General features: G+C 39.4%; 1 protein-coding gene and 1 long non-coding RNA gene across 4 annotated transcripts; one reads left to right on the top strand and one right to left on the bottom strand.

The window, feature by feature from the left end:
- Positions 1–31,063: 31,063 nt before the first annotated feature.
- On the bottom strand, positions 31,064–87,894 carry LOC142053366 (uncharacterized). 2 transcript variants are annotated; one of them, XR_012659198.1, is made up of 3 exons: positions 39,671–40,052; positions 33,486–33,629; positions 31,064–32,112 (listed from the first exon to the last, which is right to left on the bottom strand). It is a non-coding gene; the product is annotated as an uncharacterized LOC142053366 (long non-coding RNA). The 2 variants fall into 2 exon arrangements; XR_012659197.1 differs by lacking the exon at positions 39,671–40,052 and adding an exon at positions 87,675–87,894 and having other exon boundaries at positions 31,075–32,112.
- DSC1 (desmocollin 1) lies at positions 87,250–114,132 on the top strand. 2 transcript variants are annotated; one of them, XM_075084916.1, is made up of 17 exons: positions 87,261–87,613; positions 90,136–90,220; positions 92,825–93,027; positions 93,502–93,627; positions 94,946–95,101; positions 96,041–96,185; positions 97,426–97,592; positions 99,303–99,437; positions 100,731–100,916; positions 102,358–102,617; positions 102,827–102,969; positions 104,729–104,944; positions 106,564–106,794; positions 108,796–108,917; positions 110,196–110,432; positions 111,069–111,114; positions 111,199–111,926. In XM_075084916.1, exons 1-16 carry the CDS (start codon positions 87,575–87,577, stop codon positions 111,102–111,104), a joined length of 2,487 nt encoding a protein of 828 aa, XP_074941017.1. In that variant the 5' UTR covers positions 87,261–87,574; the 3' UTR covers positions 111,105–111,114; positions 111,199–111,926. The 2 variants fall into 2 exon arrangements, with proteins under 2 accessions (XP_074941016.1, XP_074941017.1); XM_075084915.1 differs by lacking the exon at positions 111,069–111,114 and having other exon boundaries at positions 87,250–87,613; positions 111,199–114,132.
- The last annotated feature ends 30,047 nt before the right edge of the window (positions 114,133–144,179 follow it).

Below are 144,179 nucleotides of genomic sequence, written 5' to 3'. Positions count from 1 at the left end.
CCTGAGCCATACAAATATGACACATAATACAAAAAAGTGACTGTTTTTCATTAGTGCCTGCTACACACCCGCAGTGGCAGTATGTACTTTCAGGGACTGGTGCTGAGCCCTGTGGCACCTCTGGGGGTGTCTCAGAGGTGCCCCTCAAGAGGGCAGACCTTGTCACCATGGTAGATCCTTCCCTGGCACATGCAGTGGGGGATCTGCACCCTCCAGACCTTTAGAGCCCCCACCAGCTTCCTCTTCTGGTGCACTCTCTGAGGAGAGCTCCCTCACCACTATGGAAGATACACAAGTTATTCCAGGCACTGATCGTTCTGATTATTTGGTATATCTAATGCATGCATGAAATTTGACAACATACTTGAACATACATTCACAAATTAAGGAATGTAATGGGAATGTATAAACACCTTGCATGTGCCAGAAGTTGGTGAGATACCTGTGTAACTTCAGACAGTATTAAATTGTCTGCTATTTGGCTGAACCCAAATTCCTTACCTCCCCCTGCATACATTCCTCAGCTAGGGATGTACCAACCTTTGACCTTGAGAGAAAGCTGCTTCTTGTAGCAAATTTAAAAAAACCCACAGGCCACTGACCCACAGATTGCCATCTTTGAGCTTCTAAGATACTTTTAAACCGTTTGGGTTTCTTCATGCACAAAGACAAAGGGTGAGAAAATGAAGCCAACAAGAGAAAAGCAGGTAGTAAGAACAAAGACAAGTCTTCAAATACTGGATTTCACACTAGTGTTTTGTTCTGAAAAAAGTAAAACATTACCAGCAGTTTATGCCTTTATGACTATGATCAACAAAGGATGTTGTCAGAAGAAGCAAAGATTAAACACTAAAAATGTCTTAGTCATTGTTAGGTATAAAATTGATGCCTCAACATAAAAAAAAATAAATTGTCTTGATATTAGCAAGTTACCCACTTGGTTTCTCAAGAGTATGACAGTGCACATGTAATTAGACAGGGAAGGAGAGTGGTGAAAATGGAGAGGTGTGGCTTTATAGTGCACTGAGTACAGGCACACACCTAAGAAAACAGCCAGTCACTCAGGAAACTGATAAGCAGTTTCTGTACCCCACATCCAACGTGATAAGCCAAACTCTGGCGAGGCAGAACGCTTTGTCCATTGTTTCAGCTGTGACTCTGAAAAGTGCAGGTCTGGCAAGCTACCTTTAGAAAGGTGCGCGGACCCGAAGCATACTTCAGCAAAGCACTGATTTCAGGTCGACTGGGAGAGCACGGCTTCTTGAAGCGATGCACAGGATGCTGCATGTTGTGCAAGGACATGCCACTCTGCTAACTATACATATATATATATAGGTATATGTTATTTTTGCCCTCCCACCTTTGGACCGTGATCTGACTGTAACTGAGTCTATCTCTTTTATTAATTAATGTCAAGCCTCGTTGGGAAAGAGAATTTGTTTTTAGTCATGTTTCTAAAAATTACAGTGTGGCATAAAGGTTTTATATTAGTAGTAATGGTATTAATAATGGTGACAACAATGGGGAAACAAGAAAACTTGTGAGGTGTGCAATGGAATCTTTCTTGAAAAAAAATACTTGTTTTTTCCCCTTAAGCGATTGCTGAGATATTTTAGACTTGAAAGGAACAGCAGACAAAACCAGAAATGTAAAGAATCTATAAGAAATAAAAAAACCAAAGAATCTGTTAAAATAAAGGAATACTGAATATTTTGGATAATGGGACTAGGTGCCTGTAATAAACTTAAAATGAGAATTTTGTATATTATGAAAGCTACTGGTTCTTTCTGTGTAAACTACATGATCTTCTAAAATAACAGTCTTTTTCTTAACAGTTGTCAAAAAAGCTAGAATAAGGGTAATAAATCAACCTCACTCTACTGGTACAACTGGATTTAGGAAACTGCTGAGAAAAGCAGTGACACAGCCAGTAGTTTGGTACGGAAATTGCTGAGAAAGCAAAAAGCAGGCTGTCATTCTCTTCAGTGAATGTAGTTCTTTCAGCTTTCAGCAAATCCACAGATTAGGGGCGGAAACAGTTTTTCTAAGAATCCTGCTAAAATTCAATCATGATTTATCATGAATAAAAAGTCAATCCTTAAAAAAAAAACCTACCAAAACCAGCTGCCACTATGGACACTATTTCTTCTGTTCTTTGCTGTTGATCACTAGAAATGGGTGGAAAATATTATCTGATATAATTATGCCTGTTGGCACAATCTTGGAGTTTCTCGTTTTCTGGAAAAAACCCTAACATTTTGAAATCTGATTTTACCATAAAGTTGAAATGATTTGAGGAAAGGACATCAAAACCTTCACACTTTCCAAATCACTTCAGATTTGATTCTTTACCTTAAAAGGGTATACAGTGCAGGTTCAACTAGTTTTTGAGTAGGAGGAGGCCATCTGGAAAAGTTTGAGGAAACTGCAGATAAATAATTTGTGGTGGCTGCGGTGAGCTGAGTTTGCACTTGATATTTTTTCCTGGAAAAGAAAGGTACCACATTCAGAAAAGGTGCAAACATAGCAACCAAAACAAAAGGGTTGGACCACCAGCACCAATAGAAGAACATTCCTAAATCCTGGTTTTTACCCTCAGTTGTGATTTCCCAGATGCTTCTCCTGGTCCTTCTGCCCCTGCTGGTGCAAATGGTACTTGTACAGAGAGCAGTATAGATGAATCCTGTCTCTGTGTTGGTCACTGTTGCCTTTCATTAACCTACTGCACCAATTTCCTCTGAAGCACCTTACCTTTTGGGTGTGGTTTTAAGAACAGCAGCAGGAGCTGGTGTAGTAAACTCCTTCTCCCCTTGGCCTGCTGCATTAGGTTGCTACACCAGAGGAAGCAGTTCATACATTTTAAGGCTAGAGGGGACCATTACAATAATTTTACTTGCCATGCATTAGAAACAGAATACATAGTTCAGAAGTATATCTGGTCTTGACTTAAAGCCTTCACATGCTGGAGATTCCATTGCTTCCCCTGGTTATTTGTTTAATATTTATTATACTTCCACCTGAAAAACTGGCACTGCATTTACAGCCTGTGTTTCTCTAGCATACAGCTTCCAGATTCTGAGTTTTGCTATGCCATAGTTTACTGAAATCAGAGAGTCCTCTAATGTCAAAATCTTCCACTCATGTACGTAATTATGGCACATGAAAATACCTATGGACCTCTCTACTCCCTGTCACAAGTAGTGACACCAGCAACAGTCACAACTAGCTTTTCCTCCCAGAAGACATCGTGAGCTGCAAGACCTTTTCCTCAGTCTCCTCAAAACCAGTCTCCATCTTTTAATCAAGAGCTCCCTGTTCTCCTTCTTTTTTGCATCTGAACTATGCAATCAGATTTAAATACGTAAATGGCCAATTGCACACTACCAACAGCAGACTTGAGAGGAGAGAAGTGAGAGAGGTGGGCAACAGCCATTAAAAATCTCCTAGTAACTGTTCGTCATTGTAAGTGTGATTGATGAGGGGATGTTAGACTCTGTATCCAAATGCTCCTGTGCCATTTCCTTTCTACCTGCCATAATTCCCACACACACCAGGCCACAGTCTGCTTTGCTCTCCTTTCTCCTTTCCTCCTCATGCAATCTTTCACTGGAAAAGTGATCCCCCAGATGGCTTACTTGTCCCACAAGGAAGTATCTAGAAAGGCAACAGGCGTATCTGAGAAGGAGAAGTACAGTTTCCCTGTGCAGTCAGTGGAGAAGGAAGTCACCTGTGGAAGATGAATCAGAGTATCCAAGATCTCAATTTTTGTGGACACGTTTGTGGACACTTAGCACAAAATTAAAGCTGACTCCCAAGAAAAGAGGGATGATTCTGTGGTGAGGGTGTACATGTTGCTTATTCTCTCTCCTGTCGCCTTTCCTCTGCGACGCAGGGTCAGGCGTCTACTCACATTTTGGCTTCGGTGCTCAAACTATCCATTAAATGGAAAATACTGTCCTTTTCTAGAGTGGTTGTTATAAATTGTGCTGGAGTCAAGCACCATCAAGGTGCAATCCATCCAGGTACAAGATCAATTGTTCATCCCTGAAAGTATTTTCAATGAAGAACCAAAGTTTTGCTTGGTGAACTCAAGCTTCCAAGCAACTTGTATAACTGCAGAGGCTTTTACTCCTTTGCAGCTTCTTTCATCTTTTGCTTTGTCACTTTGTAGCTCTAATTCATCAAGGAGGACATGTAAACTTCCAGAGATAAATGAATACCACAAATTCCATCAGACTCATGCTCCACAGTCCTTTCAGTGCCTTAAACATATGCTAGTTTCAAGGCTTTGACAGCTGGCTGGAAAAGAAGCCTCAAGGCTTATGCTCTGTTTAGATATGTTACCAGCTCACTTCTGCATAGTTTGCAAAATAAACATCGATGTCTATGCTGGAGCTGAATTTACGAGAAATTCCACAGGGGTATGAGAAGTCAAAAGGAAGTCTATCCTATCATTTGCAGATTACAAATTCAACCAACAAGGAGGCATTCATGCCTCTTAAACTTGGAAATTAATCCTACAGTCCACAGCAATGACCGCTGAACCTTTTTGGGCCTAGAAACCATACGTAAGTTGAAATATGTTGATTTTGAGCATGCTTGGAGACATGGGCATGAGAAGGATGAATCACCTCTGAGAGCTAGCATAATTCAAACCACCCTAGCCACTGTCAGCAGTAGTCACTGAGCCTGAGGGACAGCTGGGCTCCTCAGTGAGGGGATAGGAGTCTGCACAGCAATTTCACAGCAGTATGCAAGGCAAAGGAAGTTTGAGAGATTTGTTCCTGCAAGTTCTGCGTGTCTGGTTGCCACAGCTACATCCTAAAGATATATGGGTGGTTGAGGGCCCTGCATTGCACTGGAGTCCTCTGCTTGGAAGGTTATCTTTGCTAGGTACTGTAGACAGCTGCATAACAGACTTCCTCTGGGTTGTGTTGTGGTTTAACACAGTAAGAGTTAAATCAATGTTTCCCTCTGCAAAACACAATCCTGCTTTCCCTCCTCATATGAGGAGTCCCACTGAGCCAGAGGAACAGGCTGGGCTTGTAGGTTATGTGCACATCAGTCTTTGAACTAAACTCTACCTTCAGTTACAGCTCTGTGAATTGGGGTAAGTCTGCACTTCACTGAAATTAGCTGGGATGTTTCATTGCTGTTAAGGAGGTAAGGTGACAGCTCTAGACTTTTTCACTCATTTTGAAGTTCCAAGAGCAATTTTTCAGTACAACAGCAAAGGGCCAAGTGAAACATACGATTGTTACTGTAATCATTCGGTCATCCTTGCTTTCTGAAGACAAGCCAAATCTGTTCAGAAAAGTAAATATTTCTGACCAGGCTTCTATAATAAGGCATTCATTGATCAAAATTGAGATACAGCTTAAAGTAATCCTGAAACTCAAAAGTCTAAGGAAACTTACAAAGCATTTATCTGATTTACTGTCCTTGTGCAAGCATGTTTTATTTTAAATTAAAAGCTAAAAGGTAGCAGAACTTTTCTGCAACAGAGAGGTACAGTTTTTCTTCCAACTGGGAGAAGTATAAGATAACAAGGATAAGAGGACAGGCCCTTGAGGCAAAGGAGTCTGCTGTGAACATTGTGATTTTTCATGTTTTCCCTAAAGCAAAGGATTTTATTGTCATTTCTGAAATAAATATTTGTGAAAAAATATTTCATACAGAAAGAGACATTAGCAATAATTTTGGCTGAGAAGAGCAGAGGAAACCTGTGAAGCAAGAAACAACAGTTCGTGTAGAAACTTAGTTTTATTAGGATCAAGTTTTGCCCTGCCATGTTTTGAAACTATCTGGAAGAGCCTGTTGCCTTCCACAAAGAACAAGCACGGCTAAAATTACTAACGCAATGACTACCTAACAAACAACTTAATACCTGCAGACTTTCTAACTGGGTGTGGAGGTATAATTTGCTCTTTTGGATCTTTCTGCTTGGACAGGAGCCAATGTAAACTCCCAAGCCAAGTCACCTTGATTTAAAAACCACTTTCTGAAGCTCTCAGTTCCCATGAAAGCCTGATATCTGGAGATTCAGATACAATTGAAACACCTCATTTGGAGGCTTTCTCTAAGTAAAGCCTGTAAAAGCAGAAGCACAAATGAGCTGTAGCGCACACAAATACTTATGCCGTACATCTTGGTCCTTCTAGGTTAATAGAAGGAAGTACTTACAAATTGAAAGTATCTGTTTATAGGTGTTAGATCATCAAGCACAGGCATGTGCATTAAAAGGAATTTTTTATATGAAGGCTGTATTGCACTTCTCATATCTTTGCACATCAGGCATTGTTGTTTATAATTTTAACTGGAGAAAATCTCTGGGATTAATTCCAGCCATTTTCACATTGTCAGAAAAAAATTGTGAATATTTTTTGGAGGTGCAACTACCAGATGTAATGGTAAAACTCTACCTGTGACTAAGAGATCAGGTATGTGTCTGTTTACCATTTTATAAAACACCCTTGGACATCTTTAACCTGCAAATGCTGGAAAGGCTCCAAGGCTCTTATTGTGCAATTGCATTGACATTTTTTTCCCTAAATACAGATTCATTTCCACTCCAAAATATGTGATATACTGTCAACCGGCACGTAAAACAAGAAAAACTTTAAATTAATTTAAAAATGCAAGGATTTAAATCAATCATTGACAAAAGCTTTTAAGCAGCAGCTAATTAGATGACCTTTCTTATCATTCAGCTAGATCTGAATGGCCTGTAAAGTATTTATGGCTTATCTAGTCATAGCCTGGGTGACAGCTCTGGGTAGAAGTGGGGAAAACAGATTTCTGAAAGGATTGCTCTTCAGAGAAAAGGGAGTGGAAAGAGGAATAGAGAGCTGGGATTCTGCCTTCTTTGTGTGACAGTCACCAGAGATGAGTGGATACAGAGGTAGGAGACAGACAGACTGCCATTGCAAGAAGGGTATACAAGAAGGACTGCGTTCTAGAGATGGCCCCTGCCTTGTCTGGGCACAGTCCAGTTTATATGCCTTGTTACACTCAGGGCTCTTCTAAAAGTCTACATTTATTTCAAAAACAGAAGGAAGTCACAGGCCTAATTTCCACTTCATTTAGCTTTTGCCCTTCATTGTATATATTTTTTAAAATCTCCCTGTAATTATTTTTTTTTCTGATTATTCAGAACATGAGGTAAGTAACACTTGCCATTATCTTAGGTAATACCACTCAGCCAGTCAAGTTTCTTTGTGATATACTCCAACATGTTGTCTTCATGTTTCAGTCTACAAGGATGTCTGGAGGGTGAAGCGGCCCAGGTGAAAACAAAACCACAGCTATAATACTGACTAGAGTGCAGCCACACCAGGGATGAGCTAATTCTGCCTTGGCAGACCTGGGGCCAGAGGCAATGCAGTGGATCTCTAACAGCTGCATTTTTGCCAGAGAGAGCCAATAAAGAAATTTTTGGAGCAAAATTCTAAAGAAGCTGCATCAGGAACTCCCCAACACAAATAACAGGCTGTCAGCACCGGTGTCATTTCATCTGTACTAATATTGCAGATGTTATAGAAGCACAGACTATTCAATAGCAACTATCCTCATTTTACTGAGGTTATATACACATTTTTACAGAGCTGTTCGTTAAAGTCTTCCTGGCTTATCTGTTAACGCAAGGAATGCTTGCAGTAGGAACTGAAAATAATGAGGGTAAGTTGCAATACTAAAATTAAGCAGAAAAAAAAGCCTTTTGAAGTATTGCCCTGTGGGACTAGCTTAGACTAGTTTGGTCAGGTTTGGGAAGTGTTAGAAGACACAGGATCTGAAAATGCAGAGAATCCTCGTTCTGACATGAGAGAAAAGGCATTTTACCCATCTCATCACTGACAGATGTAAGACAGAGCAAGACAGAGGCAAACCCTCTAAAAGATTTTGATGTGGAAAAAAACCATGTGACAAGCAGGTAAGCTAAGTATTGTTCATGCTATTTCAACACTTTTAAGGCATGTTTTCTCCTAAATGCTTTTTCTAATTAAATAGTATGTGCTTTATGGAGCTGGCTGTTTGCTGGATGCCTCTGAGAGAACAGCATGCTAGGAGAGGTGCAGGGACCCCAGGTCACTCTCACCAGCTGAATGAGACCAAAAGGCAAAACACTAGTCTGGAGGTTTCTGCTCTGGGAACCTGACAACCAGAGGCCTCTGCTACAGAAAGGAGAGAGTCCTGATGGACTGGAAAATGTGCTCTGCATACCAGAAAATGGCTAGGAAGAACTGAGGGCTAGTCTGCAATGTTTAGGTATAGCCATTATTAAGGAATGATGCAAATTCTTTCTTCCAGAAGGAAGCATCAGGGAACGTGCCCACATATTGCTTTACCCTCCTGTAGCTATGCCACCCTGCATGGGGTGGTTCACCCTGCTTACCCAGGTGTGAAAGGCTGGACTCGCCCTCTCTGAAAAGCCTGTTTTTTTCTGAGATGGGGATGGAGTAAACTTACATTCCTCTGGGGGGCAGAGTGAAATTCCCTCTGGCTGTCCCAGCGACTTTGCAAGTACGACCGGTACCTCTTCTCTGCTTTTTCTGATTCGAGTCTAGTTAAATAAAAGTTTATCCCATAATCTTTAAGCGTAATGGAACTTTCACTCCTCTGATTTCAGTATGAGATCGAGTGTTTGCTACCAAAGGCAGTTTTAAAAAAGATTGCTTGTTTATGAAATAAGCAAATGGGTGATTCATGCCTCTGTATACATAGGGACAATGGTGTGTGAACACTTATGCCCTCCTTTTTCTGTAACCAGCCAGCCTACAAAGGCATAGCTAGTAACTATGAAGAATAAAGTAAAAAAAACCAAATACTTGTAGGCAAATGGGGACTCCCTACAGTGTTCACATTATGAAAAGGGCTTTAAAGTGGACAGAGAAGACAAACCATCTATGATGTGAGTCCTTTTACAGTGCCTGTGTTATGTAAAATGACTTTTGTGAAATAAAGAAGCCAAAAATGTTCAAAATTCACCATTTCTGGTACGTAATGGTTGTAATAATTCATGAAGACCAGTAGCATGAAATGATAAAAGGCATCTAAGGGAAAGGATGTCCTTTTTAAGTTTTACAGCTCAAGAGAAAAACATGGAAATACTCAGTGCAAACCTTGAACTAACTGCTAGCACAGAACTTACTCTCAATTATACATGCTAAAAGGTCATATCTGGCATTAGTGTTAACTCTTATAGTTACATGGTCACGTTCTGGGTTTTTGCATGCATTGAAAGCTGTATATTGATTTGCTCATGATGCTGCCACCTTCAGGAATTAAGTTTTATGTAAATTTAAAGTAACTACAGTTGTGAGATGAAAGAACTCTAGTGGTAATCTAAGTTTATCTAATTTGCCAGGTATGTAAACCACCTTAGATCCACACTGGATTTCCTGTTCATCTGATAGATCATCCCTGAATTTAACCTTCATAGTCTAAGGCTAAGAATTTCTAAGGCAATCTAAGCCTGGTTCAATTAGTGTGCAGGGGACCAGGTAAGAGTATGCCATGTTAAGCAGATAGCAGAAAGCTATATGAATGTGTAAATTAAAGTAAATCAACTCCCCTTTTAAATTACTCCCGCTCTGTGTATATATTTCACCAGATGGATCAAAAGGGTTAGATGTTCAAATGTGCCTTGGAGGCACAGACTGTAGCAAAAAAAAGGTGTGGAACTGGAATAAGCAAAAGATATCTTTTTAATCCCTTTGAACTATTAGAGATTTTCAAATGAATCCTGTACTGCACTGGAGTGAAAAGGGGATCTTCCAAAGTTTTAAATGCCGTTCACATCAGAATAGTAACTACGGTAGCCCTGTAGTTAGTAGACTTTGATAGGATGTAAAATATATTGATTTTAGTCCTTGCTTTGAAAAATTAAGAACAAAGATTTGTCCCAAGATCTTTCCTATTCCAAGAAAGTAACCAAATCAGTTGGCTATTTGAAACTATGCCTTGCTCATGCAAGATCTATTAGATCTGTTTAACATATGAGTGAATCTTACAAAAACCATGTTCACAGTATCACAAGGGCCAATATTAATTTATCTAAGTTTTTAGTGTCTACAGTGTAGATGTCTACATCTGAGCTAGTCACACAGGTAACATAGGATCACCTAGTCACCATCTGTAGTCAGTGGAAGTAGAGTAAGTATGATCAATGCCACGTTGGTCAAAATTAATCTGACCAGATGGAAGCATCTAGTTTAGGATGAGACAAATCCATCAACTATTGGCCAGATCTCTGCTGACTATAAAAAAGCCTAAGCTCAGATGTTTGTGTTGGTGTAGTAAACATCCATTTAGTCAGATGAGTCTCACACAATTCCCCACATTAACTAAATTTCAGGGCTTTGTTATGATATTTACCTTGGGTGTTTGGGAACAAAGGTTAAATGTTTCCTTTACTAATTTTCTCGCATACTCCTAACCTATCAGTCCTGGTCCACATTGTAAAGACAATTAAATACTTTTTGGTCAGCAAGCCTGATTCTGTGATTGATCTGATTTTTGTAGGATAGAGCTTCAACTTGAGTTTGTAAGCAAGCATTGTACCAATCCTTTCTCTGTCCTTTAAACCACGTTTCAGCTGAAATAAAAAATTGCATGTATACATTTTATTACTTAATATTCCTACAAGTTTCCTCAGAAATTGAAACTTTCCTGCCTAAAACTGAGTGTAAGCCATAAGAAAAGGCTTTCAACTTATAAAAGGTATTTTTTCTTGTATCAGAAGTAGAATTTGTCCTTCCTTACTTTCACTTTTTAAAAATTTCATCTAATGCAGTATTACGGCATCCATGTATCATAGCTTTAAAGTCCTCATAAGGGAAAAAATGTAGATGTCATTAAAATTATTATTATTCTTTGTTAGCCAGTCCCCATCTTATGCTGTCCGTTTTCCAGATAATGTAGTAAACAGAAAGTTAATTATCTTATAGGAAGGAAAAGACACCCCAACAGCTCTGTAATATCCTTGTGTACCCTACAGATTTTATCTGCCTCTAACATCTGATGATCTCAGTTTGGTAATTATATATAGGTACCTAAAATAAGAATTTGCTTTGAACTGCTTGAAATGCAACATAAAAGAACTGCACACTCCAAATGCAGTATTAACTTGGCTTGGTATAATATTGGAAGGTAGCATGCAGATAAATTAATTATGGGACAGAGGGTTTGTGTCTTGCCCAACACTATACCACAAACCCAAGGAAGCCCAATTTAACTTCTTGCTCAGGCCAGAGGGATTCTTTCTGGTGACTTCAATAGCAATTGGCCTGGATCCAGAAGAGAAAGAGAGAATGCTATCAGGCACCAGCTGCTTTGCCTTGATAGGAACCTGAGACACACATGTTTTTGGAGAGTTACTTTCAACAGCAAGGGAAAAGCCTTGATGGTGTAAATACATGGATGCAGCCTCACCCTCAAATACTTCCCCTTCTGAATGTGAAACAAACAGCTTGCAGTATAAGTTTTCAAATATTGCCCTTTCCTTTATCACTTGATCACAACTTCTGTTGTGGCAGTATTACACCTCAGGTGTAACAGCATTTTTCTTTCTTTTTGATGTGTGAATTTAAGAAAAAAAGTACCAATGAAGGTCCAAATGGCAGAGGAGTCCAGTCAGCTGTAAACCCTGTGGAATAATAACGATTTTCATTCTAGTATCTTCTAACATTTTGTAGGTACAGGGTAATGTTTTGTCTTCTTCAAAACCAAGACAGAATTTTGATTGATTGCAGTTTTCTAAGTCACTGTATTTTATACAAGAATTAACAGAAGGAGGAATAAATACAAATAAAGACAAAGGACGAGGCAACCCAGAAAAACTTAAAATCCAAAAGTTACGTGCGTATTTTAAAAATACATTTCTTTATCTGTTAAGCATCTGAAAGTTGTGACAAAAAGCTTGGGTGTGAGTTATCTCATGGAATATGTCCCTCTGGTTTCACAATTACAGGGAATAATAACAATTTTACTATGGGAAGGGCTAATTTCTACGTCCAGTAGAAAATAAAACATCCCTGCAAGGTACTTTCTAGTACTTTCCATCTCAACAACATGATTTCATTGTCCCAATATCATCACCATATGCAATAACTAATGTATCAAAGTTTGGTGAAATGCCGTCTCCAGTCCATCACCTTCAGGATATATAAATATTTCTTCTTTTTTAGTTCTTTACTTCTCCCTTTGCAAGAAAAGGAGTAAACACTTTATAAATAAAAACATTAGAATGGAGAATAAAGAATTTTGTCAGAGGAGGTTTCATTTTGTACAGCAATTCAAGTTTAAAGTACAGATAGTTGCAGTCATAATTGAAATGTGTGCTTTATTCAACATGTGGAGTAATATTATTTCTTCCATCCATTAAACACACAAACAAAACCAAACAGGCAGAAACTCCAGCCGTGTTTCTTACATTTTCATTTTCTGGCCACAATGCATCTCTCAGGAAGCTAATAAAATGCATTCAGACTTCACATAAATCAGCAAGTATACCTGGTTAGTTAAAGTGAATCATTTACAAAATGACATCACAGGTAAGTGAAATAGTACTTTAAGTTTATTGACCTCAGAAAGCATGTGGATGAGCTCCAGTTTAACAAGCATCTGATAACGGAGGAATATGGGGCCTGGTTTTGAGCTTTAAAAAAAAATGTAGTGAGTTTACAAAATAATGAATGAACCTGTTCTTCAGTAGGGAAAATAGCTTATTATGAACCAGATAATCTAAATATAGACATAAATGGACAAACAGTTAACAATGAAATGAGACAGTCCAAATATAGGGGTACTTTAGGTAAGTCTTTTTTATATGCATTTCAGATCAGTTTTCAGATATATAAAGGTATGGACCTAAGGCAAGTCTACCAAATAATTAAATGTTTCTTTTTTCTAGACAGATAAATTTACTGTTATGAGTTTAGAGGCTGAAGTCCAAGGCCCAGGAGTTCCCATCTTTTATTGTCTCCCCTGACATTGATTACTTCTGCAATGGAAAAAGTGTGGCAAGACGTGCTGCTTCCCAGGGTCGGTTTTTCCCTCTGAAAACCAAACAGATCATATGACAGTATTTAAAAAGTTGTTGTGAGTGCTCAAGTAGTTAATGTTTCTGCAATGTTTTAGGCTTCCCAAAAAACAGACTTGCAAGTTTTTGCATCCTATAAGTAAGACAGAACTTCACTATTTGGCAGTCATGAAGTCCTTGAGGGCCTTCACACAGAGCATGTTCAAGGTTCTTTGGAAATATAAAGTTAATCTGGGAGATGGGTGGACTACCAAGGCAGAAAGGAAGGGAAAGAGACTAGCAGTAGGAAGGGCTGTGGTGGATTTTGCTGTTCCTGTGTCAAGGGGGACCAGTGGTGCTCTCAGAGAGCTCTATCTCTCTGGGAATTAGGGAGGGATGGGAAAGATGGTCCAGGAGGGTAAAGGCAAGGAAAGAAAGCTAGGTGGGCACACTGCCCATATTCAGGGCTGAGAGATGATCACAAATGGCATGGAAAAGGGTCTTAGTCTGTTTTGTCTTAGACCACCTCACCTCTGTATAGACATCCTCCCACAGATCCTCCCACAGTTTCACTTATGTCAAAACTACCTTCCTCCTCTTCTACTTTCCTCCTTCTACTGCCTCCTCTGGGTCTTTTCTTCTTTAGACTAAGAAATAAAAGTTCTTTCAAACTGTTATCATAGGCCAAGTTTCTCAGGCCTCGATCAACCTTGTAGCTCTCTTGTAGGCATCCTACAAAGGACCCACATGAAATGAAGACTAATCAGAGATTAGGACATCAGAAAGTTGGGTTCTATGTCTTACAAATAGTGCCTGTTTATATATGAGGGTTATCAGGATAATAACAATTTTGTTGTTCTATTGATTGTTTTTCTGCAGTAGTTGAGGATCCAATTCCGCTTGTGATCCTCAGAACCTTAGAACCTATTTTGCCTATTGGTTACTTAGTCATTCTCCATCTCATATTTGTGAAACTAAGTATTTTTATCCAGAAGCAGTATGTTTCTGACGTAACTCACACAGATGGAATTGCTTCCTCCTTTAAAATTTAAAAACTACATATATTTCTGAATAATGAATGATGTTAATTAAACCCAAACTTACTGCAGTTACACTGAACAGAATTTGTTCCCATATCTACAAGTTTTCTAACAGTGAATGTGTATTTTGTCTATGAATGTGTTGATGTGCGTTGAATGGTGTACTTGTATGTGGAAATCGTGTTGATAAATCACTACTAGCATCTGTACATCAACATGCAGGTTGCAGCTTGGTTATCATAGCATTCCACTCTGATAACTTGGTTATCAGAGCATTCCTTGCTCTTTTCAGTGCCTATTAGCCTTGTTTGGGAGTACAACACATCTGCAAATCTCGGAAAAAAAAGAAGGAAAAGAAAGCCTAAACTGGTAAGAAAGCTTTTAGTCTTTCTAGTTTTCTGAAGTCGGAATACATTTGCTGTTTAACATTCATTTACAGAATTTACAGATTGTTTTCATCTGGCTTTTTGCAGAGATAAGTAAGGGTGAGCAAAACTGGCTGGAGGTAGATTTGGTTTGCTAAGTCATTCCTCCTGAATTTCATTTAACCACACAAAGGACAACAGAGTTTTTCAGATCTGAGTTGGATTTTATACGGTCTTTGAGGGAATGGTGATCATGAAAATGATAAACACACAAGGAAAACATAAACAGTGAAAGGGACAAGATATCTTACTCAGGTTTGATAAGGTGTAAATATGTAAATTGTGAAGAAATGCATCAGTGGGCTTTGGAGAACTTCAGATTGTGCAGAACCTTATGGCACACACACTTTAGGGAACAAGATGCTGCCTGTCTCTTAGCTTTGACTGAATAACACAGTCCAAGCAAACACCAGAAAAATAGTCTTAACAAGTTAGTCTCTACTTAATTGGTATGCAATCCAATGTGTTTCATCATGTATATTAATATTTTTGAAGAATAGTGAGTAGGCTTGTTTCTCAGTTCACTTTACTACTATCAATACTATTAAGAGCTGTTTCAAAAAAATCAGCAGTATTATGCAGATGTAAAAAGGTGCAACTGATTAGGAAACAAGGCCCACTGTGCTTAGAGTTGTTCACATAAGGTACCATTAAGTAGTTATTCTCTACTCCATTACTCTCTACTAAATCTTTCCTTGTACAGTCATTTATAAAGTGAGAAGTAGCAATTATGTATTTCATATTACAAGCGTTTATAACTGTAATTATTTTCTGCACACTTTCCACATGGAAAAATGACTACCTAAGCTAGAGCTCTTGATTCTGAAGGTCATTTTGACTGAGTAAGTGCTGTAGCATTTGGGTGTCAATCAAAATATTTTGGAGGACTGCAGAAGGAGTTAAATTGTTCTGGAGACATCTTCCTTTTGACTCTTCAAAGCATTTCCTGTCTGAGAGACTACTATAGCCAATGACATACAACATTATCATGCTTATAAAGTAGGTGTGAACGACAGTGCTCCTGGTTGGTTCAAAATTGTTCATTATGCATTACACTGACTAACAATACTAAAAGTAAGGACAAAAATAGATAGTATTTCTCATATAAAATGAGTTCCTGAAACCTTGGATGTAATTAACTCTTTTCTAAGAGTAATTTCTTGGATGGAAATAAGCTATCTTTGTTGACCATAATTAAAGGAAATATTAAATTGATGATACAACACTTTAACATTTTATTATCTCCTAAGGTAAGTCATACCTTAAGAGGCTTCTTCTTTAATCATGTTTGTGCCATCAGCCATTTTTGGCTTCAGTTTGTAGAGAATGTGCTGCCACACTTGGAGAAAAATAATTTGTTTATTAATATGACTGGCACTAAAAAAAGAGAGAGCACCTTGAGCCTCAGAACAGTCCCAGAAAACTGAGCTGAGAAACAAACTGCAGTTAGAGACTGACAAAGAGTAACAAAACAACAGAGGAGGACTCAAACACTGTTGGGTGGTAACCAGACAAACACAAAAATAAATTTTTTATAAACCTGTTCATCTTTTCCATACCTGGAAGGAAGCAATGATTAAGCATAAAAGAAACTGACAGATTTCCTGTAGTAAGTGCAAGCTCGGTTAATTATTTTCAAGTTTTTTAATAAAAACTTGACCACTAATCTCTCATAGAACAAAAATTTGTTTTGAAATGGCACTAGAGTTCAAAGAAGAAATGTCAACCCTAAATGATCAAATATTAGTATTAACTATACCATAAAACAGTGTATGAAGCAGTGAAAATGCTACACAAAGGATGGCAATTGTGAGCTTGTTTTTATATTCATTACCTATTTAGCAAAAAAATGAAAATTTTTTTTTGTCAGGTGGTTTGATTACCGACAGTAAATTTAAGCCACATTCTATTTGCTTTGGAGGAAGAAAAGCACAGCGAATTTGATGGGCTTCCACATTAGATCTATCAAGAAAAAAAACACACTTGCGAATTACATGCACAATCCAAAATGTCGTTAAAAAGTAGCAGTATTACAATTTTTCCATTTGTAGAAATACTGAATTTTCATTTGCTGGCTGAAGAGATATGATAATTCTGTTATCTATATCACTTATTCTTTCAAAAATAACTACATGCTTTGCTTATTATTTCTGTGAATTTCAATTTTTATCGAAGCTGGTATGATACTGACAAGAGAAGCATGCTGCCACCTTGGTGTGTTTTGCTGAGTGCTCTGGTTTTTCCTAGCTCTCATTCCAGAGTATCTAGCCTTCTGCACCTTTGATGCAGAGCTGTAGTCCTCCTAGGACTAAGCAATACCTTAGGTGACAGAGCAGCTTAACACGCCCTGAGCCCTGCTCTGGCATCTCAGCGGCAGTGGCAGCAGCTGGCCGTGGATCCATGTGCTTCCCTAGGAAAAACGTGAGATTGACTGCATCCTGAGGAATGGGGTAGGAGGGGTGTTAGAGTATGTTCTACTTATGAGTCCTAAATAGCCCAATAAAATGGTATTAACAACAAAGACCGTTTGTTTGCCTGACTACACAAAAATACTTTTAGAAGAAATTATTCCTGTTAACGAAAAAAAAAATGCTTAGAAATACTTCTGGAATAAATAATTCTTGCTCACTAATCAAAGCAGACTTTATTTTTTTTTAAATGGGCATGCGACTACCAATGCTGGAAACCTTTTACTTATAATAATATTTGTGATTTTCCTATTTATTCACATATGTATTAGATATACGTTGCATATATGTTTTACATACGCATATGTAAAAGACACATTTTCAAACAAATAAAAAAATATTTATCTTAACTAACCTGTACTTATGACACCGGACAGTGTTTGCTATCTGAAGGTGAGAACCACATAAGGAAGTAAAACATCGCATGATCCTGAAGTATTTCACCTGGCAAGACTGAATTGTTTTTAACACCACAGAGATGAAACATGTGAGTGCTAAGAAGCCTGCGTCTGGAACCATCATCACAGCCTGGAAGTCAGCTCTGCCTGCTTCTTTTAAGGAAGTGATCACAGCTTTAAACGAAAGAGAATATGTAAAGAAGAGTCACGGAGTGTGGCCTAGCTAACCACAGCAAGTTAGGTACAATCTCGCCTTTCTAAAGTGAATCTTACTTCAGGCTCTTACAGGCAAACCAGCTGGGACAAAGGAACAGCTTAACTCATTGAACTAGTTCCATTTTATTTAGAGTAAAAAGTAAAGTCTAAAATCGAATTCTGAAAGCTTAATCTTCTTTTCCTGTATTTTTTCAGTTCTAGTATGCTTTCTAGTTTTTTGCCAGTTCTAGAATTACAAGCACCTCATACTAAAATAAATGCCGAGACATTTTCAAAGGATAGCACCGGGGATGTCTGCCCCACCTTTCTGCTCATGATCACCTCCCCTCAGCTGGGTCACAGAAATGGCTGTGAACCGGTTCCTCAAGCACGGCAGTTCACAGTCCGAAGTGTTACCATCAACCAAAGTGGATGTTGGTTAATGCACCAGACCGTGAATTACAGCAGCCAAAAGCTGGCCCAATCTTGCTGACTCTGTGAGAAATCTGAGGCGGGGGAAAATTCTTACACCTTCTGTTATCTTATTTCTTACAGAATATAGAGGTTTCTCATCTTTTCCCACTAGGATTTTTTTGCTGATGGGCACCATCATTCTCAAACCTGTAACTACTCGGGAATTGCATTTTGTCCAGGTTTTGTGCTGGAGCGTGTGCCATAATAGCGCAGAATTTTATAGTCTGAGGTTTAGCTGAGCAGAGCAAATGAGGGAGAAATAACAAAAAATAAATAGTGATTATTCTGAGCATGCAAGTGAAAAGTTCATGCTGGAGTCACAGCTTTTAAAAACCATACCTCAGAAATAGGGAAGCACAGTGCACCCACAGCAGGAACAGAAGACTATAAAAAGAGCTGTGCAGTGTGACTGGAAATAAGGCTAATGAGGAGACCGGGTAGCACGCTGCCTTTGAGCTACGTGCTGGACAAATCACCCGGTCCTCCAGTTCTGTTGCCACCAACAGTCTTAGCAAAAGTTTTGGAGTGCTTGAATATATGAATCCTGAACTAAAATGCTAACTGAAGTGGATTTCAGCCCTGTAACAGCTTGCCAAAAGCATTTTGCGTGGGTCTTAAAAAGAAACTGTGCTCTGAACACGTTACTTGGTATCTCAGCATGAGAGACAGCGTGTAAAGAACCACCGTCTTGAATTTCTCTTTGGGTGTTCAAGTTAGCCTGACTTCTTCAACGCTGTGAAAGATATGAAAGAATTACAATTCACAGATACTTGCCTGATAATTTATCCACTAGTCAGATGGTTATTTCTTAGTGGTATCAACAGCATAAGTTCAGTACATCTGAATATTCATATGAGGAGTGTGACTCAAGCAAGTTCAACAGCCCAGACACACAGATACTTGTTGATGTTATTGAAGAACTACAGACAGCAAAAAGTTAGCACTCATAACAATGTGTTTGGCGTATTTTATTAAGTGAATAGACAATGGTCTGGTGAGCTTCTCAGTTCAGTGGGTAAGGAGACCAAGTTTCTAATAATTTTGTATGAGAATAATTTTTCTAATAGACCTAGAGCTTTAATACATAGTTGGCATGCAATTTCTTTTTTAAATCAGAAGCAATTATTGCTACACAGGGTGAAAGAAGCAAAGTCTTTTATTCTTCACAATTTTCATAACAACATGTGCGTTACCCAATTGTATTTACAGAACTTAATGATACAAGAGATCTATAACATTAAGTATGAGGCTAGAAACTGATTTTTTCTGTTACACAGTCACATATTTATTCACTTGGGATATTAAATTGATATAAACAAGAGAAGAATGTAGCTAACAGTCTTCAAAATGGCAAACAAATAGCCAATTAATTCTATATTATTATAATTCTTATTGCAGGTATAAGGTAGACAGAGAAGTTCAGGGATTTGCCCAAGGCCACAGGTAGAGCTGGAAATGCATCAAGGATTAAAATGGAGGGCAAACTGATAACCATTCAGTTCACACTTCTTGTACACTGTCCAGTAAAGACCATATGCAGCTAGATCAGATACATGAGACTATTTGACCCTTTCTCTTATTTAATAAAAACTGTCTAAAAAAATCCGATATTATCTGTAAAAAATAAACATAGACATTGTAAACAATTAATTTATTTAATTTTACGGTCTTTGACAAGTGTACCTGCTTGATCAGGTAAAGATTCTGCTCTGTCAGCATACTGATTGTTTTACATATTGTTCTGATGCCATCAAGAAAGAATGTGTCATTGAGTTTCATCTTTTATGAGAAAGAAAGAAAAAATAACAAATCCTAAAAATGATTAAACTACACCAGAATGAACAATGGAGAAACATAATCGAATGGTGATCTTTAACATCCATTTTTACCATATATATATATATATGAATGAGAGAGATACATACATGTATACATACACACCCATACATATTGTTGCAGTATGCATGCAAGAGTAAAGATTTTATCGCCCGCAACATCAGGATAATGCATAAACCCTATAACTCAGTTCTAGGTCTGTAAAGTCAGATCAAAGATTCAACCCAGGTGCGGCTCTGGAGTTTCATTGCTCAAGGCTAATTATTCACAAAAAGTCCCCACCCTAGAGAGTTGTCTAGCAGGTTTATCTTTTGGCTGGTAGACATTTTAGAGAAGACACTACCTAAGCTCAGCTATTTTGTATGACAAACTACCGCTTCCAAAACAATTTAACAGACTTTATGAGATATTTGACCAACTGCAGATTACACGTGAATGCAGTTTTCTCTCCCAGAAGCAGAAAGGAGTTTCTAAAACCTTGAGCTCATGTTGAGCTCTAATTAAAACCAATTTCAGTGAAAAGGCAAAAGAAAAATACTGTAAAGACAGCTGAAACTTTTAACTTCATCAAGAGCAAACCTACTAAAAACATTATTGTGAACATGACCAAAATATGTGAAACATTACACTACATACAACAAAAAAACTAATTTAAAAATGCACAAACTATCATAACAGTTTAAAGAAAGACTTTTAGAGACCTTTTTTAAAGACAGCCTCTACCTTTATTTGCTTATGAGTCATCAGCTCTGATCAAGACTGCTCCAGTCTGTCTCAGAAAAACCCCCCAAAAATTTATCACAATCATCTGTCCTTGTCATAGGAACAAGGAGGATTAGCAAAGAAAAACAACAGCACTTTTATGGAGACAATAACTCTGTCCTTGGCATCAAGTTAAAGCTAAAAGAGCAGAGACAATCCTGTTTCTTGTTGCAGTGCTCTGAATCTGTTCAATGTTTTCTTCTGGATTGCTTTTTAATTGTACGGCTGGACCATTCAAGAACCCCATTCAATTATTTGAGCAAGAACTCTATAGAAAACATTAACCTTATTCCTCAGTAGTAGCAACCCATTTATTAAAATGGCTACCAATATTTATTTTAAAGAATCTATTTTTTCCTAGCAGTCAAGATTGTGGGGACACTGGTTCTGCCTGCCTCTGCTCTCATTTGAAATACTTTATTTTTTCTCCTTTCTGCCCTGGTATTTTTATATTTACCTGTTAAAAATGTCTTGATAGTAATGAAAAGTACCAGTATCTGTCACATATAGAGTTTTCAAGAGGTAAGTAAGCTAAGGTGTAAATTTGCATGAATATTTGAATTTAACAATAAAAGCTGAGGTTCTTAATCAGTAAAAATTGTCCTGGAAGACAATACAGTCTCCATTTGACTCAGGAATGAGTAATGATTTCATACAAAAGGACATCTGAAGAACTAGTCACCTTCCAATAATATTATAAACATCAACAAACCAATAAAATACATTCATAAGGAAGGTGTCATTATGCATGTTTTGGGATGCAGATACTTTATTAGAGGAAAGAGAAATATACATGAGTGATTATGTACGTTCTTATTGGGATCAGGAAGGCTGGGTTTTAATGCTGTGTTTAGCCCACTATACTACACCTGCCATAAAATATTGCATCCACTTATTAAGGGCCATCCATGCATAGAGAGAGGCTGACTGGGTCACTGGACAGGATGCTCTGGTATGGCCACAGGCCACCAAAGACTGGCTTCCTTTTTAAGGTAGGTAGGCAAGTATCCTCTTTCCCTCTGTAAAAACACTATTTTAGTCAATTAACTTTATTAGGTGGTTATAACTCCTATGAATGGGTAAACAGAAACCGTTTCTGTGTTTTGTGGCTTCACAGGATTCAGCCTTTCAGGTGGAATCTGTGTCAAAATGCCATTGTATTTAATACTTTTGATACCAATGAGAAAGCTTTGTATGACTTTTTTAGCAGAGTAAAAATAAAGTTGTAATAAATTAAATAACACCTTTTCAGGTAATTCTGATTCTCTCCTTTGTTCTGTTTGTGCATGACTTCGCTTTTTGTATCAGATTAGAAGATCACAAAGACCCCTTACTTCCTTTACACTGATGAATTATTTCTCCCTCAGTTCCCATCTCTAAGTTGTGTAATTGGAAAATATTGAATTATTATATTTTTGATGTAACTTTGTCACTTTCTGAGCAGACTAATGTATCTTTATGTTCTTTTTTTTCCAGTTAATAAGTATGATGTAGAAGAATTAAAATAATAATAATAGTATAACTAGTTTAATCTTCCTGCCATTTTTACGTATGTGTTTATGTATATGGTCTCCTCACTATGTTGCAGCTGGGCTTTTGGCAAGAGTACAGTTTTCTTGAAGTCCAACAGAAAACCCTACGTTCAAAAAGATTCTTCATGATGTCATCAGAACAATTTTTGTAAGTGACAGCAGCTTGGAGGAGGACGTAGAGTTACATGGGATCTTAGGAATGGGTGCTTGAGACTTGCTTGACCATCAGACCAGGGGTTCATCCTAACAAACACAGTCTTGGCATGGATGGAGAAATAAAATTACATGAAAAAAATAAGAACTTCAAATACTTGAAACATTTTATTTTTATACAATTTACTTGATTTTGGGTCTTTGTGTGTGATACGAGACTTGCAAGTGATGTGACGCTTAAGATGGTTTTAATCAGAGTAATCGGGTGTCTCCTAGCTGTAAGACAAGCTGTTAATATGGATTTTGATGATCACCTGCAATCCCCAAGGGTTAAAATGCAGTGTCTTGTGAAGAAGGCATATGGATGGTGGTCTGAAATTTCATCACAAACTGTTAGTTATTCTATATTAAATATCTCTACTTTTCCTTGAGTAAAACCAAGTCACTGAAAAGAGTGTATAGGAGCGGTCTCTGTCACTTGAAGTCGTACCATTAGTGCAGCCTTTTTTTGTAAATATCTAGTAGCAAAAGGCTGGTCTAATTTGTAATACATGCTATGTAAGGAAGTCAGATATAAGCTGCCTGACCTTGGGCTCAAATACATGTGGACTATCGTAGATTGCATGCCTGGTAACTCCACTCACATGGGTGGGGATTAAGTAAACACTAAATAAATAGTGTTTATAATAGCTTATAGTTTATAATAGTTTACAATACATTATTTAGTGTAAATAACACTAAATAAACAGCACATGAAACAGCATATCAAGATGACACAATCTGCCAGTGGTGGTGTTCACAGCACATGTATCACTTCTTCCTCTGGGAAAAGGGGCAGCAGAGAGCTCTCTCAGAGACAATGCCTCCTGAGGGTACCCAAAGGTAAGCTAGAGCTTACTGGCCATGCCTCGCTCAGGTATCTGACCTGAAATGTTTGTCATGCTAGTATGGAAATAGCAGCAAGGAGTTGATGTCATGCATAAACATGTGAACATATGTAGTTCAACTGTGCATACCTGGAACTGGGGGCAGAAAATCAGAATGTGTGGGATTTTGTAGACTAAACGTGACCTGAAATTTCTAGTTTTTTTCTAAAGGTCTGTATTTTGGAGGGGAGAGGAGGGAAAAGAATCATAGAATGGTAGAATCATTTAGGTTGGAAAAGACCTTTAAGATCCTTGAATCCAACTGTTAACCTATAACTGCCAAGTCCACCACTAAACCACGTCCCTAAGTGCCACATCTACATGTCTTTTAAATACCTCCAGGGACAGTGACTCAACCATTTCCCTGGGCAGCCTGTTCCAAAGCTTGACAACACTTTTGGTGAAGACATTTTTCCTAATATCCAATCTAAACCTCCCCTGGTGCAACTTGAGGCCATTTCCTCTCATCCTATGTCTAGTTACTTGGAAGATAAGACTTGTGATCTAGACCCTTCACCAGCTTCATTGCCCTTCTCCGGACACGCTCCAGCATCTCAATGTCTTTCTTGTAGTGAGGGGCCAAAAACTGAACACAGTATTCAAGGTGCGGCCTCACCAGTGCGAGTACAGCGGCACAATCATTTCCCTACTCCTGCTGGCCACACTATTCCTGATACAAGCCAGGATGCTGTTGGCTCCCTTGCCCACCTGGGCACACTGTTGGCTCATATTCAGCTGGCTGTTGACCAGCACCCCCAGGACCTTTTCTGGTGGGCAGCTTTCCACTCGTTCTTCCCCAAGCCTGTAGCGTTGCATGCGGTTGTTGTGACCCAAGTGCAGGACTCGGCACTGAGCCTTGTTGAACCTCATACAGTTGGCCTTGGCCCATTGATCCAGCCTGCCCAGATCCCTCTGCAGACCCTTCCTACCCTCGAGCAGACCAACACTCCCACCCAACTTGGTGTCATCTGCAAACTTACTGGGGGTGTACTCGATCCCCTCATCCAGATAATTGATAAAGACATTAAAATAAGACTGGCCTCAAAACTTAGCCCTGGGGAACAGCACTTGTGATTGACCACCAACTGGATTTAACTTCATTCACCACAGCTCTTTGGGCCTGGCCATCCAGCCATATTTTTACCAAGCGAAGAGTATGCCTGTCCAAGCCATGAGCCGCCAGTTTCTCCAGGAGAATGCTGTATGAAATAGTGTTAAAGGCTTTACTGAAGTCTAGGTGGACAACATCCACAGCCTTTATCTCATCCCCTAGGCGAGCCATCTTGTCACAAAAGGAGATCAGGTTAGTCAAGGAGGACTTGCCTTTCATAAACTGAGGCTGACTGGGCCTCATCACTTTGTTGTCCTGTATGTGCCGTTTGATGGCACTCAAGATGATCTGTTCCATAACCTTCCCTAGCACTGAGGTCAGACTGACTGGCCTGTAGTTCCTTGGATCCTCCTTCCAGCCCTTCTTGTTGATAGGTGTCACATTTGCTAACCTCTCGTCAACTGGGACCTCCCTGGTTAGCCAGGACTGCTGATAAAGGATTGGAAGTTGTTATTGAGCACTTCTGCCAGCTCCCTCAGTACCCTTCAGTGGGTCCATTCCAGCCCCATGGACTTGTTTTTGTCTAAGTGGTGCAGCAGGTCGTTAACCATTTCCCCTTGGATTTGGGGGGCTTCATTCAGTTCCCTGTCCCTGTCTTCCAGCTCAGGGGGATGGGTACCCAGAGAACAACTAGTCAGAAACTCAGAAAACTGAGGCAAAGAAGGCATTAAGTACCTCAGCCTTTTCCTCATCCTTTGTCACTATGTATCCCCCTGCATCCAATAAAGGATGGAGATTCTTCTTAGCCCTCCTTTTGTTGCTAATGTATTTATAGAAACATTTTTATTGTCTTTTACAGCAGTAGCAAGATTAAGTTCTAGCTGGGCTTTGGTCCTTCTAATTTTCTCCCTGTATAACCTCACGACATCCTTGTAGTCTTCCTGAGTTGCCTGCCCCTTCTTCTGAAGGCCTTTTTCTCCTGAGGTCCAGCCAAAGCTCTCTGTTCAGCCGGGCCAGTGTTATTCCCTGCCACCTCGTCTTTCGGCACATGAGGACAGCCTGCTCCTGCACCTTTAAGATTTCCTTCTTGAAGGTTGTCCAGCCTTCCTAGACTCCTTTGCCCTTCAAGACTGCCTCCCAGGGGACTCTGTCAACCAGGCTCCTAAACACGCCAAAGCCTGCCCTCTGGAAGTCCAAGATAGCAGTTCTGCTGACACCCCTTCTTACTTCTTCAAGAATCCAAAACTCTATCATTTTGTGACTGCTATGACCAAGACACACTGTGGAAAGATAAACCAATTTATATGAATATGCAGCCAGTGTTTTCATGAACTTTGCAAGTATCTAAGAAGATAAAGCTGCTAAATAAGAACCAGAATGTTAATTTTTTCATGAGCTTCTGCAGATGACACACCTCATTTTAACTGATTATTATAAAATTATGAACTATGAAGATAATTACTTTCCTGGCCAAATGACAAAGGAATTCTTATTTCCAGTATATGCCCTGTTGAATGCCAAAGGCATTGTACATGCTAAGGCTAATGCATTGCTGTATAATAGACACCTACTGATTAGTAGTTCTCAAGCGTAATTTGGTTATGGTATGATAAATTAGGGAGTGTCTTTCTAAGTAAAAATGACATAATGCTTTTTTTTCCACTGGAACTAAAATAAATCCATGCTTCCAATAGAGCACTTCCAGAAAAGGAAATTAGATTAAAATTAAAGCATCTTTTGCATTTCATGTATTTGACAATTTTCAAAAATGATCCCATTCTTCTCATGTTTGAGTGTTGTGCCTGTATAATTGCTTCCCAAAGTTATATTAAGCAACATGACTACCGGGCTCACGTGTGGCCCCTTTGTCTATATTTCTCCCAGAGGAAATTATGGCTCTTTCCTTTACATTCTATTAATGTTTTTATGTGTAAGAAGCCAAAAAGACTGCCTTTAATGATTTAGCTTCTGTGTGGGATACACACATTTCTCTGGTTTCAACCCTAGCAAAGGGGAGGAAACTAAATGCATTTACCTTGGGGAGGTTTCTGAGAAGACTGATGCTTGAGTATGACTGCAGAGGGAATAGGTGATGATTATATTGATGGTGTCTACCTGGTAACTGAGGGTGAGAGAGACCATAATGTCTGTAGCTGGAATGAGAGTGTGGTCTGTGTTTTGGAAGAAGTTTGTAACAGAGAGAGAGGGAAGTGTTTTTATATCTCCTGGGATCTTGGACCTAAGTGACTGCCCAGCAATCAGCTAAGGCAGGAAAGCACATGCAGCTGGCTGTTATTTCGTCTAGATATGGAGCTCTTTATTATGCTTGATAAAGATTGATAAGGTTTTGAACCCTTGCCAGAAAGATACCTCTGTGACTCAAGTCAAGTTTGTCCTTGGAAAGATGAGCTATACCGCTTGGAAACCTTTGATACTGAGGCTGTGAGAAAGAAGAATTCAGGAGCTGGGTCCAGCTTAATCTGGCAGGTTTGGGCAGTCCCATATCCATAAGTCTGCAGCAGGCAGGAGTCTGTGCCGAGCAGGCGGCTGTTGGACCCTCTAGGACTGTGCTTGGCAACTTGGTATAAAATGTTTTGAGATTAGTGGTTTTACACCTGTTTACCCGCCCTAAATAAGCTCTGAACATCCTTGCTAAAGCATAAGGAGAAGGAGACAAATTGCTACTGAAAATATGCAAAACGCATACCACAGCGAATACATGAAACATGCAAAAAATATTTGTGCAGGCAAATAAGGGGCTTTGCAGTCATTAGAGCATTAAGAGGAAGAAACTCTGCACCATCATTTGTGATGTGTTTGCACTGCACTGTTCACGTTGGAGTAGTTAACAAAGATCAAAGGTCACATTTTAACAGAAGAATAATGTATTAACAAACAGCCTTATTATTCCCATTTAGTTAGAAGATAAACTTAACTGTTATTTATGTATTTTATGGATTCTCTCTTTATATTTGTGGGTCACAAAGTCAAACTCCACAGACATTACATGGCATGCTCCATCTTAAATTTAATATCCCATGAGGACAATACGGCTCAGATGATGATGAGAAGGTAACTCTTCATTGTTCTTACCATTACTGGCCCAATACTACAAGAAAATAAAAATAAAATTGAGTCAGTACTTAAATCAGTGATATTCCTGTAGTGGAGGTTGTAAATAATCATAGAATCATAGAATCATTTAGGTTGGAAAAGACCTCTGGGATCATCAAGTCCAACCATCAGGCAACACCACCATGTCCACCACTAAACCATGCCCTGAAGTGCCACACCTACACGTCTTTTAAATACCTCCAGGGATGGTGACTCCACCACCTCTCTGGGCAGCATGTTCCAATGTCTGACCACTCTCTTGGTAAAGAAATTCTTCCAATTATCCATTCTAAACCTCCCATAATGCAGCTTGAAGCCATTTCCTCTTGTTCTATCGCTAGTGACCGGGGAGAAGAGACCAACACCCACCTCACTACAACCTCTTTCAGGAAGTTGTAGAGGGCAATAAGGTCTCCCCTCAGCCTCCTATTCTCCAGGCTAAACAAACCCAGCTCCCTCAGTCACTCCTCCTAAGTCTTATGCTTTACACTCTTCACCAGCTTCGTTGCCCTTCTCTGGACACGCTCCAGCATCTCAATGTCTTTCTTGTAGTGAGGGGCCAAAAACTGAACACAGTACTCAAGGTGCAGCCTCAACAGCGCTGAGTACAGTGGCACAATCATTTCCCTACTCCTGCTGGCCACACTATTCCTGATACAAGCCAGGATGCTGTTGGCTCCCTTGCCCACCTGGGCACACTGTTGGCTCATATTCAGCTGGCTGTTGACCAGCACCCCCAGGACCTTTTCTGGTGGGCAGCTTTCCACTCGTTCTTCCCCAAGCCTGTAGCGTTGCATGCGGTTGTTGTGACCCAAGTGCAGGACTCGGCACTGAGCCTTGTTGAACCTCATACAGTTGGCCTTGGCCCATTGATCCAGCCTGCCCAGATCCCTCTGCAGACCCTTCCTACCCTCGAGCAGACCAACACTCCCACCCAACTTGGTGTCATCTGCAAACTTACTGGGGGTGTACTCGACCCCCTCATCCAGATCATTGATAAAGATACTTTGTATCAGAGCCCTGGGGAACCCTGTTTGTGACCAGCTGCCAACTGGATTTAGCTCCGTTCACCACAGCTCTTTGGGCCTGGCCATCCAGCCAGTTTTTTTACCCAGCAAAGCGTACACCCATCCAAGCCATGAGCCACCAGTGTTTCTAGGAGGATACTGCGGGAGACAGTATTAAAGACTTTGCTGAAGTCCAGGTAGACAACATCCACAGCCTTTTCCTCATCCACCAGGTGGGCCACCAGGTGGGTCACCAAGTGGGTCACCCTATCATAGAAGGAGATCAGGTTGGTCAGGCAGGACCTGCCTTTCATGAAGCCATGCTGGCTGGGCCTGATCCCCTGGTTGTCCTGCACATGCTTGGTGAGCTCACTGAAGATGAACCGCTCTATAACCTTCACCGGTACCAAGGTCAGGCTGACAGGCCTGTAGTTCCCCGGATCCTCCTTCAGACTCTTCTTTTAGATGGGTGTCACATCGGCAAGCCTCCAGTCATCTTGGACCTCCCCTGTTAACCAGGACTGCTGGTAAATGATGGAGTAGCTTGGCGAGCTCCTCTGCCAGCTCTCTCAGGGTGGATCACATCCGGCCCCATAGACTTGTGAGTGTCCAGGTGGAGCAGCAGGTCATAAACTGCTTTCTCCTGGATTATGGGGGGTTTATTCTGTGATCCATCCCTGCCTTCCAGCTCAGGGCGCTAAGTACCCTGGGGATAACTGGTCTTACTGTTAAAGACTGAGAGAAAGAAGGCATTTAGTACCCCAGCCTTTTCCTCATCCTCAGTTGTAATGTTTGCATCCAGTAGAGGATGGAGATTGCCTCTGATCCTCTTTTTGTTGTTGATATATTTGTAAAAATATTTTGTTACCCCTTACAGCAGTGGCCAGGTTGAGTTCTAGCTGGGCTTTTGCTTGCCTCATTTTCTCCCTGCAAGACCTAATGAGGTCTCTGTAATCTTCTTGTGTTACCTGCCCCTTCTTCCAAAAGTGGTGGACTCTCCTTTTTCCCCTGAGGGTCAGCAGAAGCTCCCTGTTCAGCCAGGCCGGTCGTCTTCCCCGCCAGTTCGTCTTGCGGCACTTGGGGACAGCCTGCTCCTGCGCCTTCAAGACTTCCTTCTTGAAGAAAGCCCAGCCTCCCTGGACCCCTTTGCCCTTCAGGACTTCCTCCCAAGGGACTTTCTCAACCAGTGCCCTGAACAGGCCAAAGTCTGCCTGCTGGAAGCCCATGGTAGTGGTTCTGCTGCCCCCTCTTCTCACTTCGCCAAGAATTGAGAACTTAATCATATTATGGTCGCTAAGCCCAAGACAGCCTCCGACCACCACATCTCCCACCAGTCCTTCTCTGTTTGTGTTTGGTCTTCTTGTGGTCAAGTGAGGCACCTCACCTGGTAGGTTCACTTACCAGTTGTGTCAGGAAGTTATCTTCCACACACTCTAGGAACCTCCTAGACTGTTTCTTCTCTGCTGTGTCGTATTTCCAGGAGACATCTGGTGAATTGAAGTCCCCCACTAGAACAAGGGCAACTGATTGTGATACTTCCTCCAGCTGCTTGTAGAACACTTCATCTACCTAATGCCATATAACTAGCATGTATGTCTATACATATTTCAGCTTGGCTTCTCTAGAAGACAAGCATTGTCTCAGGGAAGATATCAAAGAATTATTTGAATTTCATTAATAAGTATTTTTAGTTATTAATAAGCAAGTTAATAAAAGTGTGAGTGAAAAAAGAAGAGGGAAGGAAATACAAGTACCCAAATGATAAATATGTGAAAACCAGAATCCTTTTCTAGTTACAGAAGCACAGAATTGTTGAGAAGGGAATGGACCTCTGGAGATTGCCTAGTCCAATAAAGCTCAAGCAGGGTCGCCTACAACACATTGCCCAGGACCTAGCCTTATGCTAGGTGCTTTAATTTATCAAGAAAACATCCCTTACTATTGGATCTATTATCTATCTAACTTTCTATGAGACTGGAAATTATAAGTGGATGTTAGGAAGGATGCATCATCCACTCTCTCCAAGTTCACAACAAATACCATCTGTCATTCTTTCTAGATCAATGTTTTAAATATGAAAGTACCATTACAAATGCTTGGGAAACTAGCCAGATTTACCCATTAGGCACAGGTTCTACTGCTGACTTTTGAAAATTGACATGTGGCTGAAGACCACAGGACACACATAATGAAGCCTGAGTAGCTGAGAGGCAGAAGTCAGGATGTGATAGTATGCCCCAGATGTCCACTGTCCCATTTTGGGTACAGCTGGCATGGGTGCACTGCTGAGTTGCAAGATGACCCAGAAGTCCCTGCTGACTAGCTTCCACCCATACTGTAATGCTGATGTAAGCCCATTCCTTCCTCCTTCACTTTGGGGACCAAAGTCAAAGGAAGCCGTTAAAGAATTGCAGTGATTCAAATATTTATTAGTCAATGAAGAAGGAATGGGTAGATCAGGAAAGGCTGCAATGAAGAGGAAGACAGGAGCAATTTATTGTTTAAAACAAACTACAAGCTTGTGTAAAAAACAAACAAAACTTTGCAGCTCTATAGTACCTTGAAACCAAAGCTCTCCTAGTTGGAGAGACCTGAGCTGGATAATCTGAGTTAGATGAACTTATCATCCTTGACAAATACAGAAATGAAACAGAAATCAAAATAAGGCCTCATCTGACATTTGGACAAACATGTCAAAATGTATTTATTCTCTTGTCATCAGTACTGCTTTATTCATAAGTAACAAATAATTGGACAGTTTTTCCAAAAGACCAAAATCTTGCTCCTCAGCATTCTTCTTACATGGTGAGAATAGGACACATGAAATGCCTGTCATCTGCCATCAGAAATAATTACTGATGCTATTTGTTTAAAGTATTCTGTACTGGTTAAACCACAACACTAGGCTACAGAATAAGGAATCAGTCCTGATAGAAGTCAGTACTGCTTTGTATCAGAATGTCCCACAAAGTCTGTTCAGCACAAGGACACTATGAGTTAAAATTTTAAAAACAAACCTACTCAGGAGAACATCTATATGATGTCACAGAGTGTGGCTGTTGATACCTGAGCTAATATGTGTGTTCCCAGGCACATAATAGCACCACGAAGAAACACTAGGTAAGGTTTTGAAATGGCATAACAGCTTTTCAGCTAACTCATCTGAATACAACCTGCCACTGATGCAGTTAACAGTGCTAGCTCAGTACTAGCCCAGGGATTTCTTCTGTATTGCAGAGTACAGACTTCCCTGTCATGTTATGCATGTTACATTATTTAGGTACTTTTACAAGGTTTCTAGCTGTACATACAATTTCATATATCTCAAGCAGATTCACACTGAATAAATGTATGAATAGACTTTGTGTAAAGCATCTGGAATATGTTCAAAATAAATTGGTTAATTCTAGATCTCTTCCTTGGTCTAAGCAAGGTTGCTTGCAGACAAGTTTTAGAATTGGGAACATAACCCCAGAGATTTAATATTTTGTGCCCCTTCCTTCCTCCTTCATTGGAGGATGGGCTGGGAGGTGGAAGGAATAAAAGAAAACAAAACCGTCCATGGTTTGAGTGCAGGCAGGCTTAGCATGATCTCTTGCACCTTGACATGGGACCCTGGATGTCAAACTTCTTTTTTCCCATTTGGATCACTTGCCAGAGGTGACTCCAAGGTTCAGTGAGGACTCCAGCTCTGGAAGCCAGTTTTCCTGGCCCTGCAAACCGTACCGAACATACACTGGTTTGAACACACATGAGAGAGGTGAAGGATCAGGGTGCTTTGGCGGAAAGCACAGTGTTTTCCTATGAGCTGCCTTGCCCTATCATGAAGCAAGGCAGGACCCAATGTGCAGCTGGGCCCAAGGGGGAGCTGCTGCTTTTTCCCTTTCCCAGGGCTTTTGGGCACACAGCAATTGCCACAGCAACATCACTTTGCTGTCAGTCTTTTGGTAGAGCAACCCTGGCAATGGAACCACAATATAACCATAAAAGGGACATACCTGGCCATCCCTGAGACAGAAAACCCAAAAGGAGGAATAGCATTTCCTGAAGTGCATACGGGGGGCAGAGAAGTAAGCCACGAAAGGGATGCTGACTATAAAGCCATACCACTATTTCCTTGATGCTGGCTTTTTAAATGCTTTCCTCAGTAACCCAGCTAAATGCTCCAGCTCCCCAGCAAACTCTACAGCAGGGCTTCTCTCAAAAAAATAAGTTTTATTGACGACTGCGATATAAATAACAGTCAAATTATTTGGCTTGAGTTAATCTTGATCCAATATATTAAGAAAGACAAATCAGCCAATGGTTAAAGGCTGTATTAAGACCCAGCTGATCTGAATCTTCTGGGCCCTTCCAGCAGAGTCTGCATCCTTGGACAAGCCACTTCACAGCTCTGTATTTTGGTTTCCCTCCCTGTAAAACTGGCTACAGACATTCCTACCCTGTGATATGTTTCAAGGAAGTTTCAGGAGAAGGATGCTATTTATGAATAAACAGCCACAAACCAGTAGGTAACCTCACATTGAGTTTAATGGTTGCCCATCAATCAGTATCAATTATCAGTGTGACTATGTGAAGAAGATCCAGTAACATCCATCTTTAGGACTGCTTTCACTCTCCTTTAGTGAACAATTCATTAACCTCGCATTTTAACCATTCTTCTTTGTTTAAAACAGTTGCCCTCTTTATTTTGTCTACATGGGTATAAAAATAAAACAAACAAACGAACCTGATCTACTGATAATTCATTCGGGGTCTGGGAACACACAAGTGAGAAAACATGCAGTTTTTCTTGATGTTTATCACCACTGGGCCCTCTGCTTCTTTTCCAATAAAACCCTCTGTGGTATGCGTGCATCTCACTGTGTCTGCACACGGCTTTAGTTGCTTAGGCTATTCTATGCCCATCTGCCCCTCCTATGTATACATTTATTATATAAATAGCTATGAGTTAGTGTCTTTTCTGTGATCTACCCATGAGCTTTAATAGTAAGCTGTTCAAGTTCAAAAGTAAACTGCTGATATTAGAAACAACAACAAAACTCTCCCAAAACAAGAAAACACAAACATTTAGCAAGTTCTTGACCTTGATGTGGTGGAAAAGCTGGTGTATTCTCGTGGTCCTGCAGCTACTCCAATGGCAGTGGTGGTGCCAGCATGACACTGTCATCACCCAAGCTGGACAGACAGGGTCCAGAACAAGATATGTGGCACTGGTCTTTCTGTTGACCTACAAAAACACAAGGGAACTCAAAAAAGCCATGGAAAGAACAGAAATAACACAGTCATCACATAAGGATGTATGACCTTGACCATGTAAAAGCACTGACTGTTTTGAGTGTTTACTTGCCTTCAAACAGGAGCTAGAAGACTGTCCCTTATGCTTCAAACCTTTTTAAGAGACATAGTGGATGAGAAAAGTTATCAAACTTACACTGCTAAACAAATGTGGAGAGACTGCAAAGCATTAAATGGGAAGAGACATTTTAGAGAGTGTGCTGCTGTATTATCTGTAGTTATTAACCATAAAGACACGAGCAAAATAATAAAAACTATGCTCTCCCCAGAGAAACACATGAAGTAGATATTGCACCAATGAACATACAGCAATCTTCCAAAAAGATCTTTCATTGAAAGCAGCAGCAGCAAATGGAACAGCAAAAGTATAAAAATCAGCTATGTGGAATGAAAATTTTCATGGTACAACTCATGGCAAAGGAATGAGATTAATTGCTGTTGTTTCATTTAAACATAATATTGGAACAGACACATTCTTTTCTCATAAATACATTCACAGACATACGTAGTTTTGACTATCAAGCAGAGTGGCCCAAAGGGAGCTAATTGCAAATTGAACCATTATCTGAAAGTCAGTGATACAATTTCTTTAACATATAGACCTCAACTGTTCATTTTATTTTATTTTATTATTTAATTTTATTTTTTAATAAGTTTAGCGAGATCTCACTTCAGATTTTTTTTAAAGCATTGCTTTAACCCATCCTACTATGAAAGACACTACCATCTCTCCATGTAAGAAACAAATACAAACTTATTTTCTATTAAAATAATCTGTACTAAACTTATGTATTGATATTAATATCAAAATTGTGTTTGCTTTTCCACTTTCTTTGCTTGCAGTATGAATTTTTCCAAGGGCATCATCATATTTTCCCCAACTTTGACCAAACAATAGTCTTCTGGAAATCAGGTTTCATTCACAACTGAGGAAATGCTAAAATAAACCTTCAGCTAATTTTCAAATATATGTCTCTCTAAATATTTATATGTGTACATACATTCAGAAATATTTATTGTCCATGGAATAGGTGAGAAAAAAAGACAAATGTTCTTTCATTTAAAATTAAATAGCTCAGTAATTCCAGAATAATGATTTTTTTTTTGCCAAAAAATACTAGTATTAGTTAAAACTACTTTTTAAAAATTATTTAAATGTTATTCTACAGCAACATGTGTTATTTCTTTACAGTTATATTTATTTAGGGCAGAAAGAAAGAAAGAGTATGTGGGACAAATATATTTAACACCAGATATTTAGAACAAGCGAACACTTACTTTTTCTTGCGTTATGTGTAGAATATCACAAGTAAAAAAATGCACAATATAGTCTATATGATATAAGGTAAACCATTTGGTAGTAAGTATGCAGAGTCTCACTTTTGTACTGTTAAGATCTGTGAGAAATTAAAAACAAAGATTATTTCTGGCAATGTAGCCTTTGCTCTACAAACATGAGACATTGGTTGCTTTCCAACTTACCTCCCTGCAGACCTCTATCTGTGAAGGACAAATTTTATTAAACACTGGTAATAATCAACAGTCCTTTGATCTCAATACTATCCTCAGTCTTCTCTGCATGTGGCAGAGCTTGAAATCCACCGAAATCATTTGGCTGGTCTGCCTTTTGTCATCTCAGTTGCGTGCTCAAGGCACTCTTTGTTTTGTCATGTATATCAATGAATTTATCTGCTCCATCCTTTCTACCAAGTCATGGTGAACATTACCAGACTCTTGGCTTCCTTTTTGTCTAACAGTACAAAAAGGACACTAAAGGTAACAAGATCCTTCCACACAGTGAAAGCACTTTCCTACAGTATTCTTCATCCACTGAGACAGTTTCTTCTGCAGTTCTTCTTTACAGGCCTTTTGCTCATTACTGATAATCTCCATAAATGTCACATGGTCTTCTAACTGGTTGTTGTTATCTGATATTTCCCTATAAAGACTGAGTTTCTCAATGTTTCTGATATACCCATGACTAATATATTTTGTTGGAGTCTTTATGTTTCTGTCTTACAGACAAGCTGGAAAAAGATCCTGGAATTTAGGAGTTAAAGCTTAATTGCTCCTAGGGAAAAGATACACGCAATTGGTCTCCTGTTGACCTATCATCAGGTCAGCTGGGGCCGCAATAAGAAATGCTCCAAGCAAAAGGCAGGGATTGGCCACTGGAGCTGTCCCAGCCCCTGGAAAAGCTGATGCCCTGCCCTGGCGCCAACGCAAAGCTGCTGCCCCAGTAGTGCCTTCACCGGCACTGTGATTATTTGGCAGCCTACTGACCTAGGCGGTTTCCTGTTTTGCCTAAGCCTAAAGCCATCCCTGGATCCATGTTCCCAGTTTGGCAAACATCGGGAGGCACAGGTATGACAGAAGCACAGTGGCATTACAGGCAGTCCTCGCATCAGACTTTTAGGTGCTGATGGGTCTTTACTGGTGGTAATGTAATGATGATGGAATGCAGCTACTGCCAGTAGAGACAGCGAGTGACAGAGGCTTTGCAGATCCTGCGTATATACCTATCAATTATTTCCCTATATCCTTTTCTAGCTGTAGATGTAAGTAACTTGCCAGTGTAGCTAGGATACAACTTTCTTAATCTAAAAGTATTAATGCCGAGCTCAACGATTCCAGATTCAGCTGAATAAAACCTGACCATAAAAGCATACTAAATAGCACCAGATATTTGTAGATGCTTAAAATTATTGATAAATAATTGTTCAACAGACAGAATGAGGGGAGGACAGAAAATAAGGAATGAGGAATCCCATATTTCATATGACCAGCGAGAAGAAGCTTTTACCTACACTTCTGATCAATTCTCAAACGCAGACTTGCTATATGTATCTGTACTAATAAAAACCATTAGCATGTTCTTCTCCATCTCATTCTAATAACCATCCAGACTGAGCTTAGAAGCACGAATGAATTTTAGAGTCTGTTGTCCTTGCTCAGCTGTATTCTACAGGGCTCATAGGAACCATTGCAAGGACACACCCAAAACATAGGAAATCCACCCTCAGCCATCCATCACTTTCTTTCCCAGACTTCTTCACTTCCTCCCCTTCCACATATACACCCACCTCTATTTCTATTTTCCATGAGGAGCAAAGTTCAGAAGAGGAGACGAGACTGCTTTCTAGATAAGATAGAGACAGGGAAAGGCAGTTCATGTGGCTTGGCCCAAGTGAAACATGCCCTTCAGGGTCAATTCCAAGTTTCAATATAGACAAATCCATCCTTCTCATGGCATTCATTACATTGTGCACTGGAGGGCAAAAGGTTAGAAGGGCATGTATTTCCGTACATCCTGTTTATACGAATTGCTATGGTCAGGCCTGAGTTCTCCTGGAGGTGTGGGGAGACACACTGGAGGAATCATCTCTCCAAAGGAAGCTATCTAGGGTTTAGACAGTAATTTCAGAAGTCCTGGACAGTGTTTCAGCTGACACATGAGCTGTAATCAGTGCAGGGTTTTCCTCTAGGGGCAGGACTACATGCTCATAATGACATGATGGAACAGAAAACAAAAGAAGATTCAGAGATTTCAAATCTCTCAGAAATACTGGGTGACACTGAGCTGTGCGATAGCCAACAAATGGCAATAGAAGTGCATTTTTCTCACTGTCACCGTCCTTCCCCTTTTCTTCTCTTGTTCACTGCCTTCCATCGGGCACGGTGTGCTAACTTGAAAAGCAGAAACAGCATAGCTGTGCTATTGCTTTCTTTCCTCCATATTGTTTAGTCGCACTGTGTTCAGATTACACTGCAAGCATTCCTGCTGAGGTCTGTGTTTATTCAGCAGTTTGTGAAGCAGCAGCAACAGCGCAAGAGCCTTAATAGCCACAGGGCATTGGAAATCACTTAGCAAAAATACATGGCTGTTCATAGGTCAGTATTTTTAAAGTATTTGGCCTACAGTGTTTTAAATCTAATGATATATGTGATGAAAGGCTGTGTGCACCCCTGCTATTGTCATTGGGGTTTGAGAAAAGCTAGTCTGGGTATGGAAAGGCAAGCTACTAGGGCAAATCCAGCCCTGAGAAACCCTGAGTTAGCTCTGTGAGGTCCTCTCTGAGGTCCCTGTAAGCAATTTCTTGGCACAAACCCCACATATTTGGAGGAGGAGTGGGTAGTGTCAATTTATCAATAAACATTAAATATGTTATGTTGTGTTCATTGGAACAGGGATTCAAAGCTGAGCATCCCAACTCCCGGCCTAGCGGGAAAACCAACAGGCTCCTGGAGAGACATTCTGAACTTGTCTTCGCAGATGGTTAATACCTAATACCTCTGGGCACTCCCATGAGTAGTGCGGAAATGAGGCAGAAGATGAATTTAAATGCATATGCCCCATAAATAGGATAAGCACTACAGCCTGAGTACTATAGATGACTGGTTTAAACTCTGTCTTCCCACATTTTATGAGAAAGGACTGATCTAAGCATCTAACTCAAAAAGGAGATTCAAATAGCAAATAGGTGGCTTCTTAATCCTCTTTACAGCGATAGATTAACCACTAAGTTTCCCTCCTGAATACTGCTGAGAAGTCAGTTTATGTTGCTCCCCAGTTCTTCAGGATCCTCACACAAGATCTAAGCTTTGTCCCTATATGCTACAGGAAGATTCTGAATTGAATTTAAGGACTGTGTATTCTATTGCTGGTGAAATGGCTAAAAAAATGAATGTTAGCACCCTTTACACAACTTGTGCTACATGAGCATATTTCTCCTACTTCTAGTGGTTAAGAACTGTTCCTAACTGCTGAAGTCAGCTGCTGAACTCACACTGACTGCAGTGGCGCAGTCAAGTCCCAGTGTCACGCTGGGCAGTTCTCTAGTGATGGAGCATGTCCTGAGCTGGGAGGTACTTTCTGGAGACTATGAATAAAACAGCAGAACGGAGGGCTCGGGGCCCATGGAATCTCGAGGATTTAGCCAACACAGATCACAAAGTAGAGAAAGACCAAATGAACTTCACTCACCAAGTGCTCCTTTCTAATGAGAGGGCTAGTTGAACTTCATTTGACTAAAAGCTTTATTATAGATTGTGCACTAGCTATATCAACCAGAAAGCAGGAAAGGTCGTCTGTTTAGTTTTGTTTAAATTGCTGTGATTGCTGACTACAGGAATCTTTGCTGTTACCTGAAATGATCCCTTCTTGAAGAAGTAATAGCAGAGTAAGATGGGTGGTGATCAGTCACTAGAGGGTAGTAATCAGAGGAAAACAAAAAGGGGCACAATAAAGTTAACTATTTTATGGAGCAACATTTTAATTTTATAATTAAAAGGCATAATTAAATCTTTAACTCTTGATAAAAAAAATCAGTTTCCCACAGGCCGTCTTCACGGAGTAGAACAGTTCAAAGGCCTGATCAGCTCTGATTTACTTCCAGTGCTGTCAACCTCGGCTGTGACACAGAACAGGGATCTGTAAATGTGGGGGCTACACTGCAGGCTACAGATCTTTGAAGAAGCTTTTTTATTGCCCAACTTCAGCTCATCTTTTATATTATTCTGTCATGGTGGTGGCATTGCTCATGTTCCTGCTAGTGGATGATCATAGCTGGACCGTGTGAAACATAACCTTGGCATTGGACCCTATGTGCAATATCAGTATATCATATAATTATTGCTGTGCTTGTGTGCTACAGATTTAATTGTAAATATCCTTATGGCCCTCATACTATACACAGCTGGCTAACTTCAAGAGATGATGTCAACTCATTCACTAGATTAGGTAAAACTGGATTGTGGTTAGCCCTTTCCTGGGCCACACTGCAGTGGACGGATTGCAAGGAAGAGATGTGTGATTTCAGTGTGGTATCTCCCATACATTCATTATCCCTTGTTCATTCCTTAACAAGGAATTACAGTTTCAAAGGCTTCATCTACAGCCTGCCCAGACCTGTCAAGTCACATGGGCTGAGTAAAGGATCACTCACTCTTTCGGCCCCCCTCTCAGCCTGTTACCTCGTGGTGATGTCTCAGGTTTTGGAGCACGTCGAGCTAGCCTCTCTCTTTGTTGACACCATGCATCACGTGCAGCTGGCAACTGTTATCAGCTCTTCCCCAGGAACAACCCTCTGCGTAGGTCCTGTCTTATCACAAGCTTTTCCAGCATGATTCCCGTATCTTGCAAAATCTGCTTGCAACACATTCAACAGCTCCTCTTACTGCAGCATTATTTACGTTCCTCTGAACAGATGCAACTTGTAGGTGAGTTGGGAAGTAAATGTAATCTTGACTCCATTTAGTCAAATTTATGTCTGTCTCAGAAGGCCAGACATGCCTGAGAGGAGTGTAATGTGACTACTGAACTCTGTATAACACCAACCCCATCCTCAAAGCGCACAGGAAAAATTCAGTATTTTTTTGCTGATTTAACGCAGAGTATTTTCCATTGTTTCCTCCCAAAGCAAACTGAACTTATATGACATACACTTACTAATTCATCCCTAGCTTATATTTTTCAACAACTCTTTTCATTGCTAATCTTTCATACATGCATGGGTGGAGTACTTATTGCAACGCAAACCTGCTCAACAAGAAACTACTGCATAGAAGACGTATAAATCTTCATTACACATTTAAAAATAATAAGTGATAATGTATTCTGGAGTTTCAGAGTGATTTCAAGAATCTTTTGCTAATTCTTCATTAAACTTTTATTTGGCGAAATCTTGTTAGTTGACTATAGGTATTTTTGAAGAAATGTGACTATTTGGTAAAGTTTTCTCAGGCACAGCAGAGGGTCTCTTGCACTGAGATTGTTGTGTTTGGTTAATTCACAGGTCCAAAATAAAGAAATTCAAGCTTTTGTTGTGTTGTTTAATTAATTTATTTTTTGCTGAATGCACAGGTTGGGAGAAATACTTTAGTTGTCACAGCACTGTGACAAAAGACACAAATACTCCAAATCAGAAATTCATATGATAGGAAATGTAAACCTCAACATCTTTACATGGTGTTATTCAATTTTTCAGTCATAATGTTGAACCAACAACATTTTTTCTCCTTGCTTTAAATTTCTTGGTAACGCATAGAAATAGATGAATGCTCATTAAAATATGTATTCACTTTGGACTCCATGAATGATTTTTTAAGCTTATTACGGAACTACAACTTATTCATAATTAAAGGAAAATAGGAAGAAAATACTTTCTATAGCTTTAATTTTGCAAAACAATCCAGTAATAAATCTGAGAAACATAATAATATCTAAAGTAAAAACACTCTTGTAAAATGCAAGGAGCAATTGGTTTTATTAAAGAAAGACGTGCTTATCTGTTGAAACTTCTCTGTACTGCTGAGTAGGTCACGTGATATTTTGATCAAGAATGAATTTACTAAATTGATTAAAGTATCATGTTTAGAATAACTTGATGAAATGTTTGATTTTAAAACAATATTGTAACCATTCCTTAAATAAAAACTGAAACAAAATTATAATTATAGCACCAAAAAGGATAAATTATGCTTGTAAGTTATAATTCTAATAGAATTATAACAAGCTCAATAAAAACCAGAGTAAAATTCTCCCATCACTTACATAAGAGCTAATTCAGGCCAGTTAATCCCCTGCCTATGTTCATAAATGGCCTGTCAGATGTCTGGGATGAATTTCTGCTAAATTATTTTTTTAATAACAGCAGCAGAATATGAGAAAGAGGCAGGGCTGGTGTCCTTTTTCAGGGCATGCTCTTTCACTGTATGGCTTGCACTTTCATACTGTATGACAAGCGGTCCCAGCTGGGCTATCACCAGAGCATGGACATCTTTCAGAAGACAAATCTCACTTGCATTGCTTGTTAGTACATTGGACTGCTCCGGTCTACTAACATCTATGACTCACTCGTGTCTGTGCCCCTGTTTAATATATTTTATAATAAATTCTTTAGCTGGGGTTGAACTGTTCTAGACAGCATATGTTAGCATGACTCATTATTATCTAAGCATTCAAAGGTAGAACTGGATCTATGTTGTCTGGTTTCAGCATAGTCAAACCCAGCTTGCAAACATATGCTTGCCTGGAGCTGTATCACTTAAAAACAAACTTGAATTTGCTATGCCAAAAGCAGTATTCATTAGTCAGTCTTGAATTTCAAACCCTTACTTGTAATAGGTAATTGAGAGAATTAAATGTTTTAAATTATTGGAGAAATATTTCTTCTGATTAACGGGGTGCTGCTTTGTCCCTACATAATGAATGTTCTGTGCAGTGCTGATCCTCCCACCTCAAAAAAGGATATGGAAGAGTTGTAGCAGATCCAGAGAAGAGCAATAAAGATGATCAAAGGTATGAATGACTTCTATTGGAAGGAACAATTACACAGGCTAGGAAACTTCAGCTTGGAAAACAGACAATTGAGGGGATATATGATAAAGTCATAAAAAATGGGGAGTGGCATGGGAAGGGTGAAGAGGCATCAGTTGTTCATTGTCTGTCTCAATAGCAGAAGTAGTGACATCAGACCAATCTCCCCCACCATCTCAGATTCAGCTAAGATTGAGTAAAGGAAGAGGGAATTTTAAAACAAAGTGGTAATGACTGGAAGACAAGCCAGATCATTGAATTTCTGTTTTAGAGGCATCCCTGAAATAGTGCCAAATCACAGAAGCCAGAAATGGGAAGCCTTTGCCTCTGTCCCCCTCTGGTCACTTTGAGGTACCTCACAGTTGTCAGGCTTTGTCATTTCCATCACACAGTCGAAAACTGCAAGTCTGCTACCCCAGACCAGTAAAGTCCTTGGGACTGAAATTGGAAACATTTCTTTCCTTTGGTAATCTCCAATTTCTTAAATTCAAACCTTTATTTATCCTCACAGTAAAAACCCATAGTTTTAGAGAAAAATCAAATAGACAAATATAAATTGCTTATATACCCTAAATCTCGCTTTTCCCTGATGTCAGCCCAAGAGTACTGAAGTCCTTCAAGAACTGTCATGCGTATCTGTGTGACAGAGACCCTCTGAGCAACACCCTCCTCTCACCTGGAAAGACAGTATCACTTTAAAGATTACTATTTTATATCTGGGGTCAAGGACATTTTTCTGGCTTTGTCTTCTAAAAAGCTTCAGTGATTTGTGAAAAAATTATTTAATGTTAAGAATAAAAAGTCATTCTTTTGTCTTCTTATTTGTATTTCTTTACAAAGCTGTTTTACAATGAATCAGTGTCCTATTACAAAAATATTATAATTGCTGAGCATACACCGTTCCCACAAATTATAGCAGAAATCCTATGGTCTTGTAATACAAATGTTAACTACATCTTGTTACAGTAAGTAATAGGAGAGGTTTATAACAGTAACTGAAGGAAAGGAACCTGTGTATGTTCCACCCAAAGGTGTACTACTTTTCCATGAATTAAAGCAATGTAAACAAAGAAGGGATGAGTTTTCTGCAGTGTCACTGAGATTATAATTAAAGGACAGCGAACAACATATCTAATTATTAGGAGATGGGAACTTGATAGCTTTGGGGAAAGGACATCTTTGACGTTTTGCTTACAACAACAAGGTGCTGGACTCAGTGACCCTGTAAAGGTCTTTTATAGCCTTATATTATGAAACTCAACTCTGGGGGCTGATCATTTTATCACCATTTAGTCAGACTGGAGACGATGAGGACAAAGATTTGCTTGAATGTGTCAGCCTTTTGAATGTCAAGCAGATCCTAAGTGCTTATTAAATCCCTGACACTCTTCAGCTCTTACAAAAAGAATTCAGTAGTTTTATCAGGTTATTTAATCACTGAAAATGTATCGCTGTTATCCTCTATTTCCTTAAATTTGTTGTGATTTGCTTTTCTCCTGCTACTGTTCATTTCCTGGCCTACAAATACATTTCAAAACAAAAGTTAGCAGTCAAGGTTGTGTCACCTTAAACCCACATTTGTTATATATGGAAGGAGTACAGATGGTGCTCCTTGGAGCGAGCCAATCATCTGTAGCTAATGGAGGACTAACAAGACTAAGGTTCCTATTTTAAGTGGTTTAAAATTTAAAACTTTGAAGTACGAGGCAATTTAAGTATCATTCCTAATCAGGATATGTCTCTGAGGCATCATTACACAGTCTTGCAAACCAATAAAATATTCAAGCCAGCACAGCCTTGCATACATCATTGGATACACAAACCGAATGTACATCATTGACATTGGTCAGTGAATGTGTTTCAGGGAGCGAGATGGACTGAAGAAAGATGGCATCACAAATATTGACAGAAGGAGGAAGGTGCTGCATGAAGGGGTGATTAACGCAGCCTTCTACGATTAATTTAAAAATCCTGCTGTGCTGAAGAAAGCAGGTAAAGCGTTTATGCTGAGTGACACCCCAGGCACAGTGCCACTCACTTCAGAGATGCCTGCCAACAGATGCTAACTGAAGAACTTGTTTTTGATGGGGAGCATTCGCCTTCTGTAGTTTACTGGTGAACAGAGGCAACGTAATGAATAGACAGAATTCAGCTCCCATATTTCATTGTAAACAGAGAAAATATGATAGGACCTTGTTTTTGCTTTAACCGTCATATGAACTTCAGAGCTGAGAAGTCTGGTACGCAGGGAGCCTGCCTCACCATATGAGGTTTACATATACTTTTTCATTTTTGTTTCTGTCTACACCAGTTAATCTCGACGAATTGACACTGAATGTTATTTGCTGCTATTAGCTCTCTGTCTTTACGAATTATCAGCATTATTTTAAAATGGCAAATAAGCTTTCAGGCAGGATATTAAAAATGAAAAACCTATTTAAACAAAAGATAAATCATTTCCCCCAGGAACCAAAGAGGTACTTTGAGGCTCAATGGTATGGACCTTTTCTACAGTTTGATTAAGAATAATAACGTAATCTTTGGAGAAAAAAGATAAGCCTATGAAAGTAGTAAAATTACTGGCTGGAATAGCTACTAAAATATGTCTGCTGACATTTGATTCTCATTAACGTTATAGGTTCTTTGTATTATGGAAGCACCAATAATGCAGAAAATGTGTAAGACCATAAAAACATAATACCTCCACTGGAAAGATCTGCACCATGCTACTAAATAAAGCAAAGGTAGTGAGATGGTCAGAAGTAAATCTGTGGGATGTTTCTTCAGAGTGTCATTTATTTCCTTTGGAAAATACGCTAACAAGACATAAGAGGCTTGAATGACAGTGAGAGGGAACATGTGAAAAATGTAGGTCTCAGAGAGTTTCTGGCTTTTACTACTTGTTGCTTTGAAAAGGGAAAATGTAAATGAATCGAGTTTCAGCTTGTACAGGAGATAAGGCCTTGAAGTGATCACAAAGAGTAGGAGGTGTTGACAAGTGATACCTACACGAGTGCCACTGGGAGAACTTGTATTGCTATTTGATTTGGACAGTGATAGGGAAATATAATTTTCTTCATTATTATTCAGACTAATTCAGAATATTAGTACAGACCAAAAGTAATTGTTGCAATTGTTTAAAATAATCAAGCTCTGTTTTCTGATTATCCAAACGTTTTTGTTTATTACATGAGGAAGTGAAGAAGGTAATGTCGCAACACCTCATGTGTTAATGTGTAAATACGTAAGCCAAATATCAGACAAAATATATGTAAATAAACATCTAACCCATACTCAAAATTATCACAATTATTTGCACAAATTGAATGTCACATACGTATGTATCATTAGATATATTCAATAACTGATTTGTTTCCAGATTGACGTGTGCATTTTCCATGTGCAATACCACATCTGAACAATTTATTATTTTTTAGATATTTTCATGTTTTTATCTCCAAGATAAGCATTTCCTCTCAAAAAAGCCCTCAGAGAGACATTTCCAAAGACAGAGAATCACAGACAACAACAGAGAACTGTTGTTTTGTTCTGTCTGTACGTCACCTAGAGGAAAGGCATCCTTGTGGTACCTTCTATCTTCTCTCTTAGTATAAAATATATATAATTAATATACTTAAAACCCTGTAAATCTTCTTTCTTGTACTTTACAGTCATCAAATTCCAGACACATATAGTTTTCCTCTTACAGCGGAAACAACATGTAATTATGCTATGCCCAGAGTAATTATTTTAAAGAATTTAAACCGATGACGGAAATTATTTTTTTTTTCTGAAACCATGATATGTCGTAGAGTATGCCAAGGTACAGCAGTAATACTGAGGATGCGAAAGAAACCACAGTAAACAAAGAAGTGGCACTGGGCAAAGTTGCAGCCACTCGCTGGATGAAAGTCATACTCCTATCTCACAGCGATACTTTTGCCTCTGGCTGCAATCCAGGGAAAAGGGCCGAAGGGAGCGAGTGCTCTGGCCAAGGCCACGCCAGCTCCCTGGCGAGTCACGGCGTCTTTCTCCAAGCAGGCGTGACATCCACAAAATCAGACTTGGCCTCACCCTGCCTGAAAGCAACTCTCTGCCCAAGCTAGGAGTATCTAAGTTAACTTCTAAACTCAGTACCAAGCCCATTTTTAATTGGCAAGTTAATCGTGTGAAAATGCTGACTGAACGTCACTCGTAAGTACTAGCCTTTTAGTTAAGCACATTTGTAGGTGGGGCATATATAAGCATAAGAAGGCCTCAGGACAAGTTGGAAATTGAGCTCTGGCAGCCGCGTTGTCCCCAGATTACAGCTCATAGCAGATGTTCAGCAAAGCTACATGAACTCTGCCAGCCTCTGTACAATCTGGTAAATCCCATGAAATACGAGACCTTTTAACAGCACTGGAGAAACTTGGCTTTCCCTCGGTATTCATATGTTGAATCCACCTTTGTGCTTTTCATCGTATTTTGCACATCTTTATAGGACTGTAATTAAGTTGCATTAAAATCTGAATTAGAACTATGAATAAAACATTACATTCTGAGTAATTTCAAGCAAAAATCTGAAATGAAGTCAATAAACCAAGTTCCCCTTATCTTCACATTTAGGTCATAGAGACGTCTTTGAAGTGAATTGCGTTACAAACCTCTACAAGAGTGTTATTGGCCTGATTCTAATTTAAAATCCAGTTTTATGACATTCCATTCATTTCCATGAAGTCTGCTTCTCATTTGCAAAGTAAGTGAGATTAGAATCAAATCCAATGAGGTTTGCTGCAGAAGGTCAGATAAGACTGAAACAGTATCTCCAGGCTTTTGTCTATGGAAACAAGTCTTCTAAATCGTGTTGGTTCTTGCAAAAGTATCACAAATTATTATTAACCAACAGTTGTATTGTCTTAATTTTACTTGTTTGGTCTGCATCTTATGGGATGAGCTTAAGTCCTCTACAGACATCTAAGGCTGTACCAAATCAAACCACAGCTGGCCCAGTTCCCTCTCTCCAACAGTGGCCAATAATGGATCCAGGGAAGTGGATATGAACGAGGCAGGTATATAGTGGCATGTTCCTAGCAAGCTCATACAGCCTACAGCAATCTTTGGTGCAGTGATTTCCTGAGGAAAAACATGACGTGCTTGCTTCTTACAGGAGAGTGCAAATCAAGAGTAATTGCATTGAAATTCTGTGGAGTTATAAGGGTATACAGTCAACAATGGTAGGTGTGTAATTTTTTTTTATGTAGGCCCAGGCAAAACACTTGATTTAAATATCTTCCTGACCTTGTGAGGTTCAAATTATGTTTAAAAATATTTTTTTATGACAATGCCTCCTTACTTTATGGCAGTAGTAACACAATTAGAAAATTAAATGTTTTTGAAAGATAATTGGTAATTACAGTGAAGTCTGCTTGCAGTTATTAAATTTGAATTCCACTTCTTATTGATAAAAGCAACAGCATTTAAATACCTTTAGTATCACTAATGTTTATGTTCCAAGCACAACTTTTATTGTAAACCTTAAAAGCTGCTTTTTTTTCCAAATGAGTACATGGAAAAAGAGTTTTAGACACATCTGTTATTCACTAAGAAGACTCATGATCATTTACTGTCCATAATAGTGCCCCAGGTGCACAGTGTGTGGATGGTGTTTTACAAATACAAATTTAGACAAGGTTCCCGCCCTGAGAAGTTTAGAGCTTATTTTGAGCAACTGCAACACTAACAATTTAAGGATTAGGCACAGGAATAGATGCAAGGAGACAGAGGAGGTCAAAAAGGTTAGCTGAAGGAGGTGGAATTTAATAGGAGATTTAAAGCTCACTGGATTCCCAGGTAGAACAAACCTGTTTCAAGAAGAAATACTGTCATGCAAAATTTCTTCAGAATCTTATTCTGAAAGACTTTTGAATTCTGAATGTTTAGGAAGTCTGGAGAGGCCATGGACCTTCACAAAATACGGGAGATGAGGATTGATGTGCATATGAGCAGTTCATATCTAAAAATGATGATTTCCTGTGACCTACATTTCTTTCCTTTTTGCTCGCAACTGGGCTGGCAAATTAGTTCTGGAGTTTATAGCTTTTGCCATGCTACAAACTAGTACGGATTGCCTGATTAGAGTTTTAATTTGCCCTAACCTAACCATTTCTATTTACAACCTGTGGGCCAAATTGGGATAATTGCAGAGAAACCACAATTTACCAGACACGAAAGACTAAAACTGCAGGGCTCTTTCCTCAGCAAACGTGCCATGGGGCTTGCACACTCCCTAGCCCTTGTCTTAGCTCTCTTTACTCTGCGAATTCATTCTCTGTCCCTATTTTGAAGGGGTAGGGTGCGTCTGTTGGCCAGGATGGCACACTGGAGAGTGTACAGACCATACCCTCTTTCCAGGGCTGTGTGACACTTCAGGCATCATTTGGGTTTTGTCACAGAAGATCTCCTGAAGAGCTAGGACATGGGACTCTGCAAACCTGCATGTGGTCCCAAGGCCACCCAGATGTGACAGGCACAGCCACGCGTTGTCTGCCGTGGCAGCTTGCATTTGTTACTAAAGGTTTAAAGCACTGCTAGCTTATACAGCATCTACAAATTAGTTTTTCATGTCAAAATATAATGCTGACCACAATTCCTGGTTTTTGTGTCACAACATTTATGACCTTGTTTTAGAGCAGTGTTTCAGAGCTTTCTTTTATAACCCTGTACAATAAACCCATTTTAAAAAAAAAAATCTAAACCTGTGATTTTTTTTCAGGTTACAAACTCCTACCTTCTCAGCATTAGCAATTCATTTTGATGCTTTTTCTTTTAAGATAATCTGCAAGACACTTGCAGTAGCAGCAATGAATGTGTCAGGTGAGTCAGTGCCAAATGTGTTGTATAACATCAGAAAGAAAATACATAGCTTGGTAGTCTGACAGTATCATTTCATGTTTTAATTTTTTATTAGCAGTCTAAATTTACATGATGAATCGAGTCATTTAGGTTATTTTTAAAGGTGTAAAGAGGTATTAAGAAAGGAAGTCTCCCAGTTGAGAGAAATACTGAACTATAATAATCAATCTCCTAAAATGTGTTTTGTTGGAAACAAATGAGAAATGGAATGAATGCATGCATAAGCACATACCTATTATGTTAATGAGTTACATTTACAAGTTGGGTAAAGGGTATACAATGCTGTATAGCATGCTAGACTACAAGATGCATTTGCAGTCTTTGCTTTTGATTTTCAGTATTTTATTGCTTTCTTTAGATACTTTGAAGAAATAAGCTATGAAATAACATAACTGTAAATCATAACTAGACATCAATATAAAGATTAACCCTTACAAAAAGCTGTCACAACTGAAATGCATTTAGTATCCTGAAAGCAAGTAGTTTCCTGTTAAATTAGGCATTTTAACACAGCTGTCTTCAAAAGGACATAGATGAAAAGGATACAAAAAATAATCCATGAAAACAGAAGAAAGTAAGTAAAATCTGCAAAGACACTTTATAAATTGTGCTTCTCTTGTGCCACTCAGACCATGGTTGGAAAGCTGATATTTCAGCTAATAATTACAGAGATTTATTCTGTGTTATAGTTTGGTACTCGTGAAAAACAGAACAACAAAGAAATAATTTAGAATTACCAACAGCACATCACTCAGTCTCTATACTTCAGAGGATACATGAAGACACACATGAAATGTGTTTACTTCACACAGCAGCCAATGAAAGGAAGGGAATATAACCTAGTAAACATTTGCATTTCCCGCCATATACTGTGTCTGTAGAAAATAATGAACTGTGGAGTGGAAATTATCAACTTCTTTTTACAGATTTTCAAAGGAACTGTGTTGGTATTTCAAACCAGGTCAGAAAAAATAAAAAGAGGATGAAAAGTCTTCACTTTTCATGAATGCCAAGCAAATGGTAAAAAAAATTACAGGATTCAAGATCCATTGGCATTCAAGAAATGCCACAAAAAAATATACAGGATTCAATTAATGGCTCTGGAAACAAAGATAAACAATACCCATATTGCCAACTGACAAGTACAGTCTCTTCCCCTGAGCAAAACAAAACAAGCCAAGACAGCCACAGAGCATAATCCTGCGAAGCTATGGACCTGGCAGAGACGGTGCTTCAAACACAGGGCTAAGGAGGAGCAAGCACAGCTGCAGCATACGCCCCAGTTCTGACAAGTGGCCTTAAACATCCTTACTGCACTCTGACCCAGCCTGGGTCTCTCCCTTAAGAACTGAAGCCGTTTCTGCAAGTATGTAGTAGAAAAGCAAGAGCAAATAGACTAATAAATCACTTTGTCATTGACAAAGTATCCATAAAAGCAGATAATCAAGCATTATCTATATTTAGTTTAACCACACAAACTGTTTTTAAAACAGTATTAAATAGGGCTCAAACCTATTTTCCATTTATGCAATTAATAAAAATAAAAACCACCAAAGGAAGCATTACCTTCTACACTGAGCTCAGGTCCCGTGCCAAGAAAGGCAATGCTTGCCTGCACACTTCAGTTTCTGCTGGTCACTTTCTAACCCAGCCTGAACTCTGATTTAGTACTTATGTATAAATAATACACTTCATGTGATCCTGCAAAGACTCTCTCTCAGTTACCAAGGTTGGAACTGGTCCTTTGACAATGGAAGTGCACCAAGTCTCCATAGTTGCTTTCCATCCCTACAGGCCTGAATAAGCCCTGCAATGCTGAGCAGTAAAGCAAGATGCTAAGGATGGTGACCCCCCACATTTCCAGGACTTTCCCACATCCCTGTGTTGCTCTCTTTGTTTGTCCCATGCCGAGGCATTTTTTTAAACACACCCGATAAGCAGGGAGAGAGATATGCAAAATTTCCATCACAGTGACTGGGGGAACAGGGAAAATTGCCATAGGAGAAAGCCAGAAGATATCACTTTATGACACCTCTTTTCTGGCTCACTAGGGGGGAGTTTGATTCCAGTCAAAACGGGGATCTCAGGGCGGATTTCCAGGGGAGCTGGGGGCTGGGGGCACAGGGGGCTTGAGGCATCAGGTGAACACAAAACCCTGCAAGCTGGGGGGAAGGTAAGGGACAGAGACACAGTGGACTGTTGGCACTGTTACACAAAGAAACTGAGATTTCTGTTACCGTTTATTCCTCTGCGCAATTTTGTAACAATGTGGGAAAGCTGGCTTTGGGTTTGGGAGGGGTGCGTGCGTCTGTGAACGCAAAATCTGAAAAGCAGCCTATGCCTGAAAAATTATGATAATAACACAACATGTAATAGAGGCCTTTTTAAGGAAAGTGGTCTTACTATGTCTTCTTAAGGGTACCTATGAAATTTATTTACTTTGTATCTCTGTCTGAAGTTAATTGTGAGGCTTCTTCACAAAGCCAAAGGAATAAAGTCATGCCTCCATGCCTGATAGATGTGGATTAGGATTGTAAACTCTGACATTGAAAGCAGTAAAACGATGGGAGATAGAAGCTACCAAACATCATAAAAATAAACATTTTAATATTTATCAAATAATCCCTCACCTTCCCTTGAAAATGGCTGGAACTGTATGAATTAGAAGAAAACTCACCTGTTATTTTCAAACTATTGTACTTCAATATACATTACTTAAAGGTGCTTTAAGAGTCCTACTTTAGTAAAGAAAATGTATAATCAAGATTTTCAAAAACAATTTCTATTTTAAAGAAGCTGTGTTACCAGAAGGTATATTTTCTTGCAAAGTTGTTTGCACAGACTGTTTACCATGTTGTTTACTTCTGCTGATTAATGAGTAGTGGCTTCATGGCTAGCAACTGGGAAATAAGATTGTTATTTAAATGGGAAATTCATGACAGCTTTTCCAAAGCATGTATCTTTCTTGATCTCATGCATATTTGGTAGTTTGTAGATGGTCCAAAATTGTTGGTCATAATTAACAGGAAAATTTATATGGGTAAAGCGATATAGCTGACACACCAGAAGGATGGGATGTCATCCAGAGACTTAGACAAGCTGTAGAGGTGGGCCTGTGAGAACCTCATGAGGTACAACAAGGACAAGTACAAGGTCCTGCACCTGGGTTGGGGTAACCTGGGGGATGAAGGGATTGAGGGCAGCCCTGTGGAGAAGGACTTGGGGGTACTGGTGAACGAAAAGCTCGACATGAACCTTGCACCCCATAAGGCCAACCCTGTCCTAGGGTGCATCAAAAGAAGTGTGGGCAGCAGGTCGAGGGAGGTGATTCTGCCTCTCTATTCCACTCTGGTAAGACCCCACCTGCAGTGCTGCGTCCAGCTCCAGAGCCCTCAGCACAGAAAGAACATGGACCTTTTGGAGCGGGTCCAAAGGAGGGCCACAAAATTAATCAGAGGGCTGGAGCACCTCTCCTGTGAGGACAGGCTGAGAGAGTTGGCGTTGTTCAGCCTGGAGAAGAGAAGGGGGCAGGGAGACCTTACTGCAGCCTTTCAGTACTTGAAGGGGTACTATGGGAAAGATGGGGGCAACCTCTTTAGCAAGGGCTGTTGTGACAGGACAAGGGGCAGTGGTTTTAAACTAAAGGAGGGTAGATTTAGATTAGATATGAGGAGAATATTTTTTACAGTGATGGTGGTGAAACCCTGGAACAGGTTGCCCAGAGAGGTTGTGGATGCCCCATCCCTGGAAACATTCAAGGTGAGGTTGGACGGGGCTCTGAGCAACCTGATCTAGCTGAAGATGTCCCTGCTCACTGCAGGGGTGTTGAACTAGATGACCTCTAAAGGTCCCTTCCTACCCAAATCATTCTATGATTCTATGTAAATAGGTCTAGGTAGACCCTACTGATCTGTGAATAAAATTGGATCTTTGAGAGATAAATTGGACCTTTGAGGTGTCGTTGATCTTGCTTTGTCTGTTGTTCCTTTTAGTAGAGATATGTGAGAGTTTGCAGATCTAATATATGAAACTGTACAGGAGTTTACTAACTATTTTTCTGAACCTTGACATGAAACAAGAAGATCAAAAGCTATAAAATACTAAACACAATTAGGAAATACCAAAACAGATAAAATTTCCTCATGAATCTGAAATATCTGATAAAATATTTCTGGCACGTACATACTACTATTACCATTTCAAAATCTGGTCTTGCAGAAATGAGAGGCAAGGCAAGCTTCTGTGCAGTGACTACACCTACAATGAATAATCCAGTTGCAAGAGCACGTGAGTCATGTTAAGGTTTCACCTGACTGCCTGTTCCCTGGGATGGAGGCTTTAGGAGATGTGCTGCTACCCAGGGGAAGGTGTGGCTGCTGCCTTCATTTTTTACAAAATAAAAGCATTGATGTGGTCTGATTTAATTAATGAGCTCGGTTATAATTAGATCAGACCTCTGGTACAAATTTCCTTTGTGGGAATGGTACAGAATTGTATTCTGAGATATCACAAGAGCGTTCCCAAACAGCTTATTGGAGCTATAATTAGTCTCACTGAAGTATGTGGCATGATTACTCTGAGCTGGTATACAGCTCTGGTCCTGCACTAGGGAAGGTAGCTGGGGACAGAATGGATGCAGTAGCAGCATGCCAATTTTCCAGTGAAAGGGAAAATCACATCTGCTATTACGCAGAAGGAGCACTCAAATACCTCTTCTCCTGGCAAAGATTGCCAAACTCTTCCTGACTTCAAAGAGAATACCAATAAACTTCAATGAAGAGCAGGCTGGCTCCCTGCCCGCCTCTGAGAGACCCCTACAGAGCACCTCCTGGTCAAAGCACAAGTCCTCTTGACCAGTTCTGCACCATGAAAAGAAATCTTTCCCCACCAACAATTTAGAGGCACAAAGTGTTTGCTAGAATAGTTTATGAGATGATATGTTTTTAATCTAAAACTTTAATAGCCACTGTTCGTATGATTGAAAGACTGGACTATGCTTTCTGAATTCAATGTCACAGTCCCATTTACTTTGAAAAATCCCAGTTCCAGAAGAGACAGTAGATTTGCACACTTAACTACAGCTAAATATATGATTGGGAGAACATATGTGGAAACCAATCACTAACCACAAAGTCAAGAAACAGGGCAAATCCTGAATTTTTACTTCTATCTCTTTCTTAGGCAAAATTCTTATTATCTATCAGACTTGGCTTGTAGAAGAAAAGTGAAAAAAATCTGTATTTATTAACCCTAAGATTTAAAAAGATTGTTTTTCTGTCAAACTGAGGTAATTCCTACCCAAAATTTATGTAAAACCATTGTGCATTTCTCATAAGGATTTGTAACACTCTGGATAAAATGAGCATTTAGAAATCCTAGTGGATGTGCCACAAACTACACTTGTGATTTTAAAACTCCTAATATACATGTTGATGCATAATGTAACAGGCATACCTTCATATACCAATTTCTAACCACTCTGTTGCATATGTGCAAGTAAGTTCAGTGTGCGTGGGCATGTTGATGAGCATATGTGAGTGCTAACGTAAATGAGCTAGTATAGAGTACTGTTACAATACTTTTTTACTTGCCAAGATAAACAGTTGTAGTGTGAATATAAAACAAAAATACTTATTTTCATGAGGGTCACAGGTGGAGATTTTGATAGTCTCGAAGATTATCTTTTTGAAGTACAGGACACCTTTCTCAAATGCGTTCTTTTTAAACATAGCCAATTGCTGTACACCTGCTGAGATGGACAGTAATCTGACCCTGAAATACAGCTATATAATACGATGACACACATTTAAATGTTTAATATGTAACATCGATTAATAAGAAATAACTTCTTCACCATTGTTTCAAAGACAGAGTGTAACTGACATTTTCCCAGGGACAGGTAGATATTCCTGTGTGGCTCTATCTCATGCCTGGGACCACTGTCTCCCAAAAAATTGTTATTCAAAAAACTTTTTACATACTATGTATTGTTCCCTGATTTCAGTACTGGACGCATGCATTTCTTCCCTTCCCTTGGTGAGTGAAGAACCCAACGGCCATTTTTACTTCCTATCATGCAGAGATCAGGGAGTGCGTGAGACTATTTTTGTATAAGAATACATGTCCTTTTTGGAAAAAGGTGCAAATTTAAGTATACTAATAGCTGCTTCCTTACAACCAAGGATATAAGCAGATAAATGTCATAAAGAACAAGAATATAACTGTAATCTGACTTCAGTTTCTGAACTCCAGTGCTTCAACTAAATACAAGTGTGGGTTAGTTAGGTAGAAAGAGATAATTTTCCTATTACGTATTTTTCCATTAATCCATAGATAAAAGAAAGTTCTAAGTTGTTACTTAGTTACTTAGTGTTATGCACCGTGCATAATATCTCCAATGACCTGGTTTACATTAACAGTAAAACTATCTGCTTAATTTACAATATTCAGATTATGTAGAACCATAGAATCATAGAATCATTAAGATTGGAAAAAAGCTCTAGGATCATCAAGTCCAACCATCAGCCCATCACTACTATGTCTCCTAAATCATGCCCTGAAGTGCCATGTCTACACGTCTTTTAAATACCACTAGTTTTCTAAAAAGAAAGCTCATGCCTATCCAATAAGTCAGCTAGAGTATTGATCCAACACTCTTCCCGGTATTACATTGAAAGTGTAACCACTTGTCTATTTTTGAATTGAAAAATCTATTAACACATTACTTCTTGCCTGTAATCTCTCATTTACAAGTGACCATAGCATGGCAGATACCCATAAACTTCTTCGCATATTCACATTTCCCTAACAGTGAAAAAAGAAATACAAGGAAAGAGACAGAGCCTAATTTCAAAGCACTTCAGAATATTTCTCATTCCATAACTTTTGTTAACACCACTTATACGAATGCAAAATACAATTACTTTCAAAATTCCTCAGTCCCTCTGTGACCTTCAGTACTCTGGTTGTGTGTTCCGAAAAAAAAAAACCATTTATGTTTTCATCCCTACTCATTTTTTAATTCAGGTCACGATGACAAAGGCAGATATTTCAGCATGGATTCTCTCTGTCACTATGTACAAACTTTCTGATAAACTCTTAGGCAGCTCTGTATGTTATGCAATATAGGAATATTTGTTAAGCATATGTAAATAATCTTTTTGAATTCCTTAACCAAAAAGTTGTCCTAATCTTGAAAACATTTAATGATGTGCATAACAACTACTAGTAATCTCAGTGACAGTTCAGCATGTGAATAAAAGCTTTCAAAGCTAGAGGACAAGAGTGTGCTTGAATTTAAATTATATTAATATTCATAGCACATAATATACAAAAAGTATAAATTATAAAATGGACTATGTATGAGATTACATGTGTGCAGGTTTGCAGCCTATGTGAAACATCAGTAACAAACTTATTTCCATACCATACGGCTGGTTCCTTGAAAGGAAACAGCTTCAACTTACTGTCATTCCTGTAGCTATTCACCTGACACTGGAACAAACTTTCAAAGCAATGAGATAGTATGTAAAAGTAAGTAATTATAGAATGTACCTCCTTATTAGTGAACAAAGAGCATATTTTTTCACATTAGGTCTTTTACATGAAGTCTTCACTCCTGCCACTCAACAATAAACCCACAGAATACTGAAGAAACCTCAGTTCTCCAAAACTTTAATGAACTTCTTTTATACTTTATCAGAAAAAAACCCTCAACCTTTTATAAGATTTTGTTTTTACTCTATGAAGTCTTTAAAGACATAACTATTAGCTAAAAATGTCTTGCAATGATAGATTCACTATGTAAACCCAGTTGCTTTGCACATTTCTTTCAAAAAAAGGATTATATTAGAAATGGGGCTTTTTTCTGACTACAGGAAAAAATTTCTGAAACTACTTTGCAATTTCAGTTTATTTACATTGTAATTTATAAATAGGGAGAATAAATAGGAAGAAAGCAGCAATCTTTGATCACAGACCTAAAACAAGTACAGTCTCAGCAGCTTGGGTTGTTAGATTAAAACATGAATTATTACACTACATTTTCATCTTGTTTATAAAAAAATTCTTTAGGAATTTAGGTGTAAGACTCTCATTCAAAATTTTAAGCTCATAAATTTTAAGATCAGAAGGGACCATTATCTCACAAAGGTCAAGCTCTGTGATCTGCATCAAACCCATAATTACTATTTGAAATATGTTAGTATCAAATAAGCCGTAAATTAAAAGCACAGACGGTGCTGGCTATTATTAGGACTAGGACACTCTGAGTGCTTTAACCACTAAGCTCCTTCTTGATTCCTTATATTGCCCATTCCTGCCCAAGTAGGGCTCAGCCTCAGTAGGAAAGGTGGCTCCACCCCAATTAACCTGATATTTAGGGAAGCTGCAGAGAGAGAGAGAAAAAAAAAAAGTGGCCTTGATTCTGCTAAGGCTGGGCAAGGCGTTGATTTAGGATCTCCTCCTACTACTACTTCAGCTAAGTACATGCCTGTTTGCCTTGGTCTTCTGCTGTGGGCACAGCATGTGGTCAGTCCTGCTTAGGTCTTCCATGGAGCAGTTAACGTGGCTCCTCCCAAGTTCAGCTTGGCATGGTGGACTTGGGCATCTCTGGAAAAGAAAAAGCTCAGTGTTCCTCTACCAAATTCAGGCTAGCAAACACTGATATTTTTTAACTCCTTTGTCTTTAGATACATTATAGGTCAACATTAATGGTTTAAACACTCCCTGGCAAATTCTTTTAATATCTTTGTTACGGGATTGAAAACCATTGCCTTGTAAAAATGAAAGTTGTATATAACCTTTGAAAGCTAAAGTGTGACTTCAGGAGGTCTATACTCCTTGACATTGATTACATGGTCAGCAACTGTAGCTATGGTCTGTTATGAATGTTTTGAACTGAGTGTTCAATAATAATTCATCATTTTGTTTTCAGAAGATACAGAATATAAAAAGCTATTCTTTTTTCATTCAAAAAATTTTTATTTGGTATAAACAAAAAGCTCTCCTAATGGCATGCAAAAGTAATAATTTAGTACTCATACAAATTGTTTTCAAGACAATAATATTTTCAGAATATTAAAGATAAGTCACTTAATTTACAGGCATATACAAAAGGTATTTGGAGAAAGCTGATACTGAATTGCCAATTAATGTGATAAAAAATAAATTGGAAGTTTGTTTTATGTGTTGAAATAATATAGAGAAACTCATGTACTTTTTCTCATCATCCCCTTGGTCATGAAAACACACAGATTGCTGTGCAGGTACAGTCCTTAATACCATAACTACAACATATATAATTTAAAAATTATGTAGATATAATAATATACAATAGCAAGAATAATAATATTGACTATTGGGGGGGGCAAAAGACTTGCCAAATTTATTTAGTCTGCTTTTCTGCTTTATTACTCTATCAACAGTATAAATATGCACTTTTAATGTTGAAAACTTCCAAATGACTACATTTTTCTTACAAATAGCTATAATTGTGTAGTTATTTTTGTGAGAAAGTAAAGTTTATATATTTTGTCAGTTAGGAGAAATTTCTTTGAAACTTTTCTTGCAATGGAAAGCTATTCAGTGATGGAGAGTTGACAGGAAGGAAGCTGATGAAGAGATGGTGGTTGAAAGGTAAGTGGTTGCGGTATATCTAATGTGAATATGTAATCAGTATATTTTCTATTCAATGTCAGATATTAACTATTCCCTTTCTATACATATGCCAACATGGATATCTAGTTCTTCCTTTCATTGAAAGGTATTTTATAATTTAATACAAGAAGAAACTATCTATATTTTCTGCGGAGAAGGACTTGGGGGTACTGGTGAACGAAAAGCTGGACATGAGACAACAATGTGCACTTGCAGCCCAGAAAGCCAACTGTATCCTGAGTGGCATCAAAAGAAGTGTCGCCAGCAGGTCGAGGGAGGTGATTCTGTCCCCCTACTCCACTCTGGTGAGACCCCACCTGCAGTGCTGCGTCCAGCTCCGGAGCCCTCAGCACAGAAAGGACATGGACCTTTTGGAGCGGGTCCAAAGGAGGGCCAAAAAAGAAGGTTTGGAGGGCTGGAGCACCTCTCCTGTGAGGACAGGCTGAGAGAGTTGGCGTTGTTCAGCCTGGAGAAGAGAAGGCTGTGGGGAGTACTTAAAGGGGGACTATGGGAAGGATGGGGACAACTGCTTTAGCAAGGCATGTTGTGACAGGACAAGGGGCAGTGGTTTTAAACTAAAGGAGGGTCGATTTTGAAAGGATATAGAAGAATATTTTTATGATGAGGGTGGTGAAGCCCTGGAACAGGTTGCCCAGAGAGGTTGTGGATGCCCCATCCCTGGAAACATTCCAGGTCAGGTTGGACGGGGCTCTGAGCAACCTCATCCAGTTGAAGATGTCCCTGCTTATTGCAGGGGTATTGGACCAGATGACCTCTAAAGACCCCTTTCAACCCGAATTATAAGATTCTATCATACTATATTTAAGCCCAAGTGTCAAAACATGCATGAATACTACCTAACCGAACATATATACATACTAAACAAAGAAGACTTACTCCAAAAATCTGTACTGGGAGCCTAGCTTTTGTACTGAAGCATATTACTGCCAAGTAATACCGCATAACAGCAACACTTTAAAATAATGGCACTGGTGGAAAAAAAGAAATAAATAATGAAATAAAATATTAATTGTTTTGAAATGGGGCTTTTGTTATAATTCTGACCTTTAAGCATTCACATTCACCTTCTTCCTGCAAATAAAACCATGGAAATAGTCTATTATTTTGAAGTGACATTTGAGATTTTTATGTATAACTGGAGTCTACCAGTTGTGATTTTTTTTCTCATTTGTGATAATACTTTTTTTTTTTTTCTCATTTGTGATAATACTATGATAGTTGATATTGCTCATGTTAGTAAGGCATTGAAATGAACCTACACTGAGTAGTTCCACATTTCATAGGAATTCAATTTACTTTAAGTCTTAATGAATGTTTCTTATTACAAATATATATAGTTTATTTTCAGACAGTAATGTCCGAATATTAGTTTTTGACACAGAAAACAAGAAAGAAAAGACGATGACCCAAACAAGTGAACGATAGGAGAGTTTTGTGAATGAAGTATGCCTTGAGCCAGGTTTTAAAATTCTGTCCACTTTCCGTAACTCTAGAAGTCAAAATCGTAACTACTTCACTCTTATTTTTTCTTATTACCATTACTTAATTACTTTGTTGATGCTGACCTGTAAACATTTCTGTTATGTACCTACATGATTGCCCTGGCAGAAAGCCAAGTATATCACAGGTGTTCAGAATTTCCCACAGATATTCTAGCTGCACCTTGAAGGAAGGACTTAACTGGCCATGGTAGGTAATAACTCAATTGAAATCATTAATCACTGGAAATGTGGCAGCCCTCAGAGATCTGCTTTTGTCACATTACTCTGCATTTGCAGGAAGTCTCTTCTAAACATTACTTTTGGGTGCTGTAAACACCAGCACTGGAAGTTTTATCTTTTTTCTGGAGGACTATTTTACCACCGGACAGCATCAGAGTCAGCCTTGAAAACAGAGAAACTTGGCAGCTCTGCCTTCTCACTGCTTTTGTAGAAAACAAGCTCTTAGAACAGTTAGTGGTGCAGACTGTGTTTACTTGCAAGCAGGATCTCTTGAAAGCAGTCGGTGCTGTTCTTGCACCACAGTTGTGTTTGCCTCCATCACCGCAAACTGTGCTGGCCCTCCGCTGCCTCCCCAGGCAGGGCCAGCCAGGGTGGCTCCGAAGTGGGACAGCAGCCTCCATCCCACCTTGTACACCTGTGCAAAGGCTGGGCATGTTTCACACACAGAGAAATTACTTGCTCGGGGAAAAAAAACACCCTCAACCACAACACTTAAGCTAACTTTAGGTAACTTTACATAGATTGTTTTTCACCCATACCAAGTATTTTGCTGTTTTAGCTATAATCATTGCCCACATTCAAATGTAATTGCTCACAATGCTTTGAGGTTCCAGTGCAAAATCTCACAACTGGGTGAGGTTCAGCTTTCTCACCAAACTGGCATGACTGATCTTGCCTTGCTGAACTCATCAGAAACCATATCACTTGCTGCAACTTTCTTAAATTGGTTCAAAACGTCGCTTCACCTATTGAATGTATTTGTAGACAGTATATCCTGGAGTTTTAAAATTATATATTTTAGAATTCATTTGAATAAATGATACCGCACACATATAAAATTTTGTCAAGGTGTTCTGCTGTTAGAGAAATATTTGGATGTGGTATAGCACATTCAAAAAGAAGGTAAGCTTATGGGAACCACCAATATATATTTGCCCAGTTCTAGTAAGTATGAGATGGCAGTTTCACTTGCATCCGTATGTCTGAGGTAGACAGGAGTTTGGTACTGTCATGTGACTAAACATGGTCACATGAAGATTAAGCAAAAAACATGAGAAAACCCATCTAGTATCATGTCTTTTTTTTTTTTTGGTGGTGGTGGGAGGTGGTTTTTTCGCTTTGTTTTTTACCTAGCCAAATTCATAAGATGATCTGCACATACCAGATCAGGGTACCGACCCTCGAATTTGCCTTCTGTAGACAAGCGAACAAGTCTAACCTGAACTTTGTTTTCCTCAGGGTCTACTTACCTGCTTACAGACTAGAAACTACTTAAATCTAAATCAGGCAGACTGCTGAATAATGCACAACCACTGTGTGGCCTAATTCCGTGGTGCCCCGTTAACCAACTGAGGTCTTCGATTCACTTGTAGTTTCCAATGAGGCAAAAAGGCAGTTGCTGGCATGAGGCCAGCAGTTTTATATCAGCTGAAAACAGCACAGCTGATGAAGAAAACTGGGCCTCCCCATTCCAGTTCCAGGAGCCTCTATTAAACACACACAGGAGAGAAGTACTGAGAGCTTTTTGGGCTCTACCACCAACACTAAGCCACCTTTTTTCTTCTTTTTTGGAAGAGGAAAGGGGCATGAGTTTTGGTCTGGAGTTGTCCACCCCTTCTCCTTGGTGGACACGCACTGGGATTCTCCTAGAGCATCTTTCCAGCCTGTGAATACCACTCCCGAAATGGGGAGAGGAGCTGGCTGGCTACTGGGTGAGGTGAGGCACTCCTGTCTGCCCTGGGGCTGAGACTCCATTAACCAAACACTCCCTGCTCAGGGAGTGACAGCTTGTTAGTACGGAAAGGAGGAAAGAACAAACATTAAAAAGGCCTAAGCTACTCCTTCTCCACCTTCCATTTTACTTTTTTTTTGTTGTTTTTTTAAATTTTGGGTACCCTTTGCAACTTTCCTCCTTGTTTTTGTATCTCTGTTTTTGTGAATCATGTCCCTAGCTTATGCTGTGACATTTCTCAGAGTAGTATTTATTTCTTATGCAGCACTGAAAACATTTTTTTTTAAAAAAGCTGGCTTTTCATTGTAGCTTTATTTTGCGTTGATTAATTTTCCTGCTTCCTAATTATTTTCATATTTCCATATTCTTTGCTGTATTCTTTTTTTATTTCATTACCTTCTCTTGCCCAATCTTTTTACCTTATTTCCTCTACTCATTCATTCCTTTTCTCTCCTTTCTGAACTTCTTTCCCATCTGTCCATTCAGTTCTTCCCTCTCATTCCTCTTTTACTCTTGTTGTGTCTCCTGTAATTCCTCCGTAGTATTTTTTTTTCTTTCATAATTTTCAGGCACTGTCCTGTATGGCTTGCTCAGCCTTTCAAGCCCTGGGGATGGGAAGGGAGAGGACTGGGAGGAGAGAAAATGAGGAAGGAGGCTGACTTGAACACACTGTTGTCCTACAGGAAAAAAAATGCTACCTTTGCAAAGTCCGTAAACAGTTTGACTGACTCACTGTATGCCATACTGAGTAGCAACCTCCTTTCCTAGGATAATGAGAGCCTCGGAGGGATGGTCGTTCCCTGAAGGATGAAAACATGAAAGAGGACTTCCCCAAAGCCATTGGGTGGAGCACAAAGGATGTGGAAAGACTGGAGGGCTGGAGAGTAAAGATGATCATAGATAAAGGCGAGGAATTCAAGCACCATGAGTATCAACAATTGAATAAGTTGTCATTATAAACGTTTTGGCCTCCATTGACCACCAGCTGGTGAGGCTGGTGGAGTCCACTATTTTGTTTCTGAGAGTCTGAATAAGTCCAATGCTATGAATTCTATAATGCATTCCAGTTTCAAGGTTTTTAATGACATTTTAAATTATTCATGAATTATTGTAACTGAGTGGTTAGAAAGAATTTCTACTCTTTTTAAAAGTACTGACAATGAGATTTCAATTTCAGTGTCAGTACAGGTGCCTCAGCCAATTTTATTGAAGCTACTTTCATATAGAATACCTAAATCAGTGTACAATAGCCAGTAAAAACATATATATTAGAAACACAGTTCATGTAAGCTTACCTGGTAAAAGGACTTTTTTATTCTTAAATGTCTGAGATATAAACTTCTTTACTGCAGATACAGGCTTAGTTTTTAGAGGTAGGTAAGTGATGTAATAATGCAGGTAAATCTCTTCAGGGATCTCCACTTGTATGTTTGAACACCACTATCTATGCCAATAATGGCTGACCTATGTATTTGTCATTTTTCTTTCTTTTTCCCTTTTCTACTACCAGTTGTTTAGGTGGTTTAATAAATCCAACTGGATATTACTGATTTTCTTTCCTTTCTTCCTCCATGCATTTGGATTAGCATATTTTCATTGAAGCTCCCTATAATGGAAAATTATGAAAAATGTGTCTCCCTGTAAGCCATTTTCTCATTTTATCATGAGAAATAAACATGTGTGACAGGACCGTACTCTTCTGCAACTGTCTTTGTGTTTGTAGTCTTCTGAAAAGCGAGCACAAAGTCATAAAACAAGATCAAAGTCTAATTGCATTTACTTTGCAAAGATTTAAATTTCTATAAAAAGCTCAAAGAAGCAGAGTCAGGCCCATAAGCTGGACTGTCATGACCATATTTCTGGTTCTGAGTTGCACCAAAAATGTTGTTTTATAATATAGCTTGAAATCTGGAGGACGAACTCTTTGTTCTAATGTATAGTTTAATTCTTTACACAAGAACACAAGGAGTTTCAAGGTGGAGGAAAACTCAGGAAGGTTTGTCCTGTCATGGACAGCTTATGCTGTCTATACAGTTGTGCACCCTGATAATGCAGGTATCTGTCTGCTCTATCTGTGTATGTCAATGACAAATATATATACTGGTAGTAATATAGGTAGTATATGATATTCTGATATAATGTCAACTCAGGTCTGCTTAATCTTCACTTAATTAGCTAAAGCTCTGTTTTATTCTGTGGTAGTCAACAATGCAATAAAGTACCAAAGATAAAAGCTTCTTAATGTCATTTGCTCATAGCAACACAATGAAGAAGGAAATTAAAACTGTTTTATTTTTTAAACAAGATGTTCATTCTTTTGAATATCAGACAAAAGTAGAGATCAAATGAAAGACAGAACAGAAAAGATACATAAACCAAACTGATTACAAGAAAGGGTATAAATTAATTAGACTGGAAAGTATTTTGGTTTTGCAGCCATCTTCCTTTATAATCTCAAAAAACATCTAAACTAATAAATGTTAAACTCGTGCCGAAACTAATGTACATGTATCAACTTGTCTGTGCTTACAAATGGAATAATTTAAATAGAACATGGCAAGGGAATTAGAAAAATAAAGAAACAACCACACCTATCCTTGTAACGCATGTAAAACTGAATAACATGAAAGAGCATGAGTGAGTGAAAGAAAATTGCATGTGCGTGTGTATAAGCTACTTAAGGTGGTGATATTAAATGAATGTATCACTAATGCAGGGTGGATGAGATGGACCTGGTCAGCTTCCTCTTCCCATGACAGAATAAGATCCGATCAACGCAATAATTAAACAAGCATTTCAACTCTTAATTGCTCTGTTATTGTCAGAGTTTTACCATTTTTTGTGAATGCAAGACAGAATGATGAGATTTTACAGACAAAGTCCTTATGGCATTAAACTGCTACAATTTTAAGATGTTAATGCGGGATGCAATCAGGACAAAGACATTCTAAATTAATACTTCTGGGATTATAATTTTATCCAAAATGAATTCCACCATTGTAGAAATCATGAAGGGTCTTCTTTTGTGGTTTTGGTAGCCACCAAATCAGAACTTCATATCAAAATTCTATGGAACTTGAAATTGATCTCAGCAGGAACAGTGTGTTTTCATCAATGTAAAAACATCAAGTAGGGACTGAGATACCTAATTCCAAATTCAAAGTTTTGCCCTACTAATGCAAGGCAAATTTTAATTTCTTTTTCAAGCTGGGCACATATTTGCATGGCTTTTCTAAGCATTATAAAGTAAATGTAAAAAAATGACTGAGTATAAACGGTCTGGAAGTAACATGCAAAGTGAAATATGTGAGAATATTTAAAATATTGTTCTACTCTCTATCAATAAGTAAATACTTATTTTGTAATTTGAAAACAGCTTTCAGTAGTACAAAAATTCTACATGTATTCTAGTACATAGTGAGATTTGGGAGTGCTCCAACATCAAGCAGAGAACTCCAACCACGTCCTGATGGAAATCAAAATCACCTCACCTCCCCACCATCTCTTCTCCTCTGTGTCCTGATTTCCATTGGAAGGGAACTTGTGCATGCGGACAGCCCTTTGTATGCCAATATACTCCTCATATTTCTCTGTTTGGGCAAGCACAGGGCCAAGACTGCAGGAAGCACTGCAGACACGCAAGCTCACCAGCTAAATGCAGCCATAAGCGTTATCGATGCCTGTAGAACTGCATGAGGAGTTTTATTCAACAACACAGAGAACGTGCTATTATATATTACTAAAATTATGCCAAGCATAAGAATGTTTCTTCTTTCTTCAACTGCCATTAAAAGTTTCAGTTGGGGTTAGTTTCTTTTGTGTCATATGGTATACAGAAAGTAACAGTCAATCTCCATTCAGTATTCTGAGACCTTAAACAGAAAGAACTGTTACAGCATCTGATTTTTTGACCTTTTTTTTACATCATAGGTCAACTCCTCTACCAGTAGGCCCAGTAATTTGTGCTTGATTAATACTTAAGTATCCTTTTGGTCTTAAGAAGTAATAATTCTGAAAAGTGTCTGGTCTTGGTCTTCAGGAGAATTACTCCTCAACTCCCCACCCCTTTTTTTAACATGCTGAGCTTTTAAAATCTCTCATAGTGTAGAGTATCTACCAATTTTCAAATAATAATTGCAGCTTTTTACCTGTTGCCTTTAAATTCTTTACTGTAAGAATCAGTACTTTGTTCTAGTACTGTTCTCATCAATATTAGATACAGATGTAAATCTTCTGGCTTTTCCCCCAGTCTCTATTATCTGAGGGTCATATCGACTCTGCTTTGTTGACTCTTTGCATTGGAAACTTATGTTTACTTGTTGCTTCTGTTATAATTCCTCCACTACAACATGAAAAAGGCCAAGATACTCAACGCCTCCTTTGCCACTGTCTATTGGTAAGACCTGCCTTCAGTAATCCCACATCCCTGTGAGACCAGAGGGAAAGTCTGGAGCCAGGAAAGTTTACGCTCAGTGGAGGAGGATCAGGTCAGGGAACATTTAAACATACTGAACATACACAGATCCGTGGGACCAAGTACTGAGGAAGCTAGCTGACGACATTGCAAAGCCACTCTTGATTATCTTTGAAAAGCTGTGGCTATTGCGGGAGGTTCCTGAGGCTTGGAAGAAAGCAGATGTCACTCCTATCTTCAGGAAGGCCAAGAAAGAGAATCCAGAGAACTACAGGCTGGTTAGACTCACCTCAGTCCCAGGAAAGGTGATTGACCATATAATCCTGGAAGCCATTTCCAAACATATTAAGGATAAGAAGGTGACTGGGAGTAGTCAGCATGGATTTATGAGAGACAACCTGTCTGACCAACCTGATGAAGTGACTAGCTTGCTGGACAAGGGAAAAAAAAACAGCAGATGTTGTTTGCTTTGACCTTAGCAAGGCTTTTGACACTGTTTCCTGTAACATCCTCAGACAAAATATTGATGTGTGGGCTAGATAAGTGGACAGTGAGGTAGGCTGAAAACTGGCTCAGCTGCTGGGCTCAAAGGTTTGCAGCCAGATACACAAATTCCAGCTGAAGGCCAGGCAGTCCTGGAGTACTTCAGGGGTCAGCACTGATTAGGATACTGCTAAGCATCTTTGTAACTGACCTGGATGGTGGGACAGAGTGTGTACCCTCAGAAAGTTTGCCGATGACACAAAACTGGGAGGAGTAGCTGATACACAAGAGGGTCATGCTTCTATCCAGAGGGACCTTGACAGGCTGGAGAAATGGATCAAGGAGCAAAGAGTCCAGCAAAGGGCCATGAAGATGATTAATGGCTGAGAGCATCTGCCATGCAAACAGAGGGTGAGAGAGCTGTGACTTTTGAGCCTGGAAAAGTCCCAGGTGGGATCTTGTCAATAAGTATAATTACCTGATGACAGGAAGAAGGAAAGTGGAGCCAGACTGTTCTCAGTGATATGACAAGGGGCAATGAGAAACTGAAACACAGGAAATTTCATTTAAAAGAAAGAAAAAACTTTTTCACTGTGAGAGTAGTCAAGCACTAGCACAGGTTGCCCAGAGAGTTTGTGGAGTCTCCATCCTTGGAGGTATTCAAAATCCAGCTGGACACAGTCCTGAGCAACCTGATCCAGCTGACCCTGCTCTGAATGGAGAGGTTGGATAAAATGATCTCCTGAGGTGCCTTCCAACCTCAGCCATTCTGTGATTTTGTGGTTCTGTAAATCATCGCTTGACAGGATATAGTATTACATTGTTAGGTGCAGCTTAGACATGTTCTTTCAACAAACAGGCATCTTTTATTCTAATGTGATTTATTTTCTTATAATCAAGATATGAGACAAGTTGAAGAAAACTTTAGAAGTCTTCAGGGTAATTTCCCTAGCCTTTATTAATTGTCAATTCCCTTCAGACATCACAACTGCTTTTATGATGGTATTCCAGCCCTGGAAGAAATTGTTACAGAAATGCATGGAACAGTACAAAACCATCATATTAGGGCCAGAACAAATAATAGGACAGCAATAAGGACAGAAGTAGAAGTTTGAAAGTGCTTTAAAGCTGGGTAGAAGATGCTCCCATGTAGAGTGGTAGGGAAAATAGGAGTAAGATCTGGTGGGATAGGAAGGCTCTGAAGGCTTCAAGAGACACCTGTGTGTGATGAGGTAGAGTTGAGATACATGGGTTATTCAGGGAGCTGTATTGGAGGGAACAGGAAAAGCCTGTGTGGATTCTGGGGACTGGAAGATGTCAGCGACTTTCCATACTATGAAGTTGGGGAGAGGCCTGGGACAGGACATGGAGGTTTCAGGATGCTACAGAAAGTGTCAGAAAGGTCCAGAAACTTCTTTTTCTCTTTCCCACTTTTGTCCTTGAAAAATCCCTCATTTACCAGCTGATTGGATTTAAAAATCTGGAACACTTGCCTCACAGACAGCATCCAACTTAGCCTCCCATATGGAGTTATATGGGAGGGTTATATGCTTATCCTCCCATACTGGGTGTTGCGGTGTGTGCAAGATGGGCAGCTCCTGCTATGGTAAAGAGGAAAGGGTGAGACTGGGCTGGGGGGGCAGGAGCAGAACTGGGCTGCTGACCTTTGAGAAAAGCTTGAGAGATGATCAGAGCAAGATGCAACTGCTGTTACAAGAAGGAACCAAAACCAGCTGCCAACCACTGATTTGGACTGGTTCTTTGTAGCCAACTGTGCAGCCACCAAATTCAGTACACAAGGCTGTACAGTTGTCTGTTTTCTCTGCCTCTTACAAAGGCTGTTTTACAGTTCCAAAAGTTTGCCACCCTAGGTACCTGCTTGGTTTGGTTTTTCCTAAAGCCAGCTGTGCAATAAGCATTTGTAAAATTTAGGAATAACTGCAATTTAAAAAGCAAATCAGTTGAATAAGAAATATCCTACATCTACTCCTGTGCGTAGCAAAATTTGGTAGGAGATCCATATGCCCGAAAACCACTGAAGTAATCCATATAATCGCAAGTATGTCAGTCAGGATTACACGGCCTTCAATATGAGCTACACAACATAATACATCTTCACACACATCTCTAAGAATGTATGTATGTTTCAAGACTCTGATTAACTCTGAATACCTATGCCAGCATTGGCTTAGCTTCTGAATTATCTCTACATTTCCTTAAATAATGTTTCAGAAATATGCATGAGAATAAAGAATTTCTCATTTCAATACAATTCAACTAAGCCGCTTTCATTTCCCCTGTCTTCCTGTGAGATGATTCCTTAGTGGTCTTGATCAAGATCACAGCTGGCGTCGCAATGCATGCATTGGAACCTTCACCTACAGGTGAGAAAGCAAGACTCAACAATGAATAAAAAAGAGTGAAAACAGAATGAAAATGTCTATGCACAGCTGCCAAAGGAAAGATCTTTTTTGGTTAACAATGAAAATCATAGAATCATAGAATGGTTTAGGTTGGACGGGACCTTTAGAGGTCACCTAGTCCAACACCCTGCAGTGAGCAGGGACATCTTCAGCTAGATCAGGTTGCTCAGAGCCCCGTCCAACCTGGCCTTGAATGTTTCTAGGGATGGGGTATCTACCACCTCTCTGGGCAACCTGTTCCAGGGTTTCACCACCATCACTGTAAAAAATATTCTCCTCATATCTAATCTAAATCTACCCTCCTTTAGTTTATAACCACTGCCCCTTGTCCTGTCACAACAGCCCTTGCTAAAGAGGTTGCCCTCATCTTTCCCATAGTATCCCTTCAAGTACTGAAAGGCTGCAGTAGGGTCTCCCTGCAGCCTTTTCTTCTCCAGGCTGAATAACCCCAACTCTCTCAGCCCGTTCCTCACGAGAGAGGTGCTCCAGCCCTCTGATTAATTTTGTGGCCCTGCTCTGGACCTGCTCCAAAAGGTTCATGTCCTTTCTGTGCTGAGGGCTCTGGAGCTGGACGCAGCACTGCAGGTGGGGTCTCACCAGAGTGGAGTAGGGGGACAGAATCACCTCCCTCAACCTGCTCCCTGCACTGCTTTTGTTGCAGCCCAGGATACGGTTGGCCTTCTGGGCTGCAAGTGCACATTGTTGTCTCATGTCCAGCTTTTCATTTACCAGTACCCCCAAGACTCCCCAATGACTGTTTTTAGATTCTCAAGGCTAGTTTAATGCATGTCATTCATTAGCTGAAGCATTAGACTTCTGTAACACATTCTTCATTTTCTTTACACTATATGCATACCTCTCTATAACACACCTGTAGATACCCTTCTCTAGGATGTCTGTAACAAGCACAGTAAGGAAATGGACTAGATGTAGCAGTACAAGACATAGTAACAGAATTACAAAACAATATAGATACATAACCTAGTACCAGATGTAGTAATATTTTCAAAACCTGTTTAGTCATTCTTCTTTCTTCCTTGTGTCTGAAATACCATTTTATTTTTCTGACATGCTACAGTATATAAATATCACCAAATGACTGTTTTGTCTGCAGTATTAAATAGTTTTTCATCTTTATTATAAGAAAATGAAGGTTTGAAAACCTATTTGTACTTGTAATATTCATACTTCCATTTCCTATATTAAATCTGTGATTTTGTTTAAATAATCAGATGACCTAAATAACCAATTTAGACAGAAAAAGAAAGGAAATAAAATTGTTCTTGGGCAATTCTGTGTTTGCACATGGAATCCCAAATAGTTGTGACACATTGTCATTCTGGCTTTCATTCTCATTGGCAATTGCCAAATTTTTCATTATATTACTGACGTATATTAAAAAACTGGAAATTCTCTTAGAGACTTCCCCTTCCAGGAAGGTTCAGCTTCCAGAGAAAGTTTTCATCTGATGCTGTAGGAAAGAGAACAGGGGAACATGCCTACAGTTCAATGATATGCACACAGATTATAGCTCTGTCTTCAACAGAAACCAGTCTGCATGACAGACTAATGTATTAGGAACTTAGCCAAATCTTTTACCAGAAAAATTATAACATGTAACTTTGAACTAGAGTCCCTTATTTGCCTGAACTAATTTTGTGTTTGATTCATTAATTGGAGTTAAACAATAGTTGTTCTGGCAAGCGTTCAATGTCAGACTGCCACTTTTGCCTTTCGCTGTGTTCCAGCAAGTTTCTTTCATTACTTTTATAATAGTTGTCTCACATATTCCAGTCAGAACTCTATATCATTAAAATAGATGTTTGTGTTTCAGTCCTTGATATTAAATCCTCTTAGCCTTTGTTCCACCCTGTCCATATCATAGTATTACTATTCTATTATCTTCCTTTTATTGCTGTGTCCGTCACTACATAATCAAAGGAAAAGCATTATTAAAAAAGTTTGTTAATGAATCAATATTTTCTGTTAATAATGATGCTCTAATATTTACTGTTATGTTTCAATTGGAAATTATTCTGTGGTGATTGACATTCTAAAAGCATCCTTAATAATGCACTGTTAATTATATAATTGAAATATTCTATATATTCTATATGTATCTAAATATTTACCCAATAATTGCTAAGCTTAAAGGAAAATTTTATTGTTCATATGCAGGTGTGCATATAGGTTAATTCCAAAAAAGTATTCTCAACTTTATTTTTCCAGAGCAGAGAACTAAAGAAAGCTTATGTAAAATTCTCTTCTTAAATTTCCTGAGTTTTCACCAGTGCAAAAATTAAGGTCTAGGAACAGAAGAGAGCTGGCAGATCTTTAAGGACACATTCCACACAGCACAAGAGCTCTCAGTTCCCACGTCTAAGAAATCAGGCAAAGAAAGGAAGAGACCAGCATGGCTGAGTTGAGACCTGCTGGTCAAACTGAAGAGCAAGAGGGAACTGCACAGGCAGTGGAAGCAGGGACAGGTGTCCTGGGAAGAGTATAGGGATGCTGCTTGGTTGTGTAGGGATGGGGTCAGGAGGGCCAAGGTGTGTCTGGAGCTGAATTTGGCAAGGGATGCAGAGAATAACAAGAAGGGCTTCTACAGGTATGTCAACGAGAAAAGGAAAGTTAAAGAAAACGTACCCACCCTGATGAACAAAAATGGTGGCCTAGTATGAACAGATGAGGAGAAGGCTGAGGTACTCAACGACCTTTTTGCCTCAGTCTTCACTGGTAACCTCTCTCCTCACCCCTCCCAAGCTGATGGACCACAGGATGGAGATGGGGGGATAAAGTCCCTCCCACTGTAAGGGAAGATCAGGTCTGTGACCACCTGAGAAACCTGGATATACACAAGTCTATGGGACCTGATGAAACACATCCCAAAGACCTGAAGGAATTGGCTGATGTACTTGCCAAGCCACTCTCCATAATATTTGAAAAGTCATGGCAGTCAGGTAAAGTCCCTGAGGACTGGAAGAAGGGAAACATTGTGCCAATTTTTAAAAAGGGCAGAAACAAGGACCTGGGGAACTACTGTCCTGTCAGCCTCACCTCTGACAGATCCTCCTAGAAGCTATGAGAAGGCACACAGAGGACAGTGATTCGAGGCAGCCAGCATGGCTTCACCAAGGGCAAGTCCTGCCTAACCAATCTAGTGGCCTTCTATGATGGAGTGACTACATCAGTGGACAAGGGAAGAGTTTTGGATGTCACCTCTCTGGACTTCTGTAAGGCCTCTGACATGGTCCCCCACAGCATCCTGGAGAGACACAGATTTGATGGGTGGCCTGTTCGGTCCATAAGAAATTGTTTGGATGGTCACATCGAGGGGATAGTGGTCAATGGCTCAACATCCAGATGGAGACCAGTGATGAGTAGTGTCCCTCAGGGGTCCATAGTGGGACCACTACTGTTTAATATCTTCATCAATGACATAGTGGGATCAAGTGCACCCTCAGCAAGTTTGCAGATGACACCAAGCTGAGCAGTGCAGCTGACATGCCAGAAGGATGGGATGTCATCCAGAGAGACCTAGACAAGCTGGAGACGTCGGCCTGTGAGAACCTCATGAGGTACAACAAGGCCAAGTGCAAGGTCCTGCACCTGGGTCAGGGCAACCCATGATATCAATATAGGCTGGGGGATGAAGGGATTGAGGGCAGCCCTGTGGAGAAGGACTTGGGGGTACTGGTGAATGAATAGCTGGACATGAGACAACAATGTGCACTTGCAGCCCAGAAGGCCAACCGTATCCTGGGCTGCAACAAAAGCAGTGCAGGGAGCAGGTTGAGGGAGGTGATTCTGTCCCCCTACTCCACTCTGGTGAGACCCCACCTGCAGTGCTGCGTCCAGCTCCAGAGCCCTCAGCACAGAAAGGACATGAACCTTTTGGAGCAGGTCCAAAGGAGGGCCACAAAATTAATCAGAGGGCTGGAGCACCTCTCTTGTGAGGAACAGGCTGAGAGAGTTGGCGTTATTCAGCCTAGAGGAGAAAAGGCTGCAGGGAGACCCTACTGCAGCCTTTCAGTACTTGAAGGGATACTATGGGAAAGATGAGGGCAACCTCTTTAGCAAGGCCTGTTGTGACAGGACAAGGGGCAGTGGTTTTAAACTAAAGGAGGGTAGATTTAGATTAGATATGAGGAGAATATTTTTTACAGTGATGGTGGTGAAACCCTGGAACAGGTTGCCCAGAGAGGTGGTAGATACCCCATCCCTAGAAACATTCAAGGCCAGGTTGGACGGGGCTCTGAGCAACCTGATCTAGCTGAAGATGTCCCTGCTCACTGCAGGGGTGTTGGACTAGGTGACCTCTAAAGGTCCCGTCCAACCTAAACCATTCTATGATTTTATGAAATTGCATGAGGCTACACAACGGAATACTGTCCTTATTTTTTATGCTGGGTAATTTAATGATATTTTAAGCAAAGTCCTGAATACGTATAGTGTCATGAATGCAAGACAAATAACAAACCATAGCTTATTAGTGAGTTATTAGAGCTTACTAGAAAGGATATACTGACTGATGTGGTGCCATCAGCAAATCAGCAGGAATATGAATAGCATCCTTATGTCCCTGTGCTCTTTTGGCTAGGATAAAGTTACATTTCTTCATAACAGTTAGTATGGAATTATGTTTTGGAGTTGTGCTGGAAACAATGTTGATAATAGAGGGATGGTTTTGTTACTGCTAAGCAGTGCTTACACAGAGCCAAGGCCTTTTCTGCTTCTCATACCACCCAACCAGTGCGTAGGCTGGGGGTGCACAAGATGTTGGGAGGGGACTCAGCTGGGACAGCTGACCCCAATTTACCAAAGGGGTATCCCCTACCATATGATGTCATGCTCAGCATATAAAACTGGGGGTACGTTTGGAGTGATGGTGTTTGTCTTCCCAAGTAACTGTTGCGCATGATGGAGCCCGGCTTTCCTGGAGATGGCTGAACACCTGCCTGCCCACGGGAAGTAGTGAATGAATTCCTTGCTTTGCTTCGCTTGTGCGCATGGCTTTTGCTTTACTTAGTAAACAATCTTTATCTCAACCCACGAGTTTTCTCACTTTCATTCTTCCAATTGTCTCCCTGATCCCGCTGTAGAGGGGACTGAGCGAGCAGCTGTGTGGTGCTTAGTTGCTGGCTGGGGTTAAACCACAACAGTCTTTTTTGACACCCAACATGGGGCTTGAAAGCTTCGAGATAACAACAGGTTTGACTGGAATGTCCTAGATCAACTTTAGAGCTGTTATTGCTATTCAGTTATTAATTGGTAGGCTCCTGTGCTTGCCATGGTGCTTGCTTCCCTTCCTGTGTATTAGTCTAGTGCTCATTAGTGGTTGCTATTTTCTTTCACTGCTTGCTGTATTGCTGATTGTCTTACTGTGCTGTGCCTGGGAACATTCTGATACAGCAATGGTCAGGTGCCTGGGCTGGCAGATGGCCAGGGCATTGCTGCTGTTTCTGTGCTGCTGTAGTGGACAGGCTGGAACTCCAGTGTGAACTTGAGTCAAAGGGACTGTGACCTGTGGATAAGTCCATGCAGGACCAGGACACCCTGAAGCATCTGTGTCTTGTGAGTAAGCCCACATCACAGCAGGTACATCTTGGAGCGTCTGTGGCCATTAGTATGTCTGTGCTGCAGCAGGTATACCTCTGAAGGGATTGTGGCCCATGGGTAAGTCCACACTGGAGAAGGTACACCTTGAAGCATCTGTGGTTGTGGATAAGTCTGTGCTGCAGCAGGTACACCTTGAAGCATCAGTGGCTGTGCATGAAGTCATGCCGGAGTACCTCAAAAGGTATGGCCATGGATAAGCCCACAATAGAGCAGGTATGCCCCTGGAGGGGCTGCAGCCATGAGTAAGGCAATGTTGGAGCATGTTTACTTCTGAAGGGACTGTGGCTGTAGGTAAGGCCCTGCTGGAGCAGCTATATCTCTGAAGGCATTGTGGCCCATGGAGAAGGCCACGCTGGAACAGGTGCACCTCAAAGCAGCTGTGGCTCTGGATAAGTCTATGCCACAGCAGGCATACCTCTGGAGATACTCTGGCTCATAGGTAAGGCTCCACTTGGAGCAGGGACTCCCCTAAGGGTCTGCAGTCTGTGGATAAGTCCAAGCCAGGCTAGGAGCAAGGGGAGGAGTTCATTGCAATGTTAAACCTGATGGTCTGGTCCAGAGGGACCAGGGGTGGGGTGGAGATTGTAATGGTTTTACCTTTAAATTGTTGTAACCCATGATCTGAGTTGCATGTTATGGAAATTACTATAGCAGGAACCACCTGAACCAATGGAGGACAAGCTTTACAAGAAGCAGTGCAAATGCAGTAGTGACCTGGCCCAAGCTGGTTTTGGTGCCCAGATACTCTATGCAACACCCCACCTCTCCTGTCCTGAGTGACCACCATAAGAGATGGAGCTCAAAGACGTGGACTGAATTAACTCAGTGGGCATTTTGTGGCCATTTGTGGACATTTTACAGACATTTCATAGGGGTGGTCCATAGACTAAGGGAATGATACCTGTCTAATAGATCAAAGCATGGGAAGGAGGATGGTGGTTAATGAGGTTGTATTGGATAGTGTGGTACCTGAGCATGATGTAAATGTTATGGAATAAGGGTTAGAGAATGTGCTGGTTTTGCCTGGGATAGAGTGAATTTTCTTCACAGCAGTTAGTATGGGGTTCTGCTTTGGAGTTGTGCTGCAAACAATGTTGATAATACAGAGAGGCTTTTGCTGTTGCTGAGCAGTGCTTACAGAGCCAAGGCCTTTTCTGCTTCTCACACCACCCAACCAGCGCGTAGGCTGGGGGTGCACAAGATGTTGGGAGGGGACTCAGCTGGGACAGCTGACCCCAATTTACCAAAGGGGTATCCCCTACCATATGATGTCATGCTCAGCACATAAAACTAGGGGTACGTTTGGAATGATGGTGTTTGTCTTCCCAAGTAACTGTTGCGCATGATGTAGCCCGGCTTTCCTGGAGATGGCTGAACACCTGCCTGCCCACGGGAAGTAGTGAATGAATTCCTTGCTTTGCTTCGCTTGTGCGCATGGCTTTTGCTTTACTTAGTAAACAATCTTTATCTCAACCCACGAGTTTTCTCACTTTCATTCTTCCAATTGTCTCCCTGATCCCACTGTAGAGGGGACTGAGTGAGCAGCTGTGTGCTGCTTAGTTGCCACTGCGGTTAAACAATGACAGACCCTTTGTTGAACTCTCTCCAGTATGTCCACATCTCTCTTCCACTGGGGAGCCCCAGAACTGGACACAGTGCTGAGTAGAGGGGAAGGATAACCTCCCTTGACCTGCTGGCAGTGCTCCTCTTAATGCAGCCCAGGATATGATTCATCTTTTTTGCAGCAAGGGCACATTGCTGGCCCATGTTCAACCTGGTGTCCACGAGGACTACCAGGTCCTTTTCTGCCAAACTGCTTTCCAGCTGGGGTGCCCCCAGCATAAATTGTGGCATGGGGTTGTTCTTCCCTAGGTGCATGACTTCGGACTTTCCTGTGTTGAACTTCATGAGGTTCCTGTTGGCCTATTTCTCCAGGCTGCAAGATCCTGCTGAATGGCAGCACAAACCTCACATATCAGCCATGAAGATGATGACATTTCCAATACCTTCAAACTTCAACAATAAATAGAAACAGGTATCTACACATTAAAGTGGAAAAATATCAAATCATATGTTATATGGATAAAATATTTTTATAATTATCTGACATATATAATACATACTTGGTCAACTCAATATGAAAGTAATCAAAGTTACGGAAAATCCCTCTATGGTGTCCAAAGCAAAGGTGTATATTCTTCAAAGTTGTTTTATTTTCTGTGTGTAACTCTTCAGACATTATTCACTCGCTTCTTCATGACGTACAGAAGCAGTTGGTGTCAATGAAGTCCTGTATTTTAATAGCAAGGTGGCTTTCCTTGCTATCACTGTTCTCACATGCTCAAGATTTAAGTGACAGAAACCAGCAAGGTCAATATTTGCTGTTTGCTGTTTTTCTCTCTGCCCAGATGTGTTGGTTTCTTTCTTGCTTGCTTTGTTTGAAAGTTGCAGCACATTTATTTTTATCTTTGTTCAATTATCAAAGCAGAAATCAGGAATGTTTTTTCATTATGAGTGAAAATGTAACTACATGTTCTCAGACACCACTACAGCAAAAATTGCTTAGCAAGTGTCTGAGCATCCCAAAATCACTTCTGCTAAAGTTAACAGGACTTTTAAAAACAGTATTCATGAGGAGGTTGCAGTATAGCATTGCAGAGACTCATTTGTGTTGTAAACTCTAGCTAGTTCTCCAGCATCACACTGGAGAATGGTATTACAGTCTGTAATCAATGTTAATTCCAGAAGAATCCGTTAGAAACTGTAGTTCATCTACCCTTCCTTGCACACCCACTGGAGGACATCACAGAGACTTCCTGACATTTATTATAAAAAGTTTAGGTTTTTAGTAAAAATCTATGTCTCGGGGCATGTTCTGTCCACCAAAAGAGAGAAGAAATGTTGCTTTGGCCTCAGATACAGGAAAGATTCAGAACATGAAATATACTTAAATTATCCTATCCAAAGAAATAAAGTATCAGGCATTCTAGAAAAGGATGCAAAAATAAAGGAGGAATTCCAAAACAAGGCTTTATGATACTGGAATCTGAGGGAAAATTACTTTCTGATCCTAAGTCTAATGACTGATGATATATTACCCCTGACCATTGCCAGCCTTTGACATCTTTGACAGCCTTTCAGACTTCAAAGTAAGGGAATAAAAATTCCCCTGGAGTCTACGCTGTGCATCAAAACTTTTAAAAGTTCCTTCCTGTCTCATGTACAAATTAAGTGAATTCATGGTCCATGGGATAAGCTGAATTCAATAAAAGACACTGAAACAAATATTGCTACCTATTAAAAGCAAGTATAAGTCTATAAAACACTTCACAAACTTCATGAGCATCAATCATATTTAAACAATGAAGGTTTATTGCCTATTTGACTTAATTTGAAATGCACCTACACAGTTTCACTCTTTTAATAGTTACAAAATGTATACATCCGATGCCTTTTGTAAGATTATGCCTAAAAATCTCTCCAGCTCTGATGATTATTCAGATGAATTTTAAAGAACAATCATATCTCCTCTAAAACTTCCGCTTTGATAGCTTAAATGAGCTTTTTAACTTTCTAAAATACCTTCCATTATTATATTAGTCGTTCTCTATCTCTGTTCAAATTTATATTATTTATAAAATAAATGGATGATAAACACCTGAAGTCACTTTTTAATTAACATCTTCCTAATACTATGCACTGTAATTCTAAAATTCCTCAGCCTGTACTGAAAATTATTTTTGTGATCTTAAAATGACTTCCTGTCATTCTAGACAGGATAGTCCTCCTGTGATCTGCCAGTAATTCCAGTTCCCTCTCTTGAAGTGCCAACTCCAGTTGATAAGCCTTCAATTTAGAGTAAAAATTCTGGGTTTAGTCCCTATATACATTACTTTCTACTATGCTATTTTATCCTACCTCTGTAATTCCAGTTCACAATGTGTGACCCACCTGTTCATATCAATACTGGCAGGATTTTTCAAGTGTTGCATCACCCACACCATGGATTATTAATACAAACATAAATCTAAATTTTTAAAGCAGTATAATGAATAATGATATTAAACAGAACTTGTTCCAAGACTGGTTCCTGGAAAATATAATTTCTAGCCTCTATGCATCTAGACAACTCTCTTATCAATGTATCTCATTGTAGTCTTCCCTTCAGCTATCATGTTAATCATTCCATAGTCCTTCTTTTAATTCCCACTTTCATTTCACTTCCTTTGATATTAATTTTAATTCCTTTGAATCAATGCTTTAAACCTAGATTATTAAATTGACTGCACTGATGCCATCCAAAGGATATCAAAGAAAGATATACTATAACATGACACAAACTATTTTTGCCAAAATCATATTGAATTTATCTTATTTAAACTCCATGTTCTTGGTTACCCTTTCTTTCAAAATGTGCTATAGCATACTATATTAAGACTAAAGAATTCTTTTGGTATCCCACTTTTCCTTTTCAGATACATCTGTCACACTTAATATTCTCTAATGGGAATAACTATTGCAGGTTCTTTTAAGATCACTGTTGCTGGACACTATCCAGGCTGTTCCGATTTCAGACAATACACACTTACTTTTGTATCCACCATGGACATGATCATTTCCATTTCCTATCCTTGTTGGATAATCTTTCCTTAACCATATACATAATTTATTCTATTAAAACTGGGGCAAAGTATTAAGATCTGTGACAGCTGATGTCCCTTAATCTCCACCTGACCCTCAGGATGCGGCCCCACTTGTCCCCTTCGTATTATCTCTACAGTACCGTGGTTAGAAACCTTCTTATACATTCTTTTAGTTTCTTTGAAGGATCTAGCTCAGATAGATATTTTGCCATTCTCACTGTATTTTTATACTTTCCGACCTATAGATCAATAACCTTCTCACTTCAGTAAATTCCCTGATTACCCGATTCCTGTGTTAGGTGTTCAGTGGTCCAGGTAGGTCCATAGTTCTTCCCAATCTACGTATTTCTGCTTGAAACTGAAACCCAGACTACTGAAATTTTATCTTCGTGTTACTCCATGTCTCTTTCATATTTCAGTCCACGGGTGCCTGTTAGTCACTTTACAGCCTCAAAATTTGGTCTTCTGAACTCTGAAGCTTTCATTATTACCAACCTGCTTGTCTACCCTGCACTTGAACATACTGTGGTAGTTTTGAATCTATCTGCGCTCACTTGTTCCAAGATTACTTTCTCAAAAATCTTTTCTCACTGTTCAGGCCCCGCTCTTAAATTAGGATTCATAGCTTTTAAAGTAAATGTAATGTGGTAGTTAAATTCTTTTACTTAGTAAAGAAATCTGTCCAGTATATTGTCTCTAAGAATACTGGAGCTGCTATTATAGTATGATTGATTATGGTATGATTAATTACTGCTGCAACCTGTTAGCATTTTTTTGCCAAAACTGTGTCTAGGAAACATAACATTTCCCATAACTCAGACTACTATGTATTTTCTTATAGTTTCAAAGAGTTTTCTAGCCCTTATCCAACTCTATTTTGCATATTACAAAAACTCTCCAATGTGTTAGGGGGATGTTCTTGTTCTTTTTAAAATAAACTCTTCTTTGAGCAATTTCTACCTAATTGTTCTCTTACATGGAAGGAATATGGATATAGAAAGTTTCAGTTTTGATACCTGACATGAGTAAAAAGGAGTCACAGGATTAGTAAAGACAGTACATGAAAAAAATGTTTGATGAATAATACTCAAGCAACTCCCATATCAGCCCCTCCTATGCAATTTTGTTATACATCTTTGATGTAAGCCAAAATAAAGCTGTTCAGAACAAATACTTCCTGTTTACAAATATTCAACAGGCTATTTTCATTCTAATTTTTTTCTCCATTTAGATATACTACTTTCTTAAATAATTTTCTTAATATGTAACTAGGAAAACAGAGAAGAAAGCATGATACAGAACTAAATCCAACCTTTAAATGTGCCCTATGAGCTTTTAAAAAAACCAAGAAATTACATTTGTCTCATATCACTTAACACCCTCACCTCTGCTAGATCTTTGGGAATATTCAACAGATGGACTTCACGAGAGAATAAAATTAAACTGCTTTACCACATCCTATTGAAGGTCCATTAAATTCATCCTATCTCTCACAGCAGATAGTAACTGATGTTTAGCGGGAAAGTATAAGGAGCAAAGCATGCGTGGCATGGTCCTTTCCCTGTGTACTCTCCAGCTCTGCAATCAGTATTTAGGGACTTCCAAAATCAAGGGTTCAGACCTGTGTCTCTACCAACCACTGCTGAGCACACCCTGTGTTATTTTTTTCTTATCCTTTTTCTGATGTATTTATGCTCCCATATGCCTCCGTAATATGACCGCACTAAGTGGCACCATTTGATTATTTACTGTACAAATAAAATTGCCTGCTTTTATTTGCTTTATCTCTATTGCCTGATCATTTCCTTTGATACCTTCTAAATTCTCAGCTTGCAAGAAACTGTGACTAAACATTCCCTATTTTTCTCTATATGTCACTTGTTACATTGCAAATCTCTGTCATAGTCCTTTACTTCACACATCTGAGCTTCCACCCACTGTCTTCCATTGCTGATACTACATTTAGTTTCATCATATGAAAACCACTCATTTTTATTTCCATTCTCGATAGCTTCTCCGCCTCCCATAGGAGTTTTCTGAGATGACTGGACCAGCATGCAGTATTCCAAGTGTAAATCTGTAGATTAACACAGTGGCATGATTGCGTTTTCTATTTTGTGTCCTCTCTTCCTTTCCTAACAATTTTCAAGATTCCACTTTTTTTTTTTTTAAATGCCCCTGAGTAATAACTTAAGATTTTCTGAGAAACAACATTAACCTTTCCTGTGAAGGGTTTCTGCATCAAAAGTTATTTATGCTTTTTCCTGTAATTCAGGACTGAGTGTGTACAATTCTAGAAAACAAATACTTATACCTTCAAAATAGTGAAGATTAGTTGGTTATAAATACCATTAGTTCTTATCATAGCTACCACTTGACTGTCTAGATCATATCACCTATGGTAGATCTCTCGCTATCCTTTCTCATATTAAAAGAGGAAGAAGCAGCATTTAGAGCAATTGTTAAACACAAAAAAGCTGCACTGCGTTTCTTATTTACAAGATATATTTTGACTCCTACTGCTGAATTTTCTGCATTAGGTTAGTTTATGACACTTTATCACCAACCACCTTCTTTTAAGTTCTTTTGTTTTGGACCAAGTTTTTGATCTGATTTTGAAGAAGCTTCTTTTAATATGAGCTCTTTGTTTCCTTTTGTTCTTGGTTTTGGCCTGAAGATGGCACGAAAAACTTTAATATTTCCTTCATTGTCACTCAGAGGTAGAATATTCTCTCCATGGTTCCTCACTTCCAAAGAAACTGACTAAATAAACTGACATGGCAGCCACTATCTTCCAGGCATTTCACCTGAAAAGACATTTTTTTATCCTAGTGTTAAATATGTCAGTGCAATATTAAATAATTTCAATTTAATTTAAACATTCATTGTCTGTATTTAAACAGATTTTATTAAAACAAAACCTATGTAATAAAATTTATCAATTCCTAAAAATGTCTTTTTATATAACGATCTGGAGATATACATATGTAAATGGCAAAGAAAAATTATCTAGCATTTGTCAGATATAGCACAATGAAATATCTCACTATTTCCCAGTTCCTAAAAAGCACATGAAAATCAAGATCTGCTGTGACAACAGGTACACTTAGATCATGAAAAGTGCACCTTTTGCTAGGGAAATAGTGCTTTTCATATAAGAATAATAATGAGAATTACTAAGTTCAAACAAGAACAGCTAGCGTAAGTACCAAAGGTGCATTTTATGATTTGTGATGTAAACCTGATATAATTTAAAATTTAGACAAACATTTAAATGAATGCAATTTCAAATTTGAGATTTCATCTTAAATTTCAGAGTATGCTTGCATTTTATTTTGAGAAAAAGAGAAGTGCAAAAGCATGAGGCTATAGGCTCCATAGTCTTATTCAATCCAACCCTCGTGTGGGAATGAGTAATGTGTAAAGCTTCAGACCACTGATAATAATTATTCTCTAAATTAAAGATGAGCTTTATCCCATCTTCTTTGATGACTAAGAAAGCCAAATTTTCAAAGCTAATTAGTTTCTCAGTTAGGGTCATTGTTGTTTATTGTTCAGGCACCCTTAAGGTAATTAGTATGCCTGACCAAAATTAGGAATATTTAGCACATTTTATTAACAATGCACAGTAACAGAAACCCCTGACCAAAATATGTGCTGCACCTGTCTTCTGAGGTGGCCCACCAAGGTAGCAAATTTCACATCCAATGATGCTTCCAACATAAACATCTGGCTGCAGGTTCTTGATTACTCGACTAGCAAAGGTTGCGCCATCCTGCTGCACAGGGAAAAGTGGCCTCCGTGATTTCCCAATCCTTTGTCAGTGTTGTATTGCTCCACGTGTTGTGAGGAGTTGAGCACAGCCAGCCAGGAAAGTACTCTGAGCTACCTAAGGAAGCAGTTTGCTCTTCTAGCTCAATAGTCTGCTGCCCTCAGCAGTAGAAGGTACCTGATTTTTAAAGAAAAAGAGTAGAAATCAGAAAACACTGAATATTCCTTCTTGTCATATACCCTGCCAGCTTCCAACAATAAGCATTTTACAACTTTCTGCACCAAAGGTGGCACTGCTTTTAATATCCATGGTCTAACTGTTCTGGTACTTGGATTACAGGAAACTCTAAGTGGTCCTTCCCAACTTGTCTTCTCTGTATCATTACAAATTGTGTAGACCTCTGCCAATACCACTCCTTTTTGCCAAGCTCAAGAATCCTGCTCCACTTAGCCTTCATAACCACAATCTTTTCTTGTTGCTTTTTTGTACCATTTTTGCATCTACTACTCCTTCTATGAAATGGGGTAACGGAATTGCAAACTGTTTTCAATATATGGAGGTATCTGCAGTTACAGAGGAGTATATAAAACTAAACAGGAAGAGGTTTATGTTGTTTCTTTCCAAATAATTACTCCTCTCTTATTTCCCTTTGATCAACTTTGGACACTGAGCTCACAATATGCCCAGAGAACTATCCCAAATCTATTCTCAGTGAGGTAACGGCAAGGCTAGAGCCTGTCATTCTGTTCTTATCTTAGTTAATCTTTCCATTATTATATTAAGGCAAAATTTCAGTTATCAGTTTAGGACCTGTTCACTCAATACAGTAATATTCTTGTGTAACTTTGGGTAGTCAGCCTTAGATTTGGCTGTCATGAATATGACTAATTCTCCACTGTTATTGTGTTACTATTAATCTCCTTTCCCACATCTTTTATGAATATATGGACAAGTTCCAGCTGTCACCCTCTTCTACAGCAGAACTTCCATAATTCTTCTTTTCCCTATTTTAAACCACCTATGATCACAGTAAAACCTCTCCTCCTATTGCAATTTTCACTAGGATTTTTTTGGAGATGGGCTTTATCAAACTTTTTGAACTGTACTGCACCGATTAGGTGAAACTTAGCAATATACGTATTGAGTCCAGCATTACCCTGCAGTTGATTTGTGAGATATAATTTCCCTCAGTAAATACATGAATACTCCCTGAGTAGTCATGTGCTCACTGAGCCTACGCTTTAATAATCCCATATATTACATTGGCTCCAAATTATCCAAATTACAAGTATATTTTTTAAAATGTTATTTTTTTCCAAGTCTATGATGCATAAGGTTGTCAAAGTTTGACTTAACACTGTTGGAGGATTTATTGTGCAATAACGTGACTCTGTTGTGGACATTTGTAGGGTCTCTGTGCCCAAAGCAGCACAAAACAAAGGATTGCTTTTCCCCTCACATTCTTGTTCCTTGACTCTAGCCCAAAGAATGCCTGCACAGGAACTTTAAATACAAGCATATCTATGCACACCTGTGGTCAAGAACACTGCAAAGGAAGAAAGTGAATTCAGAGCTCCAGCTATGAGAGATTCCTCACCTTCAGACAAAAGACTTGAAATGTGTCCATGAGCTCATGGATACATAGCAAATAGGGCAGGGATTTACTGCAGTTACACAACATAACTCTTCTGATGGGCAGGCCAGCCCATTTTCAAATACCTCTCTGCTGCACAAACGCTTCCTGGTAATGAAGAAGGCGTGAATGACTCTAAAAAGTGCTGCGACAAAAAGGCATTTACTCACTCATGTGGAATTTCTAATTGGATTTTTAAACAGCAGAGCAACTTTGACACTACTGACACTAAGGAAGGCTCCTGATTTTCTGGGAGAAGCTCATGGAAGCACAGGAGCACAGGAGCGACCAACCATGTTGTGTCAGACCAAACGGCCTAGCCGGCCCTGTGTACTTTCTCCAGCTGTGGCCATAAGCTGATGCCCAGTAAGAAAGTAAGAAAAAAGGCTTCCAGCTATGACTCTTCCAACAGCCTTGGGCTGAGGGATACCATGACCCCATCCTGTTGCTATTCCTACCTATCTCTCTCAGTATTTGCTCAGTCTCCCCTCGAACTCCTGCAGGCTTCTTGCAACCACAGGAGCCTCACATTCAGTGTAGGGGTCCAGCGTGTTACTGCAAGGACTGAATGGCATGCAGGAGGAGGAAAACACAAGGAAAAGGAGGAAAAACCAGGCCAGAGTTTTAAGATTGTTAATTAGACCTTCAGAATAGACAGTCTGGGTCAACTGACTCCAGGCACCTATTCTGACAGATGTGGGTTTGTCCCACACTTACACTAAACAAAAAATTAAAAAGCTCAAAATATGAAGTCCTGACCACAAGGTTAGTATCCCGGGTTATTACATTTGGAAACGATTGCAGGTCCAGACAAATACATTCCCTTTCTATGTCCACAATTACTTGAATGGAGCACAATGAATTAAAATACCCAGAAATTAGGCCCCATGCTTTCTCACCTAGCTGCAAAACCGACTACGGAAAGGCGAAGGGCTGGTTTCAGGTGCAGGGGACTGCAGGCTCTCACGGTGTGCTTACATGACCGCCTGAGGTGGGACACACCAGGTGATGCTAACTGGAGACCAGGGATAGGAGATTGCTTCTTAAGACAAATTGGGCCTTACCAGTTGGAATAAAAAAATAAAACATTGCAGCCATTTTTCTTTTGCTCCCACTGAGCCTGTATGATGGAGCCTGGTGCAATGTTGTATGTTTATGGTGCAACCATCAGCAGAGCCAGCCTGCAACACCAACACGCCATGGGGTACTGCAGCACACAGCTGTGAATGTTATCACAGGTTATCACGGGTTACCACAGTGCCCTGTGCCCAAGGAACTCTTGCAATCCACGTCTGGCTTTCCCAGCACACCGTGCCCAGGATGCGCTTGTCTGTAGCGCATACGACTAGAGGGGGACACATCTGTGGTTTCAGCCGTTCCAGCATTTCTCATGCCCACACAAACGTGCAAGCATCCCACTGCAACTGTTTCAGTGTTACATCCCCTCTATCTTCTTGCCACCCACAATACTGGTGACCTCAAGGAGTAGGCGAATGCCTTATGCTTCCAGACGCAACCAGATCATTGATCCCCCTTATTAGCTTAAAAGAGTGGAAACCATGAGGTGCAAAGGCTGTGTAACGTTCTTTTCTTTTAGGATTTTTGCTTCTTAATGGTGCATTTGAATGTAAATAAATACTGAAATATATCTACTGATCCACTTCATCTCCTTTTTGACGTGCTTTATAATCAGCAGATAAAAAAAATCAGTAATAATTGTTTTTGAAACAAAGAGTAAATAAAACCCCTGTATCTACTCGCTCGCAATAGAAACGCCACTCCCCGCTCAGGCTGAAAGGTCCTCCATCGCAGGGTGTTTCCTTCGAAAGCCCACCTCCTATGCATGCAAGCACATTTCTGGTTTTATTATTATTGTTTCTGCTTTTATTCATCTGAAACCACTCTGGAACCCGGAAGACGAGGAGACACAGGTGTGCACACGCAGCCCGAAACAAAACCCCCAAAACAGCAACACCGCCGACAGCCCGAAGGTTTCGCTCCGCGTAACCACCCGCACCCCCCCGACCGGCCTAGTGCCTTTCCCCCTTTCCCCCCTTCCCCCCGGCCCGGCCCGGCCCGGCCCCGCCTGCGCGGAGCCTGCGCGCTTTGCGCCCCGCTCCGCGCCCCGCCGGCGCCGCGGAGGGTCGGGGCGGGGCGGGGCGGGGCGGGGCAGCGAAGGGCGGGGCCGGGCAGCGCCTCGCTGCGAAGGTAGGCGGGCAGGGCCGGGCAGGGCCGGGCCGGGCCGGGCCGAGCCGTGCCGGGCGGGGTGTCCCAGCGCCGTGCCCGGGACGGGCATTAGTCAAAAGGAGGGGAGGGGTAAAAAAAAAAAAAGTAATTAAAGTCGCCGCTGCTGCGCCCGGTCCCACCCTCCCCACCGGCCGGCTCCTCTGGCAGACAGGAGGGGACAGAGCGAGACGGCCCGCCGCCGGGACGCGCCACCTCCGCCCGCCTCCTCCCGCACCGCCACCGCGCACTCGCTCGCTCGTCGCGGCAGCACCGGCGGCGGCGGCTCCCCCTTCCCGCGTACCCCCGCGCAGCCCCGCGCACCATGGCCCCCGCAGCCCCGCGCCTCGTCCTCGGCCTCCTGGTGAGTGAGTGGGGGTGAGTGGGTGGGCGCGGGGGGACGCGGAGACGGCCCGCTCACGCACCTGGCCGTGCCGCGGCGCTTTCCCTCCGCGCTGTTACTTGCACCACCGCGGGTGCGCAGCGCAGAGAATCTTCTGAGGGGTCGATCTCCGCCTTTTTATTCCCGAGAAGCTTTGGCCTCAGTGGGGGTCCTCGTTGGGGGCGCGCTTCGGTGCGGGCGCAGGAGCGAGCGGCAGCCCGCGCCCCGCGCAGGGGAGCGCGGTGGTTGCGCGTCCCCGGGGCGCATCCCTGGGGCGCGTCTCGGGTGGGGGGGGGTGTGGGGGGGGTGGGGTGTCGGGTCGCGTGGGGGGGCTTTCGGCGAAGGGAGAAAACCGGTTGGTGGCCGGGTTAGGTTTCGGACTTGTGGTCGGGTGGCTTTTGGAGCGTGCCGTGAGGTTACGCGGTGGACACACGCTCTGGTCGTTAACGCTACCTCTGGTTATTCATAGAAAAAATGTTAAGGTGCAGTTCATTTTCTTCAGATCTGCCCCCTCTGCCCGCCGACGGTTGTCCCTATTCCATGCGAAGCGTTTGTGTGTATGGTGTGAAGCGTGTTAAGCTCCGCTGGAGGAGTTAGTTGTGCATTGAACAATTTCAGCGATTTAATTTACCTTCATTTTACTGTATTTGTACATAATTATCAGCTGCAGAAAGGCCATTGTCGGGGAGAGCAGGGGAGTGCCCTTTCTTGTTTGGTTTTTTCCTTTTTTTTTCCTTTTTTTCCTTTTTTTTTTTTTTTAGTGAATGAGTGAAAGTGATTTGTCTTTTGTTTCTTACCCTCTTTCTTCCCTATTATCACTGGCTTCACAAAAAAAGGGCAGATGATCGTTTGAGCTTGAAAGAAAAACACTCGGTAGTGCTGAAGCACTGAATTTATTGTTTTCATATTCATTAGATACGTGCATTTTAATGGAAGCGTTACTACTCCAGACATTATGTGTGTCTGCCTTTGCTAGGATATTCATAATAAAACCCAAGCGAGTTTACTCATACATCTAATTAAATAAAGTAAAAGAAATTCCCCTGACAATTAGAAAAAAACAACACCTAAACTCAAGAAACTGCTGAAGCGTCTTCTTTGTACGAAGTGGAAGGGCATCACAGCTTTTTTTTTACCCGGTGTTTCCTTATATCTTGATCTCCACGAATAACTACGATATTTACATTTTTTTAACTCTTCGGTAGTTCTTTGTACTGGCATCAGTCTGGCTTGGCATTACTGTTTCAAAATTGGATGTCATTGATTCTTAAAATATCCTAGAACAATGTAGTAAGATGGTGTGATTTTAATAATAATTCATAAGACAACTATCGGGAGAGAGTGTTTTGTTAAGCACTGCTAATAAGGAAAGTGCCTACTAATACGTAAACAGGGATGTTTAAATTGTTTTACATATACATATTTTTATATCTCATATATATAAGGAAGAGTATGAAGAGCTTTGGTGTTGCAGTGCAGACACAGCATTTAAATTGCTTTAACCCAATGATTAAATTCCATGTTTTGACTTTATGTTTTTTAGCTGATCATAGTTTTTCTAAAAGTTCCTAATGTCTTAAAGATTTTAAAGTATTTTATTTAAGTATTTTCTTAATAAGAATTATAGGTCATTTTCAGAATTTCCATTAGCTATTTACTGCTTTATACCTTTAATCGTAAGGGAATGTGCCAAATAAAGATGACTTTCCTTGTAGCTAGACTTTCATTCTGAAAGAATAAATGTACTTAAAAGGGTGAATACATTTATTTACTTTTCTCTATTTCTTCGTTTAATTGTATGTGTGATTTTTGGATTACAATTTTAAACATCTGGATAGAAACTAGGCAAGATATACATATACACATGCACACACATATATATAATCTGAGGTCAGGACTAAACTGCTCTATGCTGAGGATAATCTTGGTACCTCCATATGATTCTTTTTATAAAAACATCTGGTTACTTACTACTCGTTTGAATTTTGAGGAGGACTCCATTTTGTAACTGGTTATATGGGAGTGGACTGCTGTGATACACAACATTTTGTTTATGCCATATCTAATTGCTGGAGCTAGATCTAATTAGTTTGTTGAGAATGTACTTTGAAGATGCAAAGTGATATGTAAGTGCAAGTGTCGTCATGTGGTTTTAATAAGACACTTGCTCCTTTAATGTTAAGCATCTCCACAGTTCTGCCGAACTGAGTTCTGACAGGTTGAACCTTAATACTTAGAGACCTTGGACATAAACTGGCCAGGAATGCTATTGGAGGGAGTGCACTGTGAAGCTGTATTTTGCCTTTCTGCTGCTGAAGTAATGGTGTAGGTGATAACTATGTGCTGCATAGTACTTGTCCTTTTGGCTGAAGAGTGCTTTCTGTGCCTTTTCACTGGGTTGTCTTAAAAAACAAATGAAAGGCAGCTTCAGTAACTGCAGTTATTATTCAAAATAGCATGTAATTGTTATTTTTTTTTTCCTGATTTCTTAATTTGTTTTCTAGGTACTGAGTTTCTGCTGTGAAGCTTGCAAGAAAGTAACTTTTCATGTTCCTTCTGAACTAGAGGCTGACACCTTAGTTGGCAGAGGTGAGAAACTGTGAGATGCCCACCTTAACAATACAACATTGCACCTTTGCTGGAGATGCTGTTAACAGTGAAGGAGTTTATTTTTTCTTAAATGGAATGAATGGATGACTGGACAGCCAGTTAAACAGCTGGATCAGCTTTTTTGTGAAGGATACGCCCTATGTTTGTTACGGATTTGAACTCTGGCTCCATGCATCCATTTGACTTCTGCGTAAACAGCTATTGTCAGCTTTCAGTATTTATTTTAAAACAAGAATGGCAGAGTTTAATGGTTTCAAAATTTGGAGTCTAGGGCTTAGTATTTAAATAAGTGGCTTAATATTCCAGAGTGCACACATAACCCACAGAGTCACATGAAGAAGTCAGTAAGTCATTCGGATAATGGAAGGAAAACAAAAAAAGAAGACAAAACCCACAGAAGCAAAGCACCCAGAAGCTGCTGCTCTGTCTAACACAGATGTGACTTCTCGGCAGTGCTGGGGCAGTCAGGGCGTGCAAGGAGAGGAATTGCAAAGGTGTCCTGCAAGCACTTTCAGTGGGGCGAGCACTCCTGTCTGACTGGATGGTCTGTCTTGGTTTAGGGCAGTGTGCAAGTAACTGAGAGGAATAAGGAAGACAAGAAAACACCCCACTCCTTTTTTTTTTTTTTTTTTTTCACACCAGTCTTTGAAAGGCAGCTTTTAAAGGTGTGGCATAGGAGCTGCTACAGGGTTCTGTGCTGCCTGAGACTGATGTTGAGGGTTCAGAGGTGACCTGTTTGACTCCTAGGACAACAGAGGATTATGCTCCAAATCTGCAATCCTAATCCACGTTCCTACAGAAGGAACAAATAAAGTGGACTGGTAGTTCATCATAATAGAAGTACTCAGAATACATAGCTTTAAAAATGAAATTTTAAAATGAAAGCTGTTTAAGTATTTAGCATGTTCTCAGAGAATTTAGCATTCCTGTGTGTAAATAAACCTGATTTATATAAAAAAAACCCTTCATGTTATTACAGTGCTGTTGAAGAAATTGCATAACATTGAACTTAATTTTATTTTCCCAAATGTTTAACAAAACCTTTATAGCTGGCATGTCATTACTTAAACATTTATTGAGAAAGCATAATATATTTTGCATTGGTACGAGGACCATACCTTCACAATAAGTCAGGATTTTCCTGGCTGTTGTAAAGTTTTTTATCTTTCTGATTTACACAGTGTATACTAGAGGCTGTAAGAAAAACGATCCTACAAAGCTATGGCTGACTGAGCATATTGTTGATTCGCATAATCATCAGAAACAAAATCTCCAGTCTGATATTTTTGGAAATGCAGTGCTGTAGTATGCAGCAGTATGAGACACCTTTAAGTGAGGCAATGATATTCTCTTCAATACTAAATTTTCATTGTCCAGATTGACAAGGGAGAGGAGTCACTACTGCAGTACTATAGCAAGTCTAGTGAATGTTTAATTGAGCAGGGAAAATAAAGACTTAAGAAAAGGAAGGAAGAAATAATGTAATATTTAAAATTATGCTTCCTATCTGTTCTTGCGTTCTCGAAAGAGAAATGAAATCTAGTTTCTTGAAAATCTACGTAGATTGGGTGAAATTCTGACTCTACTCTGCTCTGGGAATTTTGCAGTCAGCTTTCACAGTCAGTTTTCCCATCCACTGTGAAGTCATTGAAGGAGTATTGAACAGTTTTGATTTTGAGAACATGACACTGACACGTCTTATTATCTGCAAGGGTCATTTGTCTAGAGTTTAGGTCTCTGGCCTTCATCTTTATCAGGGTGCCAAATCATTCTTGGTTACTGCTGTGGTCCTACTGCCGTTCATTATGATTATCCTGATTTTGCTTTTTCTCCAGCTGTAGTGCTGAATTACTCACTGATAAATCAAGTTTATTGGAGTGCATTAAAGTTTATTTTAGCCACAAGTGATAGCAAATGCAGTAATAATACCTGAGAATTATGCTGAATTTACCTGGTACTTCCTAGAGACTACATGGGATTCTATCACGTACATGTTAAAAAATTGCCAATCATTTGTTCTAGAGTTAGTCTTTATCTCTCCCATCTGTCTGCCTCTTAATTTAAAGGCCTTTGTCCTCCCAAGACTATTAAACCACATAGTACCAGTCATTGCTTTCCTCCTGAGGGCAAAACTTCCAGATGTCATGTCTCCATTGGGCATTTGCATTAATTAACCATCTTCACTGATTTTGGGGGGCATGGAGCACAAGGCAAATGTAATAGCTACTGATCCAATAATGAGCATGTCTACAATGTTTTTTGCATTTAAATGTATTAGTTCATCTCTGATGCTTCAGTAATTTTACCAGTGTAATAGTGTCTTGTTGAAAGATACCCATGAAGCACCCATGTCCTTTAGGAAACACTTATGAACACAAGAGTGGAAATTCATGTAAACTTGGTCAAATCTGAGTGCATAAATGGGTTCTAGAATCTATATTTGTGATGCTGAAATATTGTACGATCAAATTTTGAAGACTCCATCGGTCAGTAAATATAACCTTTACTTAGGGAATGTTTTTTGTTTTACGAGGAATGTTACTATTTCACTGTGAGTTATTGTCTGATTATTTTTTCTTACAGTTGATTTGAGAGAATGCCTTCCGTCTGCAGAGGTCATCAGTTCCAGTGACGGGAACTTCAAAATTCTAGAGGATGGCTCTGTGTACACAACATCTGCTGTTTCTTTGTCAGCTGAGAAAAAGACTTTTACCATATTACTTAAAGACATTCAAGAACATGTACAAAAGAAAATACATGTTAGTTTAGTGGAAGAAGAAAAACGGGTGAGCTTCTAATTTCAAGATACCTTACTTATTTGTAATACTGTTTTACAGAGTACAGCTTCATGTTGGATAACTTTAGGTGAATTTTGGAATTCAAACAATCAGGCAAAGCACTCTGGTGTAGAGTGTATTTTTATTTAGCAGTTGTTGATTACTGTGTCACTTAAGTCAGCAGACTTTCTTTCTGAAATGGGGGATGCTAGCAAGGATCTTGATCAGGAATGTCATGAATCTTAAAAGCCAGGTTTGAGCAATCAAAGCAGATTTTATTTGTGGAAAGTATTACAATGAATGAAAAAACTCTTGGAATACTATCATGGGTATAATCAGAAATGAAGACTGTGGAAAAACAAATGGTCAGTGGGGAAACTGGAGCAGAGGGAAAAAAGGTGGAAATGCAGGACAGTAGTTAAGCAAAAATATACACAGTTAAGAATATGCAGTTATATTCTTACCTGTCTTTTTATCTTCTAGACCCAGACACACAAGACCAGGCATGCTAGAGATACAGTTCTCAAGCGAACCAAAAGAAATTGGGGGCCTATCCCATCTGTTATGATAGAGAACTCACTGGGACCTTTTCCGCTACAAATTCAGCAGGTATATTTTATATGGATCCTAATTTTGTGACACAAGCTAGTTTTGTATGTGACTTTTGTGATAGAAAAAGAACAAAAGCGAGCTCTCTTGTATTCCCTACTGATCCCATTCCTGCTATTATTTCTATCTCGTCTGTCGTGTTCATTGTGTATCTTGTGATCTTGTAGCTGAAATAACGTGATCATAGTTGTTGGGATGAACTGGAAATGTGCAAAAGTTGTAAAAAGGATAGAGGTATGCTATCAGAGGAGAGCTCTTTGGCCTGGGAATCAGTGAATTTTGTAATTAAAAAAAAAAAACACAAACAAACCAACCCCCACAAAACGTTGCCTAGAAAAAGATTTTTGTAGACACAGAGTGGGGGAAATCTTACCTGGATGTCTACATTGTTTCTGGGGCTCGAGGTGTATACCTGTAGCATTGAAGACTGATGTGGCCTATATTATTAGGAAAAGCACTTACTGTAAGAAAACAAGTAGGCGTGACAGAGAAATGCAAGAACTGAAGTTATCATAGATCCATCTAGCCTGCACTAGATTACAGAGTGGCTGGTAGCAGATGTGTAGAGGCAAGTGTAATAACAGAGTCTGTGCAGAGCAATCATTCTTCTACTAATCTTACCTTCCTAACTTCTGGCATTCAGTAGGTAGGGAAAGTATTTGGGGAGGAGAGTGTTTTATAAATAAATAACTGCTAATATTACCTCCTTGGTGCTTGTAATGAGATGCAGAGAGGCTGTCTGAATTGGTGTGTCTCTGGGCTATAGGTAGTTTCCCCTCCTTCCTGCCCTCCTTCCTGCCCTCCTTCCTGCCCTCCTTCCTGCCCTCCTTCCTGCCCTCCTTCCTGCCCTCCTTCCTGCCCTAGTTGCAAATCACGTTCACAATGAGTGCATTAAACCCAAAATATCTTGAACAGGCAGACATAATAACCCATCTGTATCTGAATGTGTCTTGTATGTTCAGTATTCTAGAGACATTAGATTTCAAAATAATTTTTTATATGCACACTGTCATTTCTTTAATTGTTCAATAGCCCTCAACACTTCTGAGTTTGAATTAACTACCCCTTCTCGTGCACACACCTTGTAAAGGAAGGCAGTTACATGGCAAGCTGCTTTCCTATTCCATGAAGTTTAAGCTGGTAAAGAAGTAGAAGTAAATAAAGTTTTGGTTTCTTTTTTTTTTTTTTTTGTGGGCTGTTTGTTTGTTTTTGTTTTTCAAGAGTTGCTTCTTGTGCTAAATGTGGTCAAGAAAAGGGGAAAAATGTACTAGAATGATGCTGGTGTTCTTCCTTGGGCTTAAAACCATGTTCTTTATAGGTCCAGTCAGACACAGCTCAGAACTACACCATTTATTATTCCGCAAGTGGGCCTGGAATTGATCAAGATCCAAAGGGGTTTTTTTACATAGAAAAAGAAACTGGAAATATCTTTGCTACTCGTGCAGTTGACCGTGAACAATATCCAAGCTTTCAGGTACAGGCCTAAATTATGTAAATATAATTAAATCTTTTTTTTTTTTTTTTCTATCATGCATATATTTGAAAGCTGGGTTACAGGGGAAACAAGGAGTAGACGAGATCTGGAATCAGCTCTCTCTTCGGAGTAATATCTTCATTGTTGTAGGGTTGAAATCAGTGACAAATGAGGAAATAGCTGTTCACCTAGATCTTGAGAGTAGTTTTGATTTTCACTGCTTAGACTCTAATTACAGCATAAATGTAGTGAGCTATTGGATTTATATCACTTTTGGGAAGAGTTTGAAGCTATCCCAGAGTTTTTCAGGGAAGGCTGAAAAGGTCTGCATGAAAACAAAATAACGAGAAACTCTAGATGGCTGTGGTTTTTTTGAGCCTCTCTTTCTCAAGCTGTTCAGTTTTGGTGTTTTGTTCACAAGGTACATTGCTCTCTCTGCCGGCTGAGAAGTGTAAGAAGGCAGTTAGTAGAAACAAACAGCTTCTAAATAGGTAATTTCCAGTACCTGTTACTGCATCTTATTAGGTTATGTTGTAATGGGCAAATAGTTTTTCTGTTGTTGATTTTGCTCTAAATAGCAATATTTACATCTAAATTTTTGGTAAGGCTGAGATTGCCTCATAGACACCTGGAAAAATGTGTTCAAGAGACTTGGAAAAAGTGTTTGACAGAGTTGGGGTGGGGGTGGGAAGAAAGTGATTCAAATACTTGTAGTTCGAGGAATGGAAAGGGGAAAGATTGGAAAGCGTTTAGCGGTTTTGTGTTGCTGTCATAAGATACGAGTCACTTCCCATTTCATGTGGCTGTAGAGCCTGGGCTTGAGAAGGGTATGCTTGGCATGCTGTATTTATTTTTATTGACTCCTCTGTTGAACTAAAAGTGTAGTAATACTTCACGTTGCATAAGCATGAAGCGAATTAGTGAATTTATGTCTTACAGATCATTTGCTTTGCAACCACTCCAGATGGTTATTCACCAGAGGTACCACTTGTGCATACAATCAGGATAGAGGATGATAATGATAATGCTCCATATTTTACACAGAACCCTTTTGAGTTTTTTGTGTCTGAAAATTCCAGAACTGGTAAGAATTGTTTTAAATCAGTGAACACAGTTACCACTACTCAGCTCAGTTACGTACCAGTATGACTAGGTGTAATCCTGCCTTTTAATCAGTTTCAGTGGGATTTCCTAAGGAGTATTCCTATACAACAAAGGCTAAATTTGCAAAGAGCAGCTCAAGATTTCTTAATGATTAGAAATTCCAAAATGTCATCTCAATCATAGTGAAAAGTATTTTGTAAAAAAAGTTTTTAAAAGCTGAGATGATTCAGTGCTCCTAAAATGGTGTAACAACTTCAGAACATTATTCTTTTCATTTTATCCAAAATCGCCTCTTTCCATAAAACATTTTGATTAACAGAACAGCTGTTTTTAACAGGCTGTTTTCCGAAACAACTAAGTTGGTGGTGTTCTAAGGCCTAAAATACCAAAATACCTTTGATTAAGCTTACAGCGTTTGTCCGAGCTGATAAACTGAGGTAGGACTTTTCTGTGGGAAAGGGAGGGGAGAATGCCTTGCTTTTGCCCATACCTGTAAAAGGCAGGGATTTGATTGTTACTGACTTCACGTGTCTGTGTGACAGAGGACAGGGAGAAAGGTAGACGCCCAGAGAATGAGGTATGAAAAAGCCATAGCTTGCCATTTCTCGCTCATCTCCCAGGTGAGGGGTGTAGAGTGGGGAAAGTCTAACTTGTTTCACAAAAAAGGAAGCAAAGCGTCTTCTCCTTCACCCCAAAACACCAGCTACATTTCATTCTCTGAGCTGTTCTACTTATTAATGGGTGAATTACTGATTTTAAGTGAAGTTCTGAAACCACTCCGGCTATAGGGACGAAGTACAGCAGTGCTCCCTGAGAGGCAGTACTGCAGTTTGAACCATGTCAGAAAGCACCGGACCTCCCCTTCATCCCCCCTGGCAACTCCTTCAGCCATGTTTGGGATGGTCAATTAAGAGTCACTGTGAAAACCACTAACTGAAATGTAGACTTTTAGTATTTCTTTCGATTATACTTTGTGACAGCTGCAATAATTACAACTTTGTCTAAGAAGGAGAAAAAATAGCCAGAGGATTAAAATAGACAGTATTACACTGTTACTGTATTTTCACTACTGTTTTACTGTGTTTTCAATATTATTTTCATTTAGAGCTAAATGACAGAATTGCTATTTTCATGTATCTAAAATAGAAGTATCTGCTCAAATAATTTTTCATTATTTATAGATTTTTCTGGAACTAAAAATTGATGTAATGTGTTCACAGGTGCAGTTGTTGGAAAAGTGACTGCAGAGGACAGAGATGAGCCTTTTACTCTGCATACTATGCTGAAATACCTCATTTTGTCACAAGACCCACCAGGCGACAGAGCATTTTATGTCAATAGTGAGACTGGTGAAATTCATGTAGCATCACCACGGCTGGATAGAGAGGTGATCTTTCCTGAAGCATCTTTAACTGTCATCTAGGGCACACAGATAGATTCTTAACTCTGAATTGCTGGCACGGGAATCAGCAGATAAATAATTTCTGTTATCCTTTTTTCGTTTCCCTGTCTAAGGAGCTTCCAAAGTTTTCCAGAGACCTATAATTGGTCCAAAGAGTTTCTGCGTAGATCTACCATGTTCTAGCTAATCTCAGCAGGGGACCTCCTGCTGCTGTCTTATTCAACCTGTGGATTGAAAATCCTATGGATTTTAATTTTTTTCCTCTGTTCATTCATCCAATGAGTCACTGTTTCCTCCTAATCAAGCTCTACGTGAAGTGCTTCTTGCTTCTTTGCAGAGTAGACGAACCAACTTTTCCAGAAGTAGTCAGTTAGTCAGTCATCCCCTACTCAACAGAAATATCTCCAATACCTGAAACCTAAACAGTAATATAATATTTCCCAAATTTAAGGTGCAAACCATTTATTCTTACCAGCTAGCTTTCAAGTAAATTAGATACAGGAGGTTTTAGTTTGTATTTTATTTGGTTGGGTTTTTTTATTCATAAAATGCTGCATGAGAGAGATTGTTTACGCTAGAACAGCTGACAGGCATGTGTATTCCAAAATAATATTTCTAGCATGAGACAGTCATTCTAGGAAAAAACACTGCTACAGGCACATCTTTTCTGAGGAGAGAGTTATATTCTGGCATACTTATGTCACTTCATGGCTCAAAATCTGCCTTAGCAGTGTGTTGCAAAATTGTGCACTTGCAGCTACACTGCTTAACTTCTTTAGCAAGAGAAAAATGGAGTGACTGTGAGCATCACCATGCCTACTAAGGAAACAATCACAGTGACTACTAAGGGAAGGGAAGCTTGAAAAATTAATCCACTACCTATCTTTTAAAGGTAAACTTATAAAATTGAACAGGAGATTTCTTTCCTCCACCTGAGAAACCTAATGCTACTTCCAGGCATTCAGAACTGGAGTTACTGTCTTGATTTACAGACACCCACATTTTGTGCCCAGTCATCCCACCTGCCCTGCCCCCAGCCCCCTCCCAGGTTCCCCTTCCCTGGGCTGTTCAGTTATTAGTAAGTCTAAAAAAAGCCTTCTGCTGTGGTGACTCAATTCAGGGATTTAAGTGGACTGCTTATCAGTGATCCCCTTGGAACTGATAAGGGCACTGACTCCTTCAGTGCCAGACCATGCCAAATGGGAGGCATTACCTTGTCATGTATAGCCCAAACAAAAGCTGATTGCAGCACCATTTCTGGTCATCCTCACTGAAATAGGAGACATGCACTGAACACTTTACCAGCTGGGAACCTAAGGGAATGCTCTGCTGCTCCAAAGTGGAGGCATAGATAGCAGATGAAAGTGCATCGTTTGCATCTTCCAAAACATTGGGTATCGGAAGATAAAGCTGACATTGTGAGAATCTTGATTTGATATGGGGTATAGTCTACAGATTACTAACAGATGCTCACCTCAGTGCTGCTTGGCCACTGAAAAATTTTTTACTTGTTTTTGTTTTGGAACGATAGGGAAAAAGCCCCAGAGCTAATTGCCTTATTTTGTAGAGGGAGCAATGAATTTAGAGCACAGTTGGGGAGTGGGAGTAAAATGTTTAGTTCTACCCTTGTACATAACTATGTGATTCAAAAAATGAGTATGTCAAACTTCTGTATGCTTTTATTCATCTTTTCAGCGGACAGCCCTTTACAATTTGGCAATGGAAGTGAGAGATATGAATGGTCAGTCTTTTGGTTTGTGCAGCACAGGAACAGTTGTCATTAAGATCCAAGATACAAATGACAACGCACCATGCTTTAAACAGACACAAGTAAGTCCTCATAAATGAAATGTCTGTAAAAAGGTAAAAAAACAAAAAGGCTATTTTTATCCCTTTACTAATTTTCTGGTGGTTAGTCCCCCAAATATGAAGTGTAATGCCCTGAGATAGTTAATGCCAATATAGGCATTTCAGAATGCCCTGTTGGTTGTTGTGGTGTTTGGTAATTAGACTTATTGGTCTATTAGTTGTTGTGAGTCATTTGCCTTAAGTCCATTTGGAGAAAGCTGATATGACTCATTCATCCACTTCTGCTGCAATGCATAGTCTTAGAAATCGTGTAATTTAACCATTTTCGGGGAGGGGACAGATGCACTCCTAAGCATTGTCGTGACCTTATTACCATTTGACCAGCTTTGAATACTTCCGTGTTGCAAATGAAAACGTTAGTGTCAGTGAAGTAGATGCAAGGATTTTCACTGAGATTTTCTATGCTATTCCACCTTTTTTTTTGCCTTATACAGAAGTATTATTTAAACTGCTTCCTGTTTACCAATAGCTATAACTCAGCATTAAGTCTTTGCTTGTTGTAGCCACCTGAATTATTGAGGAGAGATAGTATGTGTCAATAACCACGTGTACAGCTCAAATACCACAGGAGTTTTTGTAATGCAAAATTCATGAAAAATAATTCATTATCCATGAGGAATACACATATACCTTATCCATTCCACTCACTACTGTAGAATATCATCGGTAATACTAATTCAGAATCACTGTTACATGTGCTTCTTGAGCTTGTCCAGAATAACTCTTTAAAAAGTTAAAAAAGTAAGAAAAATCCTTCCATCTTTTGCCATCCAAGTAGAGATGTATTTCATCCTTCTTGGGTTTTCTTCATGTTCTTGTGGTTTATTTATATATATTTTTAATTTACCCCGATACCTCTTCCAATACTCAGCTTGATCATGTTGTACACAAATTAGCACCTGTAGCTGATGTAACTGAGGGGAACTATGCTGATTTACCTTTCCTGGAAGGAAAATTCCAGACTTACTCAAACTATCACTCTCACAAGTATATGAAGGAGCTGACGTATGAACTGTGTTGGCAGGAAAGGTTTACTGTTTCACTTAGGGTGTAAGGGAGGAGTGGGGGAAATATGCTAATGCATGAAAACAGAATAAATCATTACAGCAGCTTGGTAAATTGACCCCTTGGGTTTAAGTAGAATATTTAATTACAGTGTTCTTCAGTCCTGCATCGTGGAACGGTATTCTCTGATTTAAATGGAGGTTTGTTTTGTGTTTTGTTTTGTGGTTGTGTTTTTTTGGATATCTCAAGTATGAAACACGAGTGGAGGAAAACAGAGTGAATGTAGAAATACTGAGAGTCTCTGTTGTTGATCCTGATGAACCTAATTCGCCCAGCTCAGTAGCAGTGTATGAAATTATAAGAGGAAATGATGACCGGTCCTTTGAAATTACAACAGACAAAAACACAAATGAAGGAATACTGTGTGTTGTTAAGGTAAGTAAAAATGGAACTGCTAGAGGAAAATTTGTGTGTCTTCAGGTGTTGCTTTGAAAACCAGTAATCTAGAACTGATTTTTATGCAAAGAATTTCTGTAACTATCAGGCAAATCATGCTTTCTTCCCGATCTGAACTCTCTTCTAGAGCAGATTGTGTAATGCACTGCAAACAAGGCTTGGTGGTACCTAATCTAGAAAATTTATCTTCCAGAGTACTCCTCAGTTTTGTGTGCACAGAATTCAAGGAATTCCCTTTGTTTTGTTGTTCAGAAGAGCTTGTGCTTTGCCTGGTTCCATCTTTGGGGTTGTTTAGACTTAGGGATGTAACTGAGGAATGCTTCCTGACTGGGTTTTTAACAGAAATGGGAGTGTGGCAGAAGAGTGGGAGGGATGAGCACCTCCTCCAGTCTTGTTGTCTCTGGGAGTTGATTAAACTTAGTCACTCAGCATAAAATTCTCCAGGTTTTATTTTGCAGGGCAGTGACTTCAGGTTTGCTTTTCTAGGGTGTGAGGGAGTCCGCACAGAGATAAGTCTGTGTTAGTTTAGTTACCTGTTACACCCAGCACTTTACAGATGTGAGGTAGAAGAACCCCTGTACCTGTAGTCCAGCATGTTCCTTTGCTTCTTCATGCCTCTTTTTCATTATCTGTTAAAACTGCAATAACAGGTAACTTCTAAGGAGCAGAGAAGATTAATACTAAAAATTTGAAGCTGTAAATCATAAGGGTAGAGATGCCAGTTAAATTTGGGAGTTTTATTTATTATATTTTTGTCACCAGTAATCATTAGAGCTTTTTTCTAAAGCTATGTCCCTGGTATACTAACCCAGTTGAAATTTCTTGTATTTAGTGTAATGCTATAGTAGACTGGAGAGTATTATGACTTTGGCATATAAATAGCTCTATGAAAGGCATATGATATCCTTGGAGAAGGTGACTAAAGTGTGTAAAGTATGGTAGATACTGATCCAACCCCACAAATTCAGGTGTATTTGCAATGGGGGAAGTCTTACTAGGAAGTAAATGTAGGTGCTAGCAAGAAGCGTGGTTGACTTGTGCTGGAAAAGAAATACATGTAACCTAAAATAATGGCCAGCTAGGTGTGGGAGGAGAAAATCCTCCACCGCATTTAATTCTTATCTCAGTTCTGTTAGTAACTGACTATCAGAGTACTCATCTGAGATTTTACAGTGGTGCTGCTTACCTTATTAGGGGTAGGTCCTCAGGTTCTTTTTTTTCACTAACTTAGAACTTAACTTTTTTTAAAAAAAATCATGTCCCTTTATTGCATCTCAAGCTGGATGTTCCAGAAGGATAGCTGACTTCTTTTGTAAATAAATCTGGTACAGTTTTATCTATTTAATAATTGGACAGTGGAAACAATACCAAGTTTGTATTGGTTTGAAGGAAAAAAGCCAACACCCCACCTTTGTTACAGGGCTTGGACTATGAAACCACCAAGCAAAGGAGTCTTGTGATTACAGTCCGCAACGAGGCACCCTACGCGCTGGCACCACATTCACAACAACTTTCCCAGAGCACTAGCTCTGTTACAGTGCATGTCCTGGATGTGGATGAGGGGCCCGTGTTTAAACCCTGTCACTTACGCATAGACGTTAAAGAATGTGAGGAGATTGGGACAGCTATTGGGAGATACGTAGCAGAAGACCCAGAAACTGGAAATAGTGAAGGCATATGGTATGAAACAATGTTATCTACTAGTTAATTTGGAGTACAGCATGGGTGGGATACGGGCAGAGGGGAAATAGCTGTTGATGCTGTGTATATATGTGTGTGTGTGCACAAATCTCAGTGTACATGAATGCATGCATCTATATGTGTATGTATGTACATATACACATGTACGTATATTTGAGACCTTTAACTAAACAACTTATTCTTGACAGCTACCGTATACCGCCTAGCCAATGTAATTGGATCAGCATAGATGAAAAATCAGGTGAAGTCAGAACCATTAAAGTCTTGGATCGAGATGTAGGAGAGATGAGACAAGGTCAATGCAATATCACAGTCCTCGCAATAGACAGAAGTGAGTACTAAAGCTGTCAGTATTCTTTGGTCTATAACAGATGTTTATGTGCAAATTTAGTGTGGGGACAGCTATACTGGTTCAGACCAGAGGCCCACTTAGTCCATGCTTTTGTCTTTGAGGTAGCTCTGTTAAATGCTTAGGGAATATAATACAGCAGGGAAAGCATTTAAGAAATTGGGGCAAATTCTCAATGTTTTCAAAAGTTATCTTCTGCTCCCATGTGAAATCCTTTGTTAAGTTTAAATTCAGATATTTTCTTGTAGATTGTATTTCTTTTATTTCCTGACTATTTTGTAAAGTGATGGCACCTGGCAGCCATGAAGCTGACAACAGAGAAAGTGGAGAGAGAGAGAATTTCTTTTTGAAAAAAAGTTGTTGACCTTGCAACTCTTACTGTTTCCTTCTCTATCTGACTTCTTGGTGTCTTGCTTTTGGAAACCCTTAGTTTAAAAGGACCTCTAAGACTAGCTGTATTCATTGCTGTATGTTATTGCGCTCTTACTCTTATTCGCAGTCATCTAGGTTCTGTAACAGTGTTCACACTGTGTTGCTCAGGTGATGAGCTCTTAGAAATTACTCTGATTGCAAAGGAAGGGTTGTACACTCAGATTCTCATTCTAAAACAGGTTCTGATTCTGATTTAATGTGAGTCATCATCTATTCTTTCTGATTAATTTGGGTGTATGCATTTATTGTAGGAAAAGACATAGTTTTGCCTCAGCGTCATCAAGCCAAGAAGATCATATACACCTTTCACTTCCCAAATGCTAAATGTAGCAAATGGATTATCAAAGAGAAATGTTAGGCTTATAGGTCACACTTTTAATTCCAAAATATGTACATTACATTAAAAAGGAAAAAGGGACTGCCTTTCTAAATCCAACAGCAGGATTTAGTCTGAGCCCTTAAACAGCAGCGAGAGTAAAGAGCAGACTTTTGGAAGTTGCTTTACAGCTAAAAATTCTAATTCTGTCCAAAGCTTGCATATTAAAATTAAATGGAAATAATATGAATTTAAAATGTTTAGAACTTCTGTTGCATATAAAGCAAACATTATATATGCGTCTGGAATTGAGTGGCTCTAGAGAAAGTTTTAAAAAGCAGACTTGATGTAACTTCACTGGAATGCATATACAAGCATTGACCATTCCTGTATTGGAAAAAATGTAATTAGGAGGGAGAGCTCATTCACTTCTTGCATGTAGGCTTTGGTGACATAATATGTGTCACTGCTGAATCCTGCTGCTGCACGGTGGCTCAGAGGGAAGAGGACAGAAAGAAGCCCACCGTTTCTGAAAGTGTTTGTGTTCCCAGGGGAAGTGAGGGTAGGGAAAGTGTAATTTTTTTTTCTCCTTCCAGAATAAAAAGGCTGGAGAGCTTCACCTGCTGCTTTTGACTCTCAATTTAGCTTTGCATCCTTTACCCCTGAGCTATGGGCTCTTTCTCCTCTCATCCTCCTGTTAGAACAGTATCTGTCCCCACACAGATACAACAAAATACATTGCACATGCAGAATATGGAGCTCTGGGAGCTGTTGAACTATGTAGCTGGAGTTCTGCAACCAGCTAAGCAAAGACAAGCAGCCAAGACAGAGCTGTGAGAAGTCCCTCTCTCTTTTTGGCTAAATCAGCAGCTACTTTCCACCTTACTTCTAAACTTGGATATTAAAGTTGATGATATTTCATTGTGAAAGTTTGGACTAGGAATAAATATGGGAATGTTAGAAGTGCTAAAAATAGTTATTTTAATCTCATAGATGGCAAAACAGGCACTGGAACGATTCAGGTTGTCATCCAGCCTGGGAACAAGAATTACCCACGAATTATTAAAACGGACTATATAATATGCAGAGACAGAAAACCGATCTGCCTTACTGCACAAGATGCTGATGAGGATCCTTACAGCACACCCTTCGTATATCACATAACTGACCGAAGCTTGGCTTCATCATGGAAGATAATTCGACAGAATGGTATGTTAAGACTTCCTTCTCTTCACTTAGCTGTAGGTTGCAAGAGGAGGCTTTGCTACTTCTACCTTGGGTGGACTGTAAGAATAGATTGGATGAATATATGGAACTGGTGTAGTAGGTGGGGCTAACAAGGTAACCCTGATATCTCCAGCAGCTCCTTCGTTTCATTTGCTGTACAGGACATCAAGAGTATGCCAGAAATAAAGGGGAGCAGCTAAAGTATTCTTTTTCTTAAATGTCCTGGGTTTGAAACAGTTTGCAGAAGTTAAGAAGGTGGCACTGCTGGCATCACAAAGGCAAGGAGAAGGATATTACATTCTGCCTCTTAAAGCATGAACAAGAATCTATCCCTAGAATCCTTGGGTCATCAATAAGCTGCTGCCTGAAATTACGGTGTAAAAAGATTAGATGGGAGGACAAAAACTGGTGCAATGCTTTGCATCAGCATCTCTGGAAAAGGAAGTATACATTCATAATTCATAAGGAAATTAAGAATGAAATGGCTAATACTCTGAAGAAGAATACAACTTTTCTTAGGGTGCTTGTACAGTGGAGAGCTGGAAAACTGAAACTTTGCCAAAAATTGATTAGAGGCTGAATAAAATCCTGGCAGGTTTGTTTTTTTTTTTTTATTAGTACTGCAGTCAGCCAGCACATCTTTGGTAAAGCTGAGCTGGGTGAAAGAAGACATTACTATCTCCCTTAATATAGTTACGTCAATTTTTATAACTTTGATAGAATTAGATAAACAGTTTATTATCAATGGAATCACTGTTTCCTAAAATTTGCTGATATAAAAATTTATAGCTGATGGTGGTTTCCTGGTGGGTGCCAGGTGATGGCAACAAGAGCAGCATGTACATTTGCTACCATGTTGTCATGAGTTAGACTCAAAAAGGTCTGATTCTGAAGTGGTCAGACACTAATGAAATGTAAATACCAGCAAAGTCTGAGAGCAAAGGCATCTAAGAGTTTCAAGGTTTATATTAGACAAATTGAAAAAACATTTTAGATGTCACATGTAGTTTCATATACCTCATCATAAAGCAACCGTTATGTATATCAGTGTCTATCTTGTACGTATTTTTTACAAATTATTTCTTTTGCCCTTTAAAACATGTGGTTGCTAGTCATTGCCAGTACACAGGGCAGCAGGCTAAGTGTATTTTACCTCCCTCTGAATACAGCAATAGAGCTGAAGAGTGGAGAAGGTATAAATTAAGTTTATAATTTATTATTCCAATCACACTACTGGAAGTCCTTTTAATAAATGTCAGTTCAGTTGATGGTCTTTACTAGTAAGACCAAATAGTGTCATTTACTATAATGAACTGAATAAACTTTAGAGTTTCAAATCATATGTTGTCAGACGTCTGTATAAGGCTTTCTTTTTCAATTCTAACATTTAAAAGGTACTGAAAGTATAAATCCTTCCAAGATGTAGTTTTGTGTCAACACATTTAAGCTAGCTGTAAACTAGGAAATACAGATCATGTAGCAGCACAGCTAGAAGTTATAGTATAGAAGGGAAGATTGTGATTATGGTCACATTTGTGACAACAGAGTTTCACGTATTGTTAACACTAGATCTGGTTTTGTCTTTTTTTTTTTTTTTACAGATAATTCTGTGTGTCTTTCACTAATGGGTGATATGCCATTTGGAATATACAATATTCCTGTAAGTGTGACTGATAATGGAGGAAAGGTAGGAGAGTACAACATAAAAGTTAACTTCTGTGATTGTGCTACTCCAACCGAATGCAGTAAGTTCCGTCAACTTGCTAGTGGAAATGTTACTCTTGGTGTATGGGCCATCCTTGCAATGATCTTAGGATCACTATTATTGCTGCGTAAGTACACTTCATTTTTTAACATGACGTGCAAAACACTTAATTTTAAAATTAGCTGAGAGAATCTGATTCAAACTTGATTCAAACATGTCTTTTTCTCATTTGGGTGGTGGTATAGCCCTCGTCAATGACTTAATGTACCTGCTCTATTTCTATCAGTATCACAGTCTTCTTGCTCTCATATTGTTGGTCATTACTGTGAGTGGATTTCTGTTTATTCCTTTAAGTACATTTTATGTAAGATGTTCTGTGTGTTCATGTTAGCAAGGCCAAAAAATACTACATTCAGCACTTGAACTGAAAGAAGACAGAATTTGTAGTGCTTATCAGATCTTGCCTTGAGGCAAATACAGTTTGTTGGTGAGTTTAGTGATGGTTTGGGGATGCACGTTTCTGTTTGTAGGAATGCTAAAATCAGTTTCCCAGGGCTTTCTGTGACCTTTCTTGTGTCATGGATTAACACATGGAGTGTCTGAGACACTGGCTTTCACAAGGAGTTTTACAAGACCCAGCACAGCATTGAAGGACAGGTTGGATACTTCCACAGCAGACCAAACTGTTGAACACATGTTGTGTTACTGGAGTTCTCAAAGACTAACAGATTCTTAGCAGGTTGATATTGCTGTTAACCAGTGAGGTGGTGACAGTGATATATAATAGCAAAGCCAGGTCATTTTCCTTTTTTACCCGAATCAGACATAGCCTGACTAATAACATCTTGAAGAATCACCAGAGGACACGCTACAGCAACAAATACTTCAGAGTTTGGGTTCTATTTCTTTCTTCTTTTTTTCAATTTTTTTTGTGGTAACAATCAACCTGTCTTGGCCCCATTCAGTCTGTTAGCTGTTCTTACGCTGGGACCTGCACATGTTTTGAAGGTTAGATGGATCCCTGTTTTATCTAAACAGGGCAGGTACCCAAATTTGCGATAGAGCCTGGAGGTGGAACTTTCAGATGTGGGGCTGGTCAGTAGGGGGACTGTGTGAAACAGGTTTTTTGTCACTACCCCTTTACTGCATTCCTCCCAGATAGACCCATTGTTGTGGCTAGGTTTTAGCCTGTGTATCCTCTACTCAGTGCTGTCAGGGATGTCTTCTTCCCATCTGTCAGCATCAGGAGGTGACCCGCTGGAACCACTGATGCAGATCTCACTGACAGCTGATAGCTGCAGAAGCTAAATGAGCTTGAAAATGGCTCTTGGCCAATTTCCACACAAGTTTATAAGTGAAGCGATCAGTTTGCTCAATGGGCAGTTAGACAGAACTGCACTGTTTCTCATGGGCTTCTTTATTTTTAAGCTATCAACTTGAAAAGAGAAGGAAAGAGTGGTTCTCTGAACTAAATGTTTAGTCCTATGTTTGGGAGAGGTATTAGTTGCTCATGATTCTTTTATACAAAGTAATTTCTGGCTAAGTCTCCATGACAAAACAAAGAACTAATATTTGGGAGAAATAAGATGAATACCAGGAATTAAATAAGAATGTTTTGTAACGTAATACTTGAAGACCTCCAGGGTCTGGTGACCTGTTCTGTGAAGCAGTTGTTTCTGGTATTGGGACCTTTATCTTGCATATTAGTTCCTTATGACATAATTTGACATCTGCATGTTCATACATGAAAAATGTCTTATATACAACCTTGTTGTAGTCATAAGACATGATTTTTCACCTGGATTTGGTCTTAACTTTTTATTACTGTGAAATTTTGCAGTCACTGTGTTTTCATAAGGGATGCTTGCGTTTCTTTTGGGGAAACCAAGATGCATTTTAGAAGAATGAAATAGTTCAACAGTGTGGTGAAAACTCTATATACTGTTGGAAAAATGTATATATGTGCAGTTTAGCATATGGGCTTTTTTGGAAATAAATACTTTTTAAACCATACTTGATGTTTAGGTACTTAATGAAGTTTGTTTTATTAGCCTTTTTATCAAACAGAAGTAGATACCATTATGAGATAAAGTTCATAGTATCTTCCTCACTTATTTCCTTTCCATAGTAATCCTGATCACAATTTGTGGCTGCTGTGGCTCTGGGGTAATGCACAGGCATGTGACTGATGATTGTGCTAATCACAACTTAATAATTTCAAATACAGAAGCTCCAGGAGAAGAAGTTATGGTAAGTTGTGTATTTACTTCAGTGTAGAAACATGTGATTAAGATATCCGCAGGGTTTCAGTTTGAGAACAGGATCACCTGCGAGTGATTTACTAAAGCAAATAAACAATGAACACAAGGATCATTAGATGTGCTTTGCTATTTAACAAGAATTTGAAAATCCTTACTTTAGGCAGACTTGGTAGTACCATACATATTTAAACATATCCTGCGGTTGTTAGCCTGGCTGCCTTATAATTCTTCCAGACTTTAACTGTTTTTTTGGAACTTTCACGAGAACATTTTAATCCCTTCAGTAATTTTCAACAATGGGATTAGATTGAAATTTACTATTTTGCCTGTGTTGAGTGTGTGTTTATGGCAAAACATTATTGCTTTTCCTTGGAGAAGGATTTTTAAATTTAGAGGATAGTCATTATAGATCAAAGGTGGAATTTCTGCCCTTCCCCTGAGAAATTACTCCAAATACAGTTGATTTGTGAGCCAGAGGGAAAAATACGATTGAACAGTCCATGTTCATGAAATATGTTCCTGCTTTTGGCGTCTAAGCTTTTTAAAGATTCAGTTTGCCATGAACATAGTCCAGCCCAGGACTGCATTGATACACAAGGACTTGGCTTTTCAGACTCTTCCCCTTCTCTGTCCATCACCCCCTTACTTTGCCTTCCTCAAGAAAAGGAGCTTACTTTAAAAAACATTGAGTTTGCCTCACCTTCAAAACCAGGAAATCCTAATGGTGACAAGCGTCAAATTTCTCATTGCCTATGAAGCATAATGTAGTGCCATTATAAACTGCTAATGTAGTCTTTAATTTGTGAACCCATACGAGTTTTTCCATATTTTACTCAGTATACAGACTTAATGTGTGAAGAAACAGAATGAAATTTATGAATATGACTATATCTGGCTTAATGGGTTACATGTTGTTGAATCTGAAAACCAAGTGTTATTTTTACATGATAATTCAAGAAACTAGCATGTGGAACATAGTACAGCTTTCACTGGGATAAAGATTCAGTTTTTGGATCTCATATTTAAATGCACACTTTTTCCCCTCCTTGTCATAGTACCCTTTCCAAATACCACTTATCAATCTTTTGCACTAAGTACTAAGGATAGCTTTTTGTTCAAAAGATCACAGTGCAAAGCTGGAGACTTTTCAGTTTTCAGTATTGACAGTTCCGGATTGCTCTTTCATCTTTTGAAGTAAAAAAAAAAAAAAAAAAAAGAAAATTAAAAAACCCCATAAAGGTATCCCCACTGCTGCATCTTTTTTTAGGATCACAATATAATTCCTCTACAAAATACATGTGATCAAGGAGGCTATGGAATAAAAACAGGAGATCAACAAACATTTGAAATGGTAAAAGGAAGAGGGCATACCTTGGAATCAGTCAAGGGAGGTGGACATCAGACTCTGGGATCAGTCAAAGAAGGAGGAGGACAGACTATGATGGATACATGTAGATACTCCTACTCAGAGTGGCATAATTTCACACATCCTCGTTTAGGTGAAGTAAGTATTCTGAAACTTTTTTTTGGAGTGTAGATGATGATCAATATACACAGACTTTGCAAGGAAGACACATATTTGTGCTAGAAAGGTGGCTTTCTGTTTTTGGTTTGGTTTTGTTTTCCTCTCCTTTGCTTCCCTGTCTCCTTTGGAATATTGCCCTTTCAAAAAGTCATCCTTTATATATTTTAGACATAAATGCAAATGACTTTCTTTTTTTGCCTTAAACTGTAGGCAGGATGCTATTTTTCATTTATAATATTTACTCATTTAGAATAATTGCTTTACTCAAGCTTTTGTGAGTTTTTCTGACAGTCTCTGTTTCTATTCTAACTGCTTGCTTTGTACTAATTTAAACCTGATACTTACCTTAGCAATGGTGCAGGAATGAATGTACAACATTAGAAATGTAGTTACGCCATGCTTTGGAGATCAAAAACTCTCACTTCTTGCCTAACTAGTTACATGTAAAACAGTCTTTTAATTTCAAGTGGATTTTAGTTGCTTGACAGGTTATTTAAACAGGTTCTTCCTCTTTCACTGTTACATACATAATTACTAGAAATGATTTCTTTATTAAATACTTATATTTTGTAGTCTTAATGATATAGACCAATCATGTGCATTTTTTGTATGTAGGAATCCATTAGAGGACACACTCTGATTAAAAATTAATCAATGAAAGGTAAATCAAAAGAAATTATTTTTATGCAATACGTTTAGGATAACAATTTAAGAAAATAATAAGGTGTGTTCTCTTCCCATGCAGAAGGTGCACCTATGCAGACAGGATGAAGAACAGAAGCATTCTGAAGATTATCTCCTTTCATATAACTATGAAGGAAAAGGATCCTTGGCTGGCTCTGTAGGCTGCTGCAGTGATCAGCATGAAGAAGAGGCACTTGACTTCTTAGATCAGCTGGAACCCAAGTTTAGGACATTAGCAGAAACCTGTGTAAAAAGATAAACGTGCCTTTCACAGTGCTGAGAAAAACTGTAAATAAGTGGCTGTCATACTTTTGTGATATTAGGTATTTTGGAATGGGGGGGGAGAGGTTTATCCAAATTAGTATAGACTGGTGAGAGTGTAACTAACTCTTACTTTAAATTTACAACAATTTTTTTTCTCTCTGCTAGACACACTCCATCAAAAATAAGGGGTTAAAAATATTTTTTTCTTTAGACTATGTTAATATAGTAATGCTAGTTTCTACTTAGATTCCACTTCCTATTCTTTATGATTCCTTAAAATGCAAAACTTGGTGTTGTCCTTTTAATTAATTATTCAGCTTTAAAATTTTATTGTATTTGGCTTTGGAGAAGGAAAGCTTTTTAATTCACTGTTTCTTTGTTTTCTTTTAATTCTGTAGAAATAAAACGAAAAACATTACTGGTGGATATCAAATACCTTGTTAATTTTTAACTTATGCAAACTGAGATACAAAACACTTTTTCATTTTTCACATTAAAATACTGATTAATACATTATAAAACTTTATATTTTGATCTAAAATTATATATATATATTGTATATATGTAAAATAATTCAAAAATATATTTTTCTCCTAATGGGTTACCACCCATCAAACTTGCTATCCTAAGGGATTTATGGCATCACCACGTAGGGTATCAGCATTGTATGCGAGTATATATTTTTCTTTTAAGGAAATAAAAGATTAAAAAAAAAAAATCAGGAAATAGGGGTAACTATCGTACTTCAAATGAATGCAAGACAAATCTCATGTTTACGTGGCATAAGTTTGTACCTCAGTTTCTTGTGACTTTTAGCACAGTATCATTGCAGAAATGATGAACGTTGCCAAGAGTCTTGTCCAGTGTAGCTACCACTACCTTTTTTACTTGCCTTAGTATGGACTTCATGAAACTGTTTCCTTCTGTAAGTAGAACTTGACAGAAGATAGAGCTCAAATGGATTGAGGATATATTGCATTAATAACGTGTTTTAAAGATGGCTTTATTTAAGATGCAAAATTACACTGGGATAAACTGTCTGTTTTGAGTGTATTATGTGGTGGTTGTAGAGGTAAGCATTTACACAGATCTCTGGCAGAAATCATCTGAATCCCATTTGTTATTTTACTAGATTAAGCATACATATACACTATATATATATACCAAAGCCTGAAATACCTTTGGCAGATGGCAGTAGTGAAACCTGAATGCTGCCATAAGCTATTTCTGGAATTCAACCTCTGTTTCCCAGGTTTTATATGCTTTTAATATCTACGCTCCTGGTTAAGTAATCTGTCCTCTGCACTCCCGGAATTCTCTTGTGCCTTAACAGAATACCTTCCTGCCTGTGAGAAAGAGAAGCTTGTGCAATTACTTCTGTTGCTGTAATTCTGCTTTTAGGATTTGCTCTGTAAACGTATGCCTTAGGGAGATATTTTTAAAAATTTACTATAGCTAATGATCTGTAAAAGGAGTTATTAGTAACAACAGAGAGTGACGCTGCTCTAAATTTCAGTGCACAGCGGCTGCTGACTTCCAGTGGTTGCAGTTCATTCCACGCAGATTATGGTCACTGAAACCCGTAACAGTATAAAAACGTACTAAAGTTATAAAATAGTACTTTTAAAACCTTCCATTTCACACTGTAAATGGGCTTCAGAATATTTCTGGTAAGAATTAGTTGTGGTTAATAACTTCATAGACCAATGTTAAATGTATTTTAGTCTGTCATTTGAAAGTGGTGATGAATTCATCCTGAACTAGATACACTGCCAGTGGTAAGAGCGACAGTCACCAGCCTCAAAATACTAGATGAGAACCAAGGTGTTACAAACTTACTTTATTTAAAAAACGCATGCCAGCACTACTCTTCTGAACACTACTCTTCTTTATCACTAACATAAATGAGTTTTGCTGTACATGGATAGGCAGATCTATAGCTGATACAAGTCAGGATAGCTCTGCTGTTGCCAGTGGAGTTATGCTGATTTTATGCCAGGTGAAGATCTGTCCCCTAGTGATTTCCTTGCTTCTTCGTGTCTTGCATCTTTATCTTCAGTTATTGGCTATTAACTTTTTAAGGAAGTGTTAAACTCTTCCCCCCTCTTCAATGTTTGTTTTTGTTTTTTTTTTTAATTATATAAAAATCCTATAGTTCAGAATGACCTAGGGTAAATAACAATGCACTCTTTTGAAAGTTACTTGGGGGGTGGTGTAGAGAAACCTCTGGAAATATGGTTTCTTTCCCTAGGAAATATAATAGTAGTACTGTTCTAAAAGAAGAGACCAAATTTGGATGAGCTTCAGTTGAATTGGCATTGGCTATTTTAAGTAGATGGTTGCCAACTTTCCAGTCTGGAGTTAAAATAATAACTTACTGAAATCAGAATAATGTTTTCTAGTCTAATTTACCTTAATGTTTTAGTATTTTTCTTTTACATTTCAAAAAACATAGATAATTAGTTACTTGCATTTTTGTCTGTTTTCAAACAGAGCACAAATTTGGAATCACTTCTACCTGTTGGTCTCTCTTAAAAATTAAAGTTCTGAACTGAACCAGCTATTTGTGTAAAACCAAGAGTAGAAAGGTAATTGAGATGCTTTACAAATGAACTGTAAAAGATTATTTTCATTGTATCTTCTAATCATGTGAATGCAAACTTTGTGTAAAGCATTAAGGTTTACAAATGCTAAATATCAAATAAAATTTGTGTAAAGCTTACAAATGAAATATTTCAAAATGTATCATTCACTTGTTGTTACTGTCTTGAATTACCTTAAAATTGTGGAGATTTATTCTCTTCAATTAGGTAGTTTGCAAACTATCTAGTTGTGTCAATATTATCTTAACATCATGTTTTAGGTATATTTTGTACAACAGTGAGTAACAAATTTTTTGCGAAATAAAAAACTTCTACAAAAACTGTTTAGTTCTTGTACATGAACTAGTTTATGAAGATAAGCATGCCTATTTCTGAAGGGGATTGGATTTTTAAATTTTAATGGAAGTGGTTTTTGTGATGTTACACTGCTGTAACACTAGTAGTACTTGTCCTTGCAGAGTTCTGCTGAAGTTTTATAGCACAAGCTGGTATTGACTGTGGGGCTTCCTTAGTGCTTCTAAAATGATCACAGAACACTTGATGAATTCAAGGTCTTAAAAGGACAAAGCGTTACTCTTGTCATCTCATTGATAAATTGCAAAAAATACAAAAGTGCCTATTTTAAAACCTCTAAAGGAAAACCAATGCCAGCAAATAACCCAGACTTTCACATTTTTGGCAGTCGTAAAGCTGCAGGATATTAGTATCATAGGGGGACTGTACAATCTGTATGATACTATGATCGAGAGACCAATGGATATCAGTTTTGGTTATCTGGCTTCAAGGGAAGAGGCAAATTCACAGAATGGCTGAAGTTGGAAGGGGTCCCTGGAGGTCGTTGGGTCCAACCTCCCTGCTCAAGCAGGACCACATACAGCTGGTTGTCCAGGATCAGATGGCTTTTGAGTATCTCCAAGGATTGAGACTCTACAACCTCCCTGGTAAACTTGTTCTAGTGCTCAGTCACCTTAACAGTAAAAATGTGTTTCCTGGTCTTCAGATGGCTCCTCCTGTGGTTCAGTTTGTGCCCATTGCCTTTTGTCCTGTTACTGGACACCACTGAAAAGAGCCTGTCTCTGTCGTCTATACACCCTCTCTCCAGGTATTTGTATACATTAATAATCCCCCCTGAGCCTTCTCCAGGCTAAACAGGCCCACATGCATCAGCCTTTCCTCATAGGAGAGATGCTCTAGTCCCTTCATCATTTTCATGGCCCTTCACTGGACTTCCTCCAGTATGTCCATGTCCCCCTGGAGGGCAGCACGACCCTCTGGTATATCAGCTACTTACGCTGGTTTTGTGTCATCAGCAGACTTGCTGAGGGTACGCTCTGCCCCATCATCCAGATCATTAATGAAGGTGCTAAACGGGACTGGACCCAACATTGACCCCTGAGGTATACTGCTAGTTACTGGCCTCCAACGAGACTTTGCGCTGCTGATCACCACCCTGTGGGCCTGGTCAGTCAGTCAGTTTCTGACCCACTTCAGTGTTTGCTCATCCAGCCTGTATGTCAACAGCTTGTCTACAGGGATCTCCTGGGAGGCAGTATCAAAGGCCTTACTGAAGTCCAGGTAGACAATATCCACTGCTCTCTCCTCACCTACCAGACCAGTTATTTCACTGTAGAAGGTTATCAAATTGGTCAAGTATAACTTCCCCTTGGCGAAGCCATGCTTGGCTATTCCTGATTATTTTCTTGTTCATGTACCTGAAAAATGGTTTCCAGGATTAACTGATCTATCACCTTCCCAGAGACTGAGGTGAGGCTGACTAGCCTGTATGTTCCAGAGTCCTCCTTCTTCCCCTTCTTGAAGATAGGAGTGACATGTCCTTTCCTCCAATCCTCTCCCAGTCACCATGATTGATCACAGATTGTTGAGAGTGGCCTCGCAATGACATCTGCCAGCTCCCTCAGCACATGTGGTGCATCCCATCAAGGCCCATGGATTTAGGTATGTCCAGTTTGCCTAAGTATTCCCTGACCTGATCATCTTCCACCAAGGGTACATCTTCCTTACTCCATCCTTTCCCCGATCTCTGAGACCTGGGATTCCTGAAGGCCAGCCTTGCTAGTAAAGACTGAGGCAAAGGTGGCATCTAGTGCTGCAGCCTTTTCCATGTCCTGTGTAACCAGGCTCCCATCTCATTGATCAATGGGCCCACATTTTCCCTAGTCATCTTTTTGTTGCCTGTGTACTTACAGAAAGCTTCCTTGTTGTCTTCGTCATCCCTGGCCAGATTAATTTCCATTTGGGATTTAGCTTTCCTAACTGCATTCCTGGATGCTTGGACAGCATTTTTGTATTCTTCCCATATTACTTGTCCTTGCTTCCACCTTCTGTATGCTTTTTGTTTTATTTTTTTCTAGGAGCTCCTTGTTCATCAACGTAGGCCTCCTAGCATTTTCGCCTGACTTCATATTCATTGGGATGGAGCTCTCTTGATCTTGGAGCTGGTGATCTTTGAATATTATCCATCTTTCCAGGACCCTTTCCCCTTCAGGTCCTTATCCCATGGGACTCCACCAAGCAGATATCTGAACAGGCCAAAGTTTGCTTTCCTGAAGCCCAGCACTGTGATCTTGCTTTTTGCCCTGCTCCATCCACTCAGGATCCTGAGCGAGCTCCACTGTTTTATGGTCACTGCAGCTAAGGCTGCCTTTGACCTTCACATCCCTGATAAGCTCCTTCTTGGTGAGTATGAAGTCCAGCAGAGTACATCCCTCGCTCCTCCATCACTTGTGTCAAGAAGTTGTCAGTGATGCTCTCCAGGAACCTCTTAGATTCCTTATTCCCTTCTCTGTTGCCCTTCCAGCAGCTATCAGGGTAGTTCAAGCACCCCATGAAGACCAGGGCCCATAAAAGGGAGGATCCTTCTAGCTGTCCATAGAAGGCCTCATTCACTTATTCTTCCTGGTCACGGGAAGCAGAACATACCTGACACTCACTACCTTGTCACCCATATGGTCTGCTCTTTAATCCTTGCCCATAAGGTCTCAGTTCGCAAGCAGTAAACTTCTCTAGAAAACAGGTTGGGTTGGCAGATGGGTGTGCCCATCCCTTGCAGCATGAAGTCACCCACTGCTGTTGCTCTTTGCTTCCTCCCAGTGCTTCTGCACGCTCAAGGTCAGTTGGCCCAGATGCTTCTCTTGACTGCACACCTGGCTCCTCCTCAGCTTTGAGGGCAGTGAACCAGCCTCCATATTCACCTGCCATCAACGTTCAGGCAATTTATGTGTTTCAGCTATAGCTCATACAAGGGGTGCCACTCCTTCCAGCTCTGTTACCTGATGCTCTGGGGCCTGTAAGGGGAAGCCTCCTCATACTATTTTAGGACTTGCCCTCTTTAGCTCTAAGCCTCCAGATCCCTCTCCTACGTTAGTTCTCTCTTCCCCTTTGTTTTCTTTGTTCTCAGCCCTGATCCCAGGACATGCCTCTGGGTAAATACTGGTATCATCGCTTACCTCCCAAAAGGTCTATTTTTTTTTCATATGACAAACATCTTCATTGCAATTTACCCTCTCTTCTTCCAGTTCAGCTCCTGTGTCATCTGCATCTGAGTGGGCTGTCTGCACACCAGGAGAGGCAGTACAGGGTATGTGAGAAAAAACCCAAATAACCTAGCATAAGCACTTAAAAATGTAGACATCTACAAATGAGGTAATCATCCTGCAGTGAATTTATAGTTAGCAATGATTTAGACAATGGAGTTTTGGGTCATGATTCATTTAATCTGAAGATAAAGGTCTCTATTTGGTCAAACGAATCTCACCTATGTATCTAATTTCCGTCATAAGGCCCACAGTTACAGTGACAACTGAAAGGAAAGCCTTGGTCAACCTCAAAGATTCTTAAATGAAACACGCTTCTGAAAGGTCATCCTTTCCATATGAGCCAACAAACACTAATGAGTTATCTGCAGAGTGCAAGTTAGACTCACAATTTGATCAAGTGTGACAGACACGACCATGTTTTTTCCCAGGAATACCAATACACATATACCTGACAGTAGATTAATCCCTGGCAAATAGTCAAGCTTTTATTTAAAAACCTAGAGACACTGGAACTTTTGAACAGGTTGGTGGTGTGTGGGTGTGTGTGGTTTTTATTTTATTTTTTTCACGTTCTAAGAAGGCATTACATTTTTGAGCTAAAGGTAAATATGCTGTTGAGAAAAAAAATCAGCCTCCACCTGATACCCAAAAACTTAGATTTTCAATGCAAAGCATCTTCATCTGTTTAAATCATTATGAGTGACTGAAAGTAGTGTTGGGCAAACAAGGAAGCGTTGTGCAACTCTTTAAATACAGGTAGCTTTGCCAGATCAACCTATAATTAAGCCATCCTGTAGCTACAACCAAACCACTACAGAATTATCACATAAATGTTTAAACAGATCAAATAGGCCCATAAAGACCCATGTCTTTCCTCCCACTTTAAGGAGGCTATAATTTGACCAGATCAAAGAGTATATGATGAGGTTTTATGCTCTACCTGTGCTCCAGAACACAAAAGCAGTTGGCACCTTTTCCTTGCCACCCTAACACATGCTTTTAAGATCACCTTATAACTTTGGTTTTGTTTTATACACAGCTCAAGCAGTCACTACATCAGTAACAAAACTAAAGAGAAGATGTTAAATGTGTAACACTAACACAAAGCAAATACAGGAAGCCTTTAGATAATACTCAAAGGATACATGATTTTCTCATGCTACTGCTGAATTCTGTAGTAACACGAAAGAGCCTTCACTGAATATCAATGGCTGTATATGTTACTGAAAGTAAAATTTTAGTCATTTACTTGCAACTTGAACTAACCAGATGATAGCTGGAACTCCAGATTCATAGTGCTTTCGACAGCCAGCAAGCATTTACACAACATATAATCTTTTACACTTAAAAGTTATGAAGGTAATAACAATACAAAAATGAAAATTCAAAGATCATACCATTATGTGAGGCTGCACTACAGACAATTATAACCTCTGCAGTGTTAGATTTATCAGTAATTCTCTCTGTTACAGAAATTGTATGGGAGAAAAAATTGTTCAACAAAATGTTAAGCCTAGTGTGCAGTATAGATTCAGGACAAAAAAACCCCAAAACTTTTTCTCTAACTAGTGGTGGTTTAGATAATGAGATTGTTTCTTAGGATAGCTGTCTCATTTGTGTACTGGTGACAGTATAGCCTGGATCACACCGGTCTGTAACGTGATTATCAGGAAAAAAGAAAGTCTGGTTCACTCACCAGAAAAATGGTGACAGGAAAATATTAGAAATAGTTGTTCATTGTAAGGCTCACTTATCTTTGAATGAAGTCAGGTGTAAACACTGATGAAAGTCTATCTCCCTCACCATTCTTCTTAAAACTATTTCATTTTGCCAAAATCTACTCTGATTTCTGTTAGATGTTTGCATTGACACCCTCTTTTGGTACTGCATTTTCAAGTATCAGAATAAGGTATAACACATGACAGGAAAGATCTCTGAGCCACTGCTTTTGGAAGAATATGCATTTCTTTCTAAGTACCCCACTTGAAAAAAAGTGTCTTCTGTTCTCAGTACTCCTTTTGTAGTATTGACCCATTAAAATAAGAAGCGTGAGAGAGGACAGGTCAACCAAAATGCTTACTCAAGTACAACCTGTTGGCAGGAACGAGAGTTTCTGGCAGCAATATCCGCTTCATTTCTTGCAACCTTCCCTGTAGCAAGGGAGCAGGTCTCCACACCGTTCTCAGCTCTGCACCCTGGCGAGGCAGCCCTTGCTGCTGAGCCACGGGCAGGCATCACAGGAGGTGCCAAACCTGGGAGAATATGCTGTGACTGCTCTGCTCTGCATTGTATTTCTGCAAATGTGTTTTCAGGAAAGATGAGAGTCCTGAATATTCCTGAATACCATTGACCCTAATGTTTTCTGTGACGGTTTGCTGGAATAAACTGCAGTGCCACCCTTCTGACAAATAAAAATTTTGGAACTCATTTTCTGGACCTTTAAATGCTTTCTATCTTTTTTGTTTTTGGAAGATATGCATGCACATGATAATACATATGTAAAAGAAGAGGAAAATATGTAGACAGGATGAAGAATCTGTTTGATGTGATTTTAACAGGGAGGGTGAACCTTGCAAGCTGTTGGACAGTTAAGCAGTTCGAAGGCAGTTACATCATCTTGAAAGATAAGAGAAGGTTTAATTGGTCAAAGCAAGGTAGGTGTTGTAATAAAATAAACTACAGTTTGATTAGTTGTTATTGCAGCTGAAAAGCACAGTTTGATTTAAGCAGGAGATAGCCTGTGTAATCAGCTGGTCCTGGAAGCAGTGCTTATGTTTTCAACTTCAGACTTGTAGCAAGGTGTTGGATGGTGACATACATTTATGTACAGAAAGATCTGACAGACCTGACTGACAGAATACTCCTTTCCCTACCATTTGGGCATAAAGCTATTAGTGCTGCACTGTTACTGTTAGCAAAGACCACAGCTATGACTGAAAGTTGGTTTCATTAATGACAGGAGCACGAGTAGGGTAGAAAAAGAAACTGCAAAAGGCAGTCAACAAGAATGGGAACAGAACATTATTTAGCCATTGGTATAATGATAGAGTATAAATGTACTATGATGCATGTAAATTCAGATAAAAAGTGGAAGTATTAATTGACTCTCTTCGACGTTAGAATAGCAGACCAATAGTCAGGACATCCATCCCAGGCAACGTAGAGCATATATTTCCTTTCTATGGCCCATGCCGTGATGGACATTGCAACAAAAAATGGGCAAATCATTCAACATTTATGCCTACATATAATCTGGTTTAGAGAGAATGAGTTAGAGAGAACATTGATCAGTAAATATCATGACAACAGACTTAACTTTGAAACCATGGTTTACTCCTTTACTGACAGTAACCTGAAACATTTCTTCACAAGTAAAATGTGAAATAAGTTACTTAGTGCGAGGCAAGACTGAAGTGGAGTAAAAACTGAGTTTGGAAATGATTTGTTGATTGTGTAGATCGGTTTGGTTACAAGGGAGCAATTGCTTCCTTTTTAAATATTTAAAATCCACCAGCTGGGCCATTGCAAGATATTGCTGGAAACTGCTAGCACAAGGTGGGTTTTCTAGAATCTCCCTGCACACTCTATAAAAGGGTGACCAGAGCCCCAGAATCTAATCCAGTGGGGGCTGTAGGAATCTCAGGCTAACATTAGCAAACAGTCTGTCACACCAACACTGGATTGGTAGGTTAAAACACCTGGTGCCAAGGCCTTTGCTTATACAGTACTTATACAGGGCAATTTCAGGTGGCCTCAGTCAAGATTTAGCCTGTTTCCCTGACCTGAATGTCCCCTTCCTGTGATTAGAGGCTATTCAAAGGGCTGTTCACTGGCTGAAGCTTTACATCTTCCTTAGGGGTGATAAGTGTGTTTGATGAACACACAGAGCAGAGCTTTTGACCGAGTTTCCTCCTAAACAAGTTTTAGTTTGTTGGTACCAAAACTGGTCTGAGAACTGCACTGCTATGCAGTAAGTGGGGATGACTGGGACATTCACTTCAATATGCTCTAGAGAAAGATGTCAATGGAGATGCTGCTCTGATGACTGGGACACTCTTGCCCAATGCAGGGATTGTATGACCCAGCAGCTTGTCAAAGGAATGTGAGATCTGGGTTCTGCTATAAACCTCTCTTCTCTCTGACACAATAAGAAGCCATCCCTAAATTAATATTGCATGAGGTCCTTCAGGGACTTATCAAATTTCCCTAAATTTAGAGATACATGGGGATAAAATGTTTTTCTAGTTGCCTTCAGCAACAGCTACCATATTTACCTGTGGCATGTCACATGGAAATACATGTTCATTGCAATAAAAGCAGAAAGGAGAAAAATTTCTTTACATTATTTAAGTCAAACTCATATGCACCCCAGGCTGTGAAACTCAAATGCACAAGGAAAACTGGGTTTGTTTGTCTGGATCAACTAGTAAGTCTATAGCTGTGCAGGAACTGGTGAACATCTTGCTAGTGAAGCACAGAAAACTTTTGATGACATAGTAGGTGCAGAATCTGGGACAACAGATAGCATCATACTAAGAATGAAGAGAATATTAAAAGTAGTTAAGATCAAGGCAGAAGGTACATATCAAAACTAGTTAGCTTATATGTAGATAATGGCTGTGTGAATATGAGTTGTTCAAAACAATTTTCAAGCCAAGTTTCAAAAAGAAAAAGGGGTTAAAGTATTGCACCAACCACATCTTTGAGCTTACATTAAAAAATATTAAAATCTTAATGCACTGAGAAAGTAATTCTTCACATTTACAGAAGGAATACCATCTTCATCTCCTGATGTTCTGAAATGAATATTTTCCATTTTTCAAAATGGTATTTCTGATTTGTTTGTCTTTGAGATCTGCATCCAATTCTTCTTTCCCTTCCAGGCGAACACAGGAAAGAGAAAGGCTATGAGAGTAAATGGGCAGAGACAACATGTATTCCAGCAACCCCTTCAAAATGTTAAAATTCCTAGTTGCTCATTGAATAAAATTTCTGATGAGAAGAGGAGAAGAGAGAAGAGAAAGAGGACCTAAATAGATTTAAAAGTACTGATTCCACCTATGCATCCATCAGCAGATGTACAAATATCTGATCTACATCAACTTGCTTCTTTGCCTCTATTTTGGTCATGCAACCTGCTTTAAAAAGCAAGCTGAAACTCATATATCTTTTTGTGAGGTTTGCCACTTGATGTGATTTGACACTGAGTACTGTTCTGCTGCTATAAGGCAGCCTCCTCTTACTGTCCAAACATGTCTTACCAACATGCTTTAATTGGTTCTCAACAAAATTACTACGATAATAAAATTTCTCAGAGAACAACAATTGCAAAATTTCCCACAACGATGACTCAGTCATGGACAAGATCAAACATAAATGCAATAGAAGAAGAGAGAAGTTGAGCAACTAAAGTTGACTCCTGCCACCTGAGACACTCAGTAAAGCTAATTTTGTGAAAAGACATAAGACTATTTTACTCTCCTGGAAAATAACATTAAAATACAATGCCCTGTGAGGAAACCGGGCCAGCATAATTGTTAGAAAAATCATATTTGGAAGGAAGATTAACCTATAAGGATGATTAAACTCTTCAAGGTGAATAACCTATTACAGAACACCAAACTACAAACGTGATCAGTGAACACCCGGAAGCAGGAGTTCAGAAGCTTGGGTGGTGGATCTTTTTCTTAGTTTGCTTGGGTACATGTCATCAACATAATCTCTATTTCTTTCTTGTGAAAGTTCTTTGTTCTTCCATTGTATCTTCTTTTTCATTGTCCTGGTTTTGGCCATCGCCTTGAAGACTGAGACACACAGGAACACACAGTCTAGGGATCCGAATAGCTGTAGCTGAGTATAAATGCCCCTGAAACCCAGGCAGTGTGGACACTGCTCCTCAACATTGACTGGTTTGTTCTACAGATTTGTTCCTATTTGTCTGCACTGTGCTATGCAGATGGAACTGCTATATCACTTTTATTTTTCCACTGCTGTTCATATCAAGTACATTCCCAAATGCTTTTTGATGTTCATATGTAAAATAATAATGCAGTATAGTAGCTGTCAGAGGAAACGCAGACTAGAGGCAAAAGAAACAGTGGCAAAAATGCCTCTTGGGGATAAGTAATAACCCTTGAGGTTCACAGGAAAAGTGAACCAGGATGGAGTGCATAGACTTCACTGCTATCTAAGACACAAATGCAGGGAAGAGCGAGTTGGCAGTGCTTCTTAATTTTTGTGCCCTTTCAAACTTGCAGCATTCATCTCTCAGGCTGATTCCCAATAAATCTGCATCAATAAGAACAGCAGGGTAAAGCACTAGGACTTACTTTGCTGCGTGCAGAGCACGTATCTTGTCACAGACCAGGCAGGTGTCAGTCCTGCTCTTGGCTGTGGGTGAAGACCTTTTTTGCAGTGACAAACATATGGGCTGTTTTGACCTAAAATTTCTAGAATGTCACCTGCTTCATGGATCTAACGGTAAGTGAGGTTTAGTTATACAGCTGCCAGTCACCTTTTCACAGACACATACCAATCTTAAACAGCAAAGCCACAAGTGGCTGTGCGGTATGAGCACATAAAAATGTGTCTCAGGAGCAGGTTTTTACTGGGGTATGAACAGCTAAACCTTCTGAAAGTAAGAAATGGAAACACTTTGCAAATGCACAAAAAACATTTATGCTGTGAAAAGCGAGTGAGATTTTAGCTAAAACCAAAGACAGCTTTGTATTTATTCCTGTAAGAGGGCTGGTACCAACCTTGTAGTCAAAGACTTCAGTGTCTTAAGTTAGTCCAGTTAACAGTGAGACTCATAGGTCAGAGGTTCACTGTGACTACTATACACAAGCAGATAGCAAACAAGAAGAGCCTACACTACAAAATGTATGTTTTAAAAAAGTCGTACTGTTTTTTGCTGGGGTACAGTAGCTTGTATGGTGTTATGATTAGGATTTTTGATGAAAATGGTCAATAGGTTGGGAGCGTTTTAGTTATTGCTGAGCAGTCTCAAGGCCTTTTCTGCCTCTCATCCCACCCCACCAGTGAGCAGGCTGGCGGTGCACAAGAACCTGGGAGGGGACACAGCTGGGACAGCTGACCCCAGCTGGACCCACACCATATGACATCATGCTCAGCAATAAAAGCTGGGGGAAAAAGAAGGGAGGGGGGACATTTGGAGTGATGGCATTTGTCTTCCCAAGTAACCGTTACGCATGATGGAGCCCTTCTTTCCTGGAGATGGCTGAACATGTACCTGCCCATGGGAAGCAGTGAATGAATTCCTTGTTTTGCTCTGTTTGCATGTGCACGGCTTTTGCTTTACCTATTAAACTGTCTTTATCTGAACCCACAAGTTTTCTCACTTATACTCTTCTGATTCTCTCCCCCATCCCACTGCGGGGGAAGGAGCGAGTGGCTGCGTGAGCTGCCAGCCAGGATGAAACCATGACAGAAGTGAACAAAGAAGTGTTTGAAAGGTGAAGGACAGCATTATCAGATGTACAACACTGCCTAATGCAGTTGGCTGCTTCTCCAGTCAAGAGATGTAACAGCACCACAGTATTCCACCTGACTTCTATCGCATGGTGCTATTTTTTATGCTGTTTCTCTTGTGTACTCGTAGAAGTATAAATATTTGCATTCATCTTACAATGCAAAACATGATTTTTTCTCAAAATGACAATTATAGTTTTTGTAAAACACATTCACAAACATGTTTCTTCATTTATCTCATGATACTGTAAAAAGACAGAATTTTTCTGTATTTCATCTGAATTAATCTGTACTTCTCTTTTCCTAATATTTATTTATGATAACTGAGTGCCTTTACTGCACTGATTTTCATAATTATACAAGTTTTAACAAGCTACTAATATTTTAAATATAATATTCTCACAAATCTGTTATAAGCTGTTTTTCTCCAAGCTTACTTCTCAACTGATTACCTAAGAAATCTTCTATAGGCAAGAATTGATCAAATCACAAATTTGCTTTAAAGAAAAAAAATTGTTAATGCAAAGCTATCTACATGTACTTACAGAGATAAAAAATCCTCATACCAATTCATGCTTAAAGAGGATGTAGTATTTCCAGAACTGACTTCCACTGGATCTAGCCGTTCAAGTTTTCCCAAAGAAACCCCTGCAGAAAACCATTAGTATTCCATATTTAATGTATTTGTGTTTGTAGAAGCACTAAAAAGAGCATATAGCTAGAGGCTGTATGTATTCTTCGTTTAACTTAAAATCACAGCATAAAGATACTGAATCAGTTTTACAGCTCAATGTACTCCACAACAGTAAGTAGGGAGAGCTTGGAAGTTTTATTTCTCCTGTCCCACAACTTCCACCTCCTACATTTCTGTCTCCCAAGCTGTCAAACTCCTGGGAAGAAGTTTAGCTGAGCTTTTTCAGCGTTTCTTGAAGATCATGATAGCGGCTGTTTCAGATTGATTGAAAGAGACCCTGGGAAACTTGGATATTCCCGCAGAAAGTGCATGTCCTGAAGATCTATCCTGTGCTTCTTGTCAGAAGAGCTCCATCCTGAACATATCCACTGGTCTTAAATATTGCAGTAGGCCACATGAAGACAAACACCTACGCAATTAGTTCTAAAGCATTTAATGTTATATACAAAGAAGATGACACTGCAGTTGCATTAGGGAGGATGGCAGAGATAACAATAAAAGCTATCATGTTTCAGACTGTAAGACCAACAGTAGTTGAAAACAAGCAATTTCATTGCTAATAATAAGGAGTTTTATGATTCATCATTTAAAATATTTGCAGCTGATTTTAGAAATGTGATACAGGACTACATTAACTATTAGTCCAGTCTATAACATGACTCGGTTGACATTTTGACTCCCATTCTGCCTATCAGGCCAAAGCAGAGGATCTCCTTGGCACACAGGAATCCACAGCTGAAGAGGGGAGCAAATCTCCTGCTAGGAGTTGCTGTATGCAGTAATTGAGACAGAGTAGATTAATATTGAATCTTACACCAAGTCTTTCATTAGTTCAGCCATGGCTGGCTGTGGAAGAAACTTGTGGGACTCTGTTTCTACACAGGGAAATTCTTAATTGCATTCCTTGAGAAACAGGGGGAAAATAAAAAAGGAGAGCAGGTGCAAGAATGGGTACCTAGATGACCATTTCCATGAAAAAGATGTGATATAGGTTCAGCACACTCCATGATTCAATTGATGAAAGTAAATGAGGAAGATGCTGCATGTGGATTCACAAAGGAAAGAACCTATAAAGGTTCTTACTAGTTCAGTCAAGCATTTAAGCTTTTTGAATAATCATAAAAATATATCTTTCCAGTTTCATTCCCTCCATATTTCATTGCTTAACTTTAAGTTTCATTTCAGGGCCTTTTTTCTGGCTGAAAACATACATTAGAAATAGCATGCAGCTATGAAGGTAACATACTCATCCCTTGAATTCTAGGACAGCATTTAGGACTCAAAGATAACAGGTCATAGGTTATACACCACTTGCAGATTAATAATCTATGATCTGCAAAAAGGAAAAAATAATTGTATCTGGCAGCATTATATTCACCTAGGGAAGGAGAACATCAAATTAGGCTTCAATTGTACAATAGTAATTAGCACAATTTCAAACTAAAAATATGAACCGAAAGTACAATAGAAGCTTGTGTGCTTATTAAAAACGTAATTTAATTTACCTGCTTGGAATGCAAATAAAAAGTTATCTTGAGCTACCTCTGAAACTGCACTGGTTTTAAACAGACCGAAATGGTGAGCTGGAGTTATATTTCGGTAAGCAGCGAAGCACCGCGTTTGTGCAGTCAGGCCCAGCCAGCCAGTGGTTTGCACGGTTTAATATGCGCTGCAAGAACTGGCCTCAGGATGGCAGCATACGATGGCAGTTTAAAATACGTGTTCCAACCCAAAACTGCATCCTGGGCTACTGCAAACAAGCAAAAAGCAGACTGAACACTGCAGTAACTCTCAAACTGCAGAAATCTTCCACAAATCACTTTAGGATGAAATAGAACTAAAAGGCACAACTATCCCATATCCAGATAAAGTGATTTAACCGTTCTTGTTTCTAGACTGCTGTTTCACTTTGTAAGCATTATGGTTTTCATATTTTAATTTACTGCATGTTTGTCTGCTATATACTTAATAGTCAACAGATTAAAAATGAGCATGAAGTCAGAGGGTCAGGATTAAGCTTGAATGGAAAGGAAGCTGAAAAAACCAAAAGGGAGGTTAAAAAGGCAGCAGAGAAGGTCACCTTGCTCAGCTTTCAAAGTCAAGCCTTCTCTACCACAGCTCCCAAGCCTGCTTTCAATCAGGTAGCAAAATTACAGCCTATTTTCCTTCCTGTGGTTCATTTTGCTTTTCCTTTTGAAACCTGAAATTTTTGAAATGGTGCCAGAGACAGCTGTACGTGGAAAGCAAAGATTTCTGCTAGAACCAGTCTCTCCCTTCAAGCATGCCCTGCCCTGCTAAGCTGTAACCTTAAGCTTGTGTGGGTGGAGCAGGTCCCAGAGTGCAGCAAGTGCATCATGAGCTGGAGCAATTACTGTTTAAAGAAAGCACAGAAAATTTTGGGTGGTGAGAAAGTAAAAGAAGGCCAATAGAGACAATAACTCCTTATAATTCTGATCAGAAATACCTACACGTTCTCAGGAAGAGGGTCTTTACTGGGAAAGTCCTCTCTAGAAATGTGAGTAACGTACAGGAAAAGCTCAGGTTTGCATTTTGCCTCTGGTTACGTTCAGCAGTACCCTACCCCTCAGAAGTGTTTGCAAGACAGGAGAGTCAACATCAGTGTCCCTTTGTTTCTCCTGGTTACTGTGTACAGCAACTCCTTTGTATTTTGCAGCTTGTGCTGCCATCGTGTGGCACGTTAGGTGTTCATTCATTGACACGGAAAAGAAAAAATAATCATGTATTTTCCACCATTTCTTTCCTCCTCTTCCATTTCCTGCTGCCCCAGCACTGCCTGTCAGGAGAGAGGCTGAAGACCTGAATCCCCTGTAGCGCCTTGGGCTTGTCTTCAGATTCTTTCCTGGTTTTGTCCATTGCTTGCAAAAGCAGCAGAAAATCCAGTGTGCCGTGCTGGTCAGCACTTGCTAACAGTAAAAGTCACAGAAGCCACTGAGCCTTTGACGTTGTGGGTCCTTCTCAGCTTCACTAGTCTTATAGACTAGGGACAAGAAGCTAATGAAAAGAAAGTTCAAGTCCTACTGATCAACTTTTTTTTCACCTGTAATGAAGGAAACTGCTGCCTTTATTTGGTAGTAGAGTTTCACTTTCTACCTCAGTTTACATAAACGGTATGTCCTTTTCACTGTTATCACAGGAGAAATTGGAAAAAAGTCCTCTTTCGACCCTCCCCCAAAACACAAAGGACAATTGCCTACAGTGGTTTGTCTCATGCCTCAGTAGTAAAATGAGAGGACATCATATTTGTAGAAAAATAGCCACCTAAGAAAACTATTTCTAGAGGATTTTAGCAATTCATTCCAACCACAACCAGTTAAACTAATGCAACTCCAGTATTTTTTTTTAATCTTGCTATGTTCCATGCATATTACTAAGTACAAAATTTAATGCGAATTCTACTAAATGCAGTGAGCAGATCACATACATTGCAGTAAGCTTTGGATCATATACCCTGTGGTCAGGCAATTTCTTTGCTGGTTAGGCAACAGTTGTTGCTAAAATTAATTTCTTAACTGGAAAAAAAGAAAACCCAAACCATACATTGTGCATGGGCTGTGATCAAAATGCAGCTTTCACTTTTCTATTAAAATAATAAATAAATAGCAGAGCACTGTTTATTAAAACCCCAAAATTTCTAAGCAGTGATGAGAAGCCAACTACAGAACAGAACTCCAATTTTTTCGTAGTTTTATCAATATGATGACATATGGTTCCACTTTACATTTACAGCCTGAAGAATCCTCCAAGTGCTCAATGAACCGGCACTTCTGGGAGTCTGACTAGAAGTCTGTAATATTTTCACTCTCACATCTTCCTTTCCACTAACACTGATAAAACAACATTTCTTTTCCAGGGAAGGAACCAAACCAAACCAAAACAAAAATCCTACTGCCCATGGGGAAACTCTTAAAGGAAGGGTTGTGTTGGTATTTTTGGTTTGCTTTATTTTCTTTCTTGGCTGTCCATTATTAGGTAAGTGACACTTGGCTCCAGTCAACTGCATCCCTCCAGGCAAACTTTGTTTTTGCTGCCAACAAGACTACTGAATGATACTGGCTGCTATTTAACCTAAAATCACTTTCATGACAGGTTTCAATTAAAAATTAATTTTATCAGCTAAGGGGTAGCTTCAGCAAAGAGCTAAGACTCCTTTAAAAGTAAGAATTACATACTGAGCTTGTATTTGCCGTATTTACAGAATAGGGCCAGCACCTGAGATGAGCACTTATGCTCCCTGCATAAGTGTCTACCTTCTCCAAAAACCTAGCTGTTTCATGAAGAAATAGCACAGAATGCTCACTTGGGGAACAGGAGTACCTTCATTGGCTCAGTCCACATCTTCCCCTGACAAGTGCCCTACTGAATGGTTTCTTGGCTCATGCTTTCCTTCCACTGAAACTGATCTGCCATGGACATAAAGTAAAAGGACCTGCATGCTTAACCATGAACCTAGAACAAAAAGGAGAGAAAAAAATTCTGTCCAGCATTTTTGTTGGCTTGGTCTAGCTTGCATTTTTGGACCACCTTATGGGGTGTTTAATTTACATACCACAATGGTTGGGATGGATGTGGGAACCATCCATGGATGGATGGACGGACATGGGAATCTCACAACATTTCCCTCCTCTGGGGTTTATGGCAAACCCCAGTACCCTTGACACACCAGTTTCCACCTTCCCTTTCTTTCCATCATGATCTGATTCCGATGCTAATGAAACTGACCCACTGCACATGTGAAAGCTGCAGAATACTTTGACCAAATCCTGATCTGGGTAACCAGCAGACCAAGACCTTGATTGGTCCCTAGTTCTGGATGCTAGTAGCCAAAAAAGATTAAGTACTGCAATGTCTCACCTATAATTGTTTGGGTTGGATTTAGCTTCCGTCAGACCCAATCCCATAGCATTAAAACATATGTGAGGGAAAGGGGCTTAGGCTGCAGCTATTACTCCTTGTTTTTTGTAGGGACTTATGTCTTAATTTAGGTCTAGCTCTACCTAAAGTTTTAGGTCCATTGAAACAAAATTTCTAGAAGATGCCTTCGTTGTCTTAATATTAAGATCTTATGGGAAGTTCTCACATATTTCTTAATGGAACTTAGCAAAAAGAAAATATGCCCCAGAAGTTATTTTCTACTTATTAGAAAGGTATAGCTGAGCCAACGCGCCCATTTCTGTCATCCCCTGGTGTCAGGAACTAGAAACTTGCCTCAATGTTGTTGGCAGGCAAGTTTTCACTACTAAAGCCTGATCACTATGGCAGCTGAGTGGAACAGTTTAATCACCAAGGTGGAGCCAGCAGGAATGTGCACCCCGTTATGTCAGAGTACTCGTCCTCTGCACATACGCCCAGGCCCAAGGCTGACTGGCAACATATGGGGGGGCTCAGACCCTCTAGAACTTTCAAGCACTTTCTAGTGACAGTACTGGGCATTCGCCCCACCGTGGAGTGTGAGGCAGGGGTGTGCAGAACAGTTACTGACTATGCAAGAGAGCAACCTTATAAAAGGCGAAACCAGCAGAGACAATGGGGGGTGCGTTCTGGAACATCCACCTCTCCACCGGCTTCAAAGATGCACTGACGCCCGGACCAGACGGACTGCTGCAGATCCATGGTAATAGCTATCGCAACAGTCCCACTCTCTCCCTCCCTTTCTCCCTCTCGTTCCCTTTTTAAACTTTTTTTTTTTTTCGCTCTCTTTCTTTGCTTTTCTTGTCCTGTACCTATTTCTGGCCAAATAAAGTGACTTGGCACTTGACTCCTTTTTAAGCCTTAATTCTGTTTCCGAGAATGTAAAAGGAACCTAGTCATGATAATACATTGGAGTTAATCAGAAGTTAAGCCCAGCTGCCCCCAACCTCCCAGAATTATCTGAGGTCGGTTGGAAAGCAAGGGGGTTTAACCTCTGCCGAACTGTTCAGCCCAACAGTGGATCGTGACAACTGGAACTGGTAAATTAGCACTTGCAAAGGTCTTTCCTGACTTCATACATTTGTCTTAGACAAATTTTCTCATCTTTCCAGTAGATGCTGAATGTAGCAAGCATCATGTTAACAGCTTGAGTGTAAAAACACAGTCACCCTATCAATTATAAATACTTAGCTACGATCACCATTTCAAAGTGTGTTTAATTTCTTTCTGCAAGAAAAATATACTATCAGCATAACGAAATCAATGTGAAATGAAAGGAGTAAACAACAGCTTGCAAAACAAATATCATGAAGTAATTCCCCGCCAAAGCTTCAGTAATTACTATATGGAGTAGGCTGCCCTTAATACAACAATTAATTAATTTTTCCAAATGAATTATGCAAGCCAATATTTTTTCTTCATTAATGTTTTGTTGAAGTCATTAAGTTCCATTAATGAATAACAAAGAAGCAATTGGAATTTTATTCTAGCTGATGTGTGCTAATGTGCTTAACTTGAACTAAATGTGTTTCCAGTATGTAATCAAATTTGAATCAATCAAATCAATTTACCACTGAAAGTCCTTTTGGAGCTGCAGCTGTTTTATATGGATGTGTCTTCTCAGAGAAAAATACAGACAAAACCCAAAAGACTACACGGCTCTGGAACATATAACATTGTAATTAGGAACCAATCTGTCTGATTTTTGTTAGGAGGATAATGTTTTACCCACTTCAGGCTCTATTATAAGTTAAAGTGGTTAAATTATTTCCCAGGAATAAATCATGTTATGAATTTAGATTTCATAAAGCTTTGAAAGCTTTATGAATTCTAGCTTGTTTCTTACATTTTTTTTTATTTTCCAGAAATTAGCAGAGAGTAAATAAATCAGCTGATGAAATAATTGGAACTTAGGCAGCCTATATATTTTTGCCTACACAGTATTGTTTTCAGGGATGACCAACTCTTTTAAAAATTGGTCAACAATGAGCGGTGGATATTACATTATTGGTAATTTTCATTGATGTTCTAAGTTCTAAGGAAGGATATAATTACCTGATCCGAGGATACAGAGAAGATGCTTTCAGACTTTTATTGGAGGTGCACAATGGTAAAACAAGATGCAATGGACACAAATTGGAAAACAGGAAAATCTGATTATTTTTTATTATTATTAAAAAAATTAAAAAAACCCAAACCCAAACAAAACAACTCATGAGGGTGGTGAAACATGAGGGTGCCAAGAGAGGCTGGGAACCTTAGAGATGTTTAAGGTGCAACTGGACACCACCCGAATCAACCTGATCTGATTTGACTGGCTTTAAGCAGGGGTTGGAATAGATGGTCTTCAGAGATCCCTTCCAACCTAATTATTCTGTTATTATAAACTTTGTTTAAACAAATATGTATTAGCCAGCAATCTAATACAAACAATAAGGAATTGATACTATGATACTGCAGGCTTGTCTTTGTTAAAAATAAGCTATTTTGACAACTCTACAGACTAGACGTTGGCAAAAACATAGAAATATGTGAACTTTGCATCATTACCTCTTCTGAGGCACCTTAGACTTGAGGTACCAAAGGGCCACCTATAACTAAAGAGAAATACAACATTTGTAAGACACCTCTGAAAAAAAGGTGAAAAGTCTTCTCAAAAGCAGTCATACTACACTTTTGACTTATGGACATCCTCATAATGACCACTGAGGGGAAAAAAAATAATTACAGATTTTCTTTACATATTCTTGTGCCCAAGATTCCTAATAAGAGTCCTTCTGAGGTCTTCAGTCACACCTCCAAAACTTAGTTTTAAAGGAAATCTATGTTCTTATCAAATATCATTTGAATTAGCTTGTCACAGCCATACTGGTTTTGTAAAAATAATTCAGTATACTTTGTTAGAGGTTCATTTTACTGAACAATGTATGTATGTTTTTATGCACAAAACATACAAACCCTCCCAAAGATACTTGATAAATAATTGAGTAGAAAATTGTGTGTGTGTTTTTCCTTTAAAAAAGCTCTTCTCTAAATAAACTGTTTCTGACTTCCTCCTGTCCTCATTGGTAAGAAATATTAGAATAAGTCTCAAAGGAATTAACCAAATAACTTTAATCCCAAACAGTGTCAAATAGTATGTGAGAGTAAAATATTATTACGTTAATGCTTGTATAGCATTCCTTCACTGGCTATGTTGGACTGTTCTGGAAAGCTGAGGCAAAGGCCCTGGCAGACATCTCTTAAAACAGCTTGTGAAGAGACCCTGCACAATCCTTTGGAATAGGTACAAAGACAGAAAGAGAAATTCCTGTTTCAAAATTGCTGCAGTGCTTCAGAGCACTGCTACTGCTTGCAGGCTTTTACAGAGACTATCGGCAAGAACCAAAGGTTGTCAGACACTTAGTTTCCCATAACAATGCCAGGCATAATCAGGTTAAAAGGAAAGACTAGGGAACAGAGTGAAAATGAAAGTAATAGCATGCGCTTTCTCAAGCCTTTTCTATGCCCAAAAGTATTGGTGTTCTCTTTTTAACTATCTGATGTTATTTATTTATGGCACTCAGAAGGATAAAGTATGAAATTTGTTTCCCCTGGCGTTGTGAGCAGAACCTAAACAATTGATTGTGTCTATGTCTTGAAAGGGAGAAAACGATTATATACAGCAGTGCTTTACAGATTAACTACAGACTGGCAAATGAGAAAAGAAAAAAATAATTGAGAACAGAAATAGCGGCACTGAAGAACACTAAAAATAATGTCCCTTGTTTCTGAATGTGCCTAATGTTTTAAAACAATGTTTTAGCATTGTACGCTATTAAAAGAGTTAATATGAAGAAAATGGTTTATACTTTGAGATCCCTTAAGTGATTTTACCTTAAACCAAACTGTATGTTAATAAGCTTTTTTTCAGTTACTTCACACAGTTTGGACTAATCAAGCAATATTATTGCATTTACTGTTGCATAAATTTGACTATAAATGCCAGATAGTATCCATTGGTAATAGTTAGAGTTTAAAGTTAGTTCTAATGCTAAAGCAGTGATAAGGAAAATTAGGTTTTTAATTAAAATATCCTTTGGCATATGTTTGTGGACGGTTAATAGACAGTGATCATAATGAACTGAATCAGTGTTATAATCTGAAACTTGAATTTCTGTTGGAGATAGAGACTGACCAACCAAGGCCCATCGACTTCAGTGGACTTTCAAGAAAGCCTAGACTGCCCAGGGTCTGGCAAACCTGCCAGTGCAAAACTAGAGAAAAACCTTAATTGCTTTTGCTGATCCATCTGCTGGAATACATTCAAGTATTCACAAAAACTTTGGGTAGCCTTGGATGAAGTACAATGCACAAGGAGAGTATAAAGTAAAATCTCACCACATGCAAAGTTAGTTGAAGTTCTAAGAAAAACACTTCTCCCCCAGCTCAGTCCTGTATGCTAGCATAGAACACTTCTTAAGTGTAGTTCCATGGTCAAAAAGGATTCCTTTCTTGCCATTATGTGGGAAAGTAGCCCCCTGACAAATAAAGCAGTTTGAATTCCCTTCATCTGACAGCAGGAACTCCACTACTGAACCTGCAGGAAGGGTCCCCTTCAATGTCTACAGTCCGCCAGCCCTGGAGTAAGCTGAATATATTTCCCTTTTTTTTTTGCCTCTGTCAAGGGCCTTTTGTGGACATTTGTTTCTCTCATGCCCATCAGATAGCAGTGAAAAGATGCCATACCTAAGCACTGTTTTTGTTAAATTGTGTGACTGTAGTTCTCTAATCCTAGTGGAAGGGTAATTTTTATGGAAGGGTAATTAGTATTATGTAAGGATGTTGTTTTGAAACTGTGGACAGACACCTTCAGATCATTATTATACCAGAAAAAAGCTGTATTTAGACACTCATGTGTTACTCTACTGTTGCTTCAAGAGTGGGAAGAGTAGAACAAATGTGTAAGACAGTAAGAAAAATTCCTAGCTTTATCTGTTGCCTATCTCTACCCGAGGCAAATGTGCATCAAATCTGACAAGTGATCACTTGCTATTCAAACTGCAAGAAGAGCTTTTCTCAAAACTTTTTACAGAATTTACTGATAGCTAGAAAATATCCCTTTTACGTGAAGGTAACAGTACAGAAAAAAAGCAATAAACGAATGGAATTTAAATCTCTACACAGATTTGCATTGCAACTATGGCGATGGGAAAGATTATTTGTAAGCTTGTGAAAGCAATGCTCAGGGATAGAGAAAAAAAGAAACCAGGCTTCTTAGCTTCCCAAACCAATGGTCCATGACATAATGTGAATAGGAAACAGCTCATCTGAGTCTCTGCTAGTCAACACAGGTCTAGAGAAGAGCTGAATCATCATGAAAATGTCTAAGGGTAGTGAGGAAAAAATAATTTGAAGTCAAAGTAGTAACTGTTCCTTCACAGTGTGTGTGTGTGTGATCCAAGCCAAATGAAGTATAGGAAGTGTTGAGGGAATATACGTAAACATAAAAAGTTTCCTTATACGATTGCATCAAATAACAATTACTTTGGGAACCTCCTTTTATAAAGGTTGCAAAAGTTCAGAGGGGAGCACACAGTAAGGTCTCAGTCTTTCCAGAGCAATGTTTGCCATTCTCCCTTCATGTGAAGCTCTCAGTTTGCAGCCAGTTTGTACATCACTTCTTACATGAGGGTCAGGTTTGTACAAACGTCAAGTCATATGAGGAGCCACAGTATCTGTTTCAAAATTGACTAAGAGAATGCTTTCATAAAATGAGAAAGATGCAACTAAGAAATATTTGCTAATTGGATATTTCCACTTCTCACTTACTCAGATGCTGAAAAGTGAGTAGAGCAGGGAAGCACATTAGAATGACATGATTAATTAGAAGCATCAGGAAAAGAATTAAGTAAGCAATGATGATTTTGCAGGAGAAAAATAATTCCTTCCACTAAATTCAAGTCAACAGCTTACTGTGTGTAAAGGGACTGTATAATCTTTATAGTACTGGGCCAGATTGCTTATATGCACCTGACTAATCTTTGCATTACCCAGATAAGACACAAGCAAGCAGATAGACGTTGACAACATGCAAAAAGTTGGCTACGAATATGTGACCTCCTGGATGGTAAGGCCACCTAGGCCTCTGGGTATTCTGATTTGACACCAGCTTGCACCCTGGGAACCATTCATGCTTTTGACAGTGGACCGGATTTGGAAATTAGTCTCCTACTCAGTAGAGACAGAGTTCCAGAGGACAACTCAGGGCACGATTTCAACTCTAGAGCTCTGCATAAGCCTCTCTCTTCATGGAGAACAGAAGAGCTCAGGAGAACTTCAGATACCTGTAGTTTCCCTGTGTGAATACTGCTACCTTTTCTTGTTATCTACCCTGTGCTATGCAGAAGCTCATCAAGGAAAGGAGACCCAGGGAAAAGTGAGAGCAGAAACACAGTATGTAACATTCTGGAGCTGTGTCGTACATTTTACTCCTGTATTTTAAAGCAGCAGTTGATCAAAACCCTCACGGACCTTGTGAATGCAGTGGACTGATTCCTAAGGAACATGGGAGAAACAAAAAAATCCTCATGTGGATTGTCCTGGTTTCAGCTGGGATAGAGTTAAATTTCTTCGCAGTAGTAGCTGGTATGGGGAATGTTTTGGATTTGTGCTGGAAACAGTGCTGATAATGTGGAGATGTTTTGGCTGTTGCTAAGTAGCACTTACACTGGTCAAGGACTTGTTCAGCTCCCCGTGCTCTCCCGGGTGCACAAGAAACTGGGAGGGGGCACAGCCAGGACAGCTGACCCCAACTGACCAACGGGATATTCCATACCATATGACACCATGCTCAGTATATGAAGCTGGGAGAAGAAGAAGGAAGGGGGGGACATTTGGAGTGATGGCATTTGTCTTCCCAAGTAACTGTTACGTGTGATGGAGCCCTGCTTTCCTGGAGATGGCTGAACTCCTGCCTGCCCATGGGAAGTGGTGAATGAATTCCTTGTTTTGCTTTGCTTCTGCACGCAGCTTTTGCTTTACCTATTAAACTGTCTTTCTCTCAACCCATGAGCTGCCTCACTTTTATTCTTCTGATTCTCTCCCCCCTCCCACCAGGGGGGAGTGAGCGAGCAGCTGCGTGGTGCTTGGTTGCTGACTGGGGCTAAACCATGACAGAATCTTCCTCACTGTCTTGCCAGGATGTACTCTGAATTATGTTTGGAATGAGCAGCCTGGTGTAACTTAAAAGTTGCCCCCGCTTTGGCTGAAGGTCCCTTCCAACCTAATTTTTCTGAGTTTCTAATAAAAGTGTTAGTCTTATATTTCAGGATAATTCTCCCTTTTATCACATGCTATTAATGCTGAATCCTGTAGCACACTCACTTTCACAGTTACCATTCCCATTTAAAAAACGGCCACCTGGACTTCTTTCCACCTTCTCCATTTGATGATATACCATTACTAACATTACATTTAAGAAGACTGGCTTAATTAAAGAATAAGGTACTGGGTGGAAGCAAGTGCTAATCAGCAGGAAGTCTGGAGTCTCCTGCACTGCATTTACTGACTAGGGTCAGCATACGGGCTCAAGCTATGGTGAGTCACTGAACCTGTTTTGGTGTTGACAAGTATTTCAACTGCTGCTAAACCACTGTGGTACTCCCATGTACTACTAGGACTTGAACTATTTGCTCTTCATAGAGCAAAGTAAACCACAGTGAAGGATAATCCTGTTTTTCAGTTTTTAGCTCTTTTAGAATATAGAAATCTGTTGAGTCACTCAAAAACTCTGCATTTTGCTGCATAACTGAAAAGGCATTCACTTTTTGTGAATGTACTTTGTGTGCACACCGGCCCACACTCATTCCTCAGTTATCCACCTGACACAGAATGCATGGGATTCTTGGTGCTTCCCAGTTTTGCAGCTCCTGTCCCAGGGCTGTTGGTGGAGTTAAATAACACCAATAACAGCACTGGAAAATGATCATGTCTTGTCTCAAAAACCAGTTGAAATATGCGAAATTTTCTTATGGCTAGCCTCTTCCTTCCACCTTTTCAAATATAGGAGAACAAATCCCTTGGCCATGTCTTGCTTTTCAATAGATTTTTACAGACGTCTTACAGCACCTCACCTGGATTGGACTTGCGGGTTACTTGAATAAATAATTCCTGGAAAAGTAGAATTTCTGGAGTACTTCTTTACTGATATTCACTGCAAGAGCATTTATAAATTTAAAAAACAAACCCAGAGAATGTTCATTGTATTGATGGACATTAGAAAGTTATTGTGTTACTATGTAGTCCTACAGTGCAAAAAGCATTTAATCCTGTCTCTGTGTACTTCAAGGGTTGCTAAATGATTTTTGGGAAAAACGGCTGGGCTTGTAGGTTGTTTTATAGAGTTTTCAGGAGTCAAGGGATTGCATTTTGTAGCATCTAGAGAATTTGAAGGGGTCACCCTCTGGATATACACAACTTCTGAAAAATCTCCTCAGGGTCAAATACAACCCTAGGAGGGGCAACTGGAATAATATATTGTACTAAAGGCACTTCTCAAGTTCTCTTTGGAATTGAAAACTACATCACGAAGTATCAAAACATTTGCAAACACATCCTAAAAGGGGTCAGATTGTCTTGTGTTTCTTATGAACATCACCACAGTGAGTTTCGTGGGGGAAGGAATGAGGGAAGAACCAAAAAATGATGCTATTCACATCCTCTAGAGTGCAGATAACTTTTTCATGGAACAGATGTTTATGTGTTAGGATTCAAGGGGTCCGAATTTTTGTGACGTATTTGAAAGGTTGATAAGGTAGAGGAGTAAGACAATATCACAAAATTAGTTGTTAGCTCTTGATCCAGGTACAGCTTACATACTTTTTATTGAATAAGTGAAATATCACCATTCCTTGGAGAGGTTACATCCTAGTCCTCGGGGTACTGTTCAGGATATGAATCATTCTCTCCTCTGCCTTGTGGGTGAGTTGAGGGCTCTGTCCCTGTTTTACTATGCACAGAATAGTCCCAGTCTAAAAAGTTTTGCTGAAAGGCATAGGCTGTAGAAGCTTCATGAAGGACAGGTTTCAGGTACCTGGGTCTTCTGTGTTTCCTATTGTCCCATGTGGTAACTGTTGTGAATCAGTGTGAGAGGTTTCACTCTGTCCATGTTAGATGAAGGCTAGATCCTTAAGATGATGTACGTTATGAACCTGCCCTCTCAGCAGCAGCAGAGGTAGTCATGATAGAAATCTTATCCCACTTTAGACACCTTCCCTGGCCTTTGCACCCTTTGCAAGGCAATGGCAAACACCCAACTGTCCTCCATGCTGGGCACTCTAAGCACAACACTTGCGTGGGCCAAGCACTATGTAGGCTCCTTGGAAGCCTTCCTGGTAAAAGTATATTCCACAAGCTATTGTATGCCTCTAGGGCTCTATATCAGATGGAGGTTTTGAGGTCCTACCCTGCGAACACAGCCTGGAGTAACAACTAGAGAGGGCTAGATCTCATCAGGCTACAAACATAAATTAGTACAATTTTTGTTGCATCAGGGGAGTTAACCACCCATCAGGCTGCAGTAGAATAGAGTAGAAAATCTGGCCTTTCCCTTATCTTAGCAGGGGCATAGCTGGCTACTTAAACCAAATCAAACCAAAACACCCTCCGCCCCCAGGCATTAACATTATACAGTACCTAAACCGCAAGATAAAAATCTGCAAGAAATACTGTCAAAGTTATTTCAACACATGGCAGGGACATTGGTTCAGGAATTAAAATCGTACATATCTACCAGAATAAACTTGGACTTTCAGAGACTATTAGCTGAGGTACAGTACCACAATAACTACCCTTGGTCCAGAGCTAAGTTTCTTCTCTGGTCTGCTTTACGCAGTGCAGTCAAGGTTCCCAGGAGGACATGGCCTTCTAAAGATGTTGTGAGTTGTTCGGAATGTGGTGAAAATTAAAAAGAGTTTACTATTTATTTTGGCAGATTGCTTAGGTATGAGCAGAAGAAAGATATAGCCATGGCACAGATTGTGGGAGAGATTTAGGAATACAGCCAAAATATTTTTGGTAGACTAAAAAACAAGTAAGGAAATAGTATAAACTAAGCAGCATTATTACAGTGATTTGCAAATAAAATAGAACAAATATTAAAATACCAAAACACCTCAGCCAATCAAGATGTGTGTGGAGGTGGTTTTTTTTTGTTTGGTTGTTTTTTCTTTTAACAGGTGAAACATTTCCTGCTGCACCCATAGCTTGGTTGACTATTTCTGCATCAGGCTATAATGGTTGTTACAGTCATTCCTAAGAATTAACCTGGTTATGCCACAGGAAGACCAAGAGCAGCACTAAACTCTGGTCGGCATTACAGAAAACCTATCTCAGAGGTCATTTGATGCCTAATAAGGAGAGGGCACCTCTTAACAGAGCATAGTCAGTCTCTCTTCTGGTTCAGGAATTGCTTGGACTAAGCTTACAGGTTTTCTTTTGCAAGGTCTATGCAGTAATCTAACATACTTAATGCATATTGACTTTGAAGACCTGCCTGAACTGCTTGGTGCTTCACCTTGTGCCCTTAGTTAATGTACTGAAGATGAGAACTTCTTGTGGAAAGTTGTCATTTTACTCATCTAAACACATAGTTAGAAAAAGAAAACCAAACTCAAAAAATATTTTTATCATAGTAGTACTTACCTCAGTAGAGTAGAACACTGAAATCCTTTTAGCTCATTGTCATGGAACCCATATAGTTCTTAAATCCATTCTTCAGACAATTCTTACACATCTTCCTTGAGATAAATGAACATAGAACAGAAACTTAGGTAGTAACCTGATGAATTAACAGAAAGTCTTATTTATTCATCTCAGTAAACTGCTAGGAAACTATTAACCACATCACTATTGATGACTGGTTCATAAAATAATAGATGAACAATCCAAACATTGTGTATCACCTTAATTCATGTGCTTCCGTTTTTCCATTATTCTCTTTCCTTTGCTTTCCACTGGAGAATACCTGCTACAGATTTTTTTTGCAAATGAATTCCTCCCCTCCCCCGCCCCACTTTCTGAACTTTGCCTAATCACTTCTAAAAATGAGAATGTAATTTGAAATGTAGACTTATTTAGAAGTATATTATTTTATGGGCAGCTAAATACTAATTCTATATATAATTTAGCAGTAGGTATTCATATTTGGAGTTTATTACAAGTCAGATGAAAACTAGAAGCACAGATTCACCTATAGTAGAAATAATGGTTTTGATCTGTAATGACCCCAGAGACAGAGATTAAAGTTCTATAGGAAGAATATTCAATAATGGCTGTGTTTTACAGGTATCAGAAACACACACTGCAGAAGCACTGCATGCCGTGCAATTTAACATGATTGAAATGCCTCTTCAGGAAAATCACAGACTTCACATTCCCTCCAGAAACAATGAGGCTGTTGATGGAAATATTTAAAGAAACTCGTAGGAAAAATAACTGCATGATACCTAACCTGCTATTAAAACTGAAAGCTGAATCTCACAGGAGTGAATGCGATTCATTGTGCTACGTCATTAATCTTTATGAGCAAGATGATTAGAAAATTCTATGGGGAGGGGAAAGCAATTACCTAATGATGTATAAAAATATTCCCATAGATATTTCAGAAAGCACTGTGCATAAAGCTGTCTGCATAAAGCCCTTGGATGGTACAAATAGCCCAGTCAGTGGCGTACTTTTAAACTGTAGGAGAGTTATTTTTTAATTTTTAACTCTGTCCCAGTCACTGTTTAACATTCCATGTTCACATACTATCTACATTGTTAAATTGCCCGCAACTGCAGAGCAGTCAGGCAGTACTCAAATTAAGCCACAAAGTAATTAGGTTTCAATCACTGAATATTCACAGCTCAATTAAATTATTTACAGAGATGTAGACAATTCTGCAGCAAAGGCAAACATTTCTATTGACAGTCCCCCAAACTGTAAAATAAATATATCTTGATGCGAAAATAAAACAGAACTTAGATGTCTCTTCTTGAAAGAACCATTTCCTGCCTCTCCTATTCACTTTAGAGGTCAGTTGTCTGTAAGTTTGGATATGCATACTCATACCTTTACAGTAAAAGGGGGTTTTGTTTTAGGATGGTGAGGTGAAAGGGGAAACCACCAAAAAAGAAAAAAAAATCAATGCTTTTAAAGAGGATTTTGTTTTTTGCAATCTGCTATTCTATTACTTGTTAAACAATTTTAGTAGCAAAAATAAAAAGCATGCCTTACATTTATAATAGGAAGAATCGATCAGTGTCAGCCAATTCAATCTACTGAACAAGTCAGAAAACATAACAATATTGCTCTACTGGACAGAAAACCTGTTACTTGGTTGTATTGCCCAAACTCAAGGGAAAATCAGAATAAGAAATATTTTTTGGCAAAATAATGATACTGAGGTCAATGCATGCATGTTGTTCTCTACTTTGTGGCTGCTAAAAAGTACAAGGACACAGGTAAGTGAGGTGTTCAGAGCTTGTAGTTTTCAAAGCAGTACTGAAAGAAGAATATTACCTGAAATTTTGTCTGAGAACAACAAAAATATTCATTTCAGACAAATAAGAAAGAGTAGGCAAGAAAAGAATCAGCCTAATTCTAGTTCAAGTCCACCAGCTTTAATAAAGCTAGCTCCAAATGAAGTGGGAAGCCCGTCATGTTTTGTTTTTCGTTTACTTGTTTTATATAGCATCACGAGAGAACTTTCCTTGTTAGAGAATGGCAGTTAAGGCCCAGTTCTTCAGAGTTACCTGTCAGCTCTTAGCTCTATCAGTACATTTAATACTTTGCAAAGGGTTACAAGTGTAGGGATACACCAATAAGTAGACATAAGGCCATTAGTCCACAAGGCACTGTGTGTAAGAAGAGCAGTGGCTCTTCATTCTCTGGCTGAATTGTCTAGACCAGTAAGGCAGAATTTATGTCCCACTGACCACCGAATACGTGGTGTCATGCAGCAGCCCAAGGGAAATATTCCTTGTTGTACAGGTAATTAATACGTAAATAGTTTTAAAACCACAACATGATGCAGCCAATGACACTGGGCAGTTATGAAAGAGGAGACAAAACCACACAAAATGAAGCAACACTCTGGAGGTTTTCTAGAGCTCTGGACTATCTGAGTGGGTTCCCCTGGGAAGACAGGGAACACTATTACATACCAGAGTGTTTGCCTTCAACAAACTCAAGTTGCCACAAATAAATTAGAACCATAATGGCATAATCAACCTGGGTGGAGACTTTGATAGACTGAAATGAGGATATCACACCCCACACATAGGCCTATTCATAATAGCTGTGCCAGTGGAAAGTTGTGTTTAATCTCCATCAGTTCAATCATCAGATGCACAGAGTGAAACTAGCCTTTAGTCTGCATCTTTCCAGGCCACATCATTCAGAGAGAGATCAGTCAGACCAAACCAAAATATGCCTTTGGTATTCATTATGCTTAAATCAAGTGATAGCAAGGAACCCTGAC

The sequence above is a fragment of the Phalacrocorax aristotelis genome, chromosome 2, assembly GCF_949628215.1.
Source record: "Phalacrocorax aristotelis chromosome 2, bGulAri2.1, whole genome shotgun sequence".
Lineage (NCBI taxonomy): Eukaryota > Metazoa > Chordata > Aves > Suliformes > Phalacrocoracidae > Phalacrocorax > Phalacrocorax aristotelis.
Note: the sequence above shows the minus strand (reverse complement) of the source record. Positions and strands in the feature narration are given on the sequence as shown.

Coding starts and splice junctions, on each gene's coding strand:
- DSC1 (XM_075084915.1), top strand. CDS start 87,575: ATGGCCCCCGCAGCCCCGCGCCTCGTCCTCGGCCTCCTG. Junction 95,102..96,040: donor AACAATATCCAAGCTTTCAG/GTACAGGCCTAA, acceptor TATGTCTTACAG/ATCATTTGCTTTGCAACCAC. Junction 102,970..104,728: donor AGTCCTCGCAATAGACAGAA/GTGAGTACTAAA, acceptor TTAATCTCATAG/ATGGCAAAACAGGCACTGGA.